General features: G+C 38.3%; 4 protein-coding genes across 4 annotated transcripts; 1 reads left to right on the top strand and 3 right to left on the bottom strand.

Annotated features, from left to right (window-relative positions):
* Nucleotides 1-6,586: 6,586 nt before the first annotated feature.
* On the bottom strand, nt 6,587-45,812 carry si:ch211-266g18.10 (titin). The gene is made up of 29 exons (XM_053509201.1): nt 45,638-45,812; nt 40,086-40,271; nt 39,909-39,992; nt 39,726-39,812; nt 39,492-39,599; nt 38,697-38,816; nt 38,340-38,459; nt 38,132-38,251; nt 36,930-36,959; nt 36,400-36,426; nt 28,506-28,571; nt 28,242-28,394; nt 27,183-27,251; nt 19,313-25,384; nt 18,225-18,263; nt 17,676-17,720; nt 17,189-17,230; nt 16,085-16,132; nt 15,805-15,858; nt 14,480-14,632; nt 14,044-14,085; nt 12,674-12,721; nt 12,524-12,571; nt 12,400-12,444; nt 11,708-11,755; nt 11,500-11,547; nt 11,340-11,384; nt 11,202-11,243; nt 6,587-9,764 (listed from the first exon to the last, which is right to left on the bottom strand). The coding sequence occupies exons 1-29, from the start codon at nt 45,654-45,656 to the stop codon at nt 9,679-9,681; spliced, it is 8,094 nt and encodes a 2,697-aa protein (XP_053365176.1). The 5' UTR covers nt 45,657-45,812; the 3' UTR covers nt 6,587-9,678.
* A 2,499-nt stretch (nt 45,813-48,311) lies between these two features.
* fyna (FYN proto-oncogene, Src family tyrosine kinase a) lies at nt 48,312-64,047 on the bottom strand. Its single transcript, XM_053509709.1, has 13 exons — nt 63,928-64,047; nt 59,497-59,593; nt 57,854-58,113; nt 57,497-57,593; nt 57,157-57,255; nt 56,705-56,808; nt 54,324-54,473; nt 54,005-54,169; nt 53,552-53,731; nt 53,009-53,085; nt 52,776-52,929; nt 50,169-50,300; nt 48,312-50,038 (listed from the first exon to the last, which is right to left on the bottom strand). The coding sequence occupies exons 3-13, from the start codon at nt 58,101-58,103 to the stop codon at nt 49,830-49,832; spliced, it is 1,617 nt and encodes a 538-aa protein (XP_053365684.1). The 5' UTR covers nt 58,104-58,113; nt 59,497-59,593; nt 63,928-64,047; the 3' UTR covers nt 48,312-49,829.
* Nucleotides 64,048-80,367: 16,320 nt separating this feature from the next.
* marcksb (myristoylated alanine-rich protein kinase C substrate b) lies at nt 80,368-83,893 on the top strand. The gene is made up of 2 exons (XM_053509359.1): nt 80,368-80,691; nt 82,366-83,893. The coding sequence occupies exons 1-2, from the start codon at nt 80,626-80,628 to the stop codon at nt 82,954-82,956; spliced, it is 657 nt and encodes a 218-aa protein (XP_053365334.1). The 5' UTR covers nt 80,368-80,625; the 3' UTR covers nt 82,957-83,893.
* Nucleotides 83,894-88,607: 4,714 nt separating this feature from the next.
* On the bottom strand, nt 88,608-93,813 carry col10a1a (collagen, type X, alpha 1a). The gene is made up of 3 exons (XM_053510457.1): nt 93,719-93,813; nt 93,321-93,450; nt 88,608-90,960 (listed from the first exon to the last, which is right to left on the bottom strand). Exons 2-3 carry the CDS (start codon nt 93,433-93,435, stop codon nt 89,120-89,122), a joined length of 1,956 nt encoding a protein of 651 aa, XP_053366432.1. The 5' UTR covers nt 93,436-93,450; nt 93,719-93,813; the 3' UTR covers nt 88,608-89,119.
* Between the last annotated feature and the right edge of the window lie 12,874 nt (nt 93,814-106,687).

Raw genomic sequence — 106,687 nt, 5'->3', positions numbered from 1 at the left:
AAATGTGCTTCGTTACCGCACTCATGTGTCTGTACAGATAACGCAGCAGACAGACACTTTGATAGTTGGGGTGCCGTTTGTGTTCCACTAACACAACATGTACAAATGCTTTTGTTAAGTGAAGGTATTTCTTAACAATTATCTGCTTTATTACGATAAATCACCTTCAAAGTAACTAGTAACACAAATACTTTTTCCCTGATGAGTGAATATGTTTAAAATACTTTATCTTATAGTGCTTGAAACGTTCTGTCACATGAGTCGTACATTGCAGCGTTTATATCATCACAAGGGACTGAAGAATTTGGTTGCATGTGTAGACTTTCAGTTTTCATTCAAGGAAAACTTAGGAAAACTATTGCATTCCTAATTTTTTAGGAATTAAACTGTTCATTTTCATAGGCTCAACATTTTTTGGACAAACTAAAATAAATATAGAGTATAAATCCTCCTTTTTTTCTGCAGCTGTCCTAAGTTGCTGATTGTTTATTGTTATTGTTTTGAGTCATTATCCATATGCATGAGAAAACACTGTCCTATCAGTTTTGCAGCATTTTACCAAATCTGAGCAGAAACTGAAGCTCTTTAGTATTCATCCTGCTACTTCTTTCAGCAGTCACATCATCAATAAACACCAGAGACCCAGCTCCAGTACACGTCTCATCCATAACGCTGCCACCAGTCTATCTGACACATGATGGGACACCTTTTGCATCATAGGCTGTTCCTTTAATTGTGTTCTGTGTCCTTCAAGGCTTGCTTTTAAAAATTCCTTGCTTTCAAAAATGTACCAAATTGTTGATTTGTCCTTGCCAAAAGTTTCTGCTACCTCTCCGATAGGTCTGTGTTTGCTTTATTTTTTCTTTTATTCAACCTCCTTTACTTGACTGCGTATTGAAAATTCTTGTAGATGGCTACTAATGACAACTATTTTTGTCGAACCCCTTTCAATCAAAGATGAAAGTCTACATCTTGAATACTTCATTTAAATTAGATTGTGTTTGGCACACAACATGTGTTTGGTACGAAGGCATGAAGACAAAAATTGTCTTGTTTTTGCAATTAACAGCTTCACAAAATGAGCATGGAAAAAATTAAAAGAAAGCCACGTAAAAGAATGTGAAAGCTGTAAAAAGGTCTTATCTTTACATAGTTTAGGGAAAAAAAGTCACGTTTTCATGCTGCATCTGACAGCTGGTGTGGGTTTAAACAATAGTTACATTAGAGACTGACAGACATCATTAAAACCTTTGCTATGAATTGGTCTTAACTCTTCTGATTTGTTACAGATAAAATAGTTAAGTCTTTTTTGTTTAGTTTGTTTAGTATTTGGGTAAAAAATTCAATTTCAATTGCATGAATGAAGAAACAGGGGTTCCTATTAAAGTGGCCACTGAGTGTAGCTGTTCAGCTGTACGTATCTTCATTTAAAGGGACCCAAAACACTCCTATTACATTCAATAAGTATTATTTTTTTTTACAAATTGTGTGCTAAACAAAATGTTTCCCTGTTTCTATTCGCAATTTTGCATGTGTTATTTGCTTTGGGTGTTTCGCCCTTCTTTTTATTTTCTTTCTATGTCTTTTTTTTACTCTGGCAACAAAATTTGCATTTGTGTTCCAGTGCTTCAATCATGTTTTGAAACTAGGCTAAATTCTGGACTTAGGCTTTTCTTTCACACACTGGCAACTAGTTTAAAAAAAACCCTCCATGACCATTTAATGTTAGCCAACTTTATCAACTATAGAGAGCGCTGAAAAGGGCAGTCTGGGAGAGGACAATCTGGGCTCTGTTTAATATGTCTTCACTTGACATCTGTGAATATAAACTGGGTTTGTGCTTATGGTGTGCATTCAGTCCAAGGAGAATGACCTGTAGTAACCTTTTGCCTGACGTGAGGCAACTCATCTTGGCTTGGAAGTAATCACATAATCTTCCTGGTGTTATTATATGGGAGGGTGATTCAATTGATTTGGCTAGTGTGGGTCAGGCTTTAGATTTTTCTGAATGAAAAAAAATTGATATTAACCAACAAACAAAAACAATGGATAACAGAATCAATTTTTGAAACAAATACTGTTTGTCTTAGAAACTTTTTTTTTAAAGTAAATTATTTCTGCAACTGAGACCTTCTATAAGTAAAGATGCATAAATTTTTTACATGCAATAAATCGAAAAAGCTTTGTATGACATAATCGCACATAATTTAAAATGCTCTTAAAAAAGTCAGTGTTTTGATGTAATGAAGGAAATGACTGACATTGGGTTAGAAACTGTCCAACATCTAAAATCAAAAATCTAAGATCATAGTGTAGAAAAATCACTTAAACGCTTGGTGACTAAACAGCTGTGAGTCATGTTGTTTAAGGAGTCCATATTCCCAAACAATGGGCGTGTCAGGGTAAGAAGGGAAGCACATTGAGCGATGCTCCCATCATGCATAGTGTCCACTGTACAAGCCTCTGGAGACAGTGTTATGATCTGGGGTTGATCAGTTACTCAGGTCTAGACTCAGTAACGTTATGGGGCAATAAAATGAAGTCAGCTGACCACCTGAATGTACTGAATCACCAGGTTATCTGGGGTCCATCAAGGTTTTCTTGCCTGATGGTACGGCCATATTCCAGGACTCAGAGTGTGAAATAGTGGCTCTGTGAGCATGAGGAAACATTTTCACACATGAACTGGAACCTATATTGTCCGGACCATGTTGAAAAATTTTGGGATGTGCTTGGGGTGCAATTCAATAAAATATTAGTGAAAAAAAAAAAATAATAATTTATATATATATATATATATATATATATATATATATATATATATATATATGTTTTTTATTAATATTTTATTGAATTGCACCCCAAGCACATCCCAAAATTTTTCAACATGGTCCGGACAATCACCTTATATTGTCTGCATATATATATATATATGCAGACAATATAAGAAAAGTAATTTTCTGGGTGTCTGTACGTGCTTTGTTGAATTTTATAATTTGATACCAATCATTAAAGAATAAAAATATATTTGAAATACATTGAACATGTATTGCATTACCCTTACATAAAAAATCCAAAATATTACTTTGACTTTTGGATAATGTAAGGGAAATGAGTGGAGAAAAACAGTTCAGTGAAATAAATAGTTTTCCTATTAAGGTTTTAATATTTTTATTTCTACATTCTTAGTAAGAGAAGACATCTTTACAGATAAATACCGATCCAGAATTTGTCCAAAATTGTGTAATATCAGATCTAAATAGTAATCCAAGTGTTTAGCTGTTTTCTTTTTTCTAAAACCTGTTACTCCATGCACTATGGAATGTACCTCTATGTAATGTGCCATTATCTCACAGCAGGCTGCTAATTCAGTCACAAAAGCACTGTAATTGGACTGGAAGCTAATCGGCACGGTTTTCTGCTTTCGGATCGAATGTAGGTCGGCAGCCATGGCATAGTAGCTTAATACCCATAATTATGCACTTTAAATGATCCATCTGTTACTCTTAATATGGACTTTTCAGTAGGATTAGCTAGAACATGATTGGTTACAACACAATGGCATGCTTTTGAAGCTCCGCCGAACGAGCGCTCATTTCATCTTTATTATTTGGATTGCTTATAGTCGGCTGATGTGAGCTGAATGTCTGTCAGCTGGGCCACAAATACTGTGCATTTCTCTCCTCATGGCAATGCTCAGTATAAAGTGCTTAACCCTATTTTCTTAAAATTCATTCATGCTTTAGTGATAGTACACCATGTTGCAGAAGAAGAAACCTTCGATTTTTATAGTGGACGTATATAAAAGGGATTTATTTCTGGTATTTATGGTAATATCTGGAGTCATCTAAATGAGGATGTGTTCCATTTTGAGTCCGGTTCCTGCCAAAGGTTTTTCTTTATGTCATCTCAGGAAGTTTTCCATTGCCACCAGCTTTCTCATAAGAAACATATTGACCAAGTTATTTTATTATTATCTTTTTTAATCCAGAAATTTCCTTTTTGGAAAGACATTGTGACTTTACAAATAAAAGTGAATAGTGCTAAAGTGTTCATGATAATATTATGTGCTGAATATCACAAGTATATCATAAAACCAACTATTACCAAACATCTAACAAAGTTTCTCAACTGCTTTAAGCTTTTGTTGAGGTTATTAGAAATTCTTTGTGATCTGTCTTTTTTTTTCCCTTTTTCTCTTTGCATCCCGCTGCTCTAACTTTAAGCCGATTTCGCCTCCTCTGCATGGACCGAGAGTAGTCCGTTCTCCTGCAGCCAATGATCTTCGCGCGTGAGCATGACATCACTGTCAGATGATGCTCTCGCCAAGTGGCATGAAAGAAACGAGGCCCTTTTATTCTTCCTGAAAAGAATAGAGTCAGTGGAGGTCTGGGAAAGCCTAGAGCTACTCCGTGTTCGCCATGGGAACTACTAACAGGGAAGGAAAACTATTTGGGGCTGACAATGGACAGATTGTAGTCGGTCTGTCGTTCCAGCACCAGAATGTGTCTCTGCAATGGGAAAGGCTTTAGTGTAGTGGCACTTATTATTACACCCAAGCCTGCAGTGATTGATGATGCTAATAATGAGGTTAGAGATGAAGATTTTGTAGCACAGTGTTATTAAAATTGACTGTCAATGATAAAACCATGGATTATTACAAACAAACAAACAAACAAACAAACAAACAAACAAATAAACAAATAAACAAACAAAACCATTTGCAGAAAGGCCTAAACCTGATGCAGTTTAATACAAAAAAAAAAAAATCCACACTGGATACTTCTTTACTCTTTAATCATATTTTTGATTCTTTTTTTATATGTAGAAATGTTTAAATTGAATTACCTTGCATGCAGCAGTTGCACAAGCTGGTGTAATTTAATCTATGTGTAATTCTATGTATAATTATTAGCTTCTTTATCAAAAATACCTCCTGGAATATGATTGTCAAAGGTTTTTTTTTTTTTCCTAATAGTGAAGCCTAAGGGGTGAAATTGTTAAGTTTTGGTGTGTCTATCAATTATAGCCTCAAATATCTGTTTTTAGTCAAGAGGAATGGAACCTGATATGCTTTGCTGCTATTGTGCGTCGATCCTGAGATGCCTTTCTGCTCACCACGGATGTAGAAAGCGGTTTCTGTTCCCTTCGGGTCACTGTGAACCTGGCTGGTCATTTTTCAGTGTTTCTGTCTGAAATACTCAAACCATCATCAACAGTCACATCATGGTGAAAGTTATAGTCTGTAGTTATAGTCACTTCATTTGGACCAAAAGACACATTTGTGAAAACAAAATGGTGGAGAAGGATGCAAGAGAGAAAGTGTTTGAGTTCAGGGGTTTTATGACGAGAAACATGGCATTTTACACGCTTAAATAAAAGTTAGATGTGAAGGTATCACTGATGCCGGAGCTTTTTACTAAGATGTGTGAAAGTGCTTAGCATGCTAATCTTTTGCCTTATTGGACTTCCTGATATGCATTCACTGGATTAAATACATCTGTAAACAGTTGTTTTTTCATGTTTTCTATATTTATTTTTAAAAAACACATAATCAGTGCATCAAAACAATATTCATTTCATCTTTTATTTTATTTACAATTGTAAATAAATTTTTATTATTGCTAATTCAGAAAACACAGCTTTTGTGAGCATGGTATATAAGTGCTATGAAATGTCGCCACCTGCTGGTAAAACAGGTTTGTTACAAGTTAGTTTCTCTACAAGTCTTGACGAAGAAGATTTGACTTGAACACCCTTAAATATTTTATATTTTATATAATATCTTTCTAAGCTCTTGTAAAATATTTGTAAAAGTTGTATATAGCAAGTAAGTATTATTGTAAATAATAATGATATATTTGTTATTCAGTTGGTTTACATTAAGTTTTATAGTAAAATTATGACAGTATCATTTATTGCAGACTGATTTGCCTAATTGCACAGCTTTAACTTGTTATATTTTATTGTTACCATTTACATAATATTATAAAGTGATAACAACTACATATCTTTATCTTTCCCTATTTTTTCTTTTCTTTCCTTTATTTATAAACTAGTGATAAATTATGACCCTAATGGCTTTGACCTTTTCTTCTCATATGTATTTATTTATTTAAATTTGATTCTGTTCATTTATTTTCCAACATGTTGGTGTTATAACTTTCACTTGGATGTTAAACGTAAATAAAGACAGCGGGGTTGTGCCACATTAAAATTAAGATACAATATTATTGTAACATAATATGAAATATTATATATAATCTTAGCAACTATAGCAAGATGCTGTAAAATGTTTTATTTATTTATTTTAACTTATTTGAATATATATATTTGCAGACACTATAAATAAGGAGTAAGTCAATTTTCTGGGTGTCTTTGTGCTTTGTTAAATTTTATAATATGATATGAATCATTAAAGAATAAAAATATATTTGAAATACACTGAACATGTATTGCATTACCCTTACATAAAAAATCCAGATATAAAATTAAGCATACTTCTATACTGTAAACATGACTGAATGTGGATTTTAAAATGTATTGTTTTGCATTTATAGAAATCAGGACTCGGATATATACAGTATCAGAGAATTCATGAATATTTATTGACAGTGGATGTTGAGCAAAAACTGTAAATTTATCCCCCTTTGGAGGTCCCTGGATGCCATTTTGACAACCACTGGGCACAAGAAAAATCCAAAAGCAGAATAAGAGGAAACTGCCATACTAGTTCATTTCATTAGTGAGGAATTTAGATCAGTACTAACCTGCAGTTTTATACAAAGCAGAAAACACACCTCATGCATTTCTCGTGAGAATTTAAACAATAAAGAATAGAAATGCAGAAGCCACTTGTAACATGGCAAACAGTATTGGTAGAGAATTTGAACAATTTAAACCAAGCTGGTGATGAACACCACGCCGTAATCATGCAACGTACAGTATATCCTCTCTATACAACACATTATGGCCCTTCTTAGACTTAAATGTTCCATAAAACAACCTCCAGCTAAAACAGGCATAAGGTTGTATATATCAAAATTGTTTCATATAACAGAAAGTTATATTTTATTTATTCGTTAGTTTATTTGACAGGGACATTGTACATTAATTCAAATATCTGTAAATATAACAGAATTAGCCAGATGGCTATTTTTCAATAGTTCCCCAAACCTCCAAACTGGGGTAAAGTTTCTCAAAACATGGCTCACTTTACACCAGTTTCTGTTTATGAAGTTATTAAAAACTATGCACCAAAAATATTCACCATTTTACAACTCATTATCTGTTACACTATGATATGTGTTTCTCATGTTTTAAATCAAGATAAAATGTCTTAAGAAACCTAAGGCTATATTCATCTAAAATGCTTTCATCTAAATCAAACACTCTGTACATTAACTTAGATAACATAATAAAAATTAACTGTATTTTAAAATACAGTTATACCAAGATATATCTTTTAAAAAATATATAGATATATCTTCCCTTTTTATTTCCGTTGTTGTCATTGTTTCCCAAAAAGTTATAATTCGTTATTAACATCTTTTGTTGTTCAATAACATCCCAAAATCATAATCAGTCATTATCGACATGATATACTCTTTATATACTTTTACAGACGTATCATATTTTGCAAAAAACATTACTCTCAACAGTCCATATCTCTAGGGTAAAATCTGTGAGTTGTAATGATGTACGCATACGAGATGTTAAAAATAGTCTGTGATTGTTTAAAAAAACTAAACAAAATTGTGTCTTTGTTTAAAATTAGACCATATTTACAACACACTGACTCGTTTTAGGCTTAACACATGACGTCTTCTTTAGTTTCCGGTCAAATAATGATCTAAATATTGGTTATCAACACCAATATTTATTGACAGAAAAATATATGTGGAAAATTGGCCCAAAATGCTAAAAATAATCCATGCAGTGAAGTCAGTAAGGATTGTTTTTTGGTCAGTTAAAGTGTCGTAGGTCGTTCTTTTGTGCAAAATGATACAAATCCAAAAGGACAGCTTAGAATCAAGGCTTATACCTGTAAGTTTTAAACTCTGTGCACAAGACGATATTAGCCTTTACCATGTTTTAACCAGAAAGCCAACAGTAGAGGCTGGAGGTGGTGATGTTCTATACACCACAGTGCTGTCAAGTTCTCACTTCTGATTGGTCAGAAGGTGTTGATGAATTTTCCATGGTAGCAGTTCAGACTGTAATTCTAACTGCAAGCCAGGTTCACATCAACACACCTCATTCTGATGCGTTTTTATTCCTACGGTGACAAATCAGAGGTAAAATTGCATCTTAACCTTGTGGTTTTCCACCACAGGAAAGTCCGAAAGGTGGAAGGACTTTTTTATTTTAATTATAGCTGCTGCTGTATAATATAAATAATAACAAGACCTAATGTTTCATGGTCATTTCAGAAGGTTAAATGTAACTGCAAATTAAAAAAATATTTAAATGCAAAAAAAGTTCTTGATAACATTGTCATATGAAATTAATACAACTCTCAGGGGCATGCTGTTGTATGAAAGTAATCAAATTCATGATAATAAGGGCTGCAACACCCTATCTTTTTTTTTTTTTGTAACAGTACACTTTGTCCTATTTTATTCGTTAAAACCAATGTCATGATGTGCAATTCTTTATCAGCGTTCATACTTCCAACATATACTATTTTAATATTTATGTAAACACTATTTGCCATATTTTTGCTGTTTTGTCAATCAATCAATAAATAATCATGGCACTGGATGATCTTAAGAATTCATTATCTTTCCCTAAAAGATGAAGGAAAAAAAAAAATTTCAAGGTCCCATAATCGCACATCTGTATATAGAGTTGTACATTTGTCAGTAGGGGGATGAGGTTAGTGCTTGTAGCTTTGATGACATAAACAGCATAAAATTCAGCTACAAAGACTAGATTCAGAAGTTAAACACAAATAACTTTACAGAAAATCCTGTATAATCACTGAAACTGTTGTCACTCTTGTGAATAGTTCAGTGTATATGTACAGTACTGAAAAGTATCGAATCGAACACAGAATGAGAATTATGTCCAACAAACTTTACAGTCGATATATCTATCCTTAAGATCCTCAGTAGCTGCTTTAACATTTATTGCTGTAAAGTTTTTGTTACATCATCAAAGGAAATACATTTCATCCATCATTATGATTGAACATAGTGGAATGCTCTGAATCAGCACTCGATCAAAATGAGGCATGAGTACCAATGTACCTATCGTAGATATGTTGTTAAAACCTCGTCTGCAAAGTTTTCAGTGAGCAGACGGGTGCTTTTTCTGTCACAGTCGTCTGTCAGAGCTTTCATGGACACACAGTTCTGAAATTCCTTTTAAGACTTACATTCACTGAAAAAAAACACGAAACAGGAAGCACAACGCTGTTCAGCTGTTCAGGCTTTATGCAGTTAACTGATACAACTTAACTTATCTATTGCAACATAACGATATCTTATAACAAACACATATTAAATGGAATTGCCTGTAGTGTCCTGTTTTTGAAAGCTCATCCAGCTCAATAAACAGTAATTGTCCTCGACCTTCTCAATTTTGAGACATTGAGGACCAACCATGTATCAGTAACCTTTGAAGGTTGTGTGTCACAGATGTTCACATCCGACTCCAAGTTGTTGCAGGTGACCCTCATAAGATAGGTGGTGAGAAGGGGAAGAATGGATACTGGATGTCATATTCATCCACGTAGAAACACTGGAAGTAGGGGACTTCTTCTGAAGGAGGAGAAAACATTGAGGTTTTTTTTGGGGGGGGGAGAATGTTTCTTTCTAGTTAAAGAAATTATTGAGCAGGTAATTTCCATATGTAAAAGTTTGCAAAATGTTTAGCAAGCCTCATGAGTGAAAAAAATCATAATTTTAGGAACTTTACCAGGAGATAATAAGAGACTATGGCAATATCCCCTCCTTATTCAGTTCCAGACATATCATTTGAAATTAAATACATGCTTAAGATTGTACGTAAAATTGTACAAAGAAACTGATATTTATGGAGATATATCTAATGGAGTTACTGCAAAACAGAGATCGATCGTTACCTGGGCAATCATCCCGCCCAGTGTTTAATTTCGTAGACTACAGTACTTGCATTATACAAGGAAGCAAACTTAGCCACTAGCTAGCAATGCTATGAAAGAGTCTAACAATGCTACCTGCAACTTGTTTACTTCATGTAAAATCTTGTCACTTTTAATCTGTACTAGACTTGGACATTCATGTTATCAGTGTCAACTTTAACTGTGTCAAAAATGACAATATATTGCAGGTAGCATTGTTAGCCTTTTTCATTACTTTGGTAGCTTAGCTAGCCAGTGGCTAAGCAATTAAACACTGGGTGGGATCATTGCCCAGGTAACGATCAGTCTCTGTTTCGCAGTAACCAATCCGTGCTTTTATAGTGACTTGCCTTTCATTTCTGTAACCCTGGACTGTCTGCACTGGTGGAATTGTTTTTTATACCCGTCCTTCCCACATGGGGATTATGGTATGGTAGACATCATAAATGCTTATGTTTAGATTGTAAAAATCAATATAGTTTTGTGTGGATCGTCAACTGAAGAGTAATCAGTCTCTATTTAAAATGTAGTAAGAAGAGGTAAAAGTATTGCATATGAAAAATACTCAAGCACACATGAACAAAAAAACACCTAAATTCAGCTCTGAACACTTCCAAATCCTTGTCTCGGTAGCAACGCTGAGGATTAGTGTCTATTCATTATGTCCTAAACACTTGAATGTGTAGACTCAAACTACGCCTCTTGAAATGTGCTTTATTGAATGTTAAAAGTTTAAGGTAAATAAAGTTCTTCTTAGCGTCCAAATAATTGTTGGTATTACCCTCAAATACTTGTGTAAAGCCTGTGGTTTCTCTGTGTCGCCTGTAAACCCCGGTGGCACACGGGAAACCCAAAACCTGGGTGGATTTAATGTTAATGTGTTTAAAGTTATGGCTGATCGGTGCAAGGACTTTGTTACTTATCAGCATTAATTCTATTATAAACTCATTATAAAATTCTAGACTGTATTGATATGATTTAAAACGCAACAGCTATTAGGACTGGTAAAGTTTGGACTGCAAGTGTGACTAGACCATTGGATAATGGCATTAATAAATAAATAAATAAGTAAATAAATAAATAAATAAATTTTTACCCTCTTCTGCTGGTTCAGGAGCCTTGGTCACCTCAGGCTCATCTATATTTATGAATGGAACAAATTAGTAATTAATAACCATAATAAAACAGAATTGAATTAAATTTTACTCAATAACTAAACCTTAATATGATTTACCTTTTGTTTCCTTCTCCTTAGGTAATGTCACCTCAGTGGGTTTTTCTACAATAAAAAAGACAAGTTCTATTAACCATCTATTATTATTATTATTATTATTATTATTATTATTGAACCTGTATGTTGCCACTGAAATAAAATAAAGACAAAAACACTGTACCTTTTTCTGGAAGCTTCTCCACTGGGATGATTTTCTCTTTTGGAATTTCTTTTATAAGGAAAAAGATTGGAATGAATATTAATTCTTATACACCCTAAATCAAAAATAGGATGCAGGTAGGATAACCCGAATTAGGAAGAAAGTTAAATTTAAATATTTTTTTTAACATGACCGATTTTTGCTTCAGAAATACTGGATAAAGTTGTACCTTTTCTTTTATGTTCAAGTCTGACCCTTTCTTTTGGAGCTTGTTCTTCTAAAGCAAAAAGGGGTTAGTGGCAAAGAAGAGTTTTGATTTGAGAGAAAAATTGTGATTATTTATTAATATTTAGTTTTAAAACTATTCATTCTTTGGTCACTACAAACTCCCACAAGGAAGACAAAAGGAAATCATTATATTTATTTACTTGTGGTTTTCCACATTATTTTGTTTATTTGCCAGATTTGCACAGTTAGAAACTGTTGCAGCTGTAACAATAAGACTTTGGGATACTCCAGCATCTGGTGCATCAGCATTTGTGGGCTCGATTATGGTCTCAAAACAGCCAGAATGAACAAACTTTGTTTAGCAAGACTATATTTTACAGTTGTTTTGAAATTTAAGTTAAATTCAATGTGAGAAATTGGCAAGAAATTAAAAATATATTATAAAGGTACGTAGTACTCCCTTCCCAGATCTTCTCGTTGCCATTATTGAAGTATTTTTATATGATGCTTTTATATTTATTGCACACATACTCACTCACTCACTCCTTGTCTATATCGCTCCATCCTATATTATCTTTATTACTTAAATCTAAAAGTGTGTGGCTTCTTCTAATTAATAAAATTACGCTTTAATGATTACTGTATTCATAAACTGAATCCGAACTATTAACTTTTCCAATTTAAAACTGCTACCTTTCTTTCCAAATGCTGGTCTTGTGATGTTCCTGAGCACCCGCTCTGTATGGAGAGAAACTAAAATCAGTTTTATTATCTAAACTTCATCAGAATGTCTAATTGTATTTCCTTTTTTTTGTACCTTTCTTCACAGTGGCTGCTTTAGTGATGTTTTTTAGAGCCTCACGTCCTGTAAAAAGGCCAAACAATTCACAAACATCAGTTGATAAAGTTAAAAGACATTGAATACAGGGTTGTATTTTGATTGTGTTTTTAAGATCAGAGATATTACTTTTAACCACAGTCGATATTTTAAGCTTCTCTTTCATGGGTCCAGGTCCTGTCAGGAAAACACAGATTAGTTATAGTAGAGAATGCACAGGTCTTAGCTGCATGGAAGATTCTCTCTATTTTTAAAGAGAAAGATGTACTTAAAGTAAGATGTACTCTCACTAGCCACTTCATTAGGTACACCTGTTCAACTGTTTGTTAATGCAAATATCTAATCAGCCAATCACATGGCAGTGACTTAATGCATTTAGGCATGTAGACATGGTCGAGACAATGTGGTAAAGTTCAAACTGAGCATCAGAATGGGGAAGAAAGAGCAGCAGGTCTTTTTGGCTAAATGCCTTGTTGATTTTAGAGGTCAGAGGAAATCGGCCAGACAGGTTCAAACTGATAGAAAGGCAACATTAAGCCAAAATTTTGTTACAACCAAGGTATGCTGAAGAGCATCTCTGAGCCCACAAGACATCAAACCTTGAAGCAGATCTGCTACAGCAGCAAAAGACCACACGAGGTGCTGCTACTGTCAGCCAAGAACAAGAAACTGACTCTACTGTTTACATGGACTCACTAAAATTAGACAATAGAAGATTAGAAAACATTGCGTGGTTTCATGAGTCTCGATTTCTTCTGCAACATTCAGATGGTCGGGTCAGAATTTAGCATAAACCACATAAAAGCATGGATCAAACCTACCTTGTATGAGCGGTTTAGGCTGGTGGTGTAATAGTGTGGGGGATATTTTCTTGACACTAAGGACCCTTTAGTACCAATTGAGCATGGTTTAAATACCTGAGTATTGTTGCTGACCGTGTCCATCCCTTTATGACCACAGGATAGCGCACCATGTCACAAAGCTAAAATCATCGCAAACTGGTTTCTTGAACATGACTGAGAGGTCACTGTACTCAAGCAGGGTGTACCTAATTAAGTGGCAGGTGAAAGTACATTAACATGTAGATGTATTATTACATAATTATTAGGACAATTGGCGTGATTTTATGTTACAATTCACTACTCTTTTACATTTTTAGTTCATACTTCAGTAATTGATAAATAAGGAATTTTAAATGAAATACAATGACACACTGTAAAGTAATCTTATCCATTTATAGTAACACTAATGCAAAACCTCATGAAACAACTTTTTACTCTTTTAACAAAGTAATGATAAACATATCCATAAATTGATTTTTAAAAAAATCGTCCTTTTTTAAAAGAATGATATGTAATAATTGGTAAATTGAAATGCTTTAAAGGATTTAAAATCTATAGTATGTGTCCTTTGTTTAATAAATGAATGAATAAATGAATGAATGAATTAATACATTTTTACTTCTCTATCTCAAGTGTGTCAGTGTTTGCAATACAAACCTTTCTTTATCACTGCAGGTTTAGCTTTCTCCTTGAATGTACCTGTTGTCACGAAAATAACAGCATTTAAAGAATGAATTGTGTCATATAACAAAAAGAAAAAAAAAAAATTTTTATTTTTATTTTTTTTAATGATCACAGCGAGAGTAACAGGTTTGGATAGTGTTCATTAAAGTGGCTTAAAACAATGTTTAAAATGAAAACTTTTTAATTCTGTCAAAGGATCAGGAAGGTGTCAACCAATCAGTTTCAGAAAATGTACAATTAATACTTTTTAACTACACTGTACTGCACACTATTAGTCATAGCACAAAACTAACCTGTGCGACTTAAAACCTGACTTGATATGACGTGTCACATAAGAAATATTATTGCCTAAATATACTGTACTGTATGTGAGAATGTTTTTTTTGTAAATATTTAAACAAACAAAGACCTTTAAGTGTTCGATTGTCCATCTTTAATTGATCGATTTGGCTTTGAGTGACCTCCAGATCAGTTCTTATTTCACCGATGTCTTTCCTCAGCAAATCCAGAATGGACAGTTTTTGGTTGATGGCTTTTAGGAGCTCCACTTCCATGGCGATATCTGTGTGCATAAACAAGATATTTTAAGAAATTCAATCATAGATTTAAATAAAAATTTACTTACATGTCCAAACTCCAATCTGACTATACCCCAATACTCCATATTGTATGCATTTACAGTAGTATCAGTTAGTTTCAACCAAACAATTTCATTAGATAAGAAGCTTTCTATGAGTGCTGATATAAAGTGTAACAGCACTGGAATGTTTAACTCTATGTATTTTGCCTCTTTACAGGCATTCTAATCAGAGGTATCTTGTCCATTCAGTTTGAGGAGGCATGGACTCCCTTAAACATTTTAGAAAGGTGCTTTTTGGTATATTCCTATTCTAGGTCTGAATGGTGCACATGGACACCTCTCTCTGTTTAGGGTATTAGATTCATTCGAACTGGAGAGGTCTGTGTAGTGTGGGCTAGTAGAGTGCGCACCAGCGTTGCTGTGGGAGCCAAGCAGAAATATTACTAACTGATACACGACTATGCTGCTGTTGCCCGCAGTGTGGGGCATGAATAACCAATATCAGCTGACAACATAATAACTATATGACGTTAATAAATTTGTATATTACTAATAACTTCATAATTTCTCAGAAGAACTTATAAGTGATTAACATCAGTTTGAATAGTAACTTTACTATTAACCTTTACTATTATGATTATAAAAGTTATTTTATTTGTAAAATTTGTAAAAAAAAAAAGAAAAAAAAGAAAAGGAAAAAAGAAAAAAATTTTTAGATGACACTGCAATGGAATTGTGCCGCTCAAAAAAAAAAAAAAAAAAAACATGACATCTTTTGTTCTAAAAATCATTAATTACACTAACTGTCGCTCGCCAGCCCCATGTTGGTGTTGCAATACAATTGGTTGAATACGCAAACAAACAAAATCTGTTGGTATTAAATGGTATTTGTAGAACTGTTGTATAAAAGCAATACACACTCAAGGTTGTGCTGTAATGAATATCAGTACATTTGTAATATCTTCAACCCACAACCGCATCACAGCCGTGTTGATATTCAGTACAACAGCATGATCTTGAGTGTAATGATGCAAGTGCTGTATTTATTTAAATATTTTCTACAAATTACAAGAACAGTCCTTGGCACAATCTTAGAGGATTAAATAAATTAATCAATAAATGACGCTCATAAAGTTAAAACCACACAAGTGTACCTTTGGAACTGGGATACACCACCGGGATCTGTTTTTCTTTAGTGATTTCCGGCTCTGTCAGATAGGAAAGAATAAGTCTTAAACTTGACCTGCTGTTTTCTGTTAATAATAAAACAGCAATAATTATAATTGAAAGTTGAAGTTCTAAAAGACACCATAGAAGCTACTTTTGCTTTTCTATCACAAATAAAAAATATATAATTTTTTTCTTAGAAAAAGATAAGGCGTTAAACACAGTCAGTGTATGGCTGGCTGGATTATTGTGTTTGAGTGTAAATACCTCTCTTGGAAGGAATTGGTTTCACCTTTTCTTTTGCAGCTTCAACTGCTATATGAAAAAACAAGATGTTAAAAGCTAACACTGAACTTTAAATTATGACTAGCCACTGCCCAGAATTACACAGCCCTCTAGTGGCCCTGTTTGTACCGGTACACTATTTTTGAGATCGAATTTTAAGCATAGAAATCAGTTCTCTTTTCCTTGCAAACTTAATTAGCAGGGGAAAAAACATAAGTATTCAACATTTAAGGAATAAAAATAAAAATGATTTTTAGTAGGAGTCCATTTAAGGTTTAGAGGTTGACTGGTAATCTCAGTAAATGCCAACCTGGCAAATGAACGGTCAATGTAACAAAGCAGCTTTACAGAATAAAATGTGGAAATAAGTTAGAAAAAATAACATAACTATCAGTTAAAGAACTACATGTTTAAGGAATAAAACAAAATGACTTGTTATAGGATTTTTTCATGAATTAAAAAATAATTAAATCCATGCAGTCTAAGATAAATAAAACACTTCCGAAACATGTTTTAAATTTAAATAAATAAACTCTTGAGCGGGTATAAAATTAAGTCTGCTTAACATTGTCTGCATAACTTATCATTGATTATTTTCCTATGACAGTGCATCCCTGAAATGTTTCATGCCATACATAAAGATTTTTAAAACTTCGCCTAAGAAGTGAAAGAGAAGAAATAGACAAAATATTCTGAAATTTCATTTATTTCCTCCTTTGCTTCAATTTCCCAATTTTTTTCTTAATTATTTAAGTCTAAATACTTTGTTCATATAAATGCAGGGTTTTTGTTATAAACTCATAAATACCTTTCTTTACGGCATCTAATTTAGCTTTCTTTTTGGCTACTACATCCTTTGAAGAACCATTAAAAGAATTATTTAATAAAATTACATTTAAAACACTTGTTACACTTGTTGGTAAAACTGCATGTTTTGCATGTCTTACATTTCTAACATTTATTTTTAACATCCTAACTACTGTATTAATTAATGAAGAATGTTGAAAAATAATCTGTAGTGCTATTAAATTAGACAGTATATCAAAGTTTAAGTTTACCACACTCGCAAAATCCCAAATACTTTACCTTTTTTATGAACAGGTTCAGGTTTTGCCTTTTCCTTTGTTACTGTAAAAGATTGCAAATTTAACATTTAAGACTTTTTTTTTATGAAAGTGAATCTTTAAGATATATGAACCAGACATAAGCAAAGTGTGTGCCAGTTTAAACATTAAACCTGTCCCAGTTATCCTGTTATCCTACTAATGTAAAGTTTTTCCCTCTCCTTTTTTAAAACTCCTTCATGTCATCACTTTTTAGCACCATTTAGTCAATCTACAGAGTTAATACTGATATTATGCATGTAAAGGTCCAGACACCCGTAGACACACCTCAAGCAATTGTACTGGAATTGTGCAAATCAATTTAAGAAGCAAAGAACAGTCTAATCTTTTCTGATGTTTTGATGTATCCATAATATTTTATTTCTTTTTGTGCTGTAAGTAAAATGTGCCACAATGTAAATTCGTGCTAATAGTCTATGGGTAATGGCTTTTTTGGTGTATGGTCATACCTTTCTTTGCTGTGATTGGTATAGGCTTTTTGGCAACTTCAGGCTCTGATAAATAAATAAATAAATAAATGCTGTTATCCTTTGCATCAAATTACATTTTAAATGCTACTGAAACCAAAAGGAAAATATCTTGCCAACAACAATAAATACATTCACAAAATCAACAGTAACTTTGTTTTTTTAATTAAAAATATATTTCTATTAATAAAAAATATGTTATCAAATTAATTTAATGTGTACAGTTACCCATTTAAATTTCTAGCCAGTCTATATTTTCAATACTACATATTAAAATATGTTTCCCTTAATAATTTTTTTTTTAAATCTTTGATTTCATTGTATACTCAAACTTTTTAGTGGTTCCAGTTTAGGCTTTTCTTTAAAAATTCCAAAAATCCTCTGAAAGGTTACAATAGTAATATTTAATTAAGTCTTTAAAGAACGTAACTTTGGTGTCAAGGTTTCTGAAAAATGACTGCAATCAAGAAGGGAAGAATATAAAGCGTGTATTCATTGACAAAAAATTTAAATGTGATGTTTCAATGATACCTTTCTTTAATGGAATCTTCTCCTTGGCCACTTCAGGCTCTGCAACATTAAAAGAACATATTTTCCAATGAGTAACTCAATACAAAGCATAAGGAGCCTAAACATTTGCTTTAAACTCAAACCAGCCAAGGACCCAAGGATCTACTCTTTTAGAACAGTATGCCGCTTTTCTGGGTTCTGGGGCTAAAGGCATATAACAGTGTTTGGAAATTGCTTTAAAAAACACCTGGTTGGGTTCTATACATGAAAAGTTTCGCTGAGACTCATCCTATTCAGCCTAAAAATGGACAGTAGAGGAAATAGAACAATATTATTTAGGTATGAAAATAAAATCCATTGAAGATTACTTGCTTTATGTAAAATAATATACACTACATGGCCAAAAATGTGTACGCCTGACCAAAAACACTGATGTAACAAATTGTTGCCACGAAGTAGGAAGCACAGAATTGTACAGGAAGTTTTTGTATGCTGGAGATTTACAGATTCTCTACACTGGTACTTGGAGGGAAAGAACTGTCCCAGCATGATAATACCAATATGAATAAAGTGAGCACCTTTTGCAGCATTTTTTGCAGTGTGGCCTGCATGGACCCCACTAAAACTAAAATGCTGACTGTGACCTAGTGTAAAATAAATCTGGAACCAGAAGTTTAAAAAGCAGATATGGGCGTCAGAGCCAGGAGTCACTGTATCAGCCTAAAACCTATTATATGTTCTAGCACCTACCACAATGTGACTGCTCCGACTGTTTAATTAAACAAACCCCCCAAATGGGTTATAATCAAACAAGATATCCAAAGACTCACACACAAATAATTGACCTAGCGTTACTGTTAGCAATTTTACTTTATATGTAAACCAAAAAATAAGTATGCAAGGAATATGAAATATGGAAAATTCTGGGGTTTTCCAAAGGTCTGGGGTGAATAATTATGGGCTAAAATTATTCTGGATCAGTGTCTGCCTGAATTTGTTTTTGTTTACTAGTTATAACTGGTAAAATAATTGTTATTTAACATTAATTTATTTGAACATTAATTTAAAAACACAATGAAACAATAACAACAACAACAAAAAATACAAACCTTTCCTAAGAGAAGGTATGCGTTTTGCCTTCTCCTTTGGAGCAGGTTCAGGTTTTGCCTTCACTTTTGAAACAGGTACTGGTTTTGCCTTTTCTTTGGGAACAGGTTCTGGTTTTACCTTTTCTTTAGGAAGAGGTTCTGCCTTCTTTTTGGGAACAGGTTCTGGTTTTACCTTTTCTTTAAGAAGAGGTTCTGGTTTTTCCTTCTCTTTTGAAACAGGTACTGGTTTTGCCTTCTCTTTGGGAACAGGCTCAGGTTTTACCTTCTCTTTTGAAAGTACTGGTTTAGCCTTCTCTTTGAGAACAGGTTCTGGTTTTGCCTTTTCTTTTGGAACAGGTACTGGTTTTGCCTTCTCTTTGAGAACAGGTTCTGGTTTTGCCTTTTCTTTTGGAACAGGTACTGGTTTTGCCTTCTCTTTGAAAACAGGTTCTGGTTTTGCCTTCTTTTTAGGAACAGGTACTGGTTTTGCCTTCTCTTTGAAAACAGGTTCTGGTTTTGCCTTCTTTTTAGGAACAGGTTCTGGGGTTGCCTTCTCTTTGAAAACAGGTTCTGGTTTTGCCTTCTTTTTAGGAACAGGTTCTGGGGTTGCCTTCTCTTTTGGAACAGCCTCAGGCTTCGCCTTCTCTTTTAAAAGTACTGGTTTAGCCTTCTCTTTGGGAACATGTGCTGGTTTTGCCTCCTCTTTGGGAACAGGTTCTGGTGTTGCCCTTTCTTTTGGAGCAGGCACAGGTTTAACCTTCTCTTTTGGAACAGGTACTGGTTTTGCCTTCTCTTTGGGAATAGGTTCGGGTTTTACCTTCTCTTTTGGAGCAGGCTCAGGTTTTGCCTTCTCTTTTAGAACAGGTTCTGCTTTTGGAACAGGTTCAGGTTTTGCCTTTTCTTTGAGAACAGGTTCTGGTTTTGCCTTCTCTTTTGGAACAGGTTCAGGCTTTGCCTTCTCTTTTTGAGCAGGCATAGATTTTACCTTCTGTTTTGGAGCAGGCACAGGTTTTGCCTTCTCTTTTGGAACAGGTTCTGGTTTTGCCTTCTCTTTGGGAACAGTTTCTGGTTTTGCCTTCTCTTTTGGAAGAGGTTCTGCTTTTGCCTTCTCTTTTGGAACAGGTTCTGCTTTTGCCCTTTCTTTAGGAACAGGTTCTTGTTTTACCTTCTCTTTTGGAGCAGGCTCAAATTTTGCCCTCTCTTTTGGAACAGGTTCTGGTTTTACCTTCTCTTTTGGAACAGGCTCAGGTTTTGCCTTTTCTTTTGGAACAGGTTCTTGTTTTGACTTTTCTTTGGGAATAGGTTCTGGTTTTACCGTCTCTTTTTGAGCAAGCTTGGGTTTTGCCTTCTCTTTTGGAACAGGTTCAGGTTTTACCTTCTCTTTTGGAACAGGCACAGGTTTTGCCTTCTCTTTTGGAGCAGGTTCTGGTTTTGCCTTCTCTTTTGGAACAGGCTCAGGTTTTACCTTCTCTTTTGAAAGTACTGGTTTAGCCTTCTCTTTGAGAACAGATTCTGGTTTTGCCTTTTCTTTTGGAACAGGTACTGGTTTTGCCTTCTCTTTGAAAACAGGTTCTGGTTTTGCCTTCTTTTTAGGAACAGGTTCTGGGGTTGCCTTCTCTTTGAAAACAGGTTCTGGTTTTGCCTTCTTTTTAGGAACAGGTTCTGGGGTTGCCTTCTCTTTGGGAACAGGTTCAGGTTTTGCCTTCTCTTTTGGAACAGCCTCAGGCTTTGCCCTCTCTTTTGGAACAGGTTCTGGTATTGCCTTCTCTTTGGGAACAGATTCTAGTTTTGCCTTCTCTTTTGGAACAAGCTCTGGTTTTGCCTTCTCTTTTGGAGCAGGTTTTGGTTTTGCCTTCTCTTTTGGAAGAGGTTCTGCTTTTGCCTTCTCTTTGGAAACAGGTACTGGTTTTACCTTCTCTTTTGGAACAGGCTTAGGTTTTGCCTTCTCTTTTGGAGCACGTTCTGGTTTTGCCTTCTCTTTTGAAGCAGGTTCTGGTTTTGCCTTCTCTTTTGTAACAGGTTCTGCTTTTGTCTTCTCTTTTGGAACAGGTATTGGTTTTACCTTCTCTTTTGGAACAGGCACAGGTTTTGCCTTCTCTTTTGGAGCAGGCTCAGGTTTTACCTTCTCTTTTAAAACAGGTACTGGTTTTGCCTCATCTTTGTAAACAGGTTCTGGTTTTAACGTCTTTTTTGGAGCAGGTTCTGGTTTTGCCTTCTCTTTTGGAACAAGTTGTGGTTTTACCTTGTCTTTTGAAGCAGGCTCAGGTTTAGCCTTTTCTTTGAGAACAGGTTCTGGTTTTGTCCTCTCTTTTGAAAGAGGTTCTGCTTTTGTCTTCTCTTTGGAACCAGGTTTTGGCTTTGCCTTCTCTTTTGGAACAGGCTCGGGTTTTACCTTCCCTTTTGGAGCAGGTTCTGGTTTTGCCTTCTCTTTTGGAACAGGCTCAGGTTTTGCCTTCTCTTTTGAAACAGGTTCTGGTTTTACCCTCTCAATTGGAGCAGTCTCAGACTTAGCCTTCTCTTTGGGAAGAGATTCTGGTTTTGCCTTCTCTTTGGAAACAGGTTCTGGTTTTGCCTTCTCTTTTGGAACAGGCTCAGGTTTTACCTTCTCTTTAAGAGGAAGTTCTGGTTTAGCCTTTTCTATTGTAACATGTTCAGGTTTAACCTTCTCCTTGGAAACAAGTTCTGGCTTTGCCTTCTCTTTAGGAACAGGTTGTGGTTTTACCTTCTCTTTTGAAGCAGGCTCAGGTTTAGCCTTTTCTTTGAGAACAGGTTCTGGTTTTGTCTTCTCTTTTGGAACAGGCTCAGGTTTTACCTTCTTTTTTGGAGCAGGTTCTGGTTTTGTCTTCTCTTTTGGGAGAGGTTCTGCTTTTGCCTTCTCTTTGGGAACAGGTTCTGGCTTTGCCTTCTCTTTTGGAACAGGCTCAGGTTTTACCTTCTCTTTTGCAGCAGCCTCAGGTTTAGCCTTCTCTTTTGGAGCAGGAGCAGGTTTTGCCTTCTCTTCGAGAACAGGTTCTGGTTTTGCCTTCTCTTTTGGAGCAGGTTCAGTTTTAACCTTCTCTTTGGAAACAGGTTCTGGCTTTGCCTTCTCCTTTGGAACAAGTTGTGGTTTTACCTTCTCCTTTGAAGCAGGCTCAAGTTTTACCTTCTCTTTTAGAGCAGGAGCAGGTTTTGCCATCTCTTTTGGAACAGGTTGGGGTTTTACCTCCTCTTTTGGAACAGGTTGGGGTTTTACCTCCTCTTTTGGAACAGGCGCAGGTTTTGCCTTCTCTTTGGGAACAGGTTCAGGTTTTACCTTCTCTTTTGGAGCAAGCTCAGGTTTCGCCTTTTCTTTTGGAGCAGGCTCAGGTTTACCCTTCTCTTTTGAAACAGGTTCTGGTTTTACCTTCTCTTTTGGAACAGGTTCTGTTTTTGCCTTCTCTTTTGGAGCAGGCTCAGGTTTAGCCTTGTCTTTGGGAACAGATTCTGGTTTTGTCTTCCCTTTTGGAAGAGGTTCTGCTTTTGCCTTTTCTTCGGTAACAGGTTCTGGTTTTACCTTAGGAGCAGGCTCAGGTTTTGCCCTCTCTTTTGGAACAGGTTCTAGTGTTGCCTTCTCTTTGGGAACAGGTTCAGGTTTTACCTTCTCTTTTGGAGCAGGCTCAGGTTCAACCTTGTCTTTGGGAACAGATTCTGGTTTTGTCTTCCCTTTTGGAAGAGGTTCTGCTTTTGCCTTTTCTTCGGGAACAGGTTCTGTTTTTACCTTAGCAGTTGGCTCAGGTTTTGCCTTTTCTTTTGGCGCAGGCTCAGGTTTAGCTTTCTCTTTTGAAACAGGTTCTGGTTTTGCCTTCTCTTTGGGAATAGGTTCTGGTTTTGCCTCCTCTTTTGGAGCAGACTCAGGTTTCGCCTTCTCTTTCGGAGCAGGCTCAAGTTTAGCTTTCTCTTTTGAAACAGGTTCTGGTTTTGCCTTCTCTTTGGAAACAGGTTCTGGTTTTGCCTCCTCTTTTGGAGCAGGCTCAGGTTTAGCCTTGTCTTTGGGAACAGATTCTGGTTTTGTCTTCCCTTTTGGAAGAGGTTCTGCTTTTGCCTTTTCTTCGGGAACAGGTTCTGTTTTTACCTTAGCAGCAGGCTCAGGTTTTGCCTTTTCTTTTGGTGCAGGCTCAGATTTAGCTTTCTCTTTTGAAACAGGTTCTGGTTTTGCCTTCTCTTTGGGAATAGGTTCTGGTTTTTCCTCCTCTTTTGGAGCAGGCTCAGGTTTCGCCTTCTCTTTCGGAGCAGGCTCAAGTTTAGCTTTCTCTTTTGAAACAGGTTCTGGTTTTGCCTTCTGTTTTGAAACAGGTTCTGGTTTTGCCTTCTCTTTTGGAACAGGCTCAGGTTTAGCCTTGTCTTTGGGAACAGATTCTGGTTTTGTCTTCCCTTTTGGAAGAGGTTCTGCTTTTGCCTTTTCTTCGGGAATAGGTTTTGTTTTTACCTTAGCAGCAGGCTCAGGTGTTGCCTTTTCTTTTGGCGCAGGCTCAGGTGTTGCCTTCTCTTTTGGAACAGGTTCTGGTGTTGCCTTCTCTTTGGGAACAGGTTCTGGTTTTGCCCCCTCTTTTGGAGCAGGCTCAGGTTTTGCCTTCTCTTTTGGAGCAGGCTCAAGTTTAGCTTTCTCTTTTGAAACAGGTTCTGGTTTTGCCTTCTGTTTTGAAACAGGTTCTGGTTTTGCCTCGTCCTTTGAAGCCGGCTCAGGTTTAGCCTTGTCTTCGGGAACATATTCTGGTTTTGCCTTTCCTTTTGAAAGAGGTTCTACTTTTGCCTTTTCTTGGGAAACAGGTTCTGGTTTTACCTTAGGAGCAGGCTCAAGTTTTGGCTTCTCTTTTCGAACAGGTTCTGGTGTTGCCTTCTTTCTTGGAACAGGTTCTGGTGTTGCCTTCTTTTTTGGGGAATGCTCAGTTATTACCTTCTCTCTGGGAACAGATTCTGGTTTTGCCTTCTCTTTGGGAACAGATTCTGGTTTTAGCTTCTCTTTGGGAACAAGTTCTGGTTTTGCCTTTTCTTTAAGAACAGGCCCAGGTTTTGCTTTTTCTTTTTGAACAGGTTCTGGTTTTGCCTTTTCTTTTAAAACAGGTTCTGGTTTTGCCTTTTCTTTTAAAACAGGTTCTGGTTTTGCCTTCTCTTTTGGAGCAGGTTCTGGTTTTGCCTTCTCTTTGGGAACAGGTTCTGGTTTTGCCTTCTCTTTGGGAACAGGTTCTGGCCTTGCTCTCTCTTTTGCAGCAGGCTCAAGTTTTGCCTTCTCTTTGAAAACAGGTTCTGGTTTTGCTTTTTCTTTTAAAACAGGTTCTGGTTTTGCCTTCTCTTTGGGAACAGGTTTTGGTTTTGCCTTCTCTTTAAGAACAGGTTCTGGCTTTGCCTTGTCTTTGGGAACGTATTCTGGTTTTGCCTTCTCTTTTGGAGCCAGTTCAGGTTTTTTCCCTTCTTTTCGAGTAGGTTTAGGTTTTGCTTTTTCTTTTGGCAAAGACTCTGGCTTTACCTTTTCCTTTGGAACAGGTTCAAGCTTGGCCCTTTCTTTTGGGATAGTTTCAGGTTTTAACTTATCTTTTGGACCAGGTTGAGTTTTTGCCTTCTGTAGTGAAGCAGGTTCAGGTTTTGCCTTCTCTTGTGGAGCAGGTTTAGGTTTTGCCTTCTCTTTTGGTGCAATTTCTGCCTCAGCCTTCTCCTTTTGGACAGTTTCAAGTTTTGTCTCTTTTTTCAGAGAAGGCTCTTGTTTTACCTTTTCTTTTGGAACAGGTTTAGGTTTTTCCTTTTCTTGTGGAGTAGGTTCGTGTTTTTGAGCAATTTCTGCCTTGACCTTTTCTTTTGGAACAGGTTCAAGTTTGGCACTTTCTTTTGGAGAAGCTTCAGGTTTTACCTCCTTTTTTGGAGATTGTTCTGGTATTACTTTCTCTTTTGGGAAAGGTTTAGGTTTATCTTTCTCTTTTAGAATTGTTTCAGGTTCTACTTTCTTTACTGGAGCAGGTTCAGGTTTTGACTCTTTTAAAACAGTTTTTGGCTTGGCCTTCTCTTTTGGAACAGCTTCAGGTTTTCCCTCCTCTTTTGGAGTAGGTTCTAGTTTTGCCTTCACTTTTGGAGCAGCTTCATGTTCTGAAAAATAGTTGTGCCATTCTGTCATTCCACTTTGTATGTTTACTTGTTTGACCCACAAACTTAAAATTCTACTTGGCTAATTAAATACACAAGAATAAACGAGTTTGCTTGTTTGTTGGATTGACTAACTTGACTAGACAGAGGTTACATTATATTCACTGCATCGTAGTTCTCCCATAAAATGATAAGTTTTTGTTTTTGAGGCTCTATGTTACTGTCAGTAGCAAATGAGTTCAAACCTGACTACAGTAACACTGATTAACTGTTCTTGTTTGGCCTTTAAGCAAGGAAGATAATAATTACTAGATATAATTCCTGGAGAAATTGTGAGGGTTAGGATTAGGCTTGGATGCTATGGTAGCTCTGCACATGTATAGCTTTCATAGAAAGAAACAACCAGATGATATTGCAGTTTAACTTTTCCATTGAATCATATGGAAGTCCATGGGCCAGAATGGGCCAAAAATTCTTACTTTGGGGACCGCATGTTATTCTGAGAGAAAATTGGTTTTGTGTCAGTTCCCAAACAATAACCCTCAAGCAGTCTGACTAATCATCTTTATTTTTTAAATACATCACTCAGGGGGGTTGTTCCAAATAGTTTTCAGGACTCAGACACAGTCTCAGTGTTTAAGTTGATTTATTTAATCGAGCATTTTTATAGATAGATTTGCTTTAGGAAAAGGAGCAGATCTGGGGGACTCATGGATGTAGAGTATTAGGTGAATTGGTATGTTTAGATGCTGTCCTCCCCACTCTCATTGATTACTCAGGTTTGTTGACTGTTTGCTTTCATTTTGATTCATACACATTCACATTCCATTCAAACTTAAATATTTATTTTGATTGTGTAAAGCTGCTTTGCGACAATGACAATTGTTAAAAGCGTATACAAATAAAATTTAACTGAATTGAATTGTGGGGATGTGAGTGAGTAAGAATTGGCATTAGATGGACTAAGGTAGTTTTTTGCCTTCTCACTGTCTCTGCACTCCATAACCATTTTCAAGGTAGTGTGTTTGGTTAATTATTTTTGATCATTCTAATTCTTTCCAATAAGGGACAGATTTTTGGGGTGTTCCACATGTCTCAACGGGCTAAAAATATGATCAAGGGGTTTGGCTCAGGTCCCAAACAAATTCTCATAACTCAAACATTTGTTGCATTTGTTCCCCAGGCAATTTTAAAAGCGCTCTGGAGACCTGGGTCTCGATTTCGATAAAATATGTATGTGTGTGGGGGAGATATAACTGTCCATTTAAACGTTTGATTCAAATTCGCTTCCTGGGAAGGAGGTGCTTCATGTTCCAGTCCCTCTGTCTTAATTGGAATTTTTTTTTTAGGTATTAAAAGTGCGATTAAAGGGGCTTTTAGCCCCTACTAATAATGATAACCCAAGTTTTTTCCCCCTAGTAATTTTTCTGTCAATACCTCTCTCCGATACTGGAGGTATTATTTCTGTTTTTATTTTTAGCACCTTTAGCTTATACATTTGGCAGACGTTCTCATCCAGAATGACTTATGAAAGTACTTGCCATTGGATAAATCATTACACTGGTTACTAGATTATTAACTAAGTTCCATCAGTCAAACACTGTTGGTAAAGGGTGTTATTTTGGGGGAGATTAACCCAAATAGAGCAGATTTGATCTCTTCCTTAACCTCAGTTGCGGTAATTAAATTTGCATAGATTATTCAGTTGCAGATCAACTATGCAATTACAGCATATAAATGATTTTTTTTAAACCACTGCAAAACTACGAAATACAGTAATATCCAAAATATGCTCACATACCTTTCTTAACAAGAGTTTTCTTAGCTTTCTCTTCTTCAGCCTCTGTAATGGACACAAACACGATGTCGCCTATTAAATTGTATCAACATTACAAATGAGTAAATTCTCAGTTCTCATTAGTCAGAAGGAAGGTGTTGATTAATTTTCTGCAACAGCAGGTCAAAGCTAAAACCTTTTTTTTATCAAAGTTTATAAAAAAAGATTGAGAGGTTTATTTGGATTGACAAGAAATAATATGGCACAAGGTGTTGTTTTGGGGAGAGCTGCAATCAATTTTCAACTGGCAACACTGTGTTTAGTGGCAACGTGTATGAATTGGTAATGTCTAACCATTTGGAGTTCAATTATTTGTACTTAAAGCACAAGTGAAATTAATTTTCCCATATCCCAGTTAGGAAGCTGTGGTCAGCCAGGTTACAGCACCACTGGAGTAGTGTTAAGGACTCAACAGTGGCAGTTTGTCAGTGCTAGGGCTCGAACCCTCGACCTTCTGATCAATAACCCGCAGCTTTGCATCACCACTCCCACCACTGGCCCTGTTAGAGACTAGTACTGAGAAAGAACATATGACTAGTGTACTGTGAAAATATTTCTCGTTCTCTCACTTTGGTTTCATGCTGGCTTCAGTAAGTATTAAAAAAATACTTGATGTTATTTGAAGTTATTTAAAAAATAAATAAAATTTTCCAGCCGCTTAATACACACTAATGCTTAATAAATTTTAAAACGCATCCAAGCATTATGTTGCTAATAAACTAAAAGTGTGAAATAATAGTTTAGGTAATAATCCCTGTTCAAATTGTCTTAATGTATTTTATGTTACTGCAAATTTGTTCCTCACACTGGTGAGTGTGAACCTGAACCTGCTCAGTTTTCACAAATTAAATACATTGTGCTAAAATACATACTGGACTTATTACATTAAATTTCTCCATGCAAAGCCATTATGGTTTAGTTCAGTTTTGGATGTGTATACTGTATATATTGTATACTTTTAATACAGAATCAAACCCCAACAAGTTTAAGATTTAATAAGAGATTATGGATTGCGATTCTTACCTGTAGTTTTTGCAATCTTGCTTACATCCTCTTTAGGCTTTTCTTTCGGTTTTGCCTTTTCTTTCATCATCTCTTCTCTTTTCTGCTTCTCTTTTTCCTTTTCTTTTTCAACTTTTTTCTCAGCTTCTTCTGCAACCTTTTCAGCCCGTATTTCTGAAACAATGCACAAGTCGCAGTTCTTATAAAATGTAGAATCACTGCAGTAAATATCAACATTTTATTACACAATTATTACTGTGCACAAAGAGAAACTGAATTAATCACCTTGAATGACCTTGTCAACTTCCTCCCGAACTTTTTTCTCTGTGGCTATTCTTTCTTGCTCCAGAACTAAAATTCACATACGTAAATTACATAAGAGATACGTTATAAATTATGTACATGAATACAAAAGACCTCCAGTCACTTAGTAATCAGGTAATCAGACATCAGAACTGATGTGAAACTAAAAAACGCAGTATAAGAGCATTGCATTTTACGTGTTTGGCATTTGTAAAGAGTTGCACCAGTATTTAAATAGTAGTACTGACACCTAATAATAATAATAATAACATGATAATTTAATATATATATATATATATATATATATATATATATATATATATATACTGTACATCTATGTAAAATAACAATAATATACAAAAAAATAAAAAATGTATATACCATAACTTAGAAAAGTCTGGTATTTTATTGTTTTTAATAATGATATATGTTTTAGTAATGATAATGCAGCTAAATAATTCACATGTGACTTGTTTGTTGTGGATAAAATACAGTCAAGTGGATTTATTAAGTATAAATATACCTAAATTATCTTTAAGTGAGTTGACATTAACAGTGATAATAATAATACTAAACTAAACTTTAAAATAACTCAAACTAAACTAAATTACTAGTATTTCAAATAGCATGGAAGAAGAGCATCCTGAACTATAGAAAAGCTCTTAGTGTAGCTAGATCAACATATTTCTCCACTCTTATAGAAAATAACAAAAATAATCCTAGATTCTTATTTAATGCTGTAGCCAAATTAACCAGAAATAAGACCACTGCAGAAATCTCCACAACAACATCATGCAATAGTGAGGACTTCATGAACTTTTTTAATAATAAAATTGTAAATATTAGGCATAAAATTGAGGTTTTGAAACCGAACAATGTAATTGATGCAGATGTTAATCTAGCCATGTCAGATCAGAACCTAGAATACTTTACTCCCCTTGAAGAGAATGAACTAATTTCACTCATCTCTTCTTCAAATTCATCAACCTGTATATTAGATCCTGTACCGACACACTTTCTTAAACAGATAGTACCAGCAATAACAGAGCCCCTGTTGAGAATAATTAATTCTTCACTCAGCATTGGTTATGTTCCAAAATCTTTTAAATTAGCAGTTATTAAACCAATAATTAAGAAACCTGACCTCGACCCCTGTCAGCTGTCCAGTTACAGGCCAATATCAAACCTCCCCTTTATCTCTAAGATTCTGGAAAAGATAGTAGCGGAGCAGCTATGCTCATATATACATAGAAATGGCATACATGAAATGTATCAGTCAGGATTTAGGCCTCATCACAGTACAGAGACAGCGCTCGTTAAAGTAGTAAATGACATTCTATTGGCCTCTGATCAGGGTTGTGTAACTATGCTTGTATTACTCGACCTCAGTGCAGCTTTTGACACCGTTGATCACGCTATTCTTCTTCACAGATTAGAAAATGTAGTGGGAATTAAGGGTACAGCCCTCTCCTGGCTCAGATCCTATCTGACCCATTGTTATCAGTATGTAGACTTAAATGGTGATTATTCTGCATGTTCTCTAGTGGAGTTTGGCGTTCCGCAGGGTTCAGTTTTCGGTCCACTGCTTTTTTCCCTTTACATGCTTCCTCTGGGCAACATAATCCGTAAGCATGGTATTAGTTTTCATTGTTATGCTGACGATACACAGTTATATGTCTCAGCAAAACCTGATGAGAAAAAACAGCTTACTAAAATTGAGCAATGTGTGCAGGACATAAGAAATTGGATGCTAATTAACTTCCTTCTGCTAAATCCGGATAAGACAGAAGTTCTAGTCATAGGACCGCATACAGCTAGGAGTAAAATTTTAGATCACACCGTAACTTTAGATGGCCTTTCCAGAACCAGAAGATATGAGCACATCACCCCTATCTTATCTTCACTCCATTGGCTTCCTGTGAAATTTCGCATTGATTTTAAAATACTACTCTTGACATATAAAGCATTAAATGGTCTCGCGCCGCAGTACCTGTGTGAACTGCTAGTGTCTTACGATCCGCCACGCCTACTTCGATCAAAGGATGCAGGCTGCTTGTCAGTACCGCGTATTATGAAAAATACAGCTGGGGGCAGAGCTTTTTCTTACAAAGCCCCAAAGTTATGGAATAGTCTTCCAAATAGTGTTCGGGGCTCAGACACAGTCTCAGTGTTTAAGTCCAGGCTAAAAACCTATTTATTTAGCCAAGCATTTTTATAAATAGATTTGCCATAGGTAAAGGAGCAGATCTGGGGGACTCATGGACGTAGAGTATTATGGTGAACAGGTATGTTTAGATGCTGTTCTCCTCACTCTCATTGATCACTCAGGTTTGCTGACGGTGAGGTGATTGTTTGCTTTACATGTCAGGAAGCCCTCATGTTTGTGTTTCCTTCTGGCTCTCCCTTTTAGTTATGCTGTCATAGTTAGTCCTGCCGGAGTCTCTGCTTGCACTCTACAGTTAATATACATTCACATTATACATTGTGTGACTGTGACCATACCTAACTGCCATCTCTCCTCTTCTTCTCTTTCCCCCCCTTTTCTTTTTCCTCTCTCCTCCTGTCCTCCCCCTTTCACTCTTTCTCTCTCTCTCTGTCGAGCTACACATGTCATTCCTAAGCTGCCAGTGATCCAGACTCCCTCTGCCCTCCGGACCTGTCTGACCCATCCTGGTGCCCCGCTTCTGGCTGAAGATCTCGTCACATGGATGCCCCGTGTGTCTCTCTGGGATGCGTCTGGTGTCTGGGAATGATTCTCTCTACCTAGAAAATGGTTCTGGCCTTGACTGGTGTTGGCAACTGTTTCTCTGGGGACTTGACAGTTCGATAGTTCATGACTGGAACTTCTTACATGTCTACCTGAGTCTTCAATAACTACCTGGACTCCATATTAACATCAATTAACATCAGCTATTATAGCTGAACTGCCTCCCACCCTACACACTGTATAAATGCAGATCATTTACTGCTTTCTGTTTCACCCAGATGAGGATGGGTTCCCTGTTGAGTCTGGTTCCTCTCAAGGTTTCTTCCTATTACCATCTCAGGGAGTTTTTCCTTGCCACTGTCGCCCTCGGCTTGCTCACCAGGGACAAACTGACCATTTTGATTCATACAAATTCACATTTCATACAAACCTAAATAATTCTTTTGACTATGTAAAGCTGCTTTGCGGCAATGAAAATTGCTAAAAGCGCTATACAAATAAAATTGAATTGAATAATAATAATAATAATAATAATAATAATAATAATAATTATTATTATTCTTATTCTTATTATTTAATCAACTGCATGTGAAATCTATCAGAATCTTTCCGTATCAATGCTGATTCTTTAATTTCTGGTAATGAAGCATCAACCTTGTCTCTCTGTTTGTTTAACCGGTGAATTAATTACAGCACCTTCTGGAACAAATCAGTGTTACCTAAAGTCAGATATAACAACACAGTTCTTCTGAGATAAGAATGTGTTTTAATGAGCTTTAGTGCATGTATGCATTAATGTGGTGTTTCCCAAAGTGTGGTGCCCCGCCCCCTAATGGGCCATAAGGATACTGCAAGTGGGCAGTGAAACATCATTTATAACAAATAAATAAAATTTCTTGAATTTTCACATTTGTAATTAGGTTTAAAATTCCCATTTATGTTTAAGTATTTACATACTAATAAAACTAAGCTGTGGGATTTAAATAATGTTATATTCTTAATTTATCCTGTCTTGTGTGTTCAGCAGAGTTTTATTTAAAGGTTTGGGAAAGCCACAGAAGATTTTCACATTTAGCCTTAATAAGGTAATAATTTAAAAAAAAGCGGCTTTATTGTATCTGCTAATTGTGCAAGAAAACATGAAAAGTAATGTTTGAGCATTTGAAACATTAAAATACAGTTTCTATCCCTATTTGACCGTATAGAGAAAATCGACTTACTGGATGACAAATTATTTCACTGAAAATACATTTCCTAAAATCTTTTGTTAACAAGCTTAAAAAACTGTTATTTTTGTTCTTCTAATGCATTTTTGTCGGGCCCACTACCAATCTGGCAAATAGCAGCACAAGTTGTTACTCAAACAGTCTATTCACGGCCCAGTGTGTTAACTCTGTAATGGATCAGTGGCCAAAACTAATGATAATGGATCCGAGATTGGCCAAATGTGTGAGCAAAGGTATGAAAAAAGCAGTGGAACAGATCAGAACTAAATAAATAAGTACTTAGTAAATAATGAATGCTGCTTATTAGTTTATCATTAGGCCTATTTAGTACTTTTAGGATTTTAGGAAATGCATATAGTGATTATAGTGCTAAGATTTTACACTTTTCAGGAAACACATCCCATCAGATTAATAAATGTATAGAAAGAACATCTATCTAAACATGGCTAATTGTGAGACCATACATAAAAGAACTCATTTCACATAATAAAACAAATCTTTTATACCTTTTTCATTCTCATCATGAAGCTCATCCTCTTCATCATGGATTTCCTTGGTTGTCGCTCCATGCTTTGCTTGATCTCTTGTGACTGGTTGTCTCTTTCTATCATTGTTGTTATTTTTATCGTCACTCTGATCTACATCGTCTTCTATAAGAAACTGAACATGGACCGCATCACTGTTTGAATCTACACTGTGAGGATCGCTGATTATACCTTTTATCACTGTTTCCTTAACCTGATCCTCCTTTACTTCCTTAATGTCTTCTTTCAAAACTTCTGCTTTCATTTCATCCCCAAATCTGTCATGAGAATCAAGAGATGATTCCGTAGTCGCTATCTCCTGAGCAAGCAATTGAGTTTCTTTTTCATCTGCGTCATCATCATCATTAACAAGAGAAACATCAACTGATTCCATTTTAATCTGGTTCCCGGGTAAAATTTCACTTGTAATGGATCGGTCTTCATCCATGCTTTTGGTTGCAGGTGGTTTTAACTCCTCAACATTTGAAACAACAGATTCCTCTTTAATCATGGTACCCGATGACAGGTCAGTAGTCTTAGTATGGTTATGATCAGTCTCGTTTGTTAGAGTAGCAGGTAATTTTACTGGTTCCTTATCACCAGATTCACCTGAAACAGTTTCAACTGGTTCCATTTTTATGGTAGGTTTTAATGGTATCTCTTCAATGTTTAAAACTGTGGGCTCAACAGATTCCTCTTTAGTCGTGGTCTCTGAGAAAGTCTCACCAGTTTGGTTTTCATCAATCTTGTTGGTTGCAAGGACTCCTACTGGTTCCTCTTCAATACTGGCATCAGAAACATCAACATTTTTAACTAATTCCTCTTCACCAAGAGCCTCTACATAAGGGGCCACTGTTGATGTTGATTTTATTGGTTCCTCCTCATCAGCAATGGTATCATTAATAATTTTCTCCTTAAATGCAACGTCTAAGGAGGTGTCATCTGTTTGAGTTTGGTTTTCATTTGTTCTCTCATTTTCTTCATTTTTTTCTTCTGCAACGAAAGAAGCACTGACAGTTTCAACTGGGTCTTCATCTGCCATCTTGTGATTCGACTCCATTTCCATTTCACTAATAGCGTCATCCTCGATGCCTTCACCCAATTTATCTTCATGTGTGTCAGTTTCCTGATTTGTGACTTCCTCCTTTGGTCCAGATTCTTCCTTTTCATTTAAGACATCAACAACATCTTGCATAGCTTCAGCTGGATCTTTAATGCTCGTCACTTCCAGTGATTCTGCCAAGCTCACACCATCATCATCATCCTCATCCTCCTCCACTTCAGATGACTTCCTTTGGTCCTTCACATCTGCAATGTCTTTTGTGTCCCATTTAGCAATATCCGATTTCAAAAGCTTGCTTTTCAGGCTGAGATAGGCGGCATCCTTTTTCCTGCTCAGTAGTTCTGCAACTGTTTTATGAAGCCATTTTGTTCAGTTAGGTTACAAACGTTGAATTTAATAAGATTTAAAATACCAACCCAATCTCATGCAAAATTTGTAGGTTGGTCAAGGGAAGGACACATTTATTATACTAAATTTAATTTAGACTAGTGAAGTTGTAAATAAATCCTCAATAGATCTTGTCTGAGGTTCTAGATAAACCCTTAATAAATAAAATTGATTGTGTGTACGATGAGTCATGACACCTTACAGGAACAAATTACAGAGTTATACCAAGCACTGTTGAATTCTTGAATCTAAATGGTCTGAATGTGCTGATGGAAAAAAAAGGGGCGGTCATTATAACGGTTTATATCTATCATAAGTAAATTATGGGAAACGTTTCATGAAATCTACAACATGTCTCTAAATAATAAATGAAAAAATGTTAGTGTTAGAAAATCCCTGTGGTCTAAAAAGAATAAAACACATTGAGTCATGCTTTTATTGGAAAAGAATCAGGTTTAGAGCGGTAACTATAACTTAGCTTTAGCACACCACTCTATCAATGACTATTTTCCTATAACAACACGCTACAAACATGTCTTATTCTTTATTGTACATGCAGGGAAGGGTAAATGTTTAAATGACAATCCAATGAAGACCTAAGCATTAGATATACACTATATGGACAAAGTATTTGGCCAAATGATTGAATCAGGTGTTTTAGTCAGGCCTCCAGTAAAGGGCAATCTCAATGCTTCAGTATACCAACACATCCTGGACAACGCTGTTTTACTAAACTTTGTGTCCACAGTTCTACTCTAACATGACTGAGCCCCAGTACACAAATCAAGAACTATAAAGACATGGTTTGATAAGTTTGGTGTGGAAAAACTTGACTGGCCTTAACACAGAGCCCTGACCTCAACCCCATCTAACACCTTTGGGATGAACTGGAACAGAGATTGCAAGCCAGGCCTTCTTGTCCAATGCTAGTGCCAGGCGTCAGAAACGCTCTTCAGAATGAATGGGCACAAATTCCCACAGAAACATCTCATGTGGACCTCCTTCTAAAAAGAGTGGAAGCTTATAGCTGCAAAAGGGGGACCGACTTCATACTGAAGTGTCTATATTTGGATACAACATCACTGCAGGTTTGGACAAATACTTTTGTCCATATAGTGTATTTCGGATTTTAGTTTGAACTAAAATGATAACTATAAATAATACTATAGTCTACATTTCTAAGTGGATCTTAACATTGTACTTTCAGCAAGTTTAAATATACAATATATCCATGATGTAACAATATCGATTATAAGCAACTATAAACCAAAGATTATTATTACTTTTTCTATTAGAATTCTAATTCTGCCACTTACCATAACTTTAGACCTCAGTTAGTTCATGCTGATTCATACATATTTGCAATTGTGAGAATGAGTTGGTAATTTTGTCAGACTTCATTGTAAAAAGTGGAAATCAGGAAAAGAAATCAAAGGCAAGGCATTTCACATGGATAAGTTTATTTTGGTATCTGAGTTTTTTTTTTTTTTCATGCACATCCATTTCAGCTAAAGATTAGACAAGAACGAAATGTTCACAAATGTGTTTTTACCCAAGATAATGTGCATAAAATACAGAAAGGGTTGAATAACAATGCAGAGAGGAAATTACAATCAAAACATTACACACACTTTGTTAATACAGGAAAGTTTTCATGTTTTCCATGCACCATTAGGATTGAAAATAGATTTTTTTTTTCTTGATATTTATTCTGTCCCAGCTTGGTAATTGGACAAATTAGGTCCATAGACAGAAATGGTAAATTTAAATAATAATAATAATAATAATAATAATAATAATGCTGTAATAAATTTTGATCATGCACCTGTTATTCATGCAGGCTTTCCGTTTGTTTGGGATTTATTTCTCAGTGCAGTCCGAGCAACTTGGCTATTTTTAAAAGCATTTTGGTTTGTTCTTCTAATTGTGGTTGACTTTTGGTCAAATTTTGTAGTGAAATGTTACTAACCTTTTTCCTTAGGAGGCAGGAATTCTCCTGTGGAAATGTATTTCATGTAGAGAATGAAAAGTGCAGTTTAACAAAGGTAGCATAAAAAATATAAATTTTATAAATTGAATAAATTATTATATAAATAATAAATTTTGTACATAGACTTGTAATTTTATACAATGAAAGACATTTATATGTCATTTTAACACATAAAATAAAATATACTGAGTTTAATTAGGTACATCTAACTACATAATTACAAGTCAAATAAAATGTATACTTAAGACATCACTTCAGTGCAGTTTAATGCTGATTATTTCCAATTCATGTTTAAGCTATATGGCGGTCAATGAAAACTAGTAAATAAATAAGAAAATATGCATCATTTGAGATGGTAGTTTGGTTCTGTAAAACTTAGGCTTGTGTCCTGCATGAATAGAGGACGTATTGTCCGAGGCAGTTGTTTTTGGTTAAACTAAAGTCAATGCAACCTTTAGTTCATACCTGAATAATTATTAATCTAATGTATATAATTTTTTTATACTAACCTTTTCTCCTGATCACATGCGGTGTCTCATCTAAATGCAAAGAGCAGGGAGTCACATAAAAAAAAAAAAACATTAGAACATTGTTGCAACATTAAAATATATATATGGAGGTCGGACAATAAAACTCAAATGCCTGGTTTTAGACCACAATAATTATCATGAGTATGGTGTTGGGCCTGCTTTTGCAGCCAATACAGCATTAATTCGTCTTGGGAATACCAGATACAAATCCTGCACAGTGGCCAGAGGGATTTTAAGCCATTCTTCTTGCAGAATAGTGGCCAGGTCACTACGTGACGCTGGTGGTGGCAAAACGTTTCCTGACCCGCTCCTCCAAGACAACCCAAAGTGGCTCAATAATATTTAGACTGTGTAGTCTACAATAAAATTGTGATTGTGCAGGCTATAGGAGATGTTCAATTTCACTTTCATGTTCATCAAACCACTGTCACCAGTCTTGCTGTGTGTATTAGTGCGTTATCATCCTGATACACAGCGCCACCTTCAGGATAAAATGTTTGAATCATTGGGTGCACATGATCCACATGTCTTGTTCACAGATGCGCCAATGGTTTAATGATCCTCTGCTAATTAAACCTTCACACATTACTCTTACTGGTGGAATATGCAATCAATGAAGATTGTCCAACCCCTACTATATATATATATATATATATATATATATATATATATATATATACACACTGTAATACAAGTCAAAAGTTTAATTTTTGTTTTCTTTCTTCTTTCTACACTGTAAAAGAATGCTGAAGGCGTCCAAAATACACAATAATCTCTATTGAGGTGTATCTGCTACTTATGCTCGGTAAATCCCTCATAACGGCTCTAATCTAAAGCTGCTGTTCGTTACTTGGTGATTTCTAAGGCTGGTAACTCTAAATGAACTTTTGGTCTTGCTTCTCTGAGAAGGTCTTCAAGAGAGCCGGTTTCATCATGGTACTTGATTGGTTTTGCAAATGCACTTGACAATACTGTTCCAAAACGTTATTTCGGAACTTAACTATTCCAGAACAGCTGACCTTCATGTCTTAAAATAACTGAATGATTCTGTTGTTGTTTCTTATTTACCTTTTGCCATATGTGTTATTTCACTTATTATAATTGTCTATACCACTTTATCACTAAACAAAAAAAAAAAAAAACACTTAATTAGAAGGTGTGCCCAAACCTTTTTTACATACCTTTATCCTCCATTAAGACATTAGAGAGGTACGATAAAAACATGTCCCTCCTGTCAGAGAATTCCTCAACAGTGTCTGTGACAACTTTCATGGGATCAAAGTGAATATCAGAAACACCACCTGGGGAAATAAACACAGAAGTTACATGGAAATTACATGAAAATGCTGAATTTATTTTAAACCTTTAAATGCTTTGTCATCGTTGTACCTTCGTCCCCAGAGAACAGGTTGGACACGTGGGTGACGATGTTGTTTTTGAGGTTTTGTGCTCCTTCAAGAACATCGGTGGCCAAGTCCATTGGACTTGTGCTCGTTTTAGGAATCCAGACTAAAAAAGATCAGCTCGATTCAGCTCATTGTACAGTATATTTACATTTAGAGTACAACTCCATTGCTAAATCACTTGTTGAAGATTGATTGCCTGTATTTCTGTCTCATCTCTAATTATTTTTGCAGCTACTTTTTTGCGTTGGTTTTGTAATTAACTCAAATTCTTGAGTTGAAACAGTTGAAACTTTTTAATTAGAACATAATACAGTGTTTAATTTATTTATTATTTTCATACCTTCTATGCCTTTAAACATTCCTGTGAAAGCACTCAGGATGGCCTTGATCATGTCTGAAATATTTCCAGCTCCTTCAGCGACCCGTTCCAGAGGATTGAGGATTACTTTATCCAGAAAGTCTAATCAGGACAGAGAGTGGAATTATATTATGGAGAAAAGTATACAGCTTGTATTTTGTTCAAAGTGAACATATGCTTGCCAGTTTATTAGGTATAGACATCAAAGCCCTAATAAGCTGGCAGCTCTGTGGAGTCTTGCTTCAAATTGCTTCTTAATTCGATGTTAAGATTCTGCAAGCTGAAAAAAATGGGCCTGTGCAATGATTCATTAATTAATAAGTTAGTTTTACTGACTGACATTTTTAGGATTATTTGATAATTTATATATACATATATTAAAACTATTTGTACATTGATGATATTTGCGAGTGAGACATGAGATGAGTAATAGAACACACCAAGATGTTTTTTTTTTTGGAATTTTTGTCTGTTTGTTTGTGCATGCATCTCGTAAAAATAACTAAACGGATTTTAATGGGGTTTTCACGGGTATATTTGGCCAAGCTTAAGGTAACATATGGGCAAATTTCATTGCAGTATTCATACGGGAAGAAAAGATATGGTGCTGTGAAATTTAAATGGTGAATGCCCTAATATCACGAAAAACAATAACGTGAAGTGAGACTTCTTGAAATTAGATTCCAGTGATTAGTCACTTTTCTTGGTGTTCAAGGAATTGTGTTGACTTTCCCACAGTGAACAGTATGCAAATTTAAAGTTGTAATGCTGAGTTACCTTCAAACATGTGGAATAAATATTCAGCCAGGCTTCTGCTCCAATCATTCATTTCATTTAATGCATCACTGCCGGGTTTAAGGAAAGAAGTGACTTCTTCACTTTCTGCTGGGAAACAAATTAAAAGAGAAGAAATCGTTACATTGTACAAAGCCGTGACATGTATCATGTTTGATACTTTATGTTACTTAACGTTCATTTGAAAAAAAAATATGAACTTTAAGTAGGAATTACCATGTATTCCTAACAGAAACGACGTGGAGGCTTCGGCCCACTGGTTAGCGACAGCCACCGGATCAGTGATTACAGCGGGAGCGTACTCTACAAGTAAAATTAAATCGTAAATACTTTTCACTTTTTTTACTTTTTATGTTTATTTACACCTAGAAAAAATGCATCTAAAGTGATTCAACTTACCGTGTGCATTATGAAAAATGTCTGTAAATCCCTCAACAGCTTCATTCACTGCTGTCATGGGATCCGAACTTATGTGTTGTAAATCTATAAAGAGAAAACATGTGAGTGCATCATTTTTCATTTCTAATAAATCAGAGACAACAGATCGTTGTTCATAAAGTTTTACTAGTTACTTACGTGTCAGCTGGTCGTCACTCACAAAGTCAAACATAAAAACTCCAGCCGCTGACCAGGAGATCAGAAGAGCAAAGATGATCAGCCACTGAGCCGGACGCCTTAAGACCCTCATGAAGCCATGGTTTAGGAGCTCAGGGCGTGTCGAGTGCACAACTTCCTCATTTTGGACGTCCATGGTTAGGGGCTCTGCTCCAGAATGTACAGGATCAGAAGAACAGGGAAGTGACTACTCAGTGCATCTTAGGAATTACACTCATGCATTCATTATACAGTCACACCATCCCGGGATGTTTCACCTCCCTACCAGCAGAGGTCTTCCTCCCCTGTGTTCCAGCCCACCACTTTCAGGTTGCTTCCTGTTTAAAGCACAAAACTCTAGTTTTGTAGTCTAGTATTGAGTCCTTGAACCCACTTTTTTCTGCATGTGATCTGGAAATCATTTTTAAAGAAGTACCAGTGCTTAAAATGTAGTCACATGAATTAAGGAACAATCAGAGAGATGTTTGGATCAAGGATCCCACCACTACCACCACTGAATATTAAATAATACTCCAGTATAAATACACTCAGTCCAAATTAAATCTTTATATTGAAGTTTTATTTACCTTTATATTGAAGGATAATTGAAAGCCAATGTACGGGTCCATGGAATTATGTTTTAATTCCATCTTTTATTTTAATGGTGTTTTAGTTCATGTGGAACTGCAAACAGGACTTCTTATGGTGGACGACCTTACGGTTTAGGTGGACAGCCATGTCATGGTAGATTTGCAGTTGTGCTGTACTCTTTTCATTATTAGATGATGGATTGAACAGCCCTCTGTGAGATGTTCAAAGCTTGGAATATTTTCATAAACTCATCCTGTTTTAAACTTCTCCACAACTTAATCCCTGACCTGTTTGGTTTGTTCCTTGGGCTTCATGAAGCTGTTTGTTCACCACTGTTCTCTAATAAACCTCTGAGGGCGTCGCAGAACAGCTGTATTTATACTGATATTCAATTACACACAGATGGACTCTATGTACTAATTAGGTGCTTCTGAAGGTGATTGGTTCCTCTGGATTTTGTTTACGGGGATCAGTGTAAAGGGGGCTGAATACGAATGAACGCCACAGATTTTTATTTGTAAAAGATTTTGAAAAACCATTTATCATTTTCCTTCCACTTTACAATTATGTACCATTTTTATGACATCCCAGCAAAATACATTAATGTTTGTGGTTTTAACATGACGAAATGTGGAGAAGTTTCATGGTTATGAAATATTTTTTCACAGGCAGGAGTTCAAGAAATCATAAAAAGGCCAGACAGTTTTTTTATTCAGTCTCAATCATTCATTCTCTATATCAATTATCCTGCACATGGAAACCTGGGACCTATTTTAGAGGATTTGGTGCGAGGTACACCCTGAACGGGGTGCGAATCAATCACAGAACACACAAGCAAAGGGAATTTGGGAATGCCAATTAGCCTAATCTACGTGTCTTTGAAATGTGGGAGAAAACCGGAGTACCTGGAGGAAACCCACCAAGCACGGGGAGAACATGCAAACAATCCATGCAGAAAACAGAACCGAGGTGGGAATCTAACATTAGGCTGTTAGAGACGTTCCAGTTTCATGCATTAAACTTCACCAGACTGGTAGCTGATGTGCGATATAAGAGACTGGAAAGAGATATAAGAGAGAAAAATCACCATTGACTAAATAAGGAGAAAGTCTCTAAAACGATTAGTGTGCCAGGAATGTTAATTATCAAAAGCTGATTAAATTAATCACCACATCGAACTACCAGACTATGCAAAAGAACTGGACGAATTTTCAGTTAGGGGAAAAAAGTAAAAGTGAAGTATTGTCACTCTAAATATTACACTGATATTATTGTTTACTGTTTTGTTTTATATAGTTATAAATAGGATGAGCTGATCATTCTGATATTTGAGAGCTCTATGTTTGGTGGCTGAACTTTGTGTCTCCCACTGATTGTGCTGTCATGTGTGGCCAGCATGTCAGGTGCTACCTGGTATTTAGGGGCTTTCCCCATGCCTAAATTTGATCCTGAACCAGTACAACCCTGCTATCATAGAAGATCGAAGGGGCTTTATCATGAAGTTTGTCAGAGTTCAGTATAGAGCGTCACAGTATGGGTGAAATCCTAGGCAGCGAAAAATCTGAGCATGCTCTAAAAAAAACTGCATAAATTATTCAGATGGTGGTTCATATCAGTTCTTTGGGACTTTGTAGTTTTGTGCCTCTTCGTTATGGATTATAGTATCCAAAAATATGCTAAATTTCTACGATTTGCTATCTTTTATCTAGGGCGTTTCCAAACTGTCATGATTTCAACTCACATTGTTAACATCACGTGTACCCTAGAACTTAACGACAATGCAGCACTAGCTCTGATTGACTTGTAGTGCACGATGTAGGCCAACACTTTACTTCCTGCAATAATTTATTGTGTGTGTATATAGGGAGAATGAAGTGATTTAAGGTTTGGCCCTAGATTATTTGCTTAGTGCCAACTAATATAGATGCCAGGATGAATGACATGAAACGTAGCACCATCCGGATTTAAATGTTAATTTTTAAAAAAGCATGGTTATAAAAAGGAATCCTGAACAGCACCATCCAGATCATTGTTAACAGGTAGGCTGAAAGGACATGAATAAAAATCTCTGAAAATGGTTTGCCTTTTATGTGGCCCCTGAGGAGATTTGATTCCGTGTCTTAGAAAAAAAAACCTGACACACCCGACTGACTAAAAGACTGACCGTCCCTAAGAGACCTATTTTTTGAGGATTAGGGCTTTCTTATGTTAATTTTCAATGACAACCAGTTCTGAATAGCTTGTATGACAGTCATGCAGTAAAAATCTATAAAATAAAGCTTTCACTGATTCATTCATTATACCGCTTTGTCCTGTATTCAGGGTCGCGGGGACCTGGAGCCCATACCAGGAGGCTTAGGGCACGAGGCAGGGTACACACTGGACAGGGTGCCAATCCATCGCAGGTCACACACACATACACTCACACACTTATTCACTCACTACAGGAAATTTGGGAATGCCAATTAGCCTAACCTGCATATCTTTGGACTGTGGGAGAAAACCGGAGTACCCGGAGGAAACCCACCAAGCACAGGGAGAACATGCAAACTCCACACACACAGAGACTGGAATCGAGCCGGGAATTGAACCCTGACCCTGGAGGAGCAAAGTGACAGTGCTAACCACTACACCACCGTGCCGCCCTAAAATTAAGCTGTTTTATAACAAACTGGACATTATGTTTCCCAAAAAAAAGCCATTTATAGTTGAATAAAGGGGCAATCCTCGGAAATACCAGGACTGGTATAAATCTTAACGCATGATCTAAAAAATTAGCAAGTTTTGACAAATCATTGGGGGTTCAAGAGAAATCTTAGCAGTTCTCGACAAGTCCTGATAATTCCTAGCAAATCTTGGAGTGTAGTAGGTACTTTGTAACAGTTAGTAGATAAATTGTGACGGTTCTGTAACCAAGAACCGTCAAGAATTTTAATCCGCCGCGATGTAGGAAAAAGTTCAAGAATGTGGTAAAGCCCCAGTAAGTAACTAAACACCATTTAGGTCAGTGTTCACAGAATTTTTCCAGGGCTTTCATTAAATCCCTCATTTAAAGAATCAAAGGAAGAACATGCAAACTCCACACTCCAAGTCGCGAGGCTGGAAATGCAGCCTCAAACCTGGAAGTTAGGCCACCCATAAATCCAACCCCCTCACCTGAAATGGTGAAGTTTTCTGTATTATTTTTAAGTTTTTGTGTCTCTAGTGTCAAAACCTTTTAACAGTAGAGTTTTCCCTCCATGATGGAGAACAAAATGGAAAAAAGAGCTTTGATAGTGATAAAAGGAGCCTAATTTGTTTCATGACATTAACTGTAGATAAAAATGTATTTAAAAAAATTCTAATTGTAACTAATGAGGGATAAAACACGCCACCTTAATTAAAAGTCAAAGCTAGCTACTAATTGGTTGAAATGACTCATCAGAAATGCTCTTTCCTGCATGTACACGTCTATTTATTTCGAATGACTTGACGCAGCAGGAGCTGACGCTTGCACCAGGACAAATATTTCACGCTTCTCAAATGTGCAGGCCAGAAGCTATCTTTGGTGTTCTGTGTATCAGGATATCTCAAGCTATCTAAATGTTAATGTGCAAATCTTTATTATTATTATTATCAATATTATTCTGTGTGTGTTACGAGTTAGAGAGAAAACAGATTGTATCTCTGCACACGGCTGCTTGTTAAACGCTGGGTCAAAACAGTAACTCGATAAAGCGAAGCTGAACGAATGACACTGGTGTTATATTACACTCCTGACATTTTTCCATAGACACGGCACAGTCATTAGAGTTCAACACATCATTTGGTGCTTAATGTCAGTCCACAAGCACTATTTTTATACAGTTTAATTATAATTTTTCTAACAAGTCAGCAATAAACCATAACAGGGTGTAGCGGTGGATCAGTAGTTACAGCACTAGGCTTCTGATTGGACTGTTGTGAGTTCAAATCCCAGCACCACCAAGCCGCCATGGGTAGGTCTTCGTCTAATGGGTCCTTAACCCTGAGCTGTATTTTGTCTCGACATTATCTAATCCCCCGAATATTGGACTTTTAAGAGCATTCTTTACATTTTAAATATTTAATATCTACTATATTTAAATGATTAAATTACATATTTAAAGCTCTGATACTGGAGACTCCTTTCAAAAGCATGACGTCAACCTCTCCTTACACAAAGCTTTGCAAACTTAACCAGAGTGTTTCATGAATATATAATTATATAGCCATGTACGCAAATGCTGATCAACTACATATTGTGTATGGTTTTTACTGAATATTTAATTTTTTTGGATAAAATAATCAGGATAATGATAATTAGGGTTGTGTTACTGTTGCCCTGTGCTGTACCGAACTAAACACAAAAAAAAAACAGTCTAGCTGTATAAATGCTATAAAATCTACTTATGAGATAAATCACACACACACACACACACACATAAAGTATATATATATATAAAATTAAGATGGGGAAAAAATCGAATCAGTTATGCATTGTGATTCTTTTGTGTGTATCACCAAACGGACTCCAAATTAAATACATAAAAAAATATAATATAAATATAAATAAATAAATATAATATAATATAATATAATATAATATAATATAATATAATATAATATAATATATATTTATATTATATTTGCATTTGCGGTGCTAAAATGCTGCAGTTTCTACAGGTGGTGTGCTTTAAACTATTTGCGCATTATTATTTGTTCAGAAGTGAAACAAAAATCTGAAATAAAAAAATTATATTGAATTAATAAAATCATGATATTAACAGAATCGCAATACAAACAGAATCAGCACCTGGGTATCGTGATAATATCGTATCAGGTGCTCTCTGGTGATTCCCATTCATGATATATAATCTCATATCAAGTAAATTATAAAAACTAATCAATCAATCAATCAATTCAATCAATAAACAATGCAATACCTTCAGTTTCATTAGTCATAGTGTGAGTTGCTGTACAAGCCTTAGCTGATCTCGCCCTGTCCCGCTGCAGTGGTTCCACCTGCGTGATGTTAACTCTGCCCGGCTTGTTCGTCCCCCCATACAATCCACAGGTGAAACCTCGTTAAGCCGAGTCCGAAAAATCTAATTTCCTGAAGTCTATTCAGTAAACATGGTGAAGGCCAGTGTGTCAAGATGGTGCGGGGGGAACTTCCGAAGAGGCACTGAGACGCCACGGGTTAAACAGGGGAGGCAGCAAACACGCTCGCTAATAATCTCAGCAGCGTAATTGGTGCCTCACATGGCCATGGGGAAAGAAAACACGCAGCAGAGATTCAAGGTAACCTTATCCGCCATAGCCACTGGTTATTCTTAGCCTGTGTTCCTTCCACCAGTTGCTCAGGGCCTTGCCTTTTTAGGCTGCAGGGGGGGACAGGGGGGGTCCGACCTCATCAGCCAGACCGGTGCGTTGGTGTGAACCGCTTTGATCGATAGTTTTCCATACTTTATTTACTCTCATCATCATCATCATATACGTCTGTTTATTAAAAATACTCGCATCTTGCTTTGATGTTCCTACAGAGTGGATCGGATTTAAAGCCGACGCACTGCTTTAACTCTTAGATCTCATATCCTATTTAAAATCAGGCCTTAATGACATATTCTTCTGGGATTTTATCAGAACTGTTCTACTTACTTATAACCAGAACACTTGAAGCAGAGATTTGAGCAATATATGTATGATAGACCTCATCTGACAACTGACTGTGTTTACTAAAATAATTATAATCGACGAATATGGACAGGAGGTAGGTTGTCCCAGAAGCCAGTTCTGTTTGTTCTGAATGCAGGACCAGGGCTTAAACACTAAGCCATTACTATGATTTCCTGTTGCTGTTATCCTGGTTTTGATATTAAACAGGATGGATCACATGTCTAACATCCAGCGACAATGAAACTATAAGAAGTGTTCAAGTCAAACCACAAAATAACAAAACACGGTTTTGATAGGAAAAAAACTCTCTGTATTTCTCTAAATAATCGGCTGCTACACTAATGCACTCATTGGACTGCTTGCTTCATTCAAGTCTAAAACGCCGGCCTCCCAGGAACTCCCTTTAACAGCCCAAACATGTGGAAATGTCCTGGAGCGAGGTCAGGACAGTACATGGGACGAGTCCCTGTAATGTGCAGGTGGTGTTGGTGAATGATCGTGTGTACAGTTCACACACACACTCAAATTTTTAAGGATCAAGCGTTTAATCCGCTGTATGTTCACAGGAACGACTGCAGTGGGCTCCGAGCCACCTCGGCCGGGATCGTCATTCACGGACACACGGGCTACTTTAAAACTTTTGCACTTTTCATATGAGACTGCACTGTGCATGAAGTCTTCTGTAAATGTTGATCGCTTCCATTCCTTACCGTTTAATCACAAGTCCCGGTTTTTACCCGCCTTGCTTTTGTTTTTACATGATAGGAAGGTATTGCAGGAAGTGAAACACCTCTCTACTGATCAAGTTGTTATAATTATTGACATAAACCTCACCTACTGTATGTTCAATATAAAATGATTGATGGGTCGATAAAGGTAAAAAAAAAAAAAAAAACGAACTTATGTAAAGAATAAAAAAAAACATTTGGAAAGCATCTTTTTAGGAAGATAAATAACAGGTGTGTCCATAAAGTCGATCATCTTCCAATAATCAGGTATGTCTCACACTCTTTTACTCCTCTTATACAACAGCGATTTTATATATATAAGTTTAAAGTTCCACTTTTTAACCATTCAGGGTCAAGTTTAATGTCTATGAAACAATTTATTATAGTTCACGTTCTCACCAACGTCATAGAGGTGCCTGACGCTGGAGACTCCTTCCATAAACATCTCCCTATATAGAAAACTTCACCATATGGACAGTTATGTTAAATAACACAATGCTTTAATAATCGATCAAGTATCCGCCATGCAGGTGACTTAGTATGAGCCGTGAGTTGGAATGACAATGTGTTTGAACGAGCGCTTTAAAATATTCTTGGAACAGAATCTGACTGGTAGCTGATTAATAAACAATTTCCGATCAATCAGACTTCAGGTGGTATAAGAAGGAAAAAAGATAAAGTACAGTTGCAAGCAATGATGAGTGGGCCCAAGCACCTTGTGTCAAAGTGAAAGACAGGGTTATATGATGTCACACAGGAAGTTATTAACCACTTTTCGGCGTCCAAACAGCCCCGGATGCTGATAAAGCGTCACACTATGATGTCACTCAATGTGAGTCAACTTTTCGGCGAAAGTTTACGGCATCGTCACGGCTGACCCGCTCGAGATATCAAACTCTGCTTCACAGTTTTAAATCCTCAACATCTTGAGATCAAATAGACCCGGTTAAGTACCGTGCCACGCCCGGGGCCCAGACTCTCAGGCGTTCTAATGGCTGCAGGTTCCAACCTGTCTGTCAATTTTCATGAATTTGTTGTGCATGTTAAAACCCCCAAAACGCCCCAAATAGTGGAACAAAAAATACAAAATCCTTAGAACAAGACGGCTGATGTCATAGTTCTTGGGCCCTAATTATAAATTACAAAATCAACTTCAGAAGAGAAACTAATGAACAAATAATAATAATTTAAAAAAAAAAGAAATCCAAAAAAATGGGCTTGGGTATGAGTCTTTATTCTACAAATGTTTGTGCATAAATCAAACAAAACAATTAAATAAAAAAAAAAAAACAAATAAACAAACACAGTATCTGTGAGTTAATCCAAATGGATGGGTTTTTTAAAAAAAAAGAAGAAGAAGAAGAAGAAGGAAAGAGAGATGGGTGTAAATCATGAGGTCGGAGTCGGAGCCCATGTTCGTATAGTGAGAGCTATTCTACAGGAGAACCTTCACTAGATATTTTGAGTGAAAGCTGGAATGCGAACGAGGTGAGTTGGCCCTGTAGATGAGGTTACATGTGGTCCAGACATGATCCAGGAAGAAGCTAGAGACAGGCTCAGTGGAGTTAATGTTAAACGTTAAAGGGGCTTTTTTTTTTTCCCCCCTTTCTACTTAGTTATGTTAAATCATAGCACATAGTAACGCATTTACTAAAAATGGTTTTCTTTTATGCTTCTTACAACAATAATGATGTTAGCTGTTTATTTTATTTGATCATCTTCGCTAGAGAGAGAGAGAGAGAGAGAGATGCAGGTATAATCAAGCATAATGCCCACACAGCCTGATTACTATATCGATGCATAATTCTTCTATCGTTAATCCAAAGTGACTAAATAGAAAAATGCACTAACAACAAAAAAAGAAAATCATTAGAATTAGAATCATAATAATGGAAACACTGAGCTTTTTTTTGTTTCTTTTCTAAAAAGCAGGTGCAAATAATAAAGCTGAGCAGAGCCACCGGTATGTGTGTACACGTGCACACACACACACACACACACACACACACACACACACACATTGTTTACCTTCAGGTGAAAAAGTCACAATGTTTAGTGTCATCGAAGCTAGCTATGTGCTGCAGGAGTTCTCGAAGTTAAACAGAGGGAACGTCGTTACTGGAATAAATAATCAAGAAAGTCCCGGATGTTTTAATAAAAGGAGGCAAAATTAGTCATCTCGAAATATTCAAGCTTCTTCTCTGAGCAATGAACAAAAAAAAAAAAACAACAAAAGGAAAAAAAATAAAAAACCTAAAATAAAAAGCATTATAAAAAGCCTAAAATGAGGGTTAAGTAAACACAACCATATTTACACTACATACAAACAGGCCTTCTGCTATCCTTAATTCTTTTTCTTTTTCAAAAAAAAAAAAAAAACTTAATGATGATGTCCCCAAAATCTGGTTCGGTTTAAGTGAAGACATTTAAACGTGACACGTCCTGTGAATGGAAGATGAGTCGAATACTGGATTGAAATGGCGATGAATCTGGAAGCTTTAATCATCGTACGTGCATCGGGTCGTCGTTCGGGTCGGCGCTGCGTGTCGTAGCGATGCGGTTTTTCCTCTGCCTCTTGAGTTCTACGGAGGTTTTTTCGGTCATCCAGGTGATTTCTCAGTGTCTAATAGTACGTCGATTGATACGTCAGAGTGACTGGAGTTGTGTTCTGATCTGCGGGATTAAAGCACAAATCCACTCGCTTCAACGGTTGTTTGTTTTTTAATAAGGTTTAGAGGTTGTCTCCTGGTTGGTACTGGGGCTCCGTGGCAGTGAAGTAGTCCTCCAAAAACGCCTGCAGGTACTCGAACGTCGGTCTCTCCTCGGGGTCTCGCTTCCAGCACTGCACCATGAGCTCGTGCAGAGAGATGGGGCAGTCCTGAGGGCACGGCATCCTGTATCCACGCTCCACCTGCTCCAAAACCTCCCGGTTATTCATCCCTAAACAAAAGGGAAAAAAAAACACACACATAGTTTTTTCGAGATTAGAACGCATCCACCGAGCGCGTGTAAACGAAAGTTAAGTTTCGCCCGTTTTTCATTCCGTTCCTGCAGGAGAGTCGTATCTCACCTGGATATGGCACGCGTCCTTTGGTCACCAGCTCCGTCAGCAGTATTCCGAATGACCAGACGTCTGATTTAATGGTGAACCGTCCGTAGAGCGCGGCTTCAGGGGCCGTCCATTTAATCGGGAACTTGGCACCTGAAACGGGAAGCAGGGGTCTGATTGGCTGAGACTAAATACTGAGTTTAACGCTCAGGCTGGTGAGTGACGTTACAGTACAGGATCAAGAATGTATTATTGACTACTGAAGATTTTTTTTTTTTTATTGAGTGCTGAAGAATCTATATATGATGAACTCTGGTTTAATATCGTGTTTAGACGTCATGTAATGTTCATTTGCCAGATAATTATTACATGATCCTGACTCTAATACTAATAAAAACTGATACTAATAACTAATACTAATAACTAATACAGTTGCATTGTGTCTTTGTAGATTTAGAGAAGGTGTACGACAGGGTGCCGAAAGAGGAGCTGTGGTGTTATATGAGGAAGTCTGGTGATGGACAGGATGACAGATGAGGTACGACAGGAGTCTCCATGGGCTATGATGTTTGCAGATGACTTTGTGCTTTGTAGCGAGAGCAGGGAACAAATGGAAGGAAATTTGGAGAGTTGGACGTACGCTCTGGAAAGCAAAGGAATAAGGGTTAGCTGCAGTAAGACGGACTACATGTGTGTGAATGAGAGGAACCCAAGAGGAACGGTGAGGCTACAGGGAGCAGAGGTAAAGAAGGTGCAGGACTTTAAGTACTTGGGGTCAACAGTCCAGAGCAACGGAGAGTGTGGAAAGGAGTTAAAGATGCGGGTACATTCAGGTTGGAATTGGTGGAGAAAAGTTTCAGGTGTGTTGTGCGATAAAAGAGCATCAGCGAGAATGAAAGGAAAGGTGATGCCCAGACCAGCGATGCTCTACGGCTTAGAGACAGTGGCGCTGAAGAAAAGACAGGAGGCAGAGTTGGAGGTAGCAGAACCTTGGGAGTTGGAGGTTCTCCTTGGGAGTGACAAGGATGGATAGGATCAAGAATGAGATCATCAGAGAGACAACCCACATTAGATGTTTTGGAGATAAAGTCAGAGAGGCCAGATTGAGGTGGTTTGGACATGTTCAGAGGAGAGATGGTGAATATATCGGTAGAAGGATGCTGAGGTTGGAACTGCCAGGCAGGAGGTCTAGAGGAAGACCAAAGAGGAGATTTATGGATGCAGTGAGAGAGGACATTAAGTTAGTTGGTGTGAGAGAAGAGGATGCAGAGGATAGGGTTAGATGGAGGCAGATGATTCGCTGTGGCGACCCCTGAAAGGGAACAGCCCAAAGACAAAGAAGAAGAAGAATAACTAATACTCCCACTGCTACTACTGATAATACTAATAACTACTCATAGTTACGTTTATTTACCCTGCTACTACTATTTATAACTACAATTACTACCACCGCTCCTACGTACTACTACTAACACGACCACTAACACTACTACTGTACTACTACTTCTATTGCTACTACTAATTTAAATATTACCGCATTATTATTATTATTAAAAATAATTTTAATAATAATACTGCTGCTACTACAATTCTTTTCGACATTTACTACTGCTTCTACTTATTACTAATCATACTGCCACGACTATTATTAATAAGTACGATTACTACTACTAATACTACAGATAATATTAATACTGCTGCTACTACTGATCATAACTACATCTATTACCAGTGCTACTATTATCACTACTGCTACTCCTACTACTGATGCTTTTTCATAACACCACTGCTGTATTCATAACTACAAGTACTACCACTACTCCTACTGCTACTATTATTATTATTATTATTATTATTATTATTGTCACTTTTCACTCAAATCTAATTAAAGTAGGTAACAATAAAAGTCTGGCACCTTTAAGGATACCGTTTATTATTTTATTGCATTTGATTTATAGTATTACATATAACTGAGATTTAATAATGATGATAATAATAATAATAATAATAACAGCATGGGTAAAAAAAAAAAAAGATTAACCAGTGAGATTGGACTGACACATACCCACGCATACATGCCAACACACACACACACACACACACACACACACACTTCATCAATGATTCCCTTGGGAACCTTTGTAGAGTTTTTCTCTAAACTGCTGCTAGATTTCACTCGGGCATTATTGCTCCTAACCCACATGTTACACTCACACTGACCTCATTCATCATTATTAACCGAGTAAATAATATCTTTTTTGCACTTCGTACATAATGCATGTCTGTGTTGCACCGTTCCCTTCTCAGTTAGTGATCGTCTTGTCCTCTACAGTTTACAGTGCAGATGTTTGTACTCTTTATGTATTCCCCTGCTGGTTTACGTAGCTCTGTGGACCCAGAGGAGCGCTTATTTAAATGTATATGTGCTTTGTTCGCTGGCTGGTGAGGTATGTACTGAAGGTGTTTCAGTCAATGCATCAGGTGGATGACAGATGAGGCTGATGCGAAAGTTTAACGCATCTGTTGTTTAGCCGTGGAAGCTCCAGTAGCTGCTGGAGGGCAAATCCTTCTAACAATACAGTAAGCCCTTATGCAGAATGAGTCCTTCTCTTCCTTTCACTCACTCACCTTGTCTAGCTGTGTATTCATTATCCTCTATCAGCCTGGCCAGGCCAAAGTCCGCAATCTTGCATACTAAACTGTCGCCCACGAGGATGTTGGCCGATCTCAGGTCTCTGTGGATGTAGTTCATCCTCTCGATGTAAGCCATGCCTGCAGCCACCTGAAACACACACACAGATTTAAAATCACCCATTAGGTTTATGATGTTTGTGACGAGAGCGGAGGTTCGGATTTCGTACCTGAGCTGCCATGTCTACGAGGTTCGGCAATTTAAGGCTCCGTCCTTCACCGTCCTTCAAAAAGTCCAGCAAGCTTCCTGAAAACGGATTGGACGAGGCGTCAGTCGACACGACATAGGGTTGATAGTACAGGAAAATAATCAGCAACCAGTCGGAATTAATGGAAGCTGATTAATTAATTACCAATCACAGCAGGTTCTGAAATATTATTTTGTGTATATATCCTTTTGGACCCTAGGATGCATTAATAAAAATGACTTTTTTCTCTCTTACTTAAAGTTAATGAGACAATCGCTGACACTGGAGACTTCAACTAATCATCACCTTACAGAAAATGTAACTATATCAACAATTATTCAATACTATAATAATAAATCAATGCATGTATTACTACACATAATAATTTTCATTTAATGTAACACACACACACACACACACACAAAAAGGTGCAACTATAGAAATGATAAAGTGTTAGAGACATAATGCAGAGAAGCAAATGTAATCGTTATCATTATAAATCCTCTACGTGATTGTGTCCCTTACCTTTGCCCATGTATTCTGTCACGATGTAAATCGGCTCCTCGGAGACGACGGCGTAGAGCTGCACGAGTTTGTCGTGTCTCAGCTTTTTCATGATCTGAGCTTCCTCCAGGAACGACTCGGGAGACATGGTTCCCGGTTTCAAGGTCTTCACCGCCACTTTCGTGGTGCCGTTCCAAGTACCTGCAATTTATCGGGAAGGTTGGTGATATCTGAGAAAATCACCCAGCCGTGGTCTAACAGACCGCAGGGGTGGATTAAAGATTCCCCCCTCTGGCCTCGTGCATTAAAACGGCTGTGAATAAATCACGTGTAATTCCCATCAGCGTTATTTAAATGGACACAGGCTTCAAAGATTAAGCTGAATCCTGGATTAAACCCGCTCTTTAGAGATTAACCGCTGATGAATCTTTCCCAGCCCGGCTCGGACCTGTCGATAAGAGAATTAATACGCACCCATCCAGACCTCTCCGAACTGGCCGTTCCCCAAGCGCTTGATGAGCTGAAGCGACTCCCGCGGGATTTCCCACACGTCTTTGGTTTTGACGGACAGATCGGCAAGGCGAGGCATGCCTTTGTGACAGGGGACTATCAATCGGCAGCATAGCCCCGCAGCTCTTGCTGCAAAAAAAAACACACACACAAACCCAATTCAGATAATGGAGTTCTGTTATAAACATTACATACATAGACGATGATGCCTGCTCTGCCTGAGACATTCGCTTCACGTCCTGGGTCATTAAATATAGTTCTAGATCAGCTGACTCGGATTTACCGGAGTAATGATGGACGAGCTGTTGCAGAGTCTCGAACTGAGCCCGGGTGGTGATGTAGTAGCCTCCGTTGTCGAGCTTACGGATCTTGTAATGTTTCACGTGATCGCCCTTGACGTCATCCCAGTCCTGTATGGATAAGGAATACGCTCCTGGAAGAGAGGGAGAGAGAGAGCGAGAGATGATAAAACATGACGTTGGATCAGATAAGATGGAGAGATCAAGTCTTGGGTGTTTTCTTTTCCTTCATGGCCTGATGGTGTTATATGTTTATGACGTTTTAACAGAATGACATCAATGACGGTATAAATACCGGATATTCCACCATAGTCGATGTTTATTCATACACACCTGTATATTACTACCAACACCAAGAGCGCCAATCCTAAGAAAACTCACAGTGATGTTGGATAAAGCTTCAGGCTACTTGACTTTGGCTGCTTAAGTCAGCGTGAGCCAACTTCCAACTTCCCCAACCGGTTCAAGTTTACAAGTCATTGTTAGAACACGCTGGATCTATTTACATCAGCGTTTAAACCAGCTACGGGGATGCTCCCAACCCCCACACTGGCTACACAAATGCTGGCTTATGTTATGCTAATTCTGTAACACAGACCACTGCAAAAAAACAAAAACAAAAAAAAAAAAAAAAACGTCCCAAACTGGTTCTAAAACGGGTAGGAACCTAGCCTTCAGGGATTGTTTTGAGGGCGCCGACCTGGAACATGTTTATGAAGGCTGTTATCTGGTGACTCCACCAACGTCTAGATGGAATAAAGTCTTTAGGGTTTTTTTTTTCCCCTCTAAGCCTCGGTGTGGATCCCCATGTTATAGAAATTTTATGTCTATTTAGTTAATAAAAAAATGAAAAATAAATTCTAAACCCGATGAATATCTGGTGATTCCACCACAGCCACATTTGCTTAAGGCAAATAAGGAACTATCAGAGGTAGGGACGGGAATCAGCAGTCACCTCCAGATATAATATTATCACGATTTTATAAATATCACGATTTGATTTGACATTTTTCTCCAATTTTATTACAATTTTCAACCTTAAAAAAATATTTTCTCACTTAGAAACTAATCTTAGCATTTAAACAATACAAATTAACGTTTTCCATGATTTTCAACTAGTTATCGGAGGCTTTTAACATGCGTTATTATTGATAATGTAACGGCATTTAAATGCGTTTCTGTTGCGCCCCTTTGGAAACGTCTGCCTTCGGTACAGAATCGTTTATATCTGAGGCTGATCGGCCGATCGCAGCCAATCAAACTGAAAACCAGCCGATTCTGCTCACTGCTGATTGACCGCTTCATCTCTACTATAAATGTAAAATATATAAATGTATTTATCCGACAAACAAAATCCACACAAAAGAATCACGATTCATAACTGAATCTATTTTTCCAATCTCCGATGAAGGGTACCTTCCACAAGCCAACTACAAGCCGTCGGTTAAACACATTGGAGCTGTTTACATCAACACCTACCCCATCCACCCAACACCCACCCGGGCTATCTAACTGATGTCTCTGTTATGCTAATTCTGTATCTCAGACCACTGCTAAAACTGGCCAAACTGGTTCTTAGGCTGGTGAGAACTCTGCATGAAGGCGTTATTTTGAGCACATCAACCTGGAACATGTTCAGGAAGTCTGACTCCACCATTGTAGGGAAGGAAATAAAATCCCTTCCCATACAGTACCAGGTATGTCACGGAGAAGAATCTGCCCCTGATGGAGTCTTGAGATATCGTCTCCCAGGCAAGAAAATCAAAGACTACTTCCTGTCCAAACATACAGTACCTTCAGTGCTACCTGCTTAACACCGGCATCCCTCAGGGCTGCGTGTCTGGTCCGCTCGTGTCACTCTGCTGACTCACGGCTGTGCTGCAAAGCAGCGCTCGAAATATACCATCGATTGCTCTGATGACACTTCAGTTGTGGATTTATGAGAAAATAACAACCCAAGTCACACACACAGAGCGGGGGCAGGGCAACTCCAGGATGTCACTTAGTTTGGATCGACAAAATAAAAATCTAAGGATTTTCTCCATATTCATGCAGTTGCGTGTGATTAGCATATTGCACAGGACATCACATGCACCCTCAACAACATGTCCTTGTTTTTGTTGGCGGCTGAGGAGTCTTCTTTAGATTATACAGGGAGACTTTAACAAGCTTGGTATGGGAAGAGTGGGAAGGATTCTTTCCCCTCTTGCGCTCTCACCATAAACTCTGTACCATAAATATCTTGTACTCTTAAACCCTTTACTCTAAGATGAAAGGGACAGAAACATCCAGCTGTAACCTCCAGACTTTTCTTCCTGAGGGAACTTCTCCCACCACTTTATTTTTTTTGGCACAGGATGGTTACCTTTAGTGGTTTCACTTTCCCTGATGAGAAAAGTGCCCCGAGGATTTCCATTAGACAGCAGCTGCCTCTCTGCATCCTTACGTCCGAGCTTCCCAAAGTACCAGCTGCATAAAAATAAACAAATAAATAAATCACAGAGACCAATCACTTCAAGGACCCCAGGAAATGTCAAATATATAGTTATTATTATTATTATTATTTTTTTTTTTCCTTAAAACCAGGTCTGCATCTAGACCCAGTTTGCTATACGGGTTCCACATCACAATGCATTGTGGGTATTCTGGATCCACTGTGCAGTGCATGCTGGTGGAGTGCACTGTATAATCCTAGACTATAAAAAGGCAGATTCTCAAAATAGCGCACTATATTCAGAACAAGTGGTTTGGGTTTTTTTTTTTTTTTTTCTTCTTCTACTTCTTCTTTTTATTTAACATCACACAAATGGAACTCACTCTTCGGCCTGGATCGAATCTACTGGAGCCACGTAATTGCTGGGTATGTATCCTGTTCCACCTGTAGTCAGGGAGCGAGCCTCCCACCAGTCTCCTTCCCTGTCGGACAGCAATAGAAATACAAATTACAGTAGAATTAAACTGAGGATCAAAAAAAGGAAAAGAAAAAAAAATGGTGCGCAGTTACGGCATCATGCATGGAAGCTTAGTCTCACTAAGACCTGAAAAGACATGAAACAGCTTCTGTTGAGCGTGCGTGTGTTTGCAGAGCGTCTATGCTAAGCTATGTTTCTGATAGGATTTCTCATCTAGTAGTCAAGATGTGAAGTTTAATACTCACGTGCTGTTGAGGATTTGAAACTTTTCTCCTTTCCTGAAACTGAGATCGTCCTCTGTCCTTGCCTCGTAATCATAAAGTGCTACAAAGAGTGTGACTCCTGCAGACAGCGGAGAGACAACGCACGAGATTACAAACGCGCGTTATTGTATTATTATTACTGTTAAATGAATGGGGTGATTAGTATTCTGTAACGGCGGCTCAAATAATCATTAATATGTGGATTTTTGTAAAAGAGTCTTATATAGAGAGTCTCCAGTGTGGGAGCGTTGTAACACAAAAAAACAAGTACGACTGTACTGTATACGCATCGTAATAGATAATGAATCAGGAACTTTAATTAAAAGTTAAAAACCGTACCTGTTCCACCATGTGAGCGGAGCGTTCCCGAGTGTGACGAGCTGTTCACTCCTCCGAACACCGCCACGGTCCCCTGACTGACAGGCGCGTGGAAGTTGTTGTAGTTGGGAATGGCGGTGACCCCAAAGCTGGGGTAGTGTTGGGGCGTCGGGTTGGCTCCATAGCGGTACCCGGCGTGCTGGGAGACGCTCGTCTCTCTCTCATCTGTCAGTTTGGTTGCCTCTTTGTCCTTACATTGTACACAGCCCATTATCTAGATTCTGATTGGAGGAGAGCAAAATGGACTATAATTTAGCCTGCAGCTATAAATATCTAGGCCCACACACACATACACACACACACAAAACCTTTGTAATCATAAACAACACTGTTGCCTATATTGCAATAATCTGATCTAAGTTATCGATTTTATTTTGATCACATCAATGCAAAAAAAAACTAAATTGCTGATAATTTACATAATTAAAGCAAACAATCAGGAAATTAACTTTAATCAGTTTTCAAAAATGTTGTAAGATACATGTTGGAAAATACAATGATAAAAACTTTAATATTTGCGGTTCCATCTAGCGGATCAGATATGCGCGTGCACCACAGTGACCCATGCAAACACTGGGAAAACCTGACACTCAAAATATTTCGTTTAAGTTCAAGAATTTTACTTTACATCTAAGTCATTTCGATAAATAAATATGGCTCATTAATTTTGCAAATGCTTTCAGTTTCGTTTTTGTTGTTGTTTAAGTTTCCTGAACTAAAAAAACGATTCTCTGTCCTAGCATTTTTTAAATCTGGTTGCCAAAAAAAACTAATTTTTAATTTTTTTTTTCAAAATTCCACAAGATGCCGTCACAGTGCCTGTGTGAAAGCTAACTACATATGGATTAATAATAAATAAAAGATAAAAACGACAAAATGTCTAATTCCGTGTCCATATTAACATCCCTTTTTGCTGCTGTGTGGCTTCTTGTCTTCTTAACGTAATTCAAATACGTAGCGTAATCAGAAAGCCTAGAAATTTGCAGCGTTCTGCAAATGAGGTGAAGATAGCGGGAAATGTTTGTAGTGTATTTAAAGAAGTAAGGAATGTAAATGGATTCACAAAGCTTCTAGTGGTTTAAAGAATTGAATTCCCATTTAGTCTGGCAATGGGCATCACTAGTCTATATCCATACGCATTAGTGAGATCATTCACAACAATTCAATAACAGACCGTGCTCTCTATAAGCTATGCCGTATGACAGGGGCGCAGTTTTTATCTCAGTGAATCAGAGAGTAAAAAGAGTAGAGCTCTGGGTACAACATCAAAACTCCGGTAGAATAAAGTAATGTTGTTTTTTTTATCCTAAACCGAATAAACAGATAAACTCTTCTACTTTTGGCTTCTGTATGAATAAACAGCACGGGTGAGGTTGGCAAGACCATCTCTCTGCGACGAACTTTCAGAACAGATCCAAGTTACGAATTTACCGCATGATCACAGGCTTCGCTACTACTACTCTAGGGCTCTACTATTGTAGCGCTGCACGTCAAGGCGCCGACGATCAGACGCTACAGCGGCACCGGTGGCAACTCAAGGCTGGAAAAGTGACACATAATGAACACACAGCAAGAAAACGCAAACAGATGTCTATTAGACATACCGCGGCGAGCACTGGGGCACCACAGCCGAGTATTTGCATTCCATTCAATTAAAGATGGAGTAAGAACATCTACGACTGGCTCCTCTGAACACCAGGCCTGGGAGAGGGAGAATACAAGAGTGGGTGTTTTTATTCTTTATGCAGATGTGGGCAGTATGGCAAAGTACCACAACATAATACACTCAGACATTTGTACTTAACACATTTGGTTTTGGAATATTGTAGGTTTGCTAAAAAAAAAAAAACTATGCATATATTAACTTTAATGTCCAATTACACAGTGTAACATAAGACAGTATTATATACATATTAACAACATATTAAGTTATATAATTGTATATAATTGTTATCTTTCTATCATAATGTAAAAGTATTACACACAGTAATGTTAAGTAAATATGCATCAATTTTTTATATTTAATCAGGTGAAGTGTTTAAGTGCTAGCATCAGCATCTCACAAACAAAAAAAGAAACCACATTTGTATAGTAAAATAAGCATAACTGTGACTTCATTTTTTATATTTGCTTCATGAAATTGTTTTATTTTTGCATTTTTTCTGGATAAATATTACCCTAGACTGCTGAGAAACTATACTGTATACTAAATATAATTTCCCTGATTTGCAACATAAAAATGACAACAATGAAAATTTTGGGGAAAAAAATCACAAATGTAAAAAAAAGTCTTGAAAAAATAGGAAAATTTGTAATTTTCAATGTTAATTATTTTATACAAACTATCCTGCGTTGTGATTGTTTTCTACAAGTTTGTTCCTTAAAAAAAATTCAAGCTAGAAATGGACCATAATTTTTAGTGATCTCAGAAATACATGTAGCAATGTCAACTACATGTTACAGATCTAGTGATAATAATTAGTATTGCACATTCATTTCTTTTTTCACTGACATTTTCAAATCAAACTTGAGAAATTAAAAGGAGTGAACATAATTTAAATCCTGTTTTCCAATAATTTCCCACCTTATATTTAAACATCAGTGTCCAGTACACATACACATTACCTTGCAATGTACACTACCAATCAAAAGTTTGGAGATTCTGAAAACTCCAGTATTGCTCTAAAATTTAGGGGGAAAAAAATCACTTAAATAAAAACACTGAGTTTGTCCAAACTTTTGATTGGTACTGTAATCTCTAAAATACTAAAATACCTTTATTGTCCTCAGACATCAGATACAATTTTGAAGACACTTGGGTCTTCAAGCCAATGTAGGTATTATTAATAAAAACTATTGTTGAAACGATCTAAATTCTAAAATATACTGACTGACATGCTGTTTGAAAACAAATGATTACATTTCTTTAAAAAAAAACGCAGTTCTATAACAGTCCATTGTAATCAGATGTCAGATAGAATTTAGTCCCTGTACATTAGTAGCAGGTTTTGTGCTTCTTTTAAATGAGAATATAAAATCTGGTTCATGAGGTTAGGTACTGTAGGAATAACGAGGGGCTAAATTTAAAGCTCTCGCTGTATAATCTAACGGCACGGGCGGAGACGTCAGATGGGTTCTGTGCCTGAATCTGAAAGCACAAAATTACAGCATGTAAATCAAAACTCTACAGGACTAAATAACCGTCTCTCTGACTTTTTTCAGATCATAAAGACATTGTTTTTTTTTTATTAGCTGTAAAAATATGTTAACAAGCTTTTTCTTTTTTTATTTAGTTTTTCAAGCTTAAACATGACCTCATATACACCCTGACAAAAAAGTGAGCTAACCTGTACCACCGGCTTGGTAACTTTAGCATGTAGTTTGTGTTTACTTTTATTTTTTTTTAAAGTATACTTTTAATGCCTATAAATCGGTGGTTTTATGCTGTGTCTTTAATTGTAAGATTGTTACCCGTTACACTACCCGAGAGACAAACAAAATCCGTGTTGCATTAACATGCTGTCCGTGCCAGAGAACGTGATGGAGATCCTCTAACGCTAGACCTGCGTTTAAAATGTTTACGCACTGCTTACGTCACTCAGCAACCAGCGGGATCTGGGCCCGAGTGAAAAAAACAGACTTATGTAAACACAATGATTCTTCAAAGCGAGCTTGAGGTAATAAGAGACTTTTTGACTTTTAGATGAGCTTAGTAGCAATGCACAAACAGCAAGTATTACACCACATTAGACTGGTACGACGCGGCGTCAGACTGGTACTGCACGGAGTCAGACTGGTACTGCACGCAGTCATGAGGCAACTAAATAGAGTCGCATTGGTACTAAAAAGTTGCACTGATAATAAATGAAGTCATATTGGTAATAAATATCAGCACTTTGGACCTAAATAACATCATATTGCCAGTAAATAATGTTATATGGTTACCAAAGAGCATCATATTGGTTATACTGATATTAAGAATGGTCATACTGGTGCTAAGGACGATCACTTTTGTAGAAAGGAGGGTCATATGGATGCCGAGGAGGGTCATATTGGTACTAAAAAGTGTCATACAGCCCCTAAAAGGGTCCTACTGGTCCTAATGATGGTCATACTAGTAATAACAAGGGCCATTCTTGGACTAAGAAGGATCATACTGGTAGTAAAAAGAGTCATAATGGTGCTAAGGATATTCATATTGATACCGAGGAGGGTCAGACTGGTACTACGATTAGTCATATTTGTCCTAAGAAGGGTCATATTGGTACTGAAGAGGGTCATGCTGGTACCAACCGTGGTCATACTGGTACTCAGAAGGGTCAAACTGGTACTAAATAACATTGAGATGAAAAACATGGTGGCTAAGAAAAGGTAATAACGATGTTGTTACAGAATGCCTCACAGTACACTTTTTTCTTTCTTTCTTAATGTATTTTTGTAGACTGTACTGTATGAATGCAGCTGATTCGATGTTAAAAGTTCATACTTTGGTAATAGATCAGTGAATTATTTTGAATTTAGAGAAAAAAAAAAACACTACAGGACAACCGGCCGCTTTTGAGACACCGTACAGTATATATCATGGTACGTATCGCAGTATTGTGTTCTGTAGTATCGTGCATAATGTATCGCAGTATTGTGTATCATAGTATTGTGTATTGTAGTATTGTGTTTCGCAGTATTGTGTGTCATGTTTCGTAGTATTGTCTACCTTAGTATGTCAGTTCTGTGTTTTGTAGTATTATGCATTATGTATCGCAGTTTTGTGTATTGTGTATCATACTAATGTGTATTGTAGTATTGTGTTTCGTAGTATCGTGCAATATGTATCGCAGTATTGTGTATTGTATATTGTAGTATTGTGTATCATAGTACTGGTTCGGCAGTATTGTGGTATTGTGTATCATAGTATTGTGTATTGTATATTGTAGTATTGTGTTTCGCAGTATTGTGTGTCATGTTTCATAGTACTGTCTACCTTAGTATCACAGTTTTTGTGTTTCGTAGTATCGTGCATTATGTATCGCAGTATTGTGTATTGTACATTATAGTATTGTGTATCATAGTACTGGTTCGGCAGTATTGTGTGTCATGTTTCGTGGTATTGTGTACCGTAGTACCGCAGCATTGTATTATCGTGTATTGCGTATCATACTAACGTGTATTGTAGTATTGTGTATCGTAGTACTGTGATGTAACCCTTCTGTCATATGGCTCACCCTCACCGTTTACTACGCTGTTCCCTGAGCTCGTGATCTAATCTTTCCATATAATACTTCGAAATTGAAAAAAAAAAAGAAGCTTGAATGGTCATAATCCATACTCGTAGTATTTATCTCTGTTTGGGTGTTGCACCAGGTCAGAGCCTTTCGGTTTAACACGACACAGAATACGAACGCTGATAACGCAGAGAGCAAAACAAAACATTAAATCATATGTGATGTAGGTGCAGCGCTGGAGCTCTTCTCTGCTCAGGAGCACATCCTCCACTGATCCTCATCCTCATCCCATGCAGATTAAAAAAAGATCCTGTCATCATCAACACATACAATGCACACACACACATAGAAATGCAAAGCAATCAGCACACAAGCACACAGATGCACTCATATAGACCTATGTACTGTATATAGACTGTAAGACTGTTTGCACGGGGTTTTTAAAAGAAAAGGAGACATTGTGCTTATTTCTGAGGCTTTTGTGTGTCGCGAGCAGCCGATCAGTGCCATGCAGTCGGGGACAGAGGCCTTTTTCTTCGCGATTGTCTGACACATGAGGCCATTTCTGCTGCGCATCAAATCCGTGCTGCAGGAGGATCAGCATCTCAGCGTCCTCTACCGAGCACCATTTTATCTTCACTTCCACACGAGCTTTAGTGCGCACTGAAATCCTGAAGAAGAAAAAAAAAATCTCCACCAGGATCTCGGAAATCTCCATCACGATGCGGTTTTTTTTTTTCCTCCCCTTTTAATTCAATCAGAAATCCTTGTTCGCTGCGTGCGTTCATCAAAAACACAAACAAATCCACGGCTTACCTGGATGAGGACCGCTCTCCCAGCCGCTGAGAATCGATCCGACCCTGGGTTGGAGCTTCTTCTCGGTTTATTTCTGATTTATTCCCATAAACAGCGCCAGTTCCCCGCGTTGGGCTGGTCCCGTCGCTGAAATGGAACAGACGTCGTCGGCGAGGCAACCAGCCCGGGATCGACATGCGGCTCAGCCAATCGGATCTCGTGTCTCTGCGTGCGTGCGTGTGCTCGCCCAGCAGTGGACTCCTCCCCTTGTTTGTCCCGCCCTCCCAGCCATTATTACGCATGCTAATACCGGAGTCGCGCACGAGCGTGGCAGAAAAACACAAACACGTTTTCTGTCTGTTTTTTTTTGTGGAATCCTTGTGTCGCTTAATGGAAGTGTTTCGCCGGATTTTTCAACGTCTTTTGCTGTTAAATTTTGAAAAAAAAAAAAAATTATACTCTGTTAGAAAGATAGTGTAGTATCAAAATAGAAGCTGCCGTTTGGTCGCCATGGTTACCTTCCATACCTGCATAGTACAGCACCCAAATAACCAAATACTGTAGGGTGACATCAGGTACATTGGGCCACTTTTTGGTATATCACTCAGTAAAGCTCCAAAATAAAAAATAAAAAAAACTTAGTGAGACTGATTTGTGTTTTTATTTTTAATATGGTTTGTTTTCAACATGGATATGCTGAATTCATTAAATACATTATTATTGGTTAGGCGCTATAACTTTTAAAACATCAGTTGTTGCACATTTTTTAGCTGAGCAGTGTTAAGGTAAAGTGGGCCACCGCTTCAGGTAAAATGGGCCACCCCTTCAGGTAAAGTGGGCCACCCCTTCAGGTAAAATGGGCCACCCCTTCAGGTAAAATAGGCCACCCCTTCAGATAAAGTGGGACACCCCTTCAGGTAAAATGGACCACCCCTTCAGGTAAAATAGGCCACCCCTTCAGGTAAAGTGGGCCACCCCTTCAGGTAAAATAGGCCACCCCTTCAGATAAAATGAGCCACACCTTCAGGTAAAGTGGGCCACCCCTTCAGGTAAAGTGGGCCACCCCTTCAGGTAAAATGAGCCATTTAAAATGCAAAGGAAACCAGTCATTTCTGATAAAACAAATCAATTAACTTTAATTTAAACTAATTTTAACAAACATAACACATTCAAGTGTTGATCTAATAATTTATGAACTACAACACAGACTAAAAAACAACTACAATGAATTCATTAATGAAACATTTTGACAGACTTTTTAGAGACAAACACAGTCTTTGCAAATGAAACCATCCTCATCAAAGATACCATTCTCTTCAGCACAGCTTTCATAAAACCAGGCAGAACATGGACTGCATTTTACCCTTTCCTCAGTAGCCTTAGGGTCAGTTGGGTCACCATAATGGGTTTTGCAGTCTTTGCAAGTTGATTTGCTTCTCTTGCCCTGCTTTTTTCCCCCTTTTGGTTGCTTGCTTTAGTTTTAATATGTTCAATGTGTTGCTCACTTGTGAGGTTATATGATGGTGGATTGGCTCTCTTTCTGATGGCCCTCTCCCTTTGCGGCACTGAGATCAAGTCAGAGGATGTGACCGATCTCACAGACTGAACAGAAAGAAAATAACAAAAAGAGCCTATGTTATTGCAAGAAACAGAATAAATAACTGGTGTACATTTTATATGATTAGGAACTAAATTGTGTGTGTGTGTGTGTGTGTGTATGTTTGCGTGAACATGCATGTGTAACATGTTATGTAGCCTAAGTTTGAAAGTAGCCTAGTAGCCTATAAAATATCACTTACTGTGAAAGTGGAAGGCCTCTCATCCTGAGGGTGGGTTTATTTCCTGTGGTGTGAACTGATTAAAAAGGTCATTATCTTCTTTCGGTACATCCTCCAACACAACCTCTTCAAACACCTTATCAAAAACCTTATCATCTACTGGGAAAAAGTACAGTGGTTCCACAGGTTGCAGGGGTGTCAGGGAAGCAGACGACTGAGGTCTGGCTAGCGGGTGGGAGGGCTGATGTCCAGAGAGCAGGGCTAATTTTAGCTGAAACATGTTGCCCATTTCACCTCAGTGGGTTAAGGTAAATTGGGGCCACCAAAAAAAACATCAAATTTTCAATACATATGTTTATATACCAAACAAACAGCATTATTTCTGATTTATGCCATCAAGAGATATATTATTCATAATATTTTTATGTCCATGGTTTTTGTTTTTATAGAGTTATCATCCTTATAATGGTTTAGTTAGATTTGGTATGCCAGGCTTTTTGATGCAGTCTTGATTTGAATTATTGCCCCGCCCACCATAGCAACCATAAACCAGTCAAATCACCTGTTACTTGTCAAGCACAGTTATGACAACAGTTTGAAATGTTTTGCAGTGATTGGCTCTAAATTCCAGAGGCGCTGGGCCTCCCAAACCTTAAATGGCCAATTTTACCTGATGGTCCATTTTACCTGATATCACCCTAATAGTGTCTATAAATAAGGTCATGGCTTTAAATGTCATCATATTGCTGAAAATATTTTTATATCATTTTTTTGTTTGTTTTTTTTATACACGTTATACTTTAGACTTCATATTTTACATAGTGCACTTTGCCAACTATTGCAATTTACTCTATTTCATTTTTCCTTTTTTCGTTTTACTGTCTTGTATGGTTGTGTACTTGACAAATAAAATTTTATTTTTAATTAAACATAGCCAATCAGATCTATACAAGTATTGTAATGTCATTTTGACGCATTGTCACTTTGTCGCTCTTGTTTGCACATTTGCACATGCACTTTATGATGTCTCTTTTGTATAAAAACGTAGATACTTCTCTGTTAACTTAAGATGTCAATCTGTCTTGTTCCAGATAGCCAGCCAATTAGGTCGCTAAGTTAGCTAGTTAATTTATGTTGGTAATTTATGTTGTCATGTCAATCTGTCTTTTCACAGCTAGCCAGCTAACTAGGTTTCTTAATTAGTTAGTTTCTGTTTATTTATTTTGTGTTGTATGGTCCTGGAGAGACCTGGAGTTGTTTCGTTTCACTGTGTACTGAACTGTATATGGTTAAAGTGACAATAAAAGCCTACTTGACTTGACTTGACTTGTTTATCACGCCCTCCCTGCCATCTTTGGCCCAAAAACACAAACACGTTTTCTGTCTGTTAAAAAAATACTAAAATACTGTATCAAACTAGAAAGCCACCATTTGGTTGCGCTACACGCATAGTACAGCAGCAAATAAGCAAATAATAGTGTTTTATGATTAAGTTCATGGCTTTGAAACACATTATATTGCTGGAGATATTCACACATAAGTTATATTTTGCACATTCCCCATAAAATATATGCATTTTATACTTTCTATGTTATACATTTTATACATTTCTGATTAAAATGTAATTTTATTGTATTTATAGATTTCATATTTTACATTCTTTTTCTAGTGCTACTTATCCCTTTTTAAGGTCAAGAACATTCGTAAAACCAATTTACTGCATATTATAATTTGAATGGTTGTGTACATGACATATAAAATTTAATTAAAGTAATAATAATTAATTAATTAGAATTAAACATAACCAATAAGGTCTCTGGTAAATTTGTAAAAAAATATATATATATAATAATAATAATAAGAAGAAAGTATTCTCTCTAAAATACTGTAATATCAAAATAGAAAGCCTCCATTTGGTCACCATGGCTACCAAATGGCACAGCACAAAATAACCAAAATATAGTGTTTTTTTAATTAAGGTCATGGCTTTGAAACTCTTTACATTGCTGATTTTTTTAATATTCTGATTATATTGACTGTTTTTATTTATTCATAGTTGATAACTATAAATTTAATCAGTGTCTTTAACCAGGAAGAAATTTGGCAAAACAGTTAGACCTAGCAGTCCTCATATGAGGATGGGACAAGGGTATATATCGGTCACAAACTTATAAGCATTTCACTGCATATCACTGTGCATGGGTGTGTTTGTGACATATTAAAAAAACAAAAACATTTGAATTTAAATGAAACATAGCAAAGACCTCTGATTAGCAAGATCATCTGTTAAAGAATGCACATAAAACTTTATTTAAAAAAAAAATCCTAATATAAATATTTTTTCCATCCATCTAGGAACCTCTGTAGTCCAAGTAGGGCCTGGGGAGGTCCATGGTGATTTCCATTGTATTTATTCTCATTTCTACGACTGTGGTAGGTCCACATTCACACGCGCATTTACACATTAGGGGCAATTTGGGAACATCAATTAGCCTAATCTGCATGTCTTTGGACTGTGGAGTACCTGGAGGAAACCCACCAAGCACTTTGTTGACAAGATCATTTTGCATGCCAAATATAATGAGAATTTATATTACATTTATAACAATTACTATTATTTACTGTGTTCAAATTATGTCATTGTCATCTAAAGAGAAATCCTTATCAATCATAAAGCATTTGCATCAACTTATGTTAAATATGATTTTGGCTCACCTCAAAGAATCACATTCAATGTATAATCATTTAAACAGTTAAATATTTAATTGGTCAGTTTGTACATGAACATGACAAATCTTTTCAGTTTAAAAATATTTTTAAAAATGATTTTTATGTTGTGTCTTAGTCACATGACCAGGGCTCAAACATGTATACATACTGCAAAGTGGCAGCGGACCCTTTTTTAATCAGCAATTTAGTGGATGGTAATTATGTGATTTTTATACACTTTGCATAAACGTGCATTTATGCAAAAATTAACGACATGCTGACTTAGTGGCATTTATGCAAAAATAATGACATGCTGGCTTAGTGGTCAGTGCTGTGATCCTGCAATTCCAGGTTTGATTCCTGCCTCTAAGAGCAATAGTAAAAATGCTTCTGTTTGCCTTTTGTCTTTAAATATGGTGAGCAAATTTGTTTACGTAGCCCTGCACGCAATGACTTTATTAAAAGGAAGAGTAAAACTAATATATCACCACAATAATAAGGATTCATCGTCAAGAGAAGACAAGAATGTTTAGTGGAAAAGTCTCTTCCCTCAAATACAGTATTTGCAATATTTTTAATTCTCTCAGCAGTGCATCACTTCATTTAGCTTAGCAATTCTTTTACAAATCTGTTACTAATATTTAAGCTCGAAAGAATAGTTTTATTTATTTGTTTATACATTTATTTGTCATGATATGTGCTTGATTTGGTTACAGATTTACCATTCTTTTGCATTCTGCTCAGTGGTTAATATAGGCATTGTAACTGTTCATTATTCTGTGCATTAAAAAACAGGTATTTCCTTTAAATTAAATGTTTGATTTAATGTAATATTTCATACTTAAAACATCATTGTTCTTGAGTTGCTCATTATAGGTTACAATCACTTTATAGGTTACATTAAACCACTCAGTCATTCAAAGCTGTAAAATATTTGAAGTATTCAACAAAAGAAAGTTGCATCACCTTTATCTCTATTTATAGTGATATTGACTAATGAGTTTTTTATTAAAGTACACCCTTTTACACAAAATTACACAGTAAATCACAGTAAAAAACAGTGAACTTTACAAAGTATAAAGGTACTATATTATGACAATACCTAGGTGACAATTCAGTTTGTATTGCAATTCTATTAATCGTATTAAGTATCACAATTTTATTAATATCTATATTCTATATTGTGTTTCCTCCTGTTACACTTCTAAACCAAATCATTCTAAAGCAAATTATGCACTCCTAACACGTGTCAATAGTATAGAGTGCACCACCTGTAGGCCCATAGAGGAACTGCAACAGTTTACCACCTCAAATTCAAACAGAGATTAATAATAATAATAATAACTAGAGAGGTACATTTCCTGAAGAAAATGTGAGTGGTGCTTGCCGTGGCGAAACTCTGGCCCTCCATATCTCCACGACAATGGGATCTTGATAGCAACATGCTAATATAGCTAGCATCAAGCTAGCACCATGCTAATCAGCTAAACATCGTGCTAATTACACTAGCATGATGCTAGGAACATTCTATACATGTTATTAGCGAAAAGTTAGCATAATGCTAGCGACATGCTAATAGCATTAGCATCATGCTAGCGATGTGCTGATGAAATTAGCATAACGCTAGCAAGATGCTAATTTTGTTAGCATCATGCTAGCAAAATGCTAATCGCGTTAGCATCATGCTAACAGCATGCTAATGAGGGTGCTAGGGGGCGTGGCTTATGAGCATGATGATATATGCAAAAGTGTGTCTCTACGACAGTCGGTTCCACAGTTAAATCAATGTTAAGTGTGTGTGTGGTTAATTGCCCCCTGCGGGGGCAATTAACCAACCACCCCTTAGAAAAGTCACAGCACCCCGTTCCCGAAGATGGGCCGCACGGTTTGACACCTCACTCATGGGACTCAGTCAAAGTTGGTCTCAATGTTAAGTCTGTGGGTGGTTAATTGCCCCCTGCGGGGGCAATTAACCACCCACCCCTTCGAAGAGTCAAAGCAGCCTACTCCCGAATAAGCCGCACGGTTTGACACCTCATTCATGGGTCTACGACAAACGGTGCAAGACTCAGTCAAAGTTGTTCTCAGTGTTAAGTCTGTGGGCGGTTAATTGCCCCCTGCGGGGGCAATTAACCACCCACCCCTCAGAAAAGTCACAGCACCCTGTTCCCGAAAATGGGCCGCACAGTTTGACACCTCACTCATGGTACTCGGTCAAAGTTGGTCTCAATGTTAAGTCTGTGGGTGGTTAATTGCCCCCTGCGGGGGCAATTAACCACCCACCCCTTCAAACAGTCAGAGCACCCCTTCTCCCGAATAAGCCGCACGGTTTGACACCTCATTCATGGGTCTACGACGAACGGTGCGGGACTCAGTCAAATTTGTTGTCAGGGTTAAGTCTGTGGGTGGTTAATTGCCCCCTGCGGGGGAAATTAACCACCCACCCCTTCAAACAATCAAAGCACCCTACTCCCGAATAAGCCGCACGGGTTGACACCTCATTCATGGGTCTACGACGAACGGTGCGGCACTAGTAATTTTTTAAAATTTCCATTATAAGTCAATGGGCAAAGTTGGCAAAATCCCCATTCAAATTCTATGGGGCAACTTTGGGGACCCCTCTTGCCCCGGGGGTCGAACTTATCCCCCTGTGCCGGGTATCTTCTGACACAGGCTGCAAACCTCTTCAAATGTGGTAAATTTGACGTCTCTACAAAATTCACTCTCTGCGCTACAATCCGTCAAAGTTGGCCTCAATGTTAAGTCTATGGGACTTTTCGGGGCGGTTAATTGCCCCCTGCGGGGGCAATTAACCACCCACCCCTTAGAAAAGTCATAGCACCCCATTCCCGTATAGGCCGCACGATTTGACACCTCATTCATGGGTCTACGACAAACGGTGCGGGACTAGTTACGCGCCGAACTTTCATACGGAAGAAGAAGAATAAGATAAAGAACTAGAGAGGTACATTTCCTGAAGAAAATGTGAGTGGTGCTTGCCGTGGTGAAACTCTGGCCCTCCATATCTCTACGACAATGGGATCTTGATAGTAACATGCTAATATAGCTAGCATCAAGCTAGCACCATGCTAATCAGCTAAACATTATGCTAATTACACTAGCATGATGCTAGGACCATTCTATAGATGTGATTAGCGAAAGGTTAGCATAATGCTAGCGACATGCTAATAGCGTTAGCATTATGCTAGCGATGTGCTGATGAAATTAGCATACCGCTAGCAAGATGCTAATTTTGTTAGCATCATGCTAGCAAAATGCTAATCGCGTTAGCATCATGCTAACAGCATGCAAATGAGGGTGCTAGGGGGCGTGGCTTATGAGCATGATAATAAATGCAAAAGAGTGTCTCTACGACAGTCGGTTCCACAGTTAAATCAATGTTAAGTCTGTGGGTGGTTAATTGCCCCCTGCGGGGGCAATTAACCACCCACCCCTTAGAAAAGTCAGAGCACCCCGTTCCCGAAGATGGGCCGCACGGTTTGACACCTCACTCATGGGACTCAGTCAAAGTTGGTCTCAATGTTAAGTCTGTGGGTGGTTAATTGCCCCCTGCGGGGGCAATTAACCACCCACCCCTTCAAATAGTCAGAGCAGCCTACTCCCGAATAAGCCGCACGGTTTGACACCTCATTCATGGGTCTACGACGAACGGTGCAAGACTCAGTCAAAGTTGTTCTCAGTGTTAAGTCTGTGGGCGGTTAATTGCCCCCTGCGGGGGCAATTAACCACCCACCCCTCAGAAAAGTCACAGCACCATGTTCCCGAAAATGGGCTGCACAGTTTGACACCTCACTCATGGTACTCGGTCAAAGTTGGTCTCAATGTTAAGTCTGTGGGTGGTTAATTGCCCCCTGCGGGGGCAATTAACCACCCACCCCTTCAAACAGTCAGAGCACCCTACTCCCGAATAAGCCGCATGGTTTGACACCTCATTCATGGGTCTACGACGAACGGTGCGGGACTCAGGCAAAGTTGTTGTCAGTGTTAAGTCTGTGGGTGGTTAATTGCCCCCTGCGGGGGCAATTAACCACCCACCCCTTCAAACAGTCAAAGCACCCTACTCCCAAATAAGCCGCACAGGTTGACACCTCATTCATGAGTCTACGACGAACGGTGCGGGACTCAGTCAAAGTTGTTGTCAGTGTTAAGTCTGTGGGTGGTTAATTGCCCCCTGCGGGGGCAATTAACCACCCACCCCTTCAAACAGTCAAAGCACCCTACTCCCGAATAAGCCGCACGGGTTGACACCTCATTCATGGGTCTACGACGAACGGTGTGGCACTAGTAATTTTTTTAAATTCCCATTATAAGTCAATGGGCTAAGTCACCAAATTCCCCATTCAAATTCTATGGGGCAACTTTGGGGACCTCTCTTGCCCCGGGGGTCGAACTTATCCCCCTGTGCCGGGTATCTTCTGACACAGGCTGCAAACCTCTTTAAATGTGGTAAATCTGACGTCTCTACAAAATTCACTCTCTGCGCTACAATCCGTCAAAGTTGGCTTCAATGTTAAGTCTATGGGACTTTTCGGGGCGGTTAATTGCCCCCTGCGGGGGCAATTAACCACCCACCCCTTAGAAAAGTCATAGCACCCCATTCCCGTATAGGCCGCACGATTTGACACCTCATTCATGGGTCTACGACAAACGGTGCGGGACTAGTTACGCGCCGAACTTTCATACGGAAGAAGAAGAATAAGATAAAGAATAATAAGTTTGCAAGAGAATAGTAGTGATGCTTTGCAAGCACCACTAACTAGAGAGGTACATTTCCTGAAGAAAATGTGAGTGGTGCTTGCCGTGGCGAAACTCTGGCCCTCCATATCTCCACGACAATGGGATCTTGATAGCAACATGCTAATATAGCTAGCATCAAGCTAGCACCATGCTAATCAGCTAAACATCGTGCTAATTACACTAGCATGATGCTAGGAACATTCTATACATGTTATTAGCGAAAAGTTAGCATAATGCTAGCGACATGCTAATAGCATTAGCATCATGCTAGCGATGTGCTGATGAAATTAGCATAACGCTAGCAAGATGCTAATTTTGTTAGCATCATGCTAGCAAAATGCTAATCGCGTTAGCATCATGCTAACAGCATGCTAATGAGGGTGCTAGGGGGCGTGGCTTATGAGCATGATGATATATGCAAAAGTGTGTCTCTACGACAGTCGGTTCCACAGTTAAATCAATGTTAAGTGTGTGTGTGGTTAATTGCCCCCTGCGGGGGCAATTAACCAACCACCCCTTAGAAAAGTCACAGCACCCCGTTCCCGAAGATGGGCCGCACGGTTTGACACCTCACTCATGGGACTCAGTCAAAGTTGGTCTCAATGTTAAGTCTGTGGGTGGTTAATTGCCCCCTGCGGGGGCAATTAACCACCCACCCCTTCGAAGAGTCAAAGCAGCCTACTCCCGAATAAGCCGCACGGTTTGACACCTCATTCATGGGTCTACGACAAACGGTGCAAGACTCAGTCAAAGTTGTTCTCAGTGTTAAGTCTGTGGGCGGTTAATTGCCCCCTGCGGGGGCAATTAACCACCCACCCCTCAGAAAAGTCACAGCACCCTGTTCCCGAAAATGGGCCGCACAGTTTGACACCTCACTCATGGTACTCGGTCAAAGTTGGTCTCAATGTTAAGTCTGTGGGTGGTTAATTGCCCCCTGCGGGGGCAATTAACCACCCACCCCTTCAAACAGTCAGAGCACCCCTTCTCCCGAATAAGCCGCACGGTTTGACACCTCATTCATGGGTCTACGACGAACGGTGCGGGACTCAGTCAAATTTGTTGTCAGGGTTAAGTCTGTGGGTGGTTAATTGCCCCCTGCGGGGGCAATTAACCACCCACCCCTTCAAACAATCAAAGCACCCTACTCCCGAATAAGCCGCACGGGTTGACACCTCATTCATGGGTCTACGACGAACGGTGCGGCACTAGTAATTTTTTAAAATTCCCATTATAAGTCAATGGGCAAAGTTGGCAAAATCCCCATTCAAATTCTATGGGGCAACTTTGGGGACCCCTCTTGCCCCGGGGGTCGAACTTATCCCCCTGTGCCGGGTATCTTCTGACACAGGCTGCAAACCTCTTCAAATGTGGTAAATTTGACGTCTCTACAAAATTCACTCTCTGCGCTACAATCCGTCAAAGTTGGCCTCAATGTTAAGTCTATGGGACTTTTCGGGGCGGTTAATTGCCCCCTGCGGGGGCAATTAACCACCCACCCCTTAGAAAAGTCATAGCACCCCATTCCCGTATAGGCCGCACGATTTGACACCTCATTCATGGGTCTACGACAAACGGTGCGGGACTAGTTACGCGCCGAACTTTCATACGGAAGAAGAAGAATAAGATAAAGAACTAGAGAGGTACATTTCCTGAAGAAAATGTGAGTGGTGCTTGCCGTGGCGAAACTCTGGCCCTCCAAATCTCTACGACAATGGGATCTTGATAGCAACATGCTAATATAGCTAGCATCAAGCTAGCACCATGCTAATCAGCTGAACATCGTGCTAATTACACTAGCATGATGCTAGGAACATTCTATACATGTGATTAGCGAAAAGTTAGCATAATGCTAGCGACATGCTAATAGCGTTAGCTTCATGCTAGCGATGTGCTGATGAAATTAGCATAACGCTAGCAAGATGCTAATTTTGTTAGCATCATGCTAGCAAAATGCTAATCGCGTTAGCATCATGCTAACAGCATGCTAATGAGGGTGCTAGGGGGCGTGGCTTATGAGCATGATGATACATGCAAAAGAGTGTCTCTACGACAGTCAGATCCACAGTTGAATCAATGTTAAGTCTGTAGGTGGTTAATTGCCCCCTGCGGGGGCAATTAACCACCCACCCCTTAGAAAAGTCACAGCACCCCGTTCCCGAAGATGGGCCGCACGGTTTGACACCTCACTTATGGGACTCAGTCAAAGTTGGTCTCAATGTTAAGTCTGTGGGTGGTTAATTGCCCCCTGCGGGGGCAATTAACCACCCACCCCTTCAAACAGTCAGAGCACCCTACTCCCGAATAAGCCGCACGGTTTGACACCTCATTCATGGGTCCACGACGAACGGTGCAAGACTCATTCAAAGTTGTTCTCAGTGTTAAGTCTGTGGGCGGTTAATTGCCCCCTGCGGGGGCAATTAACCACCCACCCCTCAGAAAAGTCACAGCACCCTGTTCCCGAAAATGGGCCGCACAGTTTGACACCTCACTCATGGTACTCGGTCAAACTTGGTCTCAATGTTAAGTCTGTGGGTGGTTAATTGCCCCCTGCGGGGGCAATTAACCACCCACCCCTTCAAACAGTCACAGCACCCTACTCCCGAATAAGCCGCACGGTTTGACACCTCATTCGTGGGTCTACGACGAACGGTGCGGGACTCAGTCAAAGTTGTTGTCAGTGTTAAGTCTGTGGGTGGTTAATTGCCCCCTGCGGGGGCAATTAACCACCCACCCCTTCAAACAGTCAAAGCACCCTACTCCCGAATAAGCCGCACGGGTTGACACCTCATTCATGGGTCTACGACGAACGGTGCGGCACTAATAATTTTTTTAAATTCCCATTATAAGTCAATGGGCAAAGTCACCAAATTCCCCATTCAAATTCTATGGGGCAACTTTGGGGACCTCTCTTGCCCCGGGGGTCGAACTTATCCCCCTATGCCGGGTATCTTCTGACACAGGCTGCAAACCTCTTCAAATGTGGTAAATCTGACGTCTCTACAAAATTCACTCTCTGCGCTACAATCCGTCAAAGTTGGCCTCAATGTTAAGTCTATGGGACTTTTCGGGGCGGTTAATTGCCCCCTGCGGGGGCAATTAACCACCCACCCCTTAGAAAAGTCATAGCACCCCATTCCCGTATAGGCCGCACGATTTGACACCTCATTCATGGGTCTACGACAAACGGTGCGGGACTAGTTACGCGCCGAACTTTCATACGGAAGAAGAAGAATAAGATAAAGAATAATAAGTTTGCAAGAGAATAGTAGTGATGCTTTGCAAGCACCACTAATAATAAGTTTGCAAGAGAATAGTAGTGATGCTTTGCAAGCACCACTAATAATAAGTTTGCAAGAGAATAGTAGTGATGCTTTGCAAGCACCACTAATAATAATAATAAATGTTTAAATTGATTTTGGAGTCACAGTGGCGATAAATTGCCACACAAAAGATTAGCATTTTAGATTTGTAAATTATTTGCATAAAAACTCAACCCTGTTCCTTTTAACAATTTTACTTAATTAAAAGCAAATAGGAGCCTTTACAATTTATTTTTTTAAACACATAATGTGCTGCATTATAGAATCACTAAATGATCTTCATAATATTAAGTCCTTATGATCAAGTTGTTAGTGAGAAGTTGATCATGAACTTAAATGTATGCGTGCAGCTACAGTATGCATACCCTTTCAGATAATTTTAACATTATCTTATGTATGCTGAAATACATAATTTTTAAATGATAAAATTCTTTTTTTTATCAGTGCAGCCTTAGAAAAAAAAAAATTCTAGCCAAAGGGAAAGCTGTAAACATATACAGTACAGTGGAATGTCCTTGTATGCTTTAGCATTAGAATTTCTGTTAACTGGATTTAATTCATCCAACATGACAACGCCACCGTGCACAAAGCACAAGCGCTCCAAGAAGACCCGATTCACCAAGACTGGTGTAAAAGAACTCAAGTTTTTTGGGATGAATTAGAACACCAAGTGCGGACCAACGTCAGTGCCTGACCTCACTGATGCTCTGGTAGCTAAATGAGCACGAGTCTCTACAGTCATGCTCTAGAACCTAAAGTAAAGTCTTCCCAGATGAGTGGAGCACATTATAACATCAAAGGTGGATTAAAAATCTGGAATGGAATATTCCAAAAGCATGTCCAGGAGTCTAAAATATGTCGACAAGATAGTGTAGCTAAAGCTTATTTAATATTTATCCAACATCCAAATATTTGTCCGATTCACACTGCAGTTGAAGTATTTTAGACACCTTTTCTATGCTGTTTGATGTTACCATAGAAACAATAAAAAATATTTCAGAATGAGCGCGTTCATCTAATTCTTATCATTTGTCTTTCAGCCTAAGCTAGTGTTAAAGCTTCTGTTACAGAAAATGAATCAACACCTCCTGACTAGAATCAAGAATTCAAAAGCATTACGTGTATGAACACGAGGGTGAGTCGAAAATGATCCGCACTCCGGTTATATTAAACCCACTTGTACTTTGCATAAAAGATGAGCAGCAATTTGTTTTTTTTTTGTGGTCTGAGGTTGTAAAGGTTTTCTGGGATTCTCAGTATCAGGAAAACTGTTCAACAATCAACAGTGCTCATTACAGAGAGAGACGCTTATTAAAGTGCTGTACCCTGAACTTCGGATTAAACGCAGAGTACTGCTTTTTACGTGTGATCTTAAATAATGCTACACGTCTACACACTTCTTCCCACACTGTTGACATTCTGCAAAAACTTTGTTTTGAGGTGTTAAAGCATCCTTCATATAATCCTGATCCCGCTCCATCTGACTTTCTTCGGTTTGGTTCCCTGAAAGCAGCCCTCCAAAGACAAAGATTCACTTTTGATGAATCAAGAAGAATTGTCAAAGCAAGAAGATTGTGAAAAAAATGTGTATTTGTCTTTTCTAAAATAATTTATACAGCCAATGTGCAGATATTTTTTCACTCACCCTCATATATAATGGTGTGTTTCATACCTAAGTGAGTAGGTCTGTCCATCCAAGGTAATATTCCTGCCTCACATGTAATACAAATCTAATAAGACATGAGCAGTGTTGCAGATGGGACTCTGTTTTCATTTATTGAAATGTACTTCAGGAGGCAATTACCAGGCTCTGGGATAACTATTATAAAGAATAACTGCTCAAGTCCAGGTCTCTTGAGGACGTCTTGCCCCTACAACCTGATTTAGGCCAGAACATTCATGATGCAAATAATATACTAAAGCGTCCAAAGCACTGTAATGTAGAAGGTATCACTGCCAGGTTACAGCACAAGAAGTCCTGATTCAATACTGAGCTCGGGTTACTGCTGGTGTGGAGTTTCTCACGTTCTCCTCACGTCTGCCTGGGGTTTCTCAGGAGTCTTTGGTTCCTTTCCTCATGCCAGTTGGTGGATCGGAGGAGATGAATTGCTCTTAGGTGTAAACGAGTTTGTGGATTTGTGTAAATAGCCCATCTGCTGTAAATTGTCCTGGTCCACATTAAGTGTTATCGGGACAGGCTGGAGATTCACTAAGGCATTTGGAGATCCACCCCCACTCTGAATGTGCTATTAGGTATTTGCATCATAATACTTAAAAAAAAGAGTTCTAATCATCGGTTAGGGTTATGGTGCTTCCAGACCAGAGTGTATGCCAGTAACAATGCACGGGATACTAATCCAGTCAAGGGGCACCAACCATGCACATTTGTTCACATCAAGAGACAATCAAAGTTTGGTCTTGCTAAACCCAGTTCAAAGACTATATTGCATAAATCATACACTTTTATTTAAATTCTGGTGGCACGTGGAGCATGGAGTTTGCTTGTTCTCCCCGTGCTTGGTGGGTTCCTCTGGGTCCTCCAATTTTCTTCCACAGTCCAAAGACATGATTAGGCTAACGTGCAGTGTTTGAATGCGCATGTGATTGTTGACTAGACGTCCTACTACGGTCGTAGGAATAGGAATAAATACGATGATAATCATCATCGGCCTCCACGGTCACTAGTTGGACTACAGAGACTCCTAAATGGATGGATGGATTTTAATTCTATTTTATTTTAGTAAATTCTATTTAGCAGATTTCATATAATTTATACAGTTTATACTTTTACATCTACATTTTAGATATTTCTGTTGTTTATTTTGTTTTATTGTAACTGTATATTTGTACATTTTATATCTAACATTCTTTTTCTAGAGCAATTTGCCTCTTCTTACCATCTTATTCTACTTCATCTTTCCTTTTTAAGGTCACAAACAGTTGTATAAGCATTTCACTGCATATCATACCGTGTATGGTTAAGTACATGACAATATATATTTATATACAATATTAATTTAAATTTGATTCTTATTGTTATATTATTTTTATTGCAAATTTTTATTAATTGCAAATTAAAATAGTACAACAAGCAACAAGTTAAGAGTAAAATATACAGAGGTAAGCACCATCATGTAATATTGTAGAATATTATTATTTTTAGTTCATTTCTAATAAGTGCACCACCTGTAGGACCATAGAGGAACTGCAAGGAACTGCAACATTTTACCACCTCAAATTCAAACAGGGATAAATAATAATAATAATAATAATAATAATAAATGTTTAAATTGATTTTGGAGTCACAGTGGCGATAAATTGACACACAAAAGAATTGCATTTTGTATTTGTTAATTATTTGCATAAATAATTTCCTGTTAAAAATAAGTTCCTTTTAACAATTTTACTTATATAAAAGCAAATAGGGGCCTTTAAACACACACACACACACACACACAATGTGCTGCATCATATAATCGCTAAATGATGTTCATAATAATAAGTCCTGATGATCAAGTTGTTTGTGAGAAGTTGATCATGACCTCAATTTTTTTAAATTGCAAATTAAAATGCTATTTATAATGTTAAGCAATTAGTACAACAAGCAGTTAAAAGTAAAATATACAAATGTACGCATCATTATGTAATATTGTAGAATATTATTATTTTTGTGTAATTTCTAATAAAAAACGACTTGCTATATTGTTAACTTATTGATTATTTGTGTAGAATTAAGATAGAAATCTGTTCCATATAAATCTGGTCACTAGTTACCGGCTTGCGTCTGCTCCGCCCATTTCACTGTGAAGCCCCGCCCTGTTTTAGAATACGACTTCTGATTGGTCGAGGCAGCTATTCTATGCGGGTGACGTCATTTCGGGCGTTGTACACCGCATCTCATTAAGAAAAGAAGCGATTTCATTAGCTTTTATATTTTTATATCGTTCCATCTCGAGTTTGTAATTATTTTCGGAGAAATATATTCAGTATTTCCGCTTCCCACCGCTCAGGCTCGGGTTTGTATTTGTTGAAAGAAAAAGGAAAAGCAGAAGATAAAAAAAAGAAGCAGAAGAAGGCGCTCGCGCGGTCCGTCTCTCTTTGTTCATTCATTCATTCGTTTCTTTGTTGCGAGTGAATTTTTTGTTGCTGAAAGCATGGGAGCTCAAGTGGCTAAAAACGGCGCAAAAGAGGAAACCGCTGCGGAAAAGGCAAACGGACAGGTAACAAACATTCAGAGATAAAGAGAGAGAGAGAAAGAAAAAACACTAATGTGTGTTAGGATGCATATCTTAAAAAAAAAAAGGAAAAACAAGTGTGTGTGGTGTGTGTGGGCGATGGGAGGCAAGCAGCATCCCTGAAAGAAAGGCTGGAATGAAAACGAACAATGAAGATTCAGTGTTTCAGGAAAGCAAATTATAAAGAAAAAAAAACAATTAAAGCATGATTAATTACATTTTGTCCATGCATGTGTATATATTTTTAAAGATGCATTGTTTTGCTTATGAATTACAACATGCATTGTTTGTTGTACCGCCTGTTTTATCGCCTGCATTAATGAAATGTAGCAAAAAAAAAAAAATCTTATATTTGAGCATGATTGATGTTTGATGGTTTAAAAAAAAAAAAGCGGGAGAAAAAAAAGCAACAAAATAGCAGCTTGGTTGCTTTTGTTAAGGCTGCACGGCCATGAAAGAAAGCACCACGCCTTGATTTTAATTTCGGAATGCAAGCCCATGTGCACGAAAAAAGAAGACAATAGTGTCTGTCTTCATTTTCTGAGCAATGTGTCTGCTTATGATCTTTTTTTGTTGTTGTTGTTGTTGTTTTGCTTGTTTGTTCTGGATTCGCAGTGATTTTGATGAAGTGTCTAGGCTGTGGTTCGAGCCCTCCATCTTACATTCCCAAACCAGACAGCACGAGCCCTTGCATCCAGACACTGGGCTTCACCCACGTGGCGAGCACATCCACTGTGATCAGACTCTTTTTTGGGGGGGAGGAAAATGAACTCCAATTCCATGGTGCGAGTAGAAATGCACGGATTGTTGTGTTTATGAGGTGGTTTCAGTACAGAGGAGTGATCCTGTGCGTCCTCCTGCGCCTCACTGTTTAAACATGGAGGGTCCTCAGGGGGGGTGGGGGTGATAAGGGGTGTCGGTGTTTAAATCGGGGGTTCTTCTGGGTTGCGGCATGACTGCTGGTGAAGATCTCTTCAGAGGAATCTTGTTTAGAAAGCAGACTTTTTGGTTTTCTGAGATGGTTTGCTACGCAGCAAGTGTTATCTGATGAGTTTATCGTCGCTTCGGATCGAACCAGCATATCCTCCTTTGTCTCAGAAATAAATAACAAGTCAAGCGCACATTTGGGTTGTGAAATCAGTCCTGGAGGAATTTTTAAAGTCCTCGAGTGGAGGAGCATTTCGAAGAACTTGTGAAAGATCTTCCAGGAATTCTTTTGGGTTTTTTTTTTTCTCTCTCTCTCCCTAGCCTGCAATACATCGCGAACCACTTGCAAGCGTAGGAAGTACACTGAACGCATTCATCACTGCCTTCAGTATCTCAAGCCAGTTTGGCCTCCTTTTTCTCTCTCTCTCTCTTAAAGTAATTTGGAATTCGGTGGGTTGGTTTCAACAGTCGTTTATTATAACGTTTTGTTTGGAAGAGTTTGAGCAGAGACGTTCTCAGAGATCCGTATTTCGCATGCACGTCTCTTAACATGTCTCCTAAACTTTGTGTGATGGTGCAAAAGTGTACAGAATCTGGAACATTCAGGACCATGAACGAGATTTCAACCATTAAAGTTGAAGCCTTTGAGCTTAAATCTGATTGGTTTGTGGTCCACCAGTTGTTTTAATGTGAAAGCAAACATCTTACAAACATCTCTTTTTGCCTTTCTAGGAAAACGGGCATGCTAAGACAAACGGAAATGCCTCTCCTACCGCAGAAGGAGCCGCCGAGGAGGTCCAGGCTAACGGCAAACACGCCGCAGACGGCGAGGTGAAAGCCGAAGACGGAGCAGCTGAGAAGCCGACGGAGGAAGGCGACGCCGAAAGCGCTCCGGTGGCCAACGGCGAGGACTCTGCAAAACCAGAAGAGAACGGCTCTGCGTCCGTGAGCGGCGAGCCCGCCAAGCAAAAGAAGCGGTTTTCCTTTAAAAAGCCCTTCAAGCTCAGCGGCTTCTCCTTTAAGAAGAGCGCCAAGAAGGAAGCCGAGCCGGAGGAGGCGGCAGCTGCTCCGGCCGAGGAAGGCAAAGATCAAGCCGAATCCGGGGACGCCAAGCCAGAAGCATCCGAAGGAGAAGAGAAGGAAAAGGAAGAACAACAACAAGAAGCAGCTGAGGGAGACAAAGCCGATCAGCCGAGCAACGAAGAGCAAAAGCCCGAGACGCCAGCAGAGGAGAAACCGGCCGAAGCTGCAGCCGAAGAGCCAGCGCCAGAACCGGCACCGGCTGAGAGCTCAGACGCTCAACCCGCTGCCGCTGAAGAGTAACAGGGTTCAACAAGGTGACGACGGCTTTTTAATGAAGTAATAAGGAGCTGAACCTCGGAGGCTTTTTGTACAAAAAAAAAAACAAAACAAAAAATAACCAACCCCAACAACCAATGACCTTTCAAAGTTGTCTTAATCCCTGTCATAATTTCGTCCTCCTCCATCCGATGTTTCTGTGGTGCTCCAAGGAAGGATCTCTGATTGTAGCATGAAAGGCACCGTGCTTCAATTCCTACAACTGTGTTTGTTACAGTATTGCTTGTGTGTGTATGTGTGTGTATGTGTGATGCAGTATTTTTTTTTTTTTTTTTTTTTTTCAACTTTCATACCTGTAAACCTTTTTAGGAGATTGCAATGTTAGTTGAAGTATTTGGTGCCATATGATTTAGGCTTTTTTTCCCCCAGTGCATGCTAGGAGAGCGGTGCTACCAAAAAGCAAACGAGGCGTGTAAATGAGTCACAGATCAAATGATGGTCTGTGTGTGTGTTTTTTCTGTTCTTTTTAAATGACACGCATCTCGTGAATGGTTCAGAATGGTGGGTGCTCAGATATTACACCAGCAGCACCGCTCGACTCCGGCAGCACCGCGTGCTTGTATAGGCTTCGTCGCTTCGTCTTTAACCTTTTTAAAACCTTTTTCAGTCCTGTAGGTAAAGTCCGACCCTCTGCTAACCATGTTGTAGATCCACCATGTTGACCTGTGATAACTAATACAGTTAGGAGTTTTTTGTTTGTTTGTTTTTTGTTTTTCCTACGATGCTGTGCAAGTATATATAAAAGTTGCCAGTGCAATCAAATAGATTACAGTTTGCTGTAAATACTCAAGGTTCGACACTACCTGGTTTTTAAACGGAATGTAACTTTGCGTACAGAAGTATGAATTCATGAACTTCAACGGGCACAAAAAAACACGAATAAAGGATTCAAAAGAACAAAGTGTCTCTCTTGTGTGGATTTAATTGGTTACTTTTTTAATATATATTTTGTCAACCCTTTTTGAAAATAATAAAGTAAAAGGTAGTACTGCAGTTAATTTTGTACTAAATGAGATGAGAAATGTTTTTTAAAAAAAAATACACTTTTAGTAACCCTTAAAAGTAATGGCACCCATGCCTGAAAGGAAAAAAAAATGTACGTTGTTTCATTATTCAGAATTCTTTTGGCTTTATCAGGACATAAGCATTTTTACACTATTAATCTTTAATAATATAGAATTTTTAATATAAAGTTTATGATGCTGATGAAACAGGATTCTACAAAGGCTTTGCATTTTTCAGTGCAAATTTTCATTGACGTTCCTCATCATGAATCTTTTTTCTCCTCTTCTCCTGAAACCAGTTATTCAGCGACAGGTTTGTGCTCATCCTCAATCCCATCTTTACTGACAAATGTCAAAATTGTCTCATTGATCAATAGCTAAAAAAAAAAAAGACATGAAACCATAAGGTGGATTCAGGTCAGTTCTTTCCCTTCCACTTTTCTCCTCTCGAACCAATGCTACTGATATATACTCAGCAAAAAAAGAAACGTCCCTTTTTCAGGACTGTGTATTTCAACAATAATGTAAAAATCCAAATAACTTTACAGATCTTCACTGTAAAGGGTTTAAACAATGTTTTCCATGCATGTTCAATTAACCATAATCAATTAATTAACATGGACCTGTGGAGTGGTCGTTAAGACCTTAACAGCTTACAGAAAGTAGGCATTTAAGGTCACAGTTCTCAAAACGCAGGACACTAAAGAGACTTGTCTACTGACTGTGAAAAACACCCAAAGAAAGATGCCCAGGGTCCCTGCTCATCTGCGTGAACGTGCATTAGGCATGCTGCAGGGAGGCATGATGGAGGACTGCTGATGTGGCTAGGGCGATAAATCGCCATGTCCGCACCGTGAGACGCCTAAGACGGCGCTACAGGAAGACGGGAAGGACGGCTGATCATCCTCGCGGTGGAAGACCACGTGTAACAACACCTGCACAGGATCGGTACATCCGAATATCACACCTGCGTGACAGGTACAGGATGGCCACAACAACTGCCCGAGTCACACCAGGAACACACAATCCCTCCATCAGTGCTCAGACTGTCCGCAATAGGCAGTCCATGAGGAGGAGATGCACTGCAGTACTTCAAGCAGCTGGTGGCCACCAGATACTGACTGGTACTTTTGATTTTGAGCCTCCCTTCATTCAGGGACACATTGGGAAACATTTTTAGTTTATATCTTATGGTGTTGACTCTTTTAGTGTTCATACAAATATTTACACATTACGTTTACTGAAAGTAAAAACAGTTGAAAGTCAGAGGACGTTTCTTTTTTTGCTGAGTGTATATAATAGGAAATAGTACAGATCATTTTAAGGACAGATGTACAGGCCAAAGCAGGACTTTTGATTGTGAACAATAACATCACTCTGAGAGTAGCGACTCCCTTTATCTCTCTATATAATCTCCTGCTACACTCATGCACTTATCCCAGTGTTTCTCTAGTGCGTGGACACCATCAGCAGTAAGGTTTCTGCACTAACAGCTCTTTCTCGCTATAATCTAACACTGATAATCAATGCACTGTTTAACAGAGAAAAAAGTGTTCGTAAATATGGTGAAATATTCCTTTAGTTAAATTTGTTGGACTGTCGATGGAAGAAGTCTCCAATACCAGCACTTGGAAACATTTGGAGGCAATGCTATAACTTTCTTAGTTTTCCTATTTACAGATGGAGGATGTCATGTTTTGATGTTTCTCGTTAAGGAAGTTACTTCAGGGCATGCTGTTATTTTAAAACTGCCGAAACACACCAGCCTGTTGTTGATTATGTTCTGATAACAGCACACCCAGAAGTGGTTTATTCCTTACAAAGGAATGTTGTTTTTTTTCTTCCACAACCAACTGTAGTGTAATCTTGACATCTAACAACATATGCGCTGCAGCACCACCATGTGGTGTTCCTAATGGAGTCGAGGCAGTTAATCTGAGCATTAGGACGCGTTCAGATCCTGGATGGAGTCTAAGTGCCAGAAACTTTTTTTCAAAAGCTGTTAAATGTCTAAGGACAGCGAAAGCTTTTTAAATGTCATTTTGGATGTTATAATTAGACTGGAAAAGCCACTGCAGAAACAGCGAGCAGGTGGAATGGCCATTAACACACATTTCCATTTCCATTTATTCATTTAGTGGATGCTTACATCTTTAAAAAATCAACTGCAATGATTAGAGCTTTTAAAGGAGCTGACAGAAATAAACAGATCGAAGGATGTACAGGATAAAAGAGAGACAGAATGTAATATGCAGGTCGGAGTCGGCTGTATTTCCATTACTTCTGTTAGAACTTGTAGTTGCTGATGTCACAGAACGACACTGCTAATGCAGTTACAACAGGGTTTAAGTAGTGGTTAGCACTGTCGCCTTGCACCTTCAGGGTCTGGGTTTAATTCCCACCTTTGTTTGCATGTTTTCCTCGTGCTTGGTGGGTTTCCTCCCACAGTCCCAAGACACACATATTATGTTGATTGGTCTTCCCAAATTGCCCATAGTATATGTGTGTGTGCCCTGCGATGGATTAGCAACCTGTCCAGGGTGTGCCCCGCCTCGTGCCTTAAATTACCAGTAATAGGCTCCAGGCCCCCCCGCGACCCTGCATACAGGATTAAGCAGTATAGATGATGAGTGAGATTATTGCTTGATGCCTTCGGCGAACCTATATACTGTACATTTACCGGCCGGCCCCGGATTAGGAGAGGGGTACAAGGAGGGGTAGGAGAGGGTTTCTGAAGTTCTTTCTTTATTATCAGTAAAAGAGCAAATTTAAGCCATAAGCATGTTAAAAAAAGTTATTGGTCAGTCATAAAGCAAAATAGAAGTTGCTGGGTGGAGTATAGCCAAGCAAGGTGCAGCCACAAGCCACAGGAACCTTAAGTAGACCCGTCATATGGAGACCCGGAGTCAGATAGACGATAAGAACACATTTTCCGGTTAGACGTTTGCATGCATATTTACCCAGACCCAGGCTGTAGGAAGTATCGTCATATGAGGAATTTGGAAGCTGTGATAAGGGGGCTGTTAGATGCAGAAAGAAACTTTACACAATATCAGAAAACCTGCTCTTTTAGGTAGAGATGAAGTGAGGGTGCCAATATCAGCAGGTCGTCGAAAGGCATTGTGGGTAATGTAGTAACCCTTTAAATGACATGCTCATGGCAGGTGTTTGAACTAAAAATAAATGTATTATTTATTAAGACTTAGATTACTGTCCATCAAGCTGTGACTATAGAAATGAGAACGCATTAGAACTGTGCACATTATTATAATGGCACTTTTTTATATGGGAGGGCTTTTTTATTGCAAATATTTTGACTTTTTAAGCATATTCAAACAAGACTTTTACAGTTCAGTGTTTTCCTTTGTTGTAACACACACAGTTCAAACTGATAAGTAATTTATTTTTATTTTTTTTAGTCTTGGTCAAATCAGGGGTTTTCCTGTGAGGACGGAAGACAGAATATTGCACAGTCCACGGGTCATCTAGGACTGAAGTCTGTGACCTTGTTGGTTGACATTTCAAGTGTAATTTGTTTCCTTACTTCCTTATTAAAACGTTCCTCCCTGAAGTAATTTTGTTCGCTGATATAAAAGGTTTCAGCCATAAATCAAACTGACCTGGTGATCTATTACAGAAATGGTTTTTATTTTTTTCTGTACAAAACCCATGTTTTAACCCGAGTTCTTTCTAAGAATAAATAAGATGACAACTGCGATGCTTTTAGCCTTCCCACGGCAGTTTAGGACATTTTTATACCATGTAATTTCTACACTCCCATAAGAACCCTCCATCTCAGCTGGAGACCACAAGAAGGGTGTGTTTTCACCCAATATTCCTGTTCCTGATGTTTTTTCTTTTTTTGCTAATCTAACGTCATCTCGTGCTTGTGGCTTTCACTTTGGTTGGCCAATGTTTCAGAAGGATGAACATTTGGTTGTTTGGTTGCTTTAGATTAGAGCACCTTTAAATTCCTTCCACCCGCAGGATCGTTCCATTCAACCACATGAAGGCGGTCCCTTAAGGTTCCTGTGGCTTGTGGCTGCACCTTGCTTGGGTATACTTCAACCAGCAGCTTCTATTTAACTGTCTGACCGACCAATAACTTTTTTTTTATAGCTTTGCTTACCAAGGGGCACTCCCCATATCTCCCTAAATATTTTGACTATTTACATAGACTCAACCCAGGGCAGGGAATAAACTCAATGGACTACACCAACACACAGTTAAATCTAATTAGAGATTTAAGTTAAAGGGTTTGGGTTAAAACTTGTTGATGGGGTAAAATTCTGTGATTTGTACACACAATTAGAATAATCAACCGATTTGGCAAGTGTAGATGTTATGGCATAAATGCACTCTTGATAACACACCAGTTCATCAGTGGAGCACCATGTACATATCCATTCACACCAGTGATCTGGAGTCCAATTCATCTATTTGGTGGTCTTGCATCACCATACAATTTAACAAACTGTTTGACAAGCATATTTCTTTCTTGATTACTGTAAATTTTAGCTTCTGTCTAGAATATTGTATTAGCTGGATGTGGTGCAAGATCTTATTTTTGGTTATGATAGCAAAACCAAATCACCAACACAACAAAGCAAATATCTTTAAGACAGTTTATTTTCATCATTATGGTTTACAAAGTACAGTTACGTTTCAATGCATAACATTTGGAATTATTTTGGATGGCTTTTACATTTTTGTAATAATCAGTATGACCATTTCACAAGATTTAAGTCAAAATCTAAATTGTCAGGAACATATTTTTTGTGTGTGTAATTAATAAGGAAACAAAAAAAAAAAAAAAGGAAATCACCATTTCAAATTAGAAAACAAAACCCAAAAAAAGTCAGGATAAGTAATCATTATTAAACTTCACATGCTTTCTCCACCTTAAAAGCAAACTAAGATGACTGTTTATGCATTTAACTGCCTTTATGTCCCTGATAGCCTGTTACATAAATTATGTCCTTCTTTTTGGCACCCACTGCTTGGGATTTTCAAGTCGTGATACTTCTATTTCTCAAAACCAAAGAGCATCCTGTTTGGACATTTATGTTGTTTGAGAAATAGTATGAAGGTTGAAAAAGTTATGGTATGGTTGAATAACTGCATCACGTAGAAGCAATCAGGAAACCACTGAAGGAGCAGTGGACATTATCAGCTGCAAAGACACCATTTGCCTCATCATTAGGAATCTGGAGATAAACTGTGTCCTGCTCATTAAGCTGAAGGACAGCACTGCCAGACATCTGGTCCAGGAAGCCCTTGTTGTACTCATCATAAGTAAACATAATTGGGTCTTCATTTTTGTACAGTGCTACCAAAGCATTAGCTCCATTCACATGCATGCTGTATGAAAAGAAATACACCCCAGGAACCTGGCAGGTAAAGACACCTGTCTCAGAATCATAATGATTCTCAGCATTGTAGATAATTTGTTCAAACTTAATAGGGCTACCAGCTGTAGGATAAGGTGTCGTAGTTAAGGCAGAAAAAGCGGACATTGGGCTCTTGACAAAAGGTTCACTGACAAAAGTTCCCTTAGTTTCTGCAAAAATAACTTCACCGGGAGGACCAGGTGGGCCGGGAGGACCAGGTGGTCCACTTTCACCAGGGACACCATCTGATCCAGCAGGTCCTGGTGGACCTTGAGGTCCAGGACTTCCTTTAGCAGTAAGTCCTGCAGGGCCAGGTGCACCTGGAAGACCAGGGTGACCTTTAGCTCCTGGTGCACCAGGTGCACCACTAGGACCAGTAGCTCCTCTTGCCCCTGGGGCACCTGCAGGCCCTGTTTCACCTGCTGGTCCAGCATGTCCTGTATGACCCTTGGGTCCAACAGGTCCAGTTGCTCCTGGAGCACCAGTTGCACCTGTTTCGCCAGGTTCTCCTTTGCTACCTGGAGCACCTGTAGCTCCCCTTGCTCCTTGTGGGCCTGTTGCACCTGGGTAGCCTGGTTTGCCTTCAGCTCCCTGTGCCCCCTGATCTCCCTTATGTCCCTTAAAACCTTGAGGGCCCATTGCACCTGTTTCACCCTTTTCACCTGTTGCTCCCTTCTCACCTGGGAAACCCCTTGGACCCTGAGAACCAGCTGGACCCACTGGGCCAGTTGCACCTGTGTAACCTGTTGGCCCTCTTGCTCCTGGCTCACCTTTCTGACCTGTTGCACCAGTGCTACCTACTGGACCTGTATCACCTTTTGCGCCAGGAGTACCTGGCTTACCATAACCTGGACTACCAGGAGCACCAGTTGCTCCTGTTGCACCCTGATGACCTTTAGGCCCTGTAGGACCTGGCAATCCTGGAGCACCATTTTCACCTGGTTTACCTGGCATTCCAACTCCAGGAGCTCCAGTGTGGCCTTTTGGTCCAGTTGGTCCCATAGGACCAGGTTCCCCATCACGACCAGGTGAACCTCCCTTACCTGGCTCACCTGGGTAGCCAGGTTTACCAGGTTTACCAACACCAGGCTGACCAGGTGCGCCTACAGGTCCCATGGGTCCAGTTGCACCAGTTTCACCTGGTGGCCCTTGAATGCCAATACCTCTGTCTCCTTTAAGTCCTGGTGCACCAGGAAGACCTGGATGTCCCTTAGTACCTGGCTCCCCCCTTGGTCCCATTGATCCAGGCAAACCAGCTGGTCCAGGTTTGCCACTAGCAGAAATACCGGCAGGCCCAGGGCTGCCAGAGGGTCCAGGAGCACCTCTTGGTCCCTGAGGACCAGGTGCACCGGGATCTCCTTTAACTCCAGGTGCACCATGTGCACCTGGTTTTCCAGGTCCACCTGGAGTGCCTGGCTTTCCAGGTGCCGAGTAGCCAGCAGGTCCGGGTGGGCCAGGTGGTCCCTGGGGACCTTCCAGTCCTTCAGCACTCTCGCCAGGGGGCCCAGGAGGTCCAGGAGGTCCAGGTTCACCTGGGGCACCTGGGGCACCTGGCTCTCCAGCTACAGAAACCACTGCAAAGAAAAAAAAAGGCATGTCATTGTGCATCATATAGACATTACAAGGGTAACAATTACGAATCTGGAGAAGAAAAGCCTAAATGCATTCTATTTTAAATCAGTATACTATACTGTTTAAATTTCTTGGAACTCTTACACAGGTTAAACACAATAGTACCCTGATAGTGTAGTACACCCTACCTGTGTTTTTTCTGTCCCTACTCCCAACACACTTGGTGCTGTTAATTAGCTAATTGGAATCAGGCAGCAGGGAAAACACTACAGTGTGCAGGCACGAGGAGGGGTATTCCCAGACCTGGGATGGGACGCTGTGGATTGTTGTGTGTATGAGATAATGAAATCATAGTTATTAGACCCTTCTGCTGTGGTATGTAGAAATCCTTTCAAATGGAAAGTGAAAGAACTTGGCTAAATAATGGTTATCGGTTTTGTATCTATATTTTAACTCAAACCTGTAATATTTGATTTGATGAGTATTGCTATGAGTGACGCTTTATTGCTCGTATTATATAAGGTTCACAAAAGGTTCACTGACAAAAGTTAGTGATATAAGGGGTAGCATTTGATTTAGAAATACACTGGGGATTCAGGTTCAGCTTTGACCCGAGGTGTTAAAGGAGACATATGGCTCATCTTATGTTAAGCAAGGTTAGACAAGTGGGTTCCTGGGCCATGCTAAGCTGGCCATCTGTATAATATTTGGGAAGACAGTGAAAATCTGAGGTTTAATATGCACTGGAAGATACTAATTGCTTTTGTACTGCTAAAGTAATGGAAAGGTTGTATGATCTTTTTGAAACCTAATACTTGGTAAAGTAAGTAAAGTATATGAGTTATCGACTGCTTTCCTCTCCTAGAGCTTCAGAAGAACTTGCTCAGTCAAAAGGTCTTGCTTCTATACTATATTACTTGCTATACTTGCTGGTGTTATAATTTATGATGTTTCCCTATCATTGCAAATATTGAATTATATCAAACAACAACTCTCTAACTTGCACAAGTAGCTTGTCACATTAGTTTAAAAAAATATATAAAAAGACTTTTCCTTACATCCTGCCATAATTCCAGGATCCACTTGGGTTCAACACAATATTATTAGACTGTATTTATGAATGAAATTGTGGGTCTCTGTTTTATGGCCGCTTTGATGTGGTGTCATCCACTGGTGTGCGAACTGCATCAGTCCCTGTGTCATTCTTACCAAAACAGCTGTGTGAGGTCTTGACTGGGACACACCCTGACAAATCATTTTTCAAGATGTGCAAAGTGAGGTATTGTAGAGAACAGCTAGGCCTCAAGTTAGTCTTAAAGTTTGCATTTCATACATCACAGATACAATATGCAGGTATTTAATTCCCAGATTGTGCCATCGTCCTGTAATAGATTCAGGCTGTTCGTAGAGATCAGAGTCAACCTGACTGAATGCAACACACCTGCTTCAGGTAATTTACGGCAGGAGGAAATTTATCAAGGAAGTTGGAGCTCCAGGAAATCGTTTAGTGTTCACAATTGTAAAGCTCATGCAATGAGAACTTGCATTCCTTTTTCTAGCATGAGTTTTTTTAAAGAATGCAATTCTTTTTTTTTTTATCTTTATTGATATACAGCAATACAGCAATAAGGAAATATTTTTTTCAATCTTTATTGCTGTATTTTATTTAGCAACCTATAGTGTTAAAAAGATACAATATAAATGGATAATTATGGGGAGTATATTATTAATAAACACATTATCATTATTATTATTATTATTATTATTATTAATATTATGTGAACAATATGTCAAATATTATATGATTTTAAAACAATGTAAGGGATCTAACAGAGAATTAGCTCCAAAAAGCTGTAAAACTATGTAAAAATAAATAAAGTTAAATAAAAGAAATTAAATCTTTAATATAATTTAAAGATTTACAATTTAACAGTTTAAATAATAAAATGTCTTCATGGTGTTCATTATTGTTCTAATGCAAGATTTAACTTTAGTTCATTTAGATTCGGCACAAAAGAATTCGCAACTAAGCACATGCCCTTTATAAATGGCACAGATAATTCAGAAGCTTGCTGAAATAAATGTCTTTTTCTTTAAGTTTGCAATATTAAGTTATATAAAAAAAAACCTGCCTTTTATGATACATTACATTAGTTCATTTAATTTGAAACTAGTTCTAATAAATGCAATTCAATGGAGTTAAAGCCTACAGTACTAAACCTGTGCCAATATTCTAATCAGGAGGCAAGGCGGCTCTCGTCACTGGACGAATTTGTGCATCGCAGTAACCAATCGCTGCACCGCGCTTACAACGTGGACTCAAAAACCATGCCATGCTTGTTAGCTTTTAAGTTGAACTTACCATGACCTTTCACGGCGTAAGGAGCCTTCATCACTTTCTTCACCATATATCTCTCGCCATGGCCGGCAACCAGGGCCACCAGAAAAAGGAGGATGCTTGCTACACGTAGGTCCATTTTCTGAGGTTAAATCTGTGTGGTGGTGGAGGAGAGTCAAGTTAGATGGTGATGAGAAACAGCAGTGAAATTTTTCTATGCAAATAAAGTTTTAAAATCATCTAAAATATAAGAAGGAGCGGAAAGATATCTGTTTCAGAATAAAAATCAAATCTTTGAAATGTTAAAGTATATACAGATAAATACAATGATATTCTCCAAAACCTGCCCTTGAGTTCTTAAAGTCAGGCCCAGGTTAAGGAGAGAGAGAGAGAGAGAGAGAGAGAGAATACAGGATACATACTGGCATGCTTGGGTTCCAAATAAATAAAGTTAGCACCACTGGAGCTCCCACAGCTGTATATCCTCTCAGTTCGAGCACCTTAGAGCATCTGCTGCTCTCTGGCACAACAGTCAGGGTTTTTATACTGTATGTGGCCCATGTCTCATTAAAAAGCACCCACCACACCAGTCCCTCCTCCTCTCAGCTCCACTGTAATTAAGAGACAGAGCCGTCCAATCTCGGCACGGCACTTGTTTGCTCCTAAGACCCATGATTAGTTTCCACTCATTACTAAAAAAGATTCTAGGAAGAAATATGTGTTGAGAAATCTGTTTAGTGTGTATAAAGTTATCTTCATATCAGATCTATTCCATGTGAATCTTTTCCTGTTCAGAACAACAATTATTTTTACTGAAAAGCAAGAGAGGACGTGATATATAAAAGAAAGAAAAATATATTAAAGAATCACATATAAGCATGATTAAAAGTAGATAGATATGTTAGTGCATATAAATTGTAAGTTACTTAGAAACTTCCATGGAATTATACAAAGGGTGTTCAAGTCAATGTGGGACTTTTTATTGTGCAGAATAACAAAACACAGTTCTAGGAATAAAAACTCTCTGTATTTCTCGAAATAATCCGCTGCTACACTAATGCACTTATCCCAGTGTTTCACTTGTGCTTGGACACCATCAAGGTAGAAATTTTTCTCTGTATACCGGAGCCATGATCGGTTCGCATGCTTTACGTCTGAAACACTGTGCAGAACCAAACGTGCAGAAATGGTTTGGAGCGAGGTCACGACGTGACACGAGGTCCGAGTCGGGTTCCTGTAATATGCAAGTGGTGCAGTGGGCAGGACGAGGTGCTGCACTGGTCTATAAAAACAGAATATCTCTAGTGATCAAACCAGGCTGTTTATTTTTTACCGTGCTGGGAGTCTTGAAGTCCCGGTTTGACTTGAACACCCCATGTACAGTACATATAACTTAATGTGCTGTTATTGGATATAAATGTTTCTGTAAACATATTCACATTCGACATTATGCTGAATTTATCATTATATCTGAAATAGAAATTTTTTGTTTTTTTTTTTAAAAAGGTGCTGTCGTCTATACATAGCCCCAACATTTCCAATTTCACCCTCTTCTAAAAAAACTTTTCACCTTTATTGACTGTCTGGTTCACTTCAAACATCCCCCCCCCCCTCCCCCCAACCAGAAGGCAAATAAAAGCACAAGGATTTTACAGCTGGCTGATGCTTTGAGTCTGACGCTTTCATTTATTTTTTTTTTCACTTTTTTGCAACAATCACGACTCAACCTAATAAGCCTCCTGACCATCAGTCAACACACATCGCTTTCTTCCTTTCCCTTTTGGACGACTCTTTGCTCGGTTTGTGTGTACGGGGTATAGTGAGGCCTTCATTAAATCCACTATTTCAGGCCTAGTAGTTTATAGTGCCATACTTGTGTATTTTTAAAAGTGCTTCTCCCTAGAAGCAGCTAGTAAAAGATATAAACAGGTTGTCTGGAACATACATCTGTCTTTGAGTGCTGCTAGAGGAGGAAGTATCATAGATGGCCACCAGGGGGCACACTGTAAGAGCTTTAAACATGGAAGCTTGTTCAGTGTCGGACTGGGTTTGCAGGCTTTTTTTTTTTTTTTTTAATGCTGCTTCATTCCATAAATCAGTTCCTTTTTTATTACATTTTAAGCCCACATTTGATTTGTTGCATGTTCTCTGGAGCGTCTTTAATGTTTTTTTTTTTTCAGGCTATGTGGCACACACACACACAAACACACACACATCAATGACATGATCGTGACAAGCTGAGTGTAAATCTTTTCACATATAATGACACCTGTAAAAAAAAAAAAATAAATCATAAGGGTTGAAACTTCATCCACGTCTACGGTGCACCGTCTGCGCGTCTCTTCGCGTCTCAGGTTATAAAGTGGAAAGATCTTGCGTGGAAATTCCCCGCTCCTCAGATGATGCAGAATTTCTGCCACGCTAAGGTATTATTAACCACCCCCCCTAGACATGAAACTCCTTTCAGCATACACAATTTTCAGAATTAGACTCAATCAAGTGTAATTTTCCAAAGTGCCGTCTCAGCGTACCGTGTAGTTATGTAATATAAATAGCCTCATAAGTATTGTTCGAGCACGCTCTGCCTGTGCACCGAGCTCCTGGACTTTATTTTGCACACCGTAGCGCTGCCTGATAATGAGACAGATTTTACAAGGACAGGCCTGGAATCAAATTGCGTAAAAGACAAAAAGGAATTGCAGCAGCATCGAGCGCCTGATTACGACTCTCACTGTCAGGGCCTGATTTCTGCCAATATTTCTGCCACTTTTTTGTTGTTGTTGTTTGTTTTCACGTTGCGTGTGAATCGTCTATTCCCTATTGCTTGTGCCATCTCTGCCTGCAAACCTGCTCCTTTTCAACTATCTTTATGTTTACAACCCACAACGGAGGTTTGAGACTCAAAATGCGACTAACATTTAGTTTAATGATAGACCAGACCCGGGTGGAGTCTGGCCTATTTTCTTTCTTTCTTTTTTTTATTTTTTTTATGTTTGTTGCTTCATTTTTTTTGTCTTCATTTTGCATAAAAGCTGTGAAATAAAAGCAGGAACAAGCAGCATGTTTTCCTCCAAGCAAAAACAATTAACATACCAAACGCAAAGCAGAAAGGAAATGTGGAGCAGCACTTTTTTTGTTTATTTTCTTTTTTAATCACGCATGCAAATGGCACGCATAATCAAACGTAATGCATTTAGGTATTCTGAGCGCTTTGCAGTTTGGCCCTGGATGCATAAATAAGTGAAATGTCTAGTTAGGAGTGCCATATGTGAATGTGCAGAAGTCATTACTGCTCTCGAGCTCTTTCTTGTGGTTGCCGTCCCCTTTTATAATCACCATTAGAGGTCACAGTAATTGTCAGCGTAGATGTGCGATTTTACTGCATACTATCTAAAGTCCATAAACGTGCACCAGACACCAGTATAGTAATAAGTAACACAGCACATGTTCAGTTCCGTATTTAAAAAATACATCGGGGTTACAAAGTGGCAAAAAAATCTGCAAGGACAGGAGAGTGTGTCGGGATGAGTTATCCAGGTAACAACCCTGATAACAAGCCAGTGCTGGTTTGTTAAAAGCCCGCATAACCGCTGTGGAATACCGTCAACGAACTTACCCGAACTTAACCTTGATGGGACAGTATTTCCGACATGTTCTGGACCAAAATATGCAGTTGGTACGAATTCGGCACAAAATTAAAAAGCTGCCGAATCATTAGTCGTGGTTGCTGGCATTTTTGGCTTAAGTGAAAAATTCCACAGAAACCTTTAAACTTGCAACAACCGGCTCTTATGTGCCCAAGAATCTAGAGTCTTTAAGGATTTTCTGGTTGTCTGTTTAAGGAAACACTTAACATTTGGGTGTTCCCCCGGGCAAAAAAATCCTGAAAATGTAAAAGATTTCAAGATTTCGGAAAAAAAAAAAAAAAAACGTAGCCCAGACACAACAAGTCAAAAATTCAGACACACCACCTAACTCCTAATGATCGTTTCTGATTTTTATCTGTTCCTACACTGTAAAACGATCCTGAAGGCGTTTATCCAAAATATACAATAATCTCCTCTGAACAGTTGATATTGTGATGTATATCTGCTACTTCTGCTCTGTAAAGCTTCATATGGGCTCTAATCTGAGCTGCTGGTTGTTAATTGGTGACTTCTGAGGCTGGTGACTCTAAATGAACTTCTCCTCTGCAGCAGAGCTCAGTTTGGGTCTTCATGAGACACAGTTTCATCATGGAGCTCGATGGGTTTTACAAACGCACTCGACACGATACTACTGTTCTTACAAGAACTGTTCCAGAACAGGTGATGTTCATGTTTTAAAACAACAACCGACTTTTGTTGTTTTTGTTGTTGTTTACTTACCTAATGCCATATGAGTTATTATACGGTAGTTCTGAAAAAAAAATCCAATATTGTTCTTGAACATAGAAAATAAATAACAAAACAAAAAACATTGAATTAGAAGGCGTGTCCAAACGTTTTTGAGCGGCACTGGATAAGTTTTTTCTTCAAAATATACAAAATTTCATTTTATACAAAACTCTGTTTGTCCATCAGCATCAGAAATAAAAAATTCAGATGAGTTTGACAAAGACACAGAGTCTAGCAGGTCCATTTGCTGCCGAGTGTTGTTGAACAGTCTGACGCGTGTTATGTGACTTATCGTGTGTAACACTGGAATAGCGGCGGCAGCAATTCTCAAATCGAGGTATTGAATTTGCCTGTCTTGTCCTGTCATTATCAGTCTTGGCCTTCCAGATCTAGGGAACTCAGTAGTGGAACTAGTTGTTGGGAATCTGTTCCATAGCTTGGAAATGATGATGAATCCCTGGCAACTACAAACCACCTGGTGATGTCATGTGTTGCACCAAGCTGAAGCGTTCCACTGGCCCTGCTAGCGTTGTCTAAACGTGAAGTATGAAGACAAATGCATAATCGTTTTTTCCCCTTACTTTTGATTGCAAGACATGTAAGCTGGACATAATCACATGGCAAATTTGATCCATGTGCATGAAAGAAGATGCAAGTTGCGCTCACCTTTTTCCTTACCTGTGATCTTGATGAAACAAGGCCAAGAAACTTAATTATAAATTCCATTTCAGTTTTTTCTTAACAGTACAAATGTGTATTGTGAGTCAAAAGTGAACAAAAGTTTGTTCCATAATCTCCTCCAAATACATTTTAAACTGAACCTAAAACCTCAGATCTGGTCATTGACAATGTGTCATAACATTATGTGCCAATGAATCTAAAACAAAGGTTTTTTGATTGTCTGGCACATAATAATCAGTTGTGGCAACACCAAATATATTTTATTTGCCATTCAAATGGATCCTATAAAAGGTCTATATAGAACCTTACAAATTTCCCTAGCAGGAGGAAGTTTTACCCTGTCAAGAAGGACAACAAGAAAACCATGATATGGTTAAAGGTTTTGGATTAATGGCCACATTAATTGGATCCCTAGAGGTCAGGTTTAAGATTTCTGTAAAATTTGTAACCTGACACCAATGATGCCCAAACACAGCAACCATTATGTAATGGTTCTTCGGTATTTCAATTGGGCAGAACTTTAAATCTTGGTACATGAACTTCCTGAATTCGGTTCTTCATCAAGGTGCACAATACACCTGCAATTCAGTCAACTGAGTCATCTGGACTTTTAACATGAAATCTGTCCACTTTTGGCAAACAGTGCATTGGTTAAGTTAGGTTAGGCTTAGGTTTATCATCATTCGACATGTTAGACATAAAGGAACGAAAATTGTTACCCAGAACCAGCATTCGACACTGAAGAAGAATCTCAGTTCTCACAACTGGTATCTAGAACTGGTTCTAGAAACGTAAAGTTGTTAATTTAAGAGAGCCTTTATTTAAGGATCTCCATGGAATCCTAAAGGTTCTGTAGAATCCTAAACCTGTCTTTATTGGTAACACCAAGTGTCTTGTGGGCCAAAAGTTGCTGAACATGAGAACATGCTTCGCTACCTAAAAAAGTTTCCAAGAAAAGGGCTTTTAAAAGGCTGTAAAGAATGTAAACCAAACTATATATAGTCTCATATACCATTATATGTTTCAGAAATCTTACATTTTGTGATTTTGGAGATTCAATAACATTCAATGCAAGCAAAATCAATATGTGCATAAATACAAAATACATAAACAAATCATGTAATGCTAACGCTGATGATGAAAATGTCTAAAGCGTTATCCAAATAAATGACATCACACAGTAAAGGCTGATGATTCATTCTTGGAATTTGTATTGCCAATACGTGTACATGTCAGATCATTCTAATATGGTAGGTAAATTGAAATACCCCCTTAAAAATAAACTTAAATTAAAGTCTTGTTTAGGGCTGGTGTGTGAGCAAGCTACTTTTTAAAATGCAATTAACTAAGCTACAATTAAATTTAAATTTAGGCTGCTCTTAAGACAAGCTGCTGAATGAAAAGTAAAAATCAAAATCTAAAATTTAGCCAAAATGTGTCAAGGATGAGCCTTAACTCTAAACGCCAGGATGGTCCCACCTGCCTACGTACATCTGCATTTATTCCACTGAATGCTGAAAATACCAATCAGCACCGCAGTCGAAGTTTATTTCTTGGACTTGCATTAACCTTGAGTCGTCTGTGCTCCAAGCAACAGAATTGAAACCAATACTGGGAGAAGTTATAAATGTTTATCCTAAACCGCTCCTGATTGCAGCAGTAATTGATTCAATTAAATTATTGCTGGAATTACTGAATCTGGACCACGTCTGTTAGTGCTGCAACTATTTAAACAGCTCTACAACTATTTAAAGCTAAATGCATTATACAAATGATGTATTTCTTTCCTGACCAGTGTATGATTTGAGCAATGCCTGGAAAACCAGATCAGTCATGCTAATTCTGTATTTCAGGACCCAAGCGTAGATATTTCTGGTTTTTGCCTGCCGGTAAGCAATGATCTCCCACACCCAAGAGGAGAACAAGTTGTAATTGCTGGTTAATGCAAGATGCAGCAGGCATGGAGAGTTTGCGCTAAAGATATCTCATCTAGATTGGGAAACAAATTTAAGCTTTCAATAAACTCAGTCCACCACTAAGAGCCGGTTTGAGTTTTATGAATGGAAGGTTGCACGGGCCCCTCGCAAACTGATTGTTGGGGAAATTACAGGGTCGTATTTGGAAACGTATCCGGAAGTACGGCCCGTCTCAGGGGTGGTATTCATGAGCGGAGGATGTGTAACCCCTAATGCAGCCCTCATTACACTGGGACATGCATCATGGGTAAAATAATAGTCATGGAACTTATGGTGACGCTCAGGCTGTGTACTAACTCACACGCTGACCGTGCATGTAGTCGTTAACTCAGTAATGACTGTTTAGTTGAAAGCTGAAGAACCAAAACATAGAGGCAATCATGAGCAATAAGGGAATTGCTGAGCAAACAGACCAACTGATGTTAATGAGGCAACTGTGGATCGTAAAAAAAAAAACCTTCTATAAACTAAGGTGTGCCCAGATTATACCTTGGAAGATCTCGTATAGTTCCTGAGGTGTCAACTATTGTGAAGAACTTTTCTGTATAGGCCGTACGCCTGATTGTTTTTGCTAGAAAAGGATTTGTTGCCTTTTTCCTCGTTCGATGTTATGGCAAAATGTTAAACTAAATAACTTGACACAGCGCTGATCGGTTTTGATCAGTAACCGACATCATGACCCATGCAGCCTTTAAAGCTCAGGGCATTTAAGCCATCATTCGTTTTGCTGTTGTTGTTGTTTTTTTTTTTTAATAAACAAAAACTTTGACATCATTTCATAGTCTAACAACATCGCCAATCCTCACTTAAATAATCTCAAATGTTAACAAGATGTGTAAAAACTAACTAATGTTAATTATGGAGATGGTTCCAATAATGGAGATGGTTCCAGTCATAATGACAATTTGCTGTTAAAAAGGCCACCATGTTCACCTGACTTAACACCTTGTGATTTTTCCCATGAGACTACGTGAGGAGACTGTCCTACAAGCCTAAAGGAACTCAACCAGAGAAGAGTTAAGGCGCTGGAGAATGTTACGCAAGATATGCTATAGTGTGTTCGGCAGGAGCTGGACTACAGACTTGACGTGTGTCGTGTCACAGGCAGTGCGTACTGTACTGTATATTGAACATTTGTGCAGCTTTGTGAAATCGGTTATAAAAATCTATATCCATTTGAATACTGTTGGAATTTTGAAAAATAATCATATTATTTTTCAACATGAATATTTAATTTTATTTCCCAAGGACACTCAGATATTCATATTTCAAATGATATAAAATTCTTTGGGACATCCTGTATATAGGGTTCAGGATTGTGCAGTATAGAGCAGACAAATAAGAAATATGAAAAACTGAATTTTAGCTCAGTTATACAAACATGTCACATAGGCAAAGAAATAGAATTTTTTTTGGTTGTTTCTCTGATAAAAAAAACGGTATTTTTTTTAGTTCTATATTTTTGCATTCCAATATTCCTTTATAAAAGGAATGATAACTTGTTCTCTGTAACATATCTAAAAAACAAAACAAAACAAAAAACACAATTTAAATCCTCTCCATTAAGACACCCCAGCAAGGCTTCCATATAAGCAGGTTTTTCTAATCGTCATTGACCCATGCTATGTTGCTGGTGCAGATCTGTGCCACTTGGGTTTTCATGACAACTGCTTCTTACTTCTAATTCCCTCTTCAACTTCAATTTTCCTTAACTATCAAGGGCAAAGTGGATTCTGGAAGGCTAGAAATTACATCACAAGAATCAATGAAGATCTTTGGCACTATTCTCAGTGGATCAATCTGTAACTGTTGAACTTATAGATGGTGATATAAGGTTCTTTCTGTTGCTGACGACAGGAATTCTGCAAAATCAGACAGATAAAAGCCTAGATAGATAGATAGATAGATAGATAGAGGGTTTGAACAGTTAAACTGCCCAATTTTAGTGTTGGAGATTTCATGGCTAAATTTGACCAGCCTGGTGGCTGATCTTCATTGATTGCACATTTCACCAGTAAGAGCAGAGTGTGAAGGTTTAATTAGCAGAGTAATAGCACACTTTGGCTTAAAATATTGCAATGCACAGAAACTTATGGGTGACATATCAGAGTTCAAAAGAGGACAAATTGTTGATGCGCGTCTCGCAGGCACATCTGTGACCAAGACAGCAAGTCTTTGTGATGTATCAAAAGACATTGGTAACCAGAGTAACGTCAGCATACCACCAAGAAGGACGAACCACATTCAACAGGAGTAACTGTGGACGCAAGAGGAAGCCGTCTGAAAGGGATGCCCGGGGTGTCTAACCCGGATTGTATCCAAAAAAACATAAAAACCACAGCTGCCCAACTCACTGCTGAATTAAATGTGCACCTCAACTCTCCTGTTTTCACTGAGCTCCACAGGGTCAATGTACATGGCCGATCTGCTAGAGCCAAACTTTTGGTCACTCGTGCCAATGCCAAAGTCGGTTTCAATGGTGTTCATGATTCAACAATAAGAAAGAGACGATTTGGCATCCATGGGAGAGTTCCAAGGCCAAAGCCACTGCTGACCAAAAATAACACAAAGGCTTGTCTTACGTTTGCTAAAAAACATCTTGATTATCCCCACTGTGGTCAAATATTCTGTGGACTGATGAGACAACAGTTGAACCTTTTGGAAGGTGTGCATACCGTTTCATCTGGCATAAAATTAACGCAGTGTTTCATATAAGAACTTCATACCAACGGTCAAACATGGTGGTGGTAGTATGATGGTCTGGAGCTGCTTTGCCATAATTGATGTAACCATGAATTCTTTCTGTCAACTCTAGTAAACCTTCTTTGGACCAAATACCACTTTAAAAACTGTGCACACAAACCAGGGAACTTTTTTAGCTTTTTCTATTCACTGAGTAAAATTGCCCCAAATTTTGTTTCCCTTTATAAACCACAGTTGCATAACCAGGAGTCAGACCTACCCTGACAGGTTGCTGTAATATATAGTGGGCTAATACCGAGAGCAAGAAGAAGACGGTCAAAGACTGTGCTAATCTGAGAACTTGGCATCTAGTAAAAAAAGACTGAAAGAGTTTTGAGTTATCTCTGTAATTTTCACATTGTGCCAGTGTTGCACTTCAGTAACCGCAGTTGAATATGTGTTCGCCGTTCGGATCCACAATTAAGACTTTTCCTTTCTCTGAGCATGATAATTACAACGTCATTTAGGAGCTCTTGCTCTTTTCAGTGATAGCAGTTATGGTCATGGTAAATCTCAGTAGCCCATTTTTGGATGTGACCTTGGATTTGATATACTACTGCATGCATCTGTTTTAGCCCTGCATGAATTGAATTACTCTAACAGCAGTCTCTGCATTTTTCCGATCTAGAACACAACAAATGTTTGTTTTAAACAGTTGGGCTTTTTTAGTCGATACAGCAAAGTGAGAGTTAAAATAACCAAGCTTTTTAACAGATAAGGGACTTTTGTAGCGGCACAACAGAAAATAATATAAACCCTAATATTGGGAAACTGTGAGTTTGAATCCCACAGCATCACAGCCACAGTGAGACCAAGAGATTAATGAAAATTGTCTGTGTGCTCTCTGAGTTGGAGGGATGGCAGCGATGTCTTCACTCTTGGGCATCTGTAAGCTCTTGTTTGCGAAAGAGGTCAGCACTTTCCTTTCAGCTGCTTTATTTCATTCTTTTCAAATTGAAAAGATAGATAGATAGATAGATAGATAGATAGATAGATAGATAGATAGATAGATAGATAGATAGATAGATAGATAGATAGATCATTATAAGTCAAACTTGGACTTTGACCACAGTACTCTGAATTGTGCATGTTACAGCAGCCCGGCCTGTCCTGACCTCGATCCAAGCCATTTCCACATAACTGCAGTAATGTAGCAGGGGATTATATAAAGAAATTAAGGGATTTTTTCCCCCTCTCATAACTGTGTTCTGTTATTCTACACTATCAAAAGTCCTGGTTTGACTTGAAAACCCTTTGTACTGCAACTGCAAAGTCATATGCACTAAATAAAACCACATTTTTGGTGTTTATTCATGATAATCTTTTATTTATCTTTTTTTTTTCTTTTACACATCACTTCGGGTATTTCTTTTATGACGAATGTCAAAGTGAAAAAAAGTTCTAAAGAATAACAGATACACCTAGAATACAGCTGGTATTAACTTTGAAGACACTTCATAGCTTTTTCAACAATTTATTTTTTTATTTTTTTTATTTTTTAATGTCATTTTGGTCTTAAGCTATATGATTTACAGCCTGGAGAACATAAGCAAGGTGTACTAATTCCTGTTTGATCCTTAAAACTATGGGCTATTTTGTGTCGATTCTTGGCATATCCCAATCTATATTTGAACTCCCCCAGCCCACCAATTTGGAAGCTAAACTGGAAACAGAACGATGAACTGGTGGCTAAAATTCTTTGAAACCAACCTAAGACACTAAACACTTCTTGTTTTTTTTAACTACATTTTGGGAAAGGAGAAACATTTAGTGTGACTGTTCTCCATTTTATTTTTTGATTCTTATTATCTTTATTTTTCAACACATTTTTGGTAACGCTTTTGCTCCTAGTGCTATTGACATTGACAGTGCTCCAGCTCTGGAATCACGTTTCTCCACTAAACTACAGTAAATGGTGGCATATTTGCCAGTTGTGACAGTAATCTCTTTTCCACCTGTATACACAAAGTAGGCCAATGTGAAGAGCTTAAATCTTTCATTTGAACAATACGTCATTAATATGTGTGTCAGTGGTAAAGTTGCTATTCAATGCCTTGAACTCTTTGTAATGTTCCTCAAAGCATTCCTGAAAAAGGCCACTGGCATTAGGGACAACTTTTACCATGAAGCAGTGAGTTTGGTCTTCAACAATGTTTCAGGAGGTGGTTTGTTTCAAAGTTTAATTCATGTGAATGGCAGAACCCAGCAGAACATTCCCGAAGCATCTCTCTGCCTCCACCAAGTTGCCTTCTTCCCATTGGGCATCCTGGTGCCATATTATAAACAGTTATCAGACCAGGCCTCCTTCATCAGTCTCTCCATGGTTTAGTTCTCGTGCTCATTGTAGGTGTGTTTGGGGTTGGACTTTGGCATGTGCAGGAAAGCTGTGATGCTTTTTCTGCTCTGACGCCTTTTTTATTATAGACAGAATGAACTTTTTCTCCAGAAGCTCTTCAGTAGAATCGGACTGCTAGCTTCACTTCCTCATGTACATGAATTAGCTTTGGGCACCCATGACCCTGGTCTGATTCACCGTTTTTTTCATTCCAAGAATCAAGTCTGGTAGTTACTACCCACGCACTACTGGGAACACCTCACAAGACCTGCCATTTTGGAGATGCTTTGACCCAGTAGTTTAGCCATTACTTCAATTTTGAGAAGTAAAATATCCTACCTAAGTTCCACTTTTACCACCATGGTTTTAATGTTATGGTTGATAAATATATAGATATTAAGATTTATAGATATGCATATTTGGAAAGAGATTTGGAATTAGTTTTTTTTTTCATCTTGTGTTTATGAGTCGGACCCATTTAGAATCTTGTAGACGAACATGAGAAGCATCTGGTTTTTGGCGGTACCTCAGCTATTTGTACTGATGTGTTTCTAAATTCGAAGGAGGCCATTTTGTGGTGAAATGTAGTGGGTTTGTGGGTAAGTGGTGGGTAAATAAGGAAACTCAAACAATTTACTGGGATATACCTACCAGCAGTTTTGGACCCCTGCCTGTTTTTCTTTTCTTTCTAATTTTTTTTTTTAATGCTTGGTAGGTATTCAACGATTGGTGGTAGAAATAAAACTCCAGACTTCCTCTGCTATTGACATTCCGACTGAAAACAGACAATTGCAGACAAATCGCTTTTAAAACATTTTCGGCACCTCAAAGCATTCGGGCCCAAAATACAGCCTTGCCCTAACAGAAAATTCTTTGTGTTTATCCGTTCACAAGCCAAACCAGTGGGCTTCGTTCCAAACACCTTCAACAAGTTTAGATTTCTGTCTCCCTCATGACCACTTAAGAGAATTAAACCGCTCTCTTGTTTAGGTTAATTTTTAAAACATGTCAGCCACACTTAAACCACAAATCAATCATGATGTGCATCTTGTGTATCAGCCTTCGCATCGTCAGTGAGCGCGCGCTATCATAAAGTGTTGTGCTCTGAATAGATCTTGTGGTCCTCCCTGAGGGAAAGCCAGAGGGAGGAAACACATCATTTTGGATTCTTTTTTTAATACAAGGTGGCTGAGAATGGTGTAAGGTCAAGGGCGGGACGATATACGGAGATAAGAAAATCTGCAAATGGAGTCCAAGGTCACGGTAATTGAAGCCTATGGA

Source organism: Clarias gariepinus, chromosome 13 (assembly GCF_024256425.1).
Source record: "Clarias gariepinus isolate MV-2021 ecotype Netherlands chromosome 13, CGAR_prim_01v2, whole genome shotgun sequence".
Taxonomy (NCBI): Eukaryota; Metazoa; Chordata; class Actinopteri; order Siluriformes; family Clariidae; genus Clarias; species Clarias gariepinus.
Note: the sequence above shows the minus strand (reverse complement) of the source record. Positions and strands in the feature narration are given on the sequence as shown.

What these genes read in the sequence shown, in the direction of transcription:
- col10a1a (XM_053510457.1), bottom strand. Translation starts at nt 93,435, where the DNA reads ATGGACCTACGTGTAGCAAGCATCCTCCTTTTTCTGGTGGCCCTGGTT. An exon ending in TTACGCCGTGAAAGGTCATG is followed by an intron (nt 90,961 to 93,320) that starts GTAAGTTCAACT and finishes TTTTCTTTGCAG; the next exon opens with TGGTTTCTGTAGCTGGAGAG.
- marcksb (XM_053509359.1), top strand. Translation starts at nt 80,626, where the DNA reads ATGGGAGCTCAAGTGGCTAAAAACGGCGCAAAAGAGGAAACCGCTGCG. An exon ending in CGGAAAAGGCAAACGGACAG is followed by an intron (nt 80,692 to 82,365) that starts GTAACAAACATT and finishes TTGCCTTTCTAG; the next exon opens with GAAAACGGGCATGCTAAGAC.
- fyna (XM_053509709.1), bottom strand. Translation starts at nt 58,103, where the DNA reads ATGGGCTGTGTACAATGTAAGGACAAAGAGGCAACCAAACTGACAGAT. An exon ending in CCGCTCACATGGTGGAACAG is followed by an intron (nt 57,594 to 57,853) that starts GTACGGTTTTTA and finishes CGCTGTCTGCAG; the next exon opens with GAGTCACACTCTTTGTAGCA. An exon ending in TTTCAAATCCTCAACAGCAC is followed by an intron (nt 57,256 to 57,496) that starts GTGAGTATTAAA and finishes GCTGTCCGACAG; the next exon opens with GGAAGGAGACTGGTGGGAGG.
- si:ch211-266g18.10 (XM_053509201.1), bottom strand. An exon ending in CATTTTTCATAATGCACACG is followed by an intron (nt 39,813 to 39,908) that starts GTAAGTTGAATC and finishes TTTTACTTGTAG; the next exon opens with AGTACGCTCCCGCTGTAATC. An exon ending in TAAGGAGAAGGAAACAAAAG is followed by an intron (nt 11,244 to 11,339) that starts GTAAATCATATT and finishes TCATAAATATAG; the next exon opens with ATGAGCCTGAGGTGACCAAG.